This window comes from Perognathus longimembris, chromosome 12 (genome assembly GCF_023159225.1).
Source record: "Perognathus longimembris pacificus isolate PPM17 chromosome 12, ASM2315922v1, whole genome shotgun sequence".
In the NCBI taxonomy this organism is placed as follows: domain Eukaryota; kingdom Metazoa; phylum Chordata; class Mammalia; order Rodentia; family Heteromyidae; genus Perognathus; species Perognathus longimembris.
This window is the reverse complement of record NC_063172.1, coordinates 32,755,192-32,898,265: the sequence shown is the minus strand read 5'-3', so window position 1 is coordinate 32,898,265 and position 143,074 is coordinate 32,755,192. Positions and strand designations below refer to the sequence as shown.

At 40.5% G+C, this 143,074-nt stretch overlaps 4 protein-coding genes and 1 long non-coding RNA gene across 10 annotated transcripts in view; 3 read left to right on the top strand and 2 right to left on the bottom strand.

The window, feature by feature from the left end:
• The window catches only part of Dpy19l4 (dpy-19 like 4), a 59,969-nt gene extending 40,772 nt beyond the window's left edge, over positions 1-19,197 (top strand). Inside the window, exons 14-20 of one of the 2 annotated variants that reach the window (XR_007212748.1) lie at positions 34-154; positions 1,308-1,364; positions 1,990-2,072; positions 6,369-6,501; positions 10,520-10,678; positions 12,307-12,409; positions 15,146-15,264. Coding sequence is in view for 1 of the 2 variants with exons in the window: in XM_048358399.1 (XP_048214356.1) it covers positions 34-154; positions 1,308-1,364; positions 1,990-2,072; positions 6,369-6,501; positions 10,520-10,678; positions 15,146-15,310 (718 nt within the window). In the remaining variant the exon portion in view is untranslated. Of the gene's footprint in view, positions 1-33; positions 155-1,307; positions 1,365-1,989; positions 2,073-6,368; positions 6,502-10,519; positions 10,679-12,306; positions 12,410-15,145 lie in introns of both variants that reach the window. The other variant, XM_048358399.1, reaches the window with a different exon arrangement.
• Positions 19,198-27,702: 8,505 nt separating this feature from the next.
• Positions 27,703-81,467, top strand: Ints8 (integrator complex subunit 8). Of its 2 annotated transcripts, XM_048359156.1 has the most exons (27): positions 27,703-27,974; positions 29,321-29,495; positions 32,979-33,119; positions 33,420-33,491; positions 34,688-34,739; positions 38,981-39,163; positions 43,733-43,840; positions 46,183-46,338; positions 48,435-48,535; positions 48,892-49,033; positions 52,303-52,373; positions 52,466-52,641; positions 53,653-53,786; positions 56,146-56,256; positions 57,537-57,738; positions 60,292-60,410; positions 64,562-64,746; positions 65,096-65,129; positions 67,014-67,070; positions 67,169-67,230; positions 69,835-69,953; positions 72,898-73,001; positions 75,081-75,131; positions 77,456-77,529; positions 77,614-77,678; positions 77,791-77,834; positions 81,270-81,467. In XM_048359156.1, exons 1-27 carry the CDS (start codon positions 27,845-27,847, stop codon positions 81,384-81,386), a joined length of 2,985 nt encoding a protein of 994 aa, XP_048215113.1. In that variant the 5' UTR covers positions 27,703-27,844; the 3' UTR covers positions 81,387-81,467. The 2 variants fall into 2 exon arrangements, 1 of the variants encoding a protein (XP_048215113.1); XR_007212843.1 differs by lacking the exons at positions 69,835-69,953; positions 77,614-77,678; positions 77,791-77,834; positions 81,270-81,467.
• On the bottom strand, positions 81,436-93,921 carry Ccne2 (cyclin E2). 2 transcript variants are annotated; one of them, XM_048359158.1, is made up of 12 exons: positions 93,892-93,921; positions 92,693-92,732; positions 92,510-92,606; positions 92,365-92,421; positions 91,089-91,240; positions 89,614-89,749; positions 87,973-88,119; positions 86,165-86,260; positions 85,453-85,587; positions 83,792-83,903; positions 83,177-83,334; positions 81,436-82,780 (listed from the first exon to the last, which is right to left on the bottom strand). In XM_048359158.1, the coding sequence occupies exons 2-12, from the start codon at positions 92,704-92,706 to the stop codon at positions 82,667-82,669; spliced, it is 1,218 nt and encodes a 405-aa protein (XP_048215115.1). In that variant the 5' UTR covers positions 92,707-92,732; positions 93,892-93,921; the 3' UTR covers positions 81,436-82,666. The 2 variants fall into 2 exon arrangements, with proteins under 2 accessions (XP_048215115.1, XP_048215114.1); XM_048359157.1 differs by lacking the exon at positions 93,892-93,921 and adding an exon at positions 93,601-93,653.
• Positions 92,145-129,953, bottom strand: Tp53inp1 (tumor protein p53 inducible nuclear protein 1). Of its 3 annotated transcripts, XR_007212844.1 has the most exons (6): positions 129,722-129,949; positions 121,435-121,693; positions 120,472-120,832; positions 112,853-115,870; positions 101,760-101,763; positions 92,145-92,155 (listed from the first exon to the last, which is right to left on the bottom strand). XR_007212844.1 is itself a non-coding variant. In XM_048359160.1 (5 exons), exons 2-4 carry the CDS (start codon positions 121,544-121,546, stop codon positions 117,700-117,702), a joined length of 495 nt encoding a protein of 164 aa, XP_048215117.1. In that variant the 5' UTR covers positions 121,547-121,693; positions 129,722-129,953; the 3' UTR covers positions 115,736-115,870; positions 117,684-117,699. The 3 variants fall into 3 exon arrangements, 2 of the variants coding, with proteins under 2 accessions (XP_048215116.1, XP_048215117.1); XM_048359160.1 differs by lacking the exons at positions 92,145-92,155; positions 101,760-101,763 and adding an exon at positions 117,684-117,721 and having other exon boundaries at positions 115,736-115,870; positions 129,722-129,953; XM_048359159.1 differs by lacking the exons at positions 92,145-92,155; positions 101,760-101,763 and having other exon boundaries at positions 111,252-115,870.
• LOC125360966 lies at positions 110,609-111,453 on the top strand. Its single transcript, XR_007212845.1, has 2 exons — positions 110,609-110,785; positions 111,013-111,453. It is a non-coding gene; the product is annotated as an uncharacterized LOC125360966 (long non-coding RNA).
• Positions 129,954-143,074: the final 13,121 nt, after the last annotated feature.

The window sequence follows — 143,074 nt, the reverse complement described above, 5'->3', positions numbered from 1 at the left end:
CAAAAACAAAAACGTGACTATTCTGTTTTCCAGCTTAAAATACATTTGGACTCCTTATGTGTGCATGCTTGCAGCATTTGGTGTGTGTTCCCCTGAACTTTGGATGACAGTTTTTAAGTGGCTTCGGTTAAGAAGTATACATCCAGTACTGTTGGTGAGTGGTTGTTATTCTGTGTTAAATACTGATTTATTCCAATTATATAGTAATAAAATGCTAATAAATAGGAACTACACTGAATACTATTGAAATAGTCTGAATAAATACATAATGACTTACAGATAGAAAAAGAGATCCTTTTATAAACTTAAATAATTTCTGATTTAAAATGAAAGGATTTCAATTGCTACAAATAAAAACATGAACGGTAAGTTACAGTAGTGGTTCATAACTGTCATCCTGATTACTTGGGAGGCTGAAATTGGGAGGACCATGATTCCAGATCAGCTCAATCAGAAAAGTATGCAAGACTCTATACCCATGAAAGAGAAGGTGAACATGGTGGCATGTGCTTGTGCAGGAACCCATCAGTAGGTGGCTCATGCTTAGGCACATTTCCAAGACTCTATTCTAAAAATAATCAGTGAAATCAAGTCTGAGGCCCTGAGTTGAAACCAGTAATACTGCCAAGATAGATAAGTCAGTTTAATTAAACTAGCAAAAATGTAAGGAAGTATAAGAGATCAATAGAAATTAATTTTTTTTCCTTTTTTTTTTTTTGACAGTACTGGGGCTTGACCTCAAGATCTCACACTTGTTCTTTTTGCCTTCTACCATTTGAGCCATGCCTCCAATTCACCTTTGTGTTTTTAAGTCATGGGGCTTGAATTCAGGGCTTGGGCGCTGTCCTGAGCAATTTTGCTTAAGGTTCTACCACTTTGAGCCACAGCAGCACTTCCATTTTTCTGATTGTTAATTGGAGATAGAGTCTCATGGACTTTCCTGCCTGGCTTTCCTGCTTCTTTGAACTGCAATCCTCAGATCTCAGCCTCCTGAGTAGTTAGGACCACAGGCATGAGCCATTGGTGCCCACCTACTATTTACTTTTTTAATGATTAACCTTTTACTTATATAGTTAATGAGTTCATCTCACTTTCCTACAGCTTAATATGTTGAATGTGTGTGTATGTTTGAGTTTGTCCTCCAGAATTATATTTGAAACACATTACTCTCATTTCATTTGGTGAACTAGATTGCCATGTTGACTTGAAATTTTTATAACTATGAGGATATTCAGTTGTTCATAGTATCAGTCCTATAAAATATGCTCCTAAAATACTCATTCTCATTTTTTTCTTTAATGCTTTAGGCTCTTTTTCTGAGCATGGTTGTACCTACTATAATTGGTCTCAATTTATGGAAAGAGGTAAGAAAACCAAGTTTTTATATTACCAAAAACCACTTTAACTATGAGGTAATGATAAATTTATATATGAGGATAGGAAAACCTATTAAAATGTTATTCTAACCAAGTAAGTTTTTCATAGCAATGTTTCATTAAAAAAAAAAAAGGAACATTATAGCAGTGCCTAGAGTTTTAGAGTACTATCTGATGCATCTGTAGTTGAATGTCATTGTTAATTCAACTGATATTGACAAAGGAATGTATCTTACTATTTAAAAATATTTTTGTCACTTCAAAGTTTTAGTAAGTCTTGATGATATAAATTCTTTGCCTTATTATAATGTAACCTGAAACTAATTGCTATAAACCTAAAACTTATCTGGTCTGAAATTTATTTAACACGTATACATGGAAGATACAATGCTTAATTAGTTGCGAGTGATAAAATTATTTACTGAGTCTGGACAGTGAATTTTACTGTAATACAGGTAATTTGAATGGAAAATAATGAGGTCACTAAAGGAGTAAACAGACCCAGGACATTCTAGTCAATGAGAACACTGTTGTAGTTTCATTTGTCTTAAGTTAATTTTAAACTTTATTGTTACTTACCTACCCCCTTTGGGTACTTTGTTTTGCATTTCAGTTTTTCCCCAGACTAATGACAGAATTGACAGAACTACAGGAATTCTATGACCCAGATACAGTGGAACTTATGACCTGGATAAAGTAAGGATTGAACTGCCCAAGACTATTAATGAGCTGTTAACTTTCATTGCATGCTACCTAAGGGATTCTGGGGAAAGAAAAAGCTTAATACTTTACATTGTTTTCATATCCTGTGATTTTTATTTATTTATTTTATTTTTGCCAGTCCTGGAGCTTGGGCTCAGGGCCTCAGTACTGTCTCTGGCTTCTTTTTGCTCAAGACTAGCACTCTATCTCTTGAGCAACTTCCAGCTTTTTCTGTTATGCACGGCTTCATGCATGCTAGGCAAGCACTCTACTGCCAAGCCACATTCCCAGCCCATATCCTGTGATTTCTTTTTTTTAAGGATAGTCTTTGATTAGATTTTGTCATTTTAATATTTCTTTTTTTCCTGCCAGTCTTGGGGCTTGAACTTGGCCTGCGCATTTTCCTTGAGCTTCTTTTGCTCAGGCTACTGCTCTACTACTTGAGCCACAACCCCACTTCTGGCTTTTTCTGAGAAGTTTATTGGAGATAAGAGACTTTCATAGACTTTACTTCCTGGACTGGCTTCAAACTGTGATAAGCCCTTAATTTGCTAATTAAATTTATTTCCATCTTAAAGTACAACATTGATAAGTATGAGATTGGAGATGCCTACCAACAGCAGGAATATGGAATAGGGTACTCTTTTCTTTTTTCTTTCTTGTTGGTTATAGGGCTTGATCTCAGGGCCTAGGTGCTATTCTTGAGTCCTTTTGTTCAAGGCTAGTCCTCTACCTCTTTGAACCACAGCACCACTTCTGGTTTTCTAGTCTCACAGGCTATCCTGTCTAGTCTGGCTTTAAACCTCAATCCTCATACCTCAGCCTCCTGAGTAGGTAGGATTACAGACATGAGCCACCAGTGCCTGGATCTTTTATATAGTCAAAAAGGATGCTGTTTGTTCTTGTGTCAGTTGTGCATGTGCAATAAATTGCTAGTCTTGGTAACCAATGGGTTTAGATTTTAATATCAAAGCAGAACTGGGATCTGGTGTTGGGACCTCTGCAAGCATACAAACATCCTTCACCATACAAACATATAACCCAGAGATTCAAAGGTTATATTGCCAGGAATGAATCCAATAATAAAATATTCAAAGTAGCTGTGTTTTTCTTGGCTTCAGTTCCTAGTTAATTTGTAGCACTGGATCTGAATTCACATTGGTTTGTAGTTTGAAATTATACTTTTTTGAACTAGGAAACCCCAAATCAAGAAATTGACCTAACAAGTGGTTATGGGTTAGCCTGGTAGATCTGTTATGTTTTCAACTCAGGCTATACAGGATTTCTAAATAAATTTTCATGAGGTTGAGCTCTAAAGTTACAAACACAATAAGAAAACACTCCAACATAACAAATATCAGCTATTATTTGTAATAAGCAGCTCAGACCCTTAGTAGTTTTTGTTAATAAATGAGTGCCTTGTTTTATGTAACAGATTGCTATGAAACTTTATTTATTTATTTTTTTGCCATTCCTGAACTCAGGGCCTGCTTGAACTCAGGACCTGAGCACTGTCCCTGGCTTCTTTTTGCTCAAGGCTAGCCCTCTGCCACTTGAGCCACAGCGCCACTTCCCACTTTTTCTATATATGTGGTGCTGTGGAATCGAACCCAGGGCTTCATGTATACGTGGCATGATGCACTTTACCATCAGGTCATATTCCCAGCCCTACTATGAAACTTTAGTGTTTACGAATAATAAACATTTTTCATAGTTTAGAGAGTCAGCAGGTAGGCACAGTGGGACTCCTCTCACCTTGGGCAGCTCAGCTCACTCAGGTGGGCCTAGAAAACCTGGTATGACCACTTACACAGGTCTAGGATCAGCTAGATTTCAGCTGAGGGGATCAAATAGATTTGTCCATGTGTCTAGAGATATGTGGGTTTATTTACAAAATAGTTGTAGAGTTCCCGAGGACCATAAGAAAAGGGCAGGTTTCAAGATCAAGCGTATTTAAAGCTGTCTCTGTATTATGTTGGCTATTTTTATGTTGATCAAAGCAAATTACATAACCATGGTACTAGGAAAAAGTTATTGCAGCCATTGTGTGTGTTTGTGTGTGTGTGTGTGTGTGTGTGTGTGTGTGTGTGTTTGTGTCCTAGGCTAGAACTCAGGGCCTGGCACTAACTCTGAAATGACTGTACTGAAAATTATTTAGTTTTGTTTTGGGTTTTTTTTTTTTTTTTCCAGTATTGGGGCTTGATCTCAGGGCCTGAGCACTGTCCCTGGCTTCTTTTTGCTCAAGGCTAGCACTCTGCCACTAGAGCCACAGCGCCACTTCTGGCTTTTTCTATATATATGTGGTGCTGAGGAATCGAACCCAGGGCTTCATGTATGAGAGGCAAGCACTCGAACACTATATTCCCAGCCCTACACTGAAAATTATTAAAGACATAATGAAACAAATAAGACACGCATATAGAATGAAACACTCAAGAAGACTTTGGAAATGAGTGAAAAAGAAGTAACGTGTTTCTGTGATGAACATTCAGTTTGTGAAAATCAATATAGCTTTTTTTATTGAGGGCTTGTGACTGAAAAGACTTGTATATATAAAAATAACGTTCTACAGCTCATCCATTAAAACTTTTTGTTACGTTTATTTACCATTGAGGAGTACTGACAATATAGTCTTTTGTTGTAACAAAAGAGGAAGTTTCTGATGTGTAGGTGTGGTTCAAGTGGTGGACTGAGTATCTGCCTATCCCTGTTCAAATTCTATTAGTAAAGGGCTGGGATATGGCCTAGTGGCAAGAGTGCTTGCCTCGTATACATGAAGTCCTGGGTTCTATTCCCCGGTACCACGTATATAGAAAATGGCCAGAAGTGGCACTGTGGCTCACATGGCAGAACAAAAAGAAGCCAGGGACGGTGCTCAGGCCCTGAGTCCAAGGCCCAGGACTGGCAAAAAAAAACCCAAAAATTCTATTAATAGGGTGAAAAAGTAAAAGAGAAAGTTCTATCTATATTGCTGATTTACCATATTTTCAAAAGCATAACCAAGGCCTTAATAAATGGATTTTGGACAATTGGACATTTTTTGTTTGTTTGTTTTTTTTTGGCCAGTCCTGGGCCTTGGACTCCGGGCCTGAGCACTGTCCCTGGCTTCTTCCCGCTCAAGGCTAGCACTCCGCCACTTGAGCCACAGCGCCGCTTCTGGCCGTTTTCTGTATATGTGGTGCTGGGGAATCGAACCTAGGGCCTCGTGTATCCGAGGCAGGCACTCTTGCCACTAGGCTATATCCCCAGCCCGACAATTGGACATTTTATCCGGAGTATGATTTATTCTGTCTTATGTCAATTTTCACTGAATGCTCCCTGACGATAGTGGGCTAGGTTATATCTCTTCATTTCCAGAGCATGGTACTAGCCATAGCACATAGTAGATGGATGCTGAGTGTTGAACATATTAAGTGAATAAATGAAGGTAGGACTGAGAAAGTAGCTCAATAGTAGAATATTTGGTTATTATGTCCCATGCCATGGGTTTGGTCTTCCTGTGTTGCATAGATAGATAGTTATATGGACAGTCACGATTGAGTAGTGAGTACAGGGAGGGAGCAGGAGAGTAGATGTAGGAGTTGGGTTGGGTTGGTTAATATTTGCAAAAGATGACTTTGAGAATTTATAGTATCACCACTGAACTAGCCAACTTAGCCAAAATAGTATATTCTTATCCATTATTTCATTCTGTTGTTTTTAATGACATTGTTATCCCTTGATTTACATGTTTAGACTTACTGTCTTCCTGTGTTCCCTCTTTTTTTAAGCATTCCCTTGTACAACTTCTTAAAAGTAACAAATATATATTAAAATAATTTCTGTATCTTCATTCAAAATAATGCTCTGTGTGAGTGTGAGTGTGTGTGTGTGTGTGTGTGTGTGTGTGTGTGTGTGTGTGTGTGTGTGTGTTGGCCCTGGGTCTTAAACTTAGGTCTGGGGTACTGACTCTGAGCCTTTTTTGCTCAAGGCTAGTGCTCCACCATTTGAGCCACAGCTCCACTTCTGGCTTTTTTGGTAGTTAATTGGAGATAAGAGTCTCACAGACTTTCCTGGACTGGCTTCAAACAGCAATGCTCAGATCTTAGCCCCCTGAGCAGCTAGGATTATAGGCATGGACCACTGGTGCTGGGCTAAAATAATGCTTTTTAAGTGGATCCATAAATTAACTGAATAACTGAAACAGTGTATTGTACATTGTAAGCTACCTGCTATTTCAGGATTGTTATAAATCATCTATCTCAATAGTGTACTTGGTTTTCATTGTGTATCTTTTTTGGCTCTTTGCAGAAGGCAAGCTCCAGTGGCAGCTGTGTTTGCAGGAAGTCCACAGTTAATGGGTGCAATTAAGTTGTGCACTGGATGGATGGTGACGAGCTTGCCTCTTTACAACGATGATGATCTTCTCAAGAGAAATGAAAATGTAAGTCATATAGAGTTCTATATTTAGACATTTTATAGCACTCTATGATTTAGCATACTTCTGTGCTAATGCATATGTTCCTAGTTAGGAAAATCCAAACAATTTTAATTTGCTTTTAAAAGTTACATGGTGGAGCTGGGAATATGGCCTAGTGGCAAGAGTGCTTGCCTCGCATCCCAGCACCACATATATAGAAAACGGCCAGAAGTGGCGCTGTGGCTCAAGTGGCAGAGTGCTAGCCTTGAGCAAAAATAAAGAAGCCAGGGACAGTGCTCAGGCCCTGAGTTCAAGGCCCAGAACTGGCAAAAAAAAAAGTTACATGGTAAATTTAACCAAGGGAAATCCAAAATTAAAGAATACTTTCTTTGTTTTAAATTTCAATATTGGTTGTGTACCAATGGCTCACCCCTGTAATCCTAGCTACTCAGGAGACTGGGATCTGAGGATTATGGTTTGAAGCCAGCCCAGTCAGGAAAGTCCATGAGACTCTAATCTCTAATTAACCACCAGAATACTGGAAGTGGTGCTGTGGCTCAAAGTGGTAGAGTGCTAGCCTTGGGCAAAAGAGCTCAGGAACAGCATCCAAGCCCTAAATTCAAGCCCCATGGCTGACATAAAAACAAAAATAAAAAACCAACCATCAATACCGGTCAGGTGCTAGTGGCTCATGTCTATAATTCTAGCTACTCAGTAGGCTGAGATCTGAGGATATCAGTTCAGAGTCAGTCAGGTAAGAAAGTCTGTTGAGACTTACCTCCAATTAAGCATCATGAAAGCTAGAAGTGTACCTGTAGCTTAAGTGATAGTGCACTAGCTAGCCTTGAGTTAAAAAGCTCAGGGACAGGGGCTGGGGATATAGCCTAGTGGCAAGAGTGCCTGCCTCGGATACACGAGGCCCTAGGTTCGATTCCCCAGCACCACATATACAGAAAACGGCCAGAAGCGGCGCTGTGGCTCAAGTGGCAGAGTGCTAGCCTTGAGCAAAAGGAAGCCAGGGACAGTGCTCAGGCCCTGAGTCCAAGGCCCAGGACTGGCCAAAAAAAAAAAAAAAAAAAAAAAAAAAAAAAAAAGCTCAGGGACAGCTCCCAGGCCCTGAGTTCAAGCCTAAGATTTGCAAAACAAAACAACAACAACAAAAAATTTAGGTAGGTAGATAGCTAGATCTAAATATCAATAGTAAGGGGCTGGGGATATGGCCTAGTGGCAAGAGTGCCTGCCTTGTATACATGAGGCCCTGGGTTCGATTCCCCAGCACCACATATACAGAAAATGGCCAGAAGTGGCGCTGCGGCTCAAGTGGCAGAGTGCTAGCCTTGAGCAAAAAGAAGCCGGGGACAGTCTTCAGGCCCTGAGTCCAAGCCCCAGGACTGGCCAAAAAAAAAAACACAAAAAAAACAAAAAAAAATAAATATCAATAGTATTCAGTATTGGTATGTTTCTGGGGAGAGCATCTAATTTTCCATAGTTATCAGAGAAACTGACATGTAGTATTTCAGAACGGTAAACTTTTTTTTTTTTAAACTGTTCATGAGTTTTTATTTTTTATTTTATTTATTTATTTATTTTTTATTTTTTGGCCAGTCCTGGGGCTTGGACTCAGGGCCTGAGCACTGTCCCTGGCTTCTTCTTGCTCAAGGCTAGCACTCTGCCACTTGAGCCACAGCGCCACTCTGGCCATTTTCTGTATATGTGGTGCTGGGGAATAGAATCCAGGGCCTCATGTATACGAGGCAAGCACTCTTGCCACTAGGCCATATCCCCAGCCCCAGAACGGTAAACTTTTAAGAACATTTTTCTCAAATTTTGAAGAAGTATATCTTTTTTTTTTTTTTTTTTGGCCAGTCCTGGGCCTTGGACTCGGCCTGAGCACCATCCCTGGCTTCTTCCCACTCAAGGCTAGCACTCTGCCACCTGAGCCACAGTGTCCCTTCTGGCCGTTTTCCATATATGTGGGAATCGAACCGAGAGCTTCATGTGTAGGAGGCAAGCACTCTTGGCACTAGGCCATATTCCCAGCCCGAAGAAGTATATCTTGGTATGCTTTGTCTTTTCAAGCTACAATTCTGTTACTAGTTAAGCACTATGACTTAGCTCGGCATGTTGGCATGCCCTATAATCCTAGCTAATTGAAGGATGGAGACAAGAGGAATACAGTTTCTTAATGAGTGTGCATATGCGTGTGTGTGAGTGAGCACACGCATGCATGCACACTGGTACTATGGCTTGAACTCAGGGCCTCATGCTTTCACTCAGCTTTTCCGATCAAGGCTGGCACTCTAATACTTGAGCCACAACTCTACTTCTAGCTTTTTCCTGGTTTAACTGGAGATAAGAATCTCATGGAAAAAAAAAAGAATCTCATGGGTTTGTCTGCCGTGGCTTGACTTTGGACTTACATCCTCAGATCTCAGCCTCCTGACTATGTAGGTTATAGGTGCTAGCCACTGGTTAGCATTGTAATTTCAAGGCCAGCCTGAGCAATTTAGCGTTTCAAAGCAAAAAAAAAAAAAATTAAAGATTAGGGTATCTAACTAAGTGGCAGAGTATGTTTAGAAGACTTACTGAGTTTAATCCCAAGCACTACAAAAACAACTCTTTTTAGAGCACTTTCCTAGGCATAAGGCCCTCAGTTCTATACCTAGCACTGAATAAACAAAAGCCAAAACAAAGCTGGGTGCTTGTGGCTCATGCCTCTAATCCTAGCTACTCAAGAGGCTAACATGTGAGGATGGAGATTTGAAGCCAGCCTAGGCAGGAAAAATCTGTGAATTATTTCCAGTTAACCAAAAATATGCAAGTGGAGCTGTGGCTCAAAGTGGTAGAGTACTAACCTTGAGCACAAAAACTCAGAGACAGTGTGCAGGCCTTGTGTTTAAGCTCCATGACACACACACACACACACAGACGCACGCACGCACGCACATGCAGAACCAAAACAACAACATTACAAAACACAAAGCAGACTAGAATTCACGTATTCAAATACTACTTTTAAATATTTTTACATTAGTCCTAAGGCTTGGACTCAGGGCTTGGGTACGGTCCTGATTTTTTTTTGTTCAAAGCTAGTGCTCCACCATTTGAGCCACAACTCCACTTGTGGCTTCTGTAGTTCTTAATTAGAGATAAAAGTCTAACAGACTTTTTTGCCTGGGCTGGCTTTGAACCATGATCTTCAGTCTTCTGAGTAGCTAGGATTACAGATGTGAGCTTTGAACCAGGATCTTCAGTCTTCTGAGTAGCTAGGATTACAGATGTGAGCTTTGAACCAGGATCTTCAGTCTTCTGAGTAGCTAGGACTATAGATGTGAGCAACCAGTATCTGGCCAGAATTGGTACATTTTAGACACATGGTAGATTGGTTGCCTAGGACTAAAGAAAGTAGAGGGGTTGGATACAAGGTTTCTTTGGTGGGGTAATGCAAATGATAGCAAAATAAGTGTGTTGGTGAATGCACAACTCTGTAAATATATTAAAAGTCTATTGAAGAGCTGAGAATGTGGCTTAGTGGTAGAGTGCTTGCCTTGCATGCATGAAGCCCTGGGTTCCATTTCTCAGCATCATATACACAGAAAAAGCCGGAAATGGCTCTGTGGCTCAAGAGGTAGAATGCTAGCCTTGAGCAAAAAGAAGCTAGGGACAGTGCTCAGGCCCTGAGTCCAAGCCCCGGGACATGCAAAAAATTTAAAAATTTAAAAAATAAAAATAAAAATGTAGGCTGGGAATATGGCCTAGTGGTAGAGTGCATGAAGCCCTGGTTTCGATTCCTCAGCACCATATATAGAAAAAGCCAGAAGTGGCGCTGTAACTCAAGTGCTAAAGTGCTAGTCTTGAGCAAAAAGAAGCCAGGGACAGTGCTCAGGCCCTGAGTTCAAGCCCCCAGCACTGGCAAAAAAATAAAAATAAAAATCTATTGAATAATAGGTGAATTAGATGGTATGTAAATTGTATTTTAATTAACTTAGTTTTATTTAGTAAAAGCTTTCACTGTCTTGTAAAATCAATTTTAATATTTCAGATATATCAAATCTATTCCAAGCGACCTGCTGAAGATATTTATAAAATACTGACGTCTTACAAAGCTAACTACCTAATTGTAGAAGACTCTATCTGCAATGAGATGGGAACCATGAGTGGCTGTAGAGTTAAAGATTTATTAGATGTTGCAAATGGCCATGTAAGTAACTATGTGAAAAGTTACTTCAGTCTTTAATTTTGGAATATAACTCAGAATATAATTGAAGTTCGGCTTTGGTGGTTTATTCCTAAAATTTAAGCTACTCCAGAGGCTGAGATTTGAGGATCAAGGTTTGAACTCAGCCCAGGCAGACAAGAGAGTTTTATTTCCACTTTACCTGAAAAAAGCTATTAGTAGAGATGTGGCTCAAGTGGTAGAATGCCCAGAGTGCAAATTACAAGAGAAAGCACCAGGCCCTGAAGTACAAGCCCCTATACTAGCACTACCACTAGCACATGCACACACAATATATGTATATATATATATATATAATATAGATATATGTGTGTGTATAAATGTGTATGTATTTTTAATTAAATTTTTTTTTTGCCAGTCCTGGGGCTTGAACTCAGGGCCGGAGCACTGTCATTGGCTTCTTTTTGATCAAGACTAGCACTCTACCTCTTGAGCCACAGACCCACTTCCAGCTTTTTCTCTTTATGTGGTGCTGAGGAATCGAACCCAGGGCTTCATGCATGCTAGGCAAGCACTCTACCACTAAACCACATTTCCAGCCCCTGTATATGTATTTTTACAAAGAAAATAATACAAATTTTACCAGTATTCAAATTTTTTATTAGTCTACATAGGCTTTTGTTGCTTATGTTTTTCAATGTGCAAACACCTGGTCATTTAAAAAAATAATTCTGGGAATGAATCTAGGGTCTCATGGGCATGCAAATGCTCTACCACTAAGCTATACCCTCAAAAATAGTTATAAATAAAAGATTACCTAATTTAATTGGAATGATTTGATTATAATAACCTAAAGAGCAGCTAATTGCAGTGTTATATTCTTTTATTTTTTAAACTTATTTATTTCGCCAACTGTGGGCCTTGAACTCAGGACATGGGCACTGTTTCTGAGCTCTTTTGCCCAAGGCTAATGCTCTACAGCTTTGAGCCACAGCACTTCTGGTTTTCTGGTGATTAATTGGAGATAAGAATCTCAGGGGCTTGGCAATGTGGCTTAGTGGTAAGAGTGCTTGCCTAACATGCATAAAGCCCTGGGTTCGATTCCTCAGCTTCACATAAACAAAAAAAAGCCAGAAATGGGTGCTGTGGCTCAAGAGGAAGAGTGCTAGCCTTGAACAAAAAGAAACCAGGAACAGTGCTCAGGCCCTGAGTTCAAGCCCCAGGACTGGCAAACAAAATGAAAAAAGAAAAAGTGATTTTTCAATTTAAATTAACACAAGACATGGACAGTGAGTGAGTCCTTATTATCCAGATTCACTTCAGTTGTTAGAATTTAGCTGGGTGTTAATATTTTATTTGAGCGGAAGTGTTGTACCAGATCCGATGCCTATATAGGATTCGTTGTATAACGCAGTCACATTTTGTAAGTGTCCATTTGCAGACACAAAGTATGGGCTCCATCTGTATAATAGGAAGAATGGCACGGGGTGTTGGTCAGGGCTAAGATGAAATGGTCTCAACATAGAATTCAGTGATGGAGAGACATCCACTGTGAGTTCACTCATTTGAAATTCCAAAATGCAAATGAACATGGTGGGGAGGGCTCCCCCAAACCAACTACAGCCGCTTTACCCACCTTTATTATTTCTCAGCCTGCAGTTGATATCCTGTATATCTGGTAACCAAGAAAACTGATGCCTTTACTCCTGAGAAAACTGTGCATAGAAGACTTTAGGAAAAGTTTAGTAGATCATTGTAAATTGCAGTGAAGATTCTGCTTAAGCTACAGATCAATTTTTTTTTTCTGCATCTTCCTAAATCTTAATCCTTTGTTTTATAACCCAATTCTTGGAGGTGAAAAATTAGTTGAGAATTCTCAAGCATTCTTTATGATCCCTTAAATGTCAACTATAAACATCCTGTTTTATGCTGTGTATGTTTTAAATTCTCTCTGATGGTACTTGATGTCAGTGATGTTTGACTTATTGGTGACAGAATAGGATTAGTTAAGCATTTTTATTAAGTTCTGCTGTATTTCTATCTGTTATTTGGAGCCTTTCTGGTCTGCTCTTGGCTTTTACTTTTTTGTTGTTGTTTTTTTGGCCAGTCCTGGGCTTTGGACTCAGGGCCTGAGCACTGTCCCTGGCTTCTTCCTGCTCAAGGCTAGCACTCTGTCACCTGAACCACAGCGCCCCCTCTGGCCGTTTTCCATATATGTGGTGCTGGGGAATCGAACCAAGAGCTTCATGTATAGGAGGCAAGCACTCTTGCCACTAGGCCATATTCCCAGCCCGGCTTTTACTTTTTTTAATGGGCCACTTCTTTCATGTAATTTCGGTCATAGACTTAAATAAAGTAAGCCATCTTTTTAATTTTGTGTGTGTGTGTGCGTGTGCGCATGTGTGTGTGCCAGTGTGCCAGTCCTGGGGCTTGAACTCATTGTCTGGGTGCTGTCCCTGAGCTTTTGTGCTCAAAGCTAGGTCTACCACTTGAGTTACAGCTCTATTTAAGACTGTTTTAGTATTTAATTGGAGGTAAGAATCTCAAAAATGTAGAGCTCCCCTATGACCTAGCAGCCCCACTTTTGGGCATCTACCCAAAAGACCACAAACAAGAACACACTAAAGCCACCAGCACAACAATGTTCATTGCAGCACAATTTGTCATAGCTAAAATATGGAACCAACCCAGATGCTCCTCAGTAGACAAATGGATCAGGAAAATGTAGTACATATGCACAATGGAATTTTATGCCTCTATCAGAAAGAATGACATTACCCCATTTGTAAGGAAATGGAAGGACTTGGAAAAAATTATACTAAGTGAAGTGAGCCAGACCCAAAGAAACTTGGACTCTGTGGTTTCCCTCATAGGGAATAATTGCACAGGTTTAGGCTAGTCACAGCAGAGGATCACAAGAGCCCAATTGCTATGCCCTTATGAACACATAAGATGATGCTAAGTGAAATGAACTCCATGTTATGGAAATGAGTGTTTTATCACTGTTGTAATTACTTTCAATATGCCATGTGAAACTGTAGCTTCTTTTGTTGATGATCCTCTTGTATCCCCTGCCTGTGATTGTACCCACGCTATTACTGTGTCTCATCTGAGTACACTGGATACTGTATATATTGGTATTAGAACTAGGGAAGTGAGAGGGAATATCAAAATTGAGAGGCAAAGGATAAAAAGACAAACAACTCCAAAACCAATACTTGAAAAACCATTTTGTGTAAACCAACTGAAAACTCATGGGGGGAGAGGGGAAGGGGGAGAGGGCAGGGGAGAATGAGGGAAGAGGTAACAAATAGTACAGGAAATGTACCCATGGCCTAATGTATGTAACTGTAACCCCTCTGTACATCACTTCGACAAAAATAAGTAATTATTAATTTTAAAAAAAGAATCTCATGAACTTTGAACTGTGAATCTCAGCCTCCTAAGTAGGTGAGATTACAGGTGTGAGCCACTTGTGCTCAGCCCCTCCTTTTAATCTTAAAGTTGACTTTCTGATATCTTTGATAGAGTGTAGGATTATATTTACTATCTTATCTTAACTCAAATACTCTACCACTGAGTTGTACGTATCCAGCTAGCATTTTATTGTTTAAAAAAAAACCTCAACAGGGCTGGGAATATGGCCTAGTGGCAAGAGTGCTTGCCTTGTATACACAAAGCACTGGGTTTGATTCCTCTGCACCACATATATAGAAAAGGTCAGAAGTGGCTGGGGATATGGCCTAGTGGCAAGAGTGCCTGCCTCATATACATGAGGCCCTGGGTTCATTTCCCCAGCACCACATATACAGAAAATGGCCAGAAGTGGCACTGTGGCTCAAGTGGCAGAGTGCTAGCCTTGAGCAAAAAGAAGCCAGGGACAGTGCTCAGGCCCTGAGTCCAAGCCCCAGGACTGGCCAAAAAAAAAAAAAAAAGAAAAGGTCAGAAGTGGTGCTGTGGCTCAAGTGGCAGAGTGCTAGCCTTGAGCAAAAAGAGGCCAGGGACAGTGCTCAGGCCCTGAGTTCAAGCCCCAGGACTGGCAGAAAGAAAAAAAAATTAAAAAGCTCAAAAATGTGCAGATAATTAGGTCATTATCAGTCTATGTTCAAGAGTCTGAATATAGAGTTGGAATATAATGTGTTCACTTTTCAGCTTTAATCAGTTCTGTGATTTGGTTCTTTAGAGCAATGATAATTGATGATAGAGAACAATATCTGTAAATTTTGGGATTCAATCTTTTAAAAACTAGAAACATTTTATACTCATTTCTCAATCCAATAGAAAGTTCAGGAGTTTAGTAGACATGGTGACTCACTTATGACAAGTCTTATGTTTGTTAAATAGTGTGAGGTATTATATAGTTCATGTTTAGCAGTAATATTTTTTCATGTCAAATGTACAAGGACTTGTACATTAGTTACTTGTACAAAGATTGCGTTTTTCTCATTAAGTTCAATATACTTAAACATTATATTTCTTTTCTTTTGATAGGTGGTTTGTGAAGAAGGTGACAGGTTAACCTATTCAAAATATGGACGGTTTTGTCATGAGGTCAAAATTAACTATTCTCCATATGTGAATTATTTCACTAGAGTATACTGGAACAGGTCCTACTTTGTATATAAAATCAACACTGTGATCTCCTTCCAATCTTGAAAAGTAACAGAGCCTTCATTTCAAAGACTGAAGCTACTTGAAGTAAATGTGATTTTCTTCTACCTATGTGGTGTCTGTTGCAGATCAGAGTGTGGACATTCAAAGTGCTGCTGCTGCTTCCTCTCTTGCTATTAACTATGTCCAAGGTTTTGAGCGAAATAGATCAAGAATTAACTTTTAGTAAAATGTCAAATCTACTCTGCAATATTCCAGACAGTTCCTTCCTTATTATTACATGGTCTTTAAAGATTTCCCTACTGCAGTGTTTCTCCATAAATCTTCATTCTATCATAATATTGATCTTGAATATGTTCAAGCTCAAAATCTATTTCATATACATAATATTTAATGAATATTTATTATTATAATAGAAGGAAAGATCACTTTTCAAACAAGTTTCTCAAGCTATTTAATGGCTTTATAACAATTAAAATTCTATAATAAAATGATAATTTAAACAGTAGTTGAAAACATGACATTTGAATTGAAATTATATAAAGGAAAGTGATTTTGAGGATATACATAAATAAATATCCAGAATTTTCCATAAAACTGCTCTTATCATTTGCTGCTTATGTGAGACTTTCTTAGAAATGGTGCATGTTATTGTATTTTATGACTATTGATTGCCTATTTTTCACTTATGCCCATTAAGTTTATTACAATTTACTCATTATAAAACAATAATTCTTTTTACCTCTATGTGTGTATTTTCAAATAGTCATTTAAAAGAATGTTCAGATTTTAAAGTATAAAGTATAGGGTATATAGTATATTCGTGTTTTCTATGGTAGTATGAAGTGAAATAAAAAAAATCCTTGTCAGAATAAGTACACTACAATGAAGATCTGTTTCTGGAAGTATATACAGCTGCTGTTAAACATATACCTGCATACATGTATGTTTGTTTTCAAAAGAAAATTATATTTGTGAAACTGGGATACAGTGTCATTGTTAGAGCAAAGTAACCATTATATTTTCAAATGCAAATTCACAGTACAAATGCTATGAATTTTTAAGTATTTTCATATTCATTTATTAAAAGAAAAATAATTAATTTGACCTTTTAAAGAGATTCATGATAGATGTAGCCTGTAGATCATTTTAGTGTAAGATACATTTTTAGTTTTATCTTATACACTGTTCAGTGAAAAGGTTTTTACATGTTTCACTTGTTATTGTAAAAATTGCCTTCTTTAGAACTCAAAGTAACATCATCTTTATTTTTTTAATTAAAAAAAAAATTCTGCCAAGTGCTGGTGGCTCATACCTGTACTCAGGAGGCTGACATCCTAGAATCAAGGTTTGTAGCCAGCCAGGACAGGAGTGTATATGAAACTCATCTCAGATTAAAAACCAAAACGTCAGAGGGGAGCTATGGCTCAAGTTGTAGAGTACTGGCCTTGAGCAAAGAACCTCAGGCATAGTGCTCATGCCCTGAGTTCAAGTCCCAGGACTGGCACACAAAAAATGTTTTTAAGTACATGATTTCTTAGAGTAACTCTACCCATAACAGTTTCATTATATAAAATAGTAACTCTTATAACCTCTATGTATCTATTTTTTTATTGTTATAAAGGTAATTTACAGAGGGATTATAGTTGTATAAGTCAGGTAAAGAGTACATTTCTTTTTTGACAATGTCACTACTTTTCTTGCTCTCTTCTAGTTTTTTATGCATATACTTTAAATGGTTATTTGGGCTTAATTGTTTGATAGCAGTGTCATACAACTGATGCATTTGTTTCATTGGTTCTCATTTTGCATTGCTTAACTAAAGGGAACTATGGACAGTGTTTTCCAGATTGACTCTACATCTTAGTAGTAAACCACAATACTTAGTATTGAATTTTATGAAAGATGACCATAGCTACCTGAGTACACAGTGAGTAGTCACATGGTAGTACTTGTGATAACAGCATGCCAAACAATGCAACAATGCATATTCAAAAAGAGAAATAGAACATCCTACTTCTTATGTAGTAGGTAACAACTGAATTTTTATTGCTGTATTTTGATTACATGTGTTGAGTTACTTTTGGTGGTTATGTTTTGTTTTTTTTGTTTGCCATATTACTAAGCTCTTGTACTTTTGTCAGCTTTTTTCTTAAATAGTTTTGGAAATTTTTTAACTGAGTTTTCAAGATAACTATTTTTTTATTAATCAATTGAAAGGGAAAAGTAACATTTATTCTGGAAGTAATGATACTGCATATGAGAAGGCTTATTTGCTTCTGTGTTCACTGTAGTTAAAACAAAAGTACTAGACAATTTTGAGTTAGAAGCATGTGTTTCCTTATTTTTAGAGTAACAAATTATTAAGAATATGCAAGTACCTATTACATGTCGTAACTGAATAGGTGTTAAGTTTAACAACAAAGATCTATTAAAGGAATAAAATTCATGGGTCTTGGGATGAAGGACTTTCTCTAAAAGAAAAAACCCAAAACAACCATAAAACATACTTTGTCCTTGATAGGCAAACCCAGTAAGATAAGTGCCTTAAATTCTTTATTTCTAAGTTTAGTTTCTGTTTTCCTCAAAATAGCCATTTTCTTTCCCCTAACAAAATGTTAAATCTTTCCTTATAAATCAAAGGAGCGGAACTGGCAGTATAGCACAGTCTTAGAGCCCTTCCCTAGTATAACTGAAGCCCTAGGTTTGATTCTCAACAATACAATACTATAAAAATAAAAAATCTTCCCTATGCTATTGTCACTACTAACTTCGATTCAATAACAAATCTTTGCTAAGTATGATATACTCCTAAATGAATTTAGCTTTCCAAATGCCAAATAGTCAACAAATGAAGCATATTTAATAAGTTATGTAATATTGACTTGATATCTATATCTTGGTGCTTTTTGTTAGACTGGTATAGTTTTATAACCTAAGGAATACGTGTTGTACTTCACTCATTTTTTTCTTAACTACTTTTGTATACATAGATTTTTTTTTTCTTTTTAGGACATTTAACCCAAATTGTGAATGGCCTCATGTTCTCACACTTCATTCCATATAGTCCACATTGATTCAAAGAATAGTCAAGATAGGAGCTAAAAGTGTGTTATAATTTGTGGCCAAAATACTTAAAGTAGATTATTAGCCAGGCACCAGTGCCTTGTGCCCATAATCCTAGATATTAAGAGAGCTGAGATCTGGGAATCATGATTTTAAGGCAGGCGAGGCACAAAAGTCCTGGAGACTCTTATCTCCAGTTAACTAGAAAAAACCTGGACTAGAGGTATGGCTCAAGTAGTAGAGCAATAGTGGTGAGCAGAAACAGCAGAGCAAAAGTACAAGGTCTTGAGTTTAAGCCCTGATACCAGCACTAAATAAACAAACAAGATTATTAAAATTTCTTAAATAGCTATCTTAAGTTCCTTTATTGCAGAGAAATCAATTTTTTCAGCCTCTTCTATTTTTGAACTATTAAAACATGTCTTGTGTGGATAAAAGTAGTGCCTCTTCAAATGGTGGGATTTTAAAAAGTTGTAAATAGACTGATCTTTTGGCAAATTTATTTTTCATGCATGAATATTTAAAGGATATGTTGCAAATTATTTTGTGTCTTTAAGAACCTTTTGATAAAACAAATAACTACTTTCCAATTTACATCTCATTGTATTCTCCATCTGTCCAATTTTTAAAATGTACAGTCTCTATTGTTGGTATTTGTAATTATTTTAGATCTCAGTCTGAAAGTTGAAGTAAAATCAAATAATTTCTTATTGAAAATACTGTGTGTAGAGTTAATACTTTAAAAAAAATTAGATGTGAAAATTGCAAAGGAATATATAATATGACTCAACTATTTTCTGTCTGTTAAAACTTCTAAACATTACATTTATTTGTTTCCATAATAAAAAGGATATTCTGGAACCAGATTTGTTTAGTATAAAGGTCTCTTTGAATCATCTCTGTTTAAAGTCTCTTGGAATGTGCAACATCTTTTCCTCATCATACAAAATCCTGTGTGCCGTTTTATGAGAGATTCACTTAACTTGTGACCACTGAGTATATGTAGTAGACTAGTGATATCACATAGAAATATACATATCAAATTTATAATGAAATATCTCAAACTGCTTTTTCACAGTTTAAGCTAATAGCTTTGTCCACCTATTTAACAGATTAATACAATCACCTTTAACCTCTGAATCAATCTAAATATATTTAGATTAAATTTAGATTAAATGTTTCTCTTTTAAATATGTTACATTTTTGCAAAAATATAAAAAATTTAGGTTGGGGGGCTGGGAATGCGGCTTAGTGGTAGAATACTTGCCTAGCATGCATGAAGCCCTGGGTTCAATTCCTCAGCACCACATATACAGAAAAAGCCAGAAGTGGCCCTGTGGCTCAAGTGGTAGAGTGCTAGCCTTGAGCAAAAAGAAGCCAGGGACAGTGCTCAGGCTCTGAGTTCAAGCCCTAGGATTGGCAAAAAAATTAAGTTGGGCCCTGGTAGCTCAAGCTTTTAAATCCTAACTACTCAGGAGACTGAGATCTCAAGGTCTTAGTTTGAAGTCAGCCTTAGCAGAAAAGTCCCAAGTCCATGAGACTCTTTTCTACAAATAAATAGCAAAAAGCCAGATGTGGATGTGTGGCTCAAATAATAGAGCACCAGTCTTGAGTGAAAAGACAGGAAAGCATGTGATGCCCATGTCTATAATCTCAGCTATTGGGATACTGAGGCAGGAGAATCGAGTTCAAGGCCATCCTGGGATACAGAATGAGACCTTGTCCCCAAAAAATTGAAACAAGCCATACTAACCAGTCACCTTTGGAATATAAGTAACTGCCAACTCATTACCTTGAAAATACATAGGAGGGAGAGTTCAAACATTAAAAAAAAAAATTCTATCACCTTTGTTTTTAAATTGTCTTTTGTTCATACATGAACTTTTTTATGTCTATTGAAATACAGTTCCTATGCCACACAATTCATCTGCTTGAAGTGTTTAGTTAAGTGGTTTTTAGTAGTACCACAATGTGATTGTTATAAAAGTGATATACAGAGGGGCTACAGTTACATAAATCAGGTAAAGAGCACATTTATTTTTGGACATTGTCATCCCTTCCCTTGCTCTCTTCTAGTTTTTCCCTACCATCCCCAACCACAATTTGTGTAGTTAATTTTCTTTTTTAATTATTAATATTATAAATGTGATACACAGAGGAGTTACCACTGTGTAAGTCAGGTAGTGAGTACTGTATAGTTTTGTGTTTGTTTTTTTGCCAGTCCTGGGGCTTGAACTTAGGGCCTGAGCACTGTCCCTGACTTCCTTTAGCTCAAGGCTAACATTCTACCACTTGAGCCTCAGGGCCACTTCTGGCTTTTTCTGTATATGTGGTACTGAGGAATTGAAACCAGGGCTTTATGCATGCTAGGCAGCACTCTGCCGCTAAGCCACATTCTTGGCTGAGCACTGGGCATTTTTAAGACAGTCATCCCTTTCCTTGCTCTCTCCCAATTTTTCCCTCCAGTTGGCTCACCACAAGTTGGATAGTTCATTTTCAACGTAGTGTTTAATGAGTACCACTGCTGCATTTGTTCACTCTATTGTGCATTGTCCCTCATTTCTGTGCCCCCCTCTTACTTGCCCAAAGACAGAGAGATGAACAAACAAGGTATCACCACAATTTAAGACATTTCATCATCCCCTAAAGAAGCCCCATGTCCTTTGTCAAACCCAACCACCCAATTTTAGGCCACTACTACTAATCTCCCTACAGTATAGCTGTCTATTTTGGGTATTTTATATGAATAGAATTGTGTAATAGATTTTTTTTTAGCCTAATCTTATCCCTCCCCATCCCTCCTTGGGGCTTGAATTTTGGGCCTCATGCTCTTATTTAGCTTTTGCTTCCTGTTGGTACTCTACCACTTTAGCCACTGCTCCACTTCTGGCTTTTTTTGTTGCCTTATTGGAGATAAGAGTCAGATTTGTCTTGTCAGGGCTGGCTTTGAACCTATACTCAGATCTCAACCCCTGGAGTAAGTAGGATTGATTATAGGCATGAACCATGGGACTAAACATAGTTAACATTTTTATGGTTCACCCGTTTTATAGCACATGTCATTTCTCTTGAGTGCCCCCCCCCCAATAATTCCACTGTGGCTATGTCATATTTTTATTCGCCCATTCAGTTGATGGACATTTTAGAGTGATTTTTGGCAATTGATGCTGCTATGAATATTTTTATGTATAAGTTTTTGTATGGACATACATTTTCATTTCACTTTTAGCATATATAAGTATATATAATAGGAGAATTGCTAGGTCATCTCGACTAGTTAACTTGTTTTTTCCCTGATCCATTGTAGGACATCATAGGGCTTAAACTCAGGGCCTGGGCACTGTCCCTGAGCTTTTTCTCTAAAGGCTAGCACTGTACCAACTTGGAGCTATAGTGCCACTTCTGGTTTTCTGAGGGTTAATTAGAGATAAGGGTGTCATGGCCTTTCCTGCCTGGGCTGGCTTTGAACCACAATCCTTAGATCTCAGCTTCCTGAGTAATTGCACTACAGGCATGTATCACTGGTGCCTGGCTACTAGTTAACTTTTTGAGAAACTACTGGAATATTTCTCAGAGTCTGGTACTATTTTGTAATTCTTCCAGCAATGTTCTCCATATCTTTGCCAGTACAAGTTAGCCTCAATCTCTGGTTCACTGATGAAGGCTTGTGGCCCCAAATCACAGACTGCTAGCCTGCCAATGCCTTGGGTCCAGATGACTTTTCCCAGAGTTCTTGAGAGGACACAACTTTTCTTTTCTTTTTTTTTTTTTTGGTCAGTCCTGGGCTTGGACTCAGGGCCTGAGCACTGTCCCTGGCGGCTTTTTGCTCAAGACTAGAACTCTGCCACTTGAGCCACAGCGCCACTTCTGTCCATTTTCTATATATGTGGTGCTGGGGAATTGAACCCAGGGCTTCATGTATATGAGGGAAGCACTCTTGTCACCAGGCCATATCCTCAGCCCAGGCTGCAACTTCTAAATTGCCACAGTCCTGCAAGGTCTTAGAAATGACCCATTCCTATTCTCAGTGTTGGAAATGAATATATCTATATCTATACATATAGGTATAGATATAGAGCTAGATATAGATCTATAGATAGATATTTTGTCGGTCTGATGGGGCTTGAACTCTGGGCCTGGGAGCTGTCCCTGAGCTCTTCAGCCCAAGGCTAGTGATCTACCACTTGAGCCACAGCACCACTTTCAGTTTTCTGGTGGTTAATTGGAGATGAGCCTCATGGACTTTTCTGCCTGGGCTGGCTTTCAATCCCTATCCTTGGATCTCAGCCTCCTAAGTAGGTAGGATTACAAGCATGAGCACCAGCACCTGGCTATGAATATATTTTTTATTTTTGAAAGTCTTTATTAAACAGAAGGTTTACAGTTACATAAATCAGGTAAAGAGTAAACAGGTCCTTTTAGACAATGTCACTTCTTCTCTTACTCTCTCCCAGTTTTTCCCTCCCATCCCAACCAAGAGTTGTATAGTTCATTTTCAACATGGTGTCCAGTGAATACCATTGTTATATTTGTTCACCCATTGTCCCTCTTTCTGTAAAAAATTTTTTTCATAGTTAGAGCCAACACCTGGGATCCCCACACTTTTATTTACAGAAGGGATATGGCTCTTAGTTTGACTGAATCAAAGATTTACAAAAAGGATATGGCCCTTAGTTTGACTGAATCAAAGTTCTTATCATGCAAGTGTTTTATTTCCCCCAATTGTGGTGACTCCTCATCTCAGGCTTTCCATTTTTCTCCCATAATTCAGGCTGTGTGTGAATATTTAACTGACTTGAAGACCCTTTTTTCTTTGTAGTATTAGGGATGAATCCAGGGCTTCATGTATGTAGGCAAGAACTGCACCATTAAGTTACACCCCCCTGTCCCCGTCCCCCGGGCCCCCAGTAAGAACTAGTACTTCACATGATCATGGGCAGAGGGGCCATTACAGCGAGTGACTGCTCTAAAGTAAGCCACACCTACATTGTTCTATTCACTTTGTAGATTTGTGGAGAACATGTGAGTCCAGGTTTTAAGGTATCCTTTTTCTTTCCTTTTTTTTTTTTTGCCAGTCCTGAGGGCTTGCACTCCGAGCCTGAGCACTGTCCCCGGCTTCTTTTTGCTCAGGGCTAGCACTCTAAGTCATGAGCCACAGTGCCACTTCTGGCTTTTTCTATATATGTGGTGCTGGGGAATCAAACCCAGGGGTTTGTGCACTCCACCGCTAAGCCACATTCCCAGCCCAAGGTATCCTTTTTATTCCCTAGCAGACTTGCTTTCAAGCTTTTGTTGCTCCTAAAGAAATGAAGCAATTGTATCTGCTTCCCATACATATTAAAATGATAAACTAAGTTGCTTTTCTTTCATAGACATCTTTCAGGGATTTTGTTATTCATTGGGAACAAATTTGCATAAATTCTAGGCAAAGCTGTTCTAACAGTAGATGATCCTACTCTTTAGGGCTGGTTCACAGCTCAGGTTTCATATTGACCTCATCTCCCAAGGTCCCAGCATTCAAACTCTGTTATGCCTGCTTAACTAGATGAGCCCACTGATCATTTGCTTGGTTGTCAAGGTAATGTTGGACTGCTGTGAAAAAATTCCTAAACTACTATGAGTACTTAACTTGATGCAAATCAAATAATGAACAATTTGTAGACTGGCTCCAATTGGTGGACCAAAATCTATATTCTTTGATTTGGTGTGTATGTTGTCTGAGAAGTTAATATTTTTGTTGTTATGGGGACAAGGTCTCAAGGTGTATCTCAACTTGGCCTTAAACATTCTATGAAGTCCAAGTGGTCCTCAAACTCATGATCTTCCAAGCCTGGCTTATGCAGTCATATTTTTGCTGGGTGTTGATGGTTCATGTCTGTAATCTTAGCTACTCTGGAGGCTGAGATCTAAAGTTCCCTGTTTGAAGCCAGCTGGGGGTAGACAAATCTGAGAGGCTCTTATCTCCAATTAATTAGCAAAAGGCCAGAAGTAGAAATGTGGCTCAAATGGTAACAGTGTCAGCATTGAGTCAAAGAGACTAGGCAAGAGCATGAGTCTCTGAGTTCAAACCCCACTACTGGAGCATATACACACAAAAGGTATTTTTCTAAAGGCTACTTAAAGAATTCACATTATATACTAGAACATTTTTATCTGCTCTAATTCTGAAATTATATTCAGCTATTACATAACTCAATAAACTTGGTGTACTTGCTTTAAATATTTAGATATTTGTGATTTTTTTTGCTTTTTTTTTGCTAGTCCTGGGCCTTGGACTCAGGGCCTGAGCACTGTCCCTGGCTTCTTTTTGCTCAAGGCTAGCACTCTGCCACTTGAGTCACAGCGCCACTTCTGGCCATTTTCTGTATATGTGGTGCTGGGGAATCGAACCCAGGGCTTCAAGTATACGAGGCAAGCGCTCTTGCCACTAGGCCATATCCCCAGCCCTTGTGATTGTTTTTTAAATAGCATAGGCAAATGGACAAGTAAGTAGAATGTTGTTCAAAATAGAAGTGACAGACTCCCAGAAGTGAAAGGGCTGTATCACCTCCCTGTGAAAGTTCACTGTGGAAGTACAGAAATGGAGGGATCTTTCTGGTTGTTTTTTCTTTTTTCTTTGCCAAGTTTTTCTGCACTAGAGAACAAGCAAAATCCAGAAAAGACAAAAAGACCTCATATTCTCAGCTCTGGCTTCATCATAACTATCAGCATATGCCTATTGTATTTCTTTGGTTAATTAAGGTTTATATTCAGTTATTTGTTCAGATACTCTATATGAGTACAAAGACAGAAATTTAGTAATGGATACTTCCTTACAAGGGTTTTAACTTCATTGCTTGTTATGAAATCTAGTTTATAGCTGTTCTACTTATCATAAATATCTTGGGAACAGATAAAGAAAATTATAAAAACCTTTTATCAGGCTGGGAATGTGCTTAGTGGTAGAGTGCTTGCCTAGCACACATGAAGCCCTGAGTTCGATTCCTCAGCACCACATAAACTGAAAAAGCTAGAAGTGGCACTGAGGCTCAAGTGTTAGAGTTCTACCCTTGAGCAAAAAAGAAACTCAGGCCCTGAGATCAAGTCCCAGGACTAAAAACAAAACAAAACAAAACTTTATATTTAGCTCACAGGTAAGCATTTGTGAGCATGTGAAATGCAGGTTCTACATGTTCAATAAAATTATTTTTTTGTGGCAAATATTGGGTGCTTGCTACATGTACTAGGTAGCCAATGTAACTACTTCCCTGCTTGCTATACATCCCTTCCCTCCCCTAAGCTCCACACTATCAGTGTTATCACCAAAGTAAACAGTTTGCCAGGTTACTACTAAGTGAGAATAGTGCTATAATTATATGCTGTGAAAACGTAATGGGATGCTAACTGGTCAAGGAGGCAGCAAAGGTATTAGAGAAACTTATTACATGCAATGTTAGGTAGCTATAGGAGTCGTCATTTTCAGAAGTGATGTGATTTAATTAGATGTTACAGAATATTTTGAACAAGGAAAAGCTTGGTTCCAACTACCAGCCTCTTGTCATTCTTTCATCCATATTGTAAAGTACCATGAAGGAGTGATGCTACCTACCTAGGTTGCAAAGTGTTAGATATGGGCACTATACTAAATTGCCACAAGATGGCAGTGCAATCAATAAGCATAGATTTCCTCCATCTCCAAAATATTTTATTCAGTGAGGTTGTTGAATTTTTTGTTCATAAAAATTGTATTTCTTTCATCATCATCACCATCATCATTATCATCATCATCATCATCATCATCATCATCATCAGTAGTAGTAGTAGTAGTAGTCCTGGGGCTGGGGACTCAGGGCCTGAGCACTGTCCCTGGCTTCCTTTTGCTCAAAGCTAGCACTCTACCTCTTGAGCCACAGTGCCACTTCTGGCTTTTTCTGTTTATGTGGTGCTGAGGAATCGAACCCAGGGTTTCATGCATGCTAGGCAAGCAAGCACTTTATTGCTAAGCCACATTCCCAGTCCCTGAATTGTATTTCTTTTAAAAAGAAATCTCAAAGCAATGGACTGCATCAATTTGTTTTTGTGTGGCCTTTATGAAAATAATCATCTTTAGTAAAACATTAGAGGGCATTTTTTTCCCACTGTAGCTCTTCTAATTTCCTATACTATAATAGGGGTCATAGGAGTAGGCCCAAATTTTAGAGGGGAAGAATTCATGACCTACTAGAATAATGAGAAAGCGGGGAAGGCATGAGAAAACATTTTAAACTGTCATGAAGGAGGAGAATACAATTAGGTACTGCGGTTTACTATTAGCATAAACAGAAAAAACTTGAATAATTGCACATGAACCTAGCAAATGTACAATTCTTATCATAACAATGTTTGCTAGAAGTGGGCCAGTGAATGGTTTATGCCTGTAATCCTACTTATTCAAGAAGCTGAAATCTGGGGGTTGGGGGCTCAAAGGCAGCCAGGGCAGAAAAGTCCGTGAGACTCTTATCTCCAATTAGCCACCAAAAAATCTAGAAGTGGAGCTGTGACTCAAGTGGTAGAGCATTAGACTTAAACACAAAAGCGTAGGGACAGTGTCCAGGCCCTGAGTTCAAGCCCCAGGTACACACACACACACACACACACACACACACACACACACTTGATCACCATCTCATTTGTGAAAATTTCCTTGATCTAAAATTAAGCACTTGCGGGGCATCATAGTGTTGGCACAGCTGTATTGACAACTTCTTGGAAGACTAAAGCAGAAAGGATCACTTCAGTCCATGAATTAGAGAACAGCCTGGGCAGCATAGTGAGGGCTCGTCTCCAGAACAAAAGAAGAAACAACAACAACCAAAAACAGGTGGCTCACGCTGGTAATCCTAACTAATCAGGAAGCTTAGATCAGTTTTAGATGCTATCCCAGTCAGAGAAATATGAGATGCAATTTCCAAAAAAAGCAAGCAATAAGCAGGAAGCCTGACTCAAGTGGTTAACACAGCCACAGAGAACGAAGGAGAGTGCAAGGCCTTGAGTTCAAGCCCCAGTCAGTACCCGCACACGTGTGCACACACTAACACACAAAGAGGATGAATAGTCCAGAGAAGTAGCTGAAAAGTTGGAAATCACCGTCTGAGTCGAACGTCCAGGTGGCAGACAGTAAGGGAACTCCTGTGGAGAGGAGATAGGTGGAAGGAAATCTCAGAAATAGCCCAGGGACAACCTACCTCTCTTTCAATAAGACGTTGAGGTTGCCAGCTTCAAACCCAGACGTCTCCCGTAGCAACCGGAGGAGGTGCAGCCTGGCGATTAGTCCCGCCCCCTTCTTTCCAATTCCGACGACTATTGGTCCGGAGGCGCAGGGCGGTGACTCCCTCTCGTCTGGTGGGACCGCCATTTTGAGTAGCGTGAGTTGTGTGGACGTTCTGAGCGCTGCCGCCCGCTTTGCGGGTTCCTCCGACCACAGGCCCGGGTCCGCGTCCGAGCGTCAGGTTGGAGTCGGGAAACGCCTCTGGGGGCAGCGGCGGCGGGGGCAGGATGAGCGCGGAGGCGGCGGACCGGGAGGCGGCCACCTCCAGCCGGCCCTGCACCCCGCCGCAGACCTGCTGGTTCGAGTTCCTGCTGGAGGAGTCGCTGCTGGAGAAGCATCTACGCAAACCGTGCCCAGGTGAGGTGGCGCCCGGCCTGCGGGGCGGGGCGGGGCAGGCAGGGACGGAGCGGAGGCCGAGGCGGGGGCCGTGGGCCGGGGCCACCCGCCTACCCGCGCTTTCGGCCCGCCGCGCTCTGGGCTCGCCCGGCCCTTGTCTGGGTCCTGGCAGCCGCCGAAGCTTCGGCCTCTAGGGCGCGGCGGGTGCGGGGCTCTAACCCGCCCCGCGCCGGGCCGGGATGTCTCCGTGGAGGGCCGGAGGAAACCTCCAGACAAAGACTTTTCCATCCTCTGGTGTGTTGTTTATTGCTGGGAATTCATCCCCGGAGGTCGGGGCTTGCAGTGGCTCGGATCTAGGAGTCCTCTCCTTAGAGAACTCAGGGTTGTTTAAATTTAGGGAGATGGTATAGCTGCTATCGCCGTTGCTTCCTGGGCTTATCTAAAGTTGGGCTGTGTGCAAATCTATTTTAGAAACGGTCGTACCACTTAATGGACTCCTAAGATCCGATTTCACTGCATTCTACTGGGAAAGGGAGAATTAAAAAAAAATCATCTCTGCAAAGAGGTAAACTTGGAAAGGTCACTTCTATAGCTTAGCATTTTTGCTGAGTTCGAAGTCAAATATATGCATTGTTCAGCCTCATTGACGGGCACGGTAGGACACTGGGAAGTGGGAAAGTTAGGTCATTAAGGTGGTCAGTTTTATCACCTGATTCTTGTCCTTTTGGTTCATTCCTTTAACACATTTGTTGAGTTGATTACAGAGTGCCAATCACTGCTTAATAGTTCACATCATTTACTTCGCTTAATTAAGTCTACAAAATGTGTGAGGTAGGTGATATTACACTTTTCCATTGGAGGAAACAGGTGCAGAGAGGTAATTTAATGGAGGTCTCCTAATTAAGTGTGAAAACAATTCTACAGACTACATCTCTCTCAACTAATTGGCCTTGGTCCCTTGCTGAACTGGGAATCTATATAACTGTTAGGTTCTTCCCTAGAGGTGCTCTGTTCTGCACTTTTTAACTCAGGGCCTGGGTGCTCTCCCTGAGCTTTTTGGCTCAAGGCTAGTGCTCTCCCACTTTGAGCCATAACTCTACTTTTGGTTTTCTGGGGGTAAATTGGAGAAAAGAGTCTCACCGACCGATTTTTCTGCCTTGGCTTGCTTCAAACTGTGATTTTCAGATCTCAGCCTTCAGAGTAGCTAGGATTATAGATGTGAGTCATAGGTGCCTGGCCTGCACTAATTATTTCTCCATCCTTTCTGCTCTTCCAGATCACCCCCTTTGACTCTGGAGCCAGTTCTTCTGACTCTTTATACATTTTATGATTAAAACTTAAGAATGTCTTTTCTTTCTCAATCCTAGATCCTGCTCCGGTTCAACTTATAGTTCAGTTTTTGGAACAGGCTTCCAAACCTTCAGTCAATGAACAAAACCAAGTTCAACCGCCACCTGATAACAAGAGAAATCGAATTTTAAAGCTTCTTGCTCTTAAGGTTGCTGCACACTTGAAGTGGGATCTAGATATATTAGAGAAAAGGTATAAAGATTTTACGTGAAATGTCATTTGGAATACTATTTAGCTATCTTGGTTTATTTCTGAATGTTTTTGTGATATTGGACTTTAGAATGAGAATTTTTTTGTATGTTCTTAGCAAAATATGCAAGTATTGTCCAAAAGGTCTAAGCATTTAAAACTAGGCATGCCTATAGTAACCAATGCTTGGGAGGCTGAGGCACACGGATCCTTTGTTCTTAGGAAATTAAGAGCACAGACTAGGCAGCATAGAGATTTATTAAAAAGCAAACCAGGGCTGGGAATATGGCCTAGTGGCAAGAGTGCTTGCCTCGTATACATGAGGCCCTGGGTTCAATTCCCCAGCACCACATATACAGAAAATGGCCAGAAGTGGCGCTGTGGCCCAAGTGGTAGAGTGCTAGCCTTGAGCAAAAAGAAGCCAGGGACAGTGACCAGGCCCTGAGTCCAAGGCCCAGGACTGGCCAAAAAAAAAAAAAAAAAAAAAAAAAAAAGCAAACCAGCCATTTGAAAGTTAGATGAACTTAAGTATGCTTTAAGCTATGGACTTCATGTTAGTAGTAATAAACCAGCTTATTGTTACCTTTGATGTAGAAACTAGAGAAAATCCACACCTAAATTATTTTAAAATGTTTCAGTGAATTTATATGTCTGAATAAAATAAATATTAGTGTTGTGTGGTACTATGATTTGTTGTTGAATAAATCAGTTAATTTTACTAGTAATAAAATTTACTGTCTCCCAGTCCACTAAAAATAATGGATTTAAATTAGTGTTTCTTTGCTTTAAAACAAAAACTTCAGGGCTGTGGTTAGCAAATGATTTGCTTTCATTTCCTTTCTCTCACAATTAAAAAAAATACATTATAGGAAATATGTAAAAATCTGGAAAAGGGAAATAATTTGGAAGAGCAGTAGCTTTTTATGTAATTGTTCTTTTTCTTCCTATGCTTTTATTTTTTGCAGGGCTAAGTTGAACCCAAAGCTAGGTAAGCAGTCTAGGCATGCAGTCTACTGCTAAAGCCATAACCCAGTCCTTCTCATATTTTTAAACAAAGTTATACTGCTTCTGATTAGTTTTTGTAATAATATTCTCCTACTGGTATACTGGTGTACAGTTTTTCACTGTTATAAATCACAATGCCTTACATATCTTTACCTATGAACTTTATTTCGAATTATATCTTTTGGTTAGATTAAGTTGTTGGATCATGTGGCCTAATAATTTTTAAGGTACATGACACATTTTATGAAATTTTATTCCAAGACAGTTCATCCAGAGTATTTTCCTCTTTATTCCTCAGGACCTTACGTAGGCTAGGCAAGTGCTCTACCAATGAACTATTTTTTTTTAAGTCTAGGGCTTGAATTCAGGGCCTTGTTCCCTTTGACATTTTTGCTCACAACAGTAGTACTCTGCCGTTGGAGCCACACTTCCTGTCTAGCTATTTTGCTAGTCAATTTGAATACAGTCTGGAACTTTTTCTCCTCAGGCCTATTTTTGTGTGTTTTTTTTTTTTTTTTTTTTTTTTGGCCAGTCCTGGGCCTTGGACTCAGGGCCTGAGCACTGTCCCTGGCTTCTTCCCGCTCAAGGCTAGCACTCTGCCACTTGAGCCACAGCGCCGCTTCTGGCCGTTTTCTGTATATGTGGTGCTGGGGAATCGAACCTAGGGCCTCGTGTATCCGAGGCAGGCACTCTTGCCACTAGGCTATATCCCCAGCCCTCCTCAGGCCTATTTTGAGCCATAATCCTCATTACTCAGCCTCAACCTCTTGAATATCACTAGCTCTGTCTGAGATGCTCTTGGCTTTTTTGAAAGAGAATTTCACTGTGCAACCCAGGCTGGTCTTTGAATCTCCTCTATTCTCCTTCTACTTCACAAATTCTGGGACCATGCCACCATGCTGTGCTTCTGAGAGTTTATACTTTCACTAGTACTATTTTAAAAGCTTAAAAAAGTTTTTTAAACCATAGATTCTCCAGCATTGAAGAATTTTTGTTTTTTTTTTGCCAGTCCTGGGGCTTGAATTCTGGGCCTGACCCCTGTCCCTGGCTTCTTTTTTGCTCAAGGCTAGCATTCTACCACTTGAGCCACAGCGCCACTTTTGGCTTTTTCTATATATGTATGGTGATGAGGAATCAAACCCAGGACTTCATGTATATGAGGCGAGCACTCTACCACTTGGCCATATTCCTAACCCCTAAAGAATTTTTTTTAAAAGTTGCTTTTTAATCTAAGGGAGAAATTGTGTATTAATAAACTGTGAATTAATGATTTCAAATCCCAGTACCATAAAAAAAAAGGAAATAAGGAGTAACAATGTGTACAAAGTAGTATGGCAGATATGAGACAATTGGAATATTGAACATTGATAGGGTTTTTGTTTTCTTTAGCTCTAAGGATTGAACGTGGCCTCACACATGCTGGGCAAGTGTTGTGCCACTGTTCTGCAACCCAAGCCCTCTAATTGAGTATTTGATCATAACCAAATTAGTCTTAAGATGTGACATTAATACTGTGGTTATTTATAGAGTTAATTTTTGCTACGCATGGAGGTACACATCTATAATGTTAGCACTTGGGAAGCTTCATAGGAGCATCAAAAGTTGGAAAATATATGTTTATAATTGTAGCAACTCAGGAGGCTGAGATCTGAAGATTGTAGCTCAAAGTTCAGCCCAGCAAGCAGGAAAGTCTGTGAGATTGTTATCTCCAATTAACCACCAAAAAACTGAAAGTGGAATTGTAGTTCCAGTGGTAGACTAGCTAGTGTTGAGCACAAAAGCTCAGGGACAGCACCCAGGCCCTGAGTTCAAGTCCTAGGACAGACAGACAGACAGACAGACAGACAGATACATACATGTACAAGCTGGAAGCCAGCAGGGTGCTGGTGGTTCATGCCTAATGTCCTAGCTACTCAGTGGACTTTGTATCTGAACAAAATAAGGAACAAAATCTGAGTTTCTAAGCTAGCCCTGGCAAACAAATCTGGGATGAGATTATCTCCAGTTAATCCAGCAAAAATCCAGAACTAGAGGTGTGGCTTCAGTGGTAGAGTGCTGGCCTTGAGGGAGAAAAGCTCTGTAAGAATGAGAGGCCCTGAATTCAAGCTTCAGAGCAGGCACCCTTCTCCCTCCAAAAAAAAAGTTGGATGCCAGTCTGGGATACATAGATAGCAAAAGGTTTATTAGAAAAGAATTTTTTTTTGGGGGGGGTATAATCTGAAATATTTAAAATTCCATAAGAGTAGAAATTAGAAATAAGATTAGTTATCAGTTGCTAATTGTTGAAGGTAGATGATGGAGACTTTATGTAATTTTTTTTTCTTTTTAGGATTGGGTTTTTGTAGCTCAGTCTAGCCTTGTCTTTCTGCTCAGCCTTTTTGGTGCTGGCATTGTAAGCTTGTGCCATCATGCCCAGCTCAGTGTATTACCTGCTTTTGCGCTAACATGCAAACATGTTACCTTTTATTTCTACCTTTTAAGTTTATCTGTTCCAGTACTGAACATGCTACTAAATGAGTTGCTGTGCATCAGTAAAGTTCCTCCTGGTACAAAGCATGTAGACATGGATCTTGCTACTTTACCTCCAACCACTGCCATGGCTATCCTTCTCTACAATCGATGGTAAAGTTTTTCATAAACTCAGAATTGTGTTGGGCAACATCTCCTTAATTGCACTGTTCTTGGCTCTTAAGGGTATACTTGTAAGGGTCCCTTTTTGTCCTATGCATCTTTCAGAGGATTTTGGGAACTGATACTCTTTTGTCAGGGGGGAAATTTTGTGAAAAGCATACAGCTAAGGGTGTGGCTGATATATTTATTTATTACAACATATCAAGCTTAAGGTACTTTATAATACTTGTAAGAGTACTTGAAAAATAATTAAAGTGACATTTATTAATTTTTTCCTTGTCTTTCATTCAGGGCAATTAGGACAATTGTTCAAAGTAGCTTTCCTGTCAAACAAGCAAAACCTGGGCCCCCTCAGTTAAGTGTGTAAGTTGGCTGATAATGAACTTTATTTGGCATTTCTTCAGAATTTTAAATTATGCAAGTTTTTTGTTTTGTCAGTCCTGGGGCTTGAACTCAGGGCCTGGGCACTGTCTCTGAGATTTTTTGCTCAAGGCTGGTAGTGCTCTACCACTTTGAGCCACAGTAGTTCTTAGAGTGGTTAATTGGAGATAAAGAGTTTCAGACTTTCCTGCCTAGTCGGGTTCCCAGCTGTGATCCTCAAATCTCATTCTCCTGAAGCTGGGATTACAGGTATGAACCACTGGCACCCAAGTATATATTATACTAAGGATTTTTTTTTTTAATGCAACACAAATGAGAAACTACCGTAAATTAATGAGCATCACAATATAATACATACAAGAATGGAAACGTCACAGTGAAATCCCCAGCTATAACTAATGAATACTAATAAAAACTATCTGGGCACTAGTTGCTCACACCTGTAATCCTAGCTACTCAGGAGACTGTGATCTGAGGATCACAGTTCAAAGCGAGGCCAAGTAAAGTCCCCTTGAGGCTTTTTTTTTTGCCAGTCCTGTGGCTTGAACTCAGGACCTGAGCACTGTCCCTGGCTTCCTTTTGCTCAAAGCTACCACTCTGCCACTTGAGCCACAGTGCCACTTCCGGCTTTTTTTTTTTTTTTTTTTTTTGGCCAGTCCTGGGCCTTGGACTCAGGGCCTGAGCACTGTCCCTGGCTTCTTTTTGCTCAAGGCTAGCACTCAGCCACTTGACCCACAGCGCCACTTCTGGCCATTTTCTGTATATGTGGTGCTGGGGAATCGAACCCAGGGCTTCATGTATACAAAGCAAGCACTCTTGCCACTAGGCCATAGTCCCAGCCCAACTTCCGGCCTTTTCTATGTATGTGGTGCTGAGGAATCAAACCTAGGGCTTCATGTATACAGGGTGAGCACTTTACCACTAGGCCATATTCCCAGCCCCCCTTCAGACTCTTTCTCTCCAATAAACTACTCAGAAAAGGCCTGAAGTGACTATGGCTGAAATGGTAAGAGCACTAGCCTTGAGCCACGGTAGCTTAGGGACATTGCGTAGACCCTGAGTTCAAGCCCCAGGACGAGCACAAAAACAACAAAAATGATAATTCACTTATGTTCTTAAATTTAGAATTTTTGTTTTGAGAACAGCATTTCAATAATTTTTAATCATTTCTCTTATAGTATGAATCAGATGCAACAAGAAAAAGAACTAACAGAAAACATTTTAAAAGTGGTATGTATTGAAGTTACTGTCACATTTCAGGGACACAGTTTTTTTTTTTCTTCTTAAATTCTATTTGTGAATCCAGCAAAATAATTTCTTTTTTTTTTTTGCCAGTCCTGGGCTTGAACTCAGGGCTTGAGCACTGTCCCTGGCTTCTTCTTGCTCCGGCTACCACTCTGCCACTTGAGTCACAGCGCCACTTCTGTTCATTTTCTATATATGTGGTGCTTAGGAATCGAACCCAGGGCTTCCTGTATATGAGGCAAAAATTCTTGCCACTAGGCCATATTCCCATCCCCAGCAAAATAATTTCTATAAAATAAAACAGCAAGATATTTAAATAGGGTGGGCTGTATCTCTTTTCAGGGGTATTTGGTTTTTTGTGGGTTTTTTTTTTTTTTTTTTTTTTTTTTTTTGGCTAGTCCTGGGGCTTGGACTCAGGGCCTGAGCACTGTCCCTGGCTTCCTTTTGCTCAAGGCTAGCACTCTGCCACTTGAGCCACAGTGCCACTTCTGGCCATTTTCTGTATATGTGGTACTGGGGAATTGAACCCAGGGCCTCATGTATACGAGGCAGGCACTCTTGCCACTAGGCCATATCCCCAGCCCTTTTGTGGTTTTTTTTGACAAATTTCAAAAAAATTATACACACTCAAGAGGGACACATTTTTTTTTATTAAATTTTGTTGACAAGGTGTTATGCAAAAGAGGTACAGTTACAGTAAGTACATTTCTTGTGATATCTTACACCCTCGTTTTTCTTTTCCCTTCCCTAGATCAGGTAGGCATATATATACAATACCCAGTGTACTAAAAACATATACAGTAGCCACGTGGCATATGCCAAAGGAAATTCACCTAGAACTTTAAATATAATGTCAACAATAGAGTTTGCTTATCCTTGTCTTATATGATCATATGTACATAGCTGTTGAGCTGTTGTGATCCACTGAGAGGTCTATTTTAGACCTTTTTATGTTGAGTGGTTGTTTGGTTTTAGTTATATAATGTAAGGTGGCTGACCCAAACCTGTGGAAATACCATTTGACAAGAAGTTTTTTTTTTTTTTTTTTTGGCCAGTCCTGGGCCTTGGACTCAGGGCCTGAGTCCTGTCCTTGGCTTCTTTTTGCTCAAGGCTAGCACTCCGCCACTTGAGCCACAGCGCCGCTTCTGGCCGTTTTCTGTATATGTGGTGCTGGGGAATCGAACCTAGGGCCTCGTGTGTCCGAGGCAGGCCCTCTTTGCCACTAGGCTATATCCCCAGCCCTGACAAGAAGTTTTTTGTTTCACAGACCTGGTCTCTACTGTTCCCCCCCCCGCCCCACCCCACCCCTTAACAGTCATATCAAGGAGACCATGCCCCTTTGTTCTCTGTGTTCTAGGCTTGTCTTGCTCAACATTATTTGTTCAAGTTCTGACCATTTCCCTGAAAATACCAATATTTCACCATTCCTAATCGCTATGTAGTATTCCATTGTGTATAGGTACCACATTTTTTGGATTCATTCATCTGTAGAGGGGCATCTGGGTTGTTTCCATATTTTGGCTATTGCGAATTGTGCAGCGATAAACATGGATGTGCAAATGTCTTTATGATATCCTGAGACCTGTTGTTCAGGATAGATGTCTAGGAATGGTATAGCTGGGTCATAGGATATGTCTATGCTGAGTTTTTTGAGGAACCCTCATATTGTTCTCCAAAGTGGTTGTACTAATTTGCACTCCCACCAACAGTGGAGAAGGGTTCCTGTTTCCCCGCATCCCCTCCAGCATTTGTTGTTGCCTGGTCTTTTTGCCCAGGCGAGCCAGAACCTTGATCTCTCATGTGTATGCTTCCTGAGTAGGTAGGATGACAGCTCCATGCTATCACATCTGGCTTCTCCTTCCCTTCCCTTACCCCTTCCTTACTCCTTCTCCTCCATCCTTCCCTCTCTCTTTTCCTTCCTTCCTCTTTCCCTTCTTCCCTCTCTCTTTTTCAGTTGAGATGGGGCATAATACCTTTTTGCCTGAGTATTGGCCTGCAACCCATTTTTCTTCATTTCAGCATCCTGAGTAGCTAGGATTACAGGTGTGAGCTACCAGTGCTCTGCCTTTGTTTTTAGTTTTAGACTATAGGTAATGTCATATTCTAAATTGTACAAGTTTTCAACTCTAATGATAGATTGTTTTATCACCAGTATTTCAAGATACCTTTAACATATATAAGAAATTGAATTTCAGGTGATTATATTCTTTTGGATTTTCTAAAAATTCTACAATAAACATGTTTTATATATTATATTTTTCTTCTGGACATTGCATCTCAAGTCAATCCTAGTTACTTGGGAGACAGAGATTGAGTGAAATTGGCTTTAGGCTGGCCTGGACAAAATTTGATGAGATTCCAAATCAGCCTATGTCCGGTGGGGAAGCACAATGGTTGGATGCTATGACTTGTGCCCACTATCCCCAGCCTCATGGGGAAGCACAAGTAGAAGGGTCACAGTTCAGACTTACTTGGTCATAAAGCAGGAGCTATCTCAAAAATACCTTATTAATGTGAAAGAGTGAAAGGGGAAGTGAAGTTGGTTAGGATATAGTGTATAGATGTGATTATATACATGTGTGGCAGTGTCTCAAAGAAACTCATATAGGTAAGGGTGGTTTTTTTCCTTTAAAGCCAGTGCCTGGGGGCTGTTCTTTAGTTTTGTTTTTTCCCCCTCTCAAACCTCTACTTCTGTTTTTTTGCTGGTTAAAATAAATCTTAGGGACTTTCCTGCCCTGGCTGGCTTTGAACCACAATCCTTAGATCTCAGCCTTCTGAAGATCACAGATGTGAGCTACTAGTGCTCACCTCATCATCAAATTTTTAACAATTTCATTGTTATTGTAAAGGTGTTGTACAGTGGGGTTATAGTTACACAAGTCAGGTATTGAGTACATTTCTTTTAGAACAGTGTTACCTCTTGTTTTCTCCTAGTTTTCCTTTTTTCTTTTTGTGCTTGTTTTAGGGTGTGAACAGTCTTGGGGCTTAAACTCAGGGCCTGGAGGCTGTCTCTGAGCTTTTTTACTTAAGGCTAGTGCTCCACCCCTTGAGTCACAGCCCCACTCCAGCTTTTTTTTTTTAAGTGACTAATTGGAAATAGGAGTCTCAAAGTCTTGCTGCCTTTGAACCACCATCCTCAGATCTCAGCCTCCTGAATAGCTAGGATTACAGGTGTGAGCCATCAGTGCCTGGCTTCCTTGAGTTTGTTTTTGCTCAAGGATAGCACTCTACCACTTGAGCGACAGCTACATATCTGGCTTTTTTGACAGCTAATTGGAGATAGTTTCTAACTAACCCTCATTATCTCCAATTAACCCTCAAAAAGTGTGATGTTACACACTTGTATTGCTAGCTCTTAGTAGGGTAAAATAGGAATACATCAAGTTTGAGGCCAGCTTGAGCTACATAATGATCTCTTAAATTATTTTTCTTTATTCTTTTTGTTTTTGAAAAAGCAATTTTTCCTGTGTTTAATGCTTTCTAATTTTGCAGTAGGAACTTAGGTGTTTTTTGTTTGTTTTCGTCCTCAATTTCTGGCTTTTTGGTGGTTAGAGATAAGTCTCATAGATTCTGCCTGGGCTGACTTGGAACTGTGATACTGAGATCTCAGCTTCCTGAGTATAGCTAGTGTTAACAGGCATAAGCCACTGGCAGAACTTACTCTTTTTCCTTTTCTTTTTTTTTTTTTTTTTTTGGCCAGTCCTGGGCCTTGGACTCCGGGCCTGAGCACTGTCCCTGGCTTCTTTTTGCTCAAGGCTAGCACTCTGCCACTTGAGCCATAGTGCCACTTCTGGCCGTGTTCTATATATGTGGTGCTGGGGAATCAAACCCAGGGCTTCATGTATACGAGGCAAGCGCTCTTGTCACTAGGCCATATTCCCAGCCCCCTGCACTGTTCTTGTACCTCTTTGTGCTCAAAAGGCTAGCACTTTACCATTTGAGCTATAATGCCACTTTTGGTTTTTGAGTGGTTACTTGGAGATAAGAGTCTAATGGGGACTTCTCTGCTGGGACTGGCTTTGAACTGTGATCCTCAGATCTCAGCCTCCTGAGTTACTAGAACAGCCATGAGCCACTGGTTCCTTTGCTTTGTTGACTTAAAAAAAACACAAAACTAGCTCATTACACTAAGCTACTGACTATACTATATATATGTGTGTATATATGTATTTTTGGTTAGTATAATCAATGACTGTATTTGTATTTTGTTTATTGAATTTTTACAGCTAAAAGAACAAGCTGCTGATTCTATTTTGGTACTAGAGGCAGCCCTAAAATTAAACAAGGATCTTTATGTTCACACGATGAGAACTCTAGATTTATTGTCCATGGAACCAGGCATGGTAAATGGAGAAACTGAGAGCTCTACCGCTGGATTGAAAATCAAAACTGAGGAAATGCAGTGCCAGGTATTTATTTCTGTAGTTAATCAATGCATGGGAACATTTTCTGAAAATGTTTATTATCCTATTAATTTTGAATTAGAATTTTTTTCTGCTTTTGCCTGTGATTCAAACTCAGTACAATTTTTATAAAACTTCTCTTCAGGTTTTTGTAAAGCCAATGAAAGGAACGTTTCATGTGATCTGTTGTCTTTTTGTGTGTTTGTATGCATGCCAGTATTGGGCATTGAACTAAGGGCCTGGGCACTATCCCTTATCTCTGTTGGCACCATACCACTTAAGCCATACGTCCTCTTCTAGTTATTTGCAGGTTACTTGAAAATAAGTGTCTCATGGACTTTTCTGCCTGGTCTGGCGTTGAACCTTGGTCTTAAGGTCTCAGCCGCCTGAGTAGCTAGGAGTAAAAGCATGAGCCACCAGTGCCCACCTAGATTTAATTATCTTTGAAATAGCTTCCCAAATGTATTTAGGAGACAAGAATTTAAGTATTAAATGTAAGTAAATATATAGCTGATTTGCAGTTTATTCATTTAATTATAAACCTAACTAGACCAAAAACAATTCCCCCAAAACTGTTATCTAGGCCCTTAGGTAAAGTATCTAGTTTTTCAAGGATCTCCTCTAACTTTGGGCTCTAGTTCCTTGATGTGTATTGCCAAATACTATTTTATGTTCAGTCCTTCTTTTTCCTTAATAGATTATAGACTAAAGTCTCTTTTATATTCTGCAGCTTGCTTTCTAGCACAGAACCGTGGGTATTTTAGGTTTCTAGTGAGGGCTGGGAATGTGGCTTAGGGGTAGAGTGTTTGCCTAGCATGCACAGAACCCTAGGTTCGATTCCTCAGCACCACATAAACAGAAAAACCCGGAAGTTGTTCTGTGGCTCAAGTGGTAGAATGCTAGCCTTGAGCAAAAGAAGCACTGGGGGACAGTGCACAGGCCCTGAGTTCAGAAGGCCCCAGGTTCAGGCCCCAGGACTGGCCAAAAAAAACGAGGGGGAGAGGCATTAGATTACAATTTTAAATGATACGCTTTTTCCTTAATTTTATAAAGTGTCATAGCTTCTTTCATCATTTCCCATTCTGGAAAGGATGGAAATAGTTAAGACAGTGTTCAAAATAGAATTTTTCAAATTAGTTGTCTCTAAAGCTGAAGGTAATTTATTTTTGCAAGACTAATGAGGTATTGATACTAGGTAACTTGATGAAGCTTGTATATAGGTACTAGAATATAGTCTTTAAGAATCTGTTTAGGGCTGGGAATATGGCCTAGTGGCAAGAGCGCTTGCCTCCTACACATGAAGCTCTCGGTTCGATTCCCCAGCACCACATATATGGGAAACGGCCAGAAGGGGCGCTGTGGCTCAGGTGGCAGAGTGCTAGCCTTGAGCGGGAAGAAGCCAGGGACAGTGCTCAGGCCCTGAGTCCAAGGCCCAGGTCTGGCCAAAAGAAAAAAAAAAAAAAAGAATCTGTTTAAAGGATATTAACTGTAACACTTCTAGTTTTCACAATATGGTAGTTGACAAAACCTAAAGATTTAGATATGGGGGGGGGTGGTGGTGTGTGTGTGCGTGTGCGTGTGCGTGTGCGTGTGCGTGTGCGTGTGTGTGTGTGTGTGTGTGTGTGTGTGTCCGTCCCCGTCCGTCCCTCCCTCCCCTGAGGCTTGAATTCTGAGCCTTCCTGTCTGAAATTTTTAACTCAAGACTAGCACTCTTGCCGCAGGAGCCACAGCTCCACTTTCAGCTTTTTTAGTGGATAATTGGCGATAAGAGTCTTAGAGACTTTAATCCCCAAGCTGGCTTCAAACCATGATCCTTAGCTCTAAGCCTTTTGAGGAGCTAGGATTACAGGTGTGACCCATCAGCACCCAGCAGTAGATATTCTTAATTACACAACTTTTTTTGAGTGGCAAATTATTGGTTATACTTATTTCTTGGCATGATAATGGTTAAGTATATCTTTACTAAAATGTATTTAAGACTATAAAGAAAAATAGTTAAAACTTTTCCCCATAAAAATCAAATGTTTCTGGGCTGGGGATTTGGCCTAGTGGCAAGAATGCCTGCCTCATATACATGAGGCCCTGGGTTTGATTCCCCAGCACCACATATACAGAAAATGGCCAGAAGTGGCACTGTGGCTCAAGTGGCAGAGTGCTAGCCTTGAGCAAAAAGAAGCCAGGGACAGTGCTCAGGCCCTGAGTCCAAGCCCCAGGACTGGCAAAAAATAAAAAAATTAAATAAAAAAATTAAGAGGTGTCAATAGATAACAAAAACATGACAATGCTAAAGATCAGAAATATTTGTTGTTTTTTTTTTTGCCAGTCCTGGGACTCAGGGCCTGAACACTGTCCTGAGTTTCTTTTGCTCAAGGATAGCACTCTACCACTTGAGCCACTGCACTACTTAGGCTTTTTCTGTTTATATGGTACGTAGGAACCTAACCCAGGGATTCATGTATGCTAGGCAAGCAGTTTACCACTAAGCCACAGTCGCATCCACCTTGACTAAGTATAGAATGTTAACTCTATTAGTGACTATCATTTACTATAATAAGAGAATAACTTATTTATTAATTTATTTTTTTGTTCAATCATGGCTTGAACTCTGGGCCTGGGGACTGTCCCTGAGCTCTTCAGCTCAAGGCTAATGCTCTACCACATGAGTCACAGGGCCACTTTCAGTTTTCTAGTGGTTGATTGGAGATAGAGTCTCATGGACTTTCCTGCTCAGTGTGGCTTTTCACTTTGATCCTCAGATCTCAGCCTCCTGAGTAGCTAGGATTACAGACATGAGTCACTGGTACCCAGCTGAGAAGACCTTTTTTTTTTTGGATGTGTATTTCTCTGTCTTTTTGCCTGGAAAGAGGAATTATATTTAACGGTAGAGTATGTGTGTGTTACATATTTATTGCTCCTTTTGTACCCCTTCGGTCCTGATGCCTTCTAGAATGAAAACCTGACAAAGTGGACTAAATAATGCAAAGCACTGTTGTAGGTGCTGATGAGAATTAACCTGATTTGGTGAAGAGGACAGAGCTATATCCAGAAAGTTTAGTAGTAGAGTATACTGACTACTGAGGACTGTCCTAGATTAGCATTTTTTATTATTTATTTATTTATTTTTTGCCAGTCCTGGGCCTTGGACTCAGGGCCTGAGCACTGTCCCTGGCTTCTTTTTGCTCAAGGCTAGTACTCTGCCACTTGAGCCACAGGGCCACTTCTGGCCATTTTCTGTATATGTGGTGCTGGGGAATCAAACCCAGGGCTTCATGTATACCAGGCAAGCTCTCTTGCCACTAGGCCATATTCCCAGCCCCTAGATTAGCAATTTTGAAATGTAAGTATCTGTTGGCTAAGGCTGGTTTGGTATAAGTGGAAGTAAAGTGTGTGGAATGAAGCTCATTTTTAGGATCTTGTGTGACTTGGGAAATGGAGAAGTCTGGTAGTACTAAAAGAGGACAATAGAGAGGTTTGGAGAGAAAATAGGCCAGATTTAGAGATCTCAGGCCAAGGAGTTTCTACTTTGTTCTCTTTTTTTTTTTTGGGGGGGGGAATAATTGGAAGTACTTAGCAAAGTCAGTTCAAGAAGACTGAGAGTGTAGGTACCACAGCGGTAGGCTGTCACCTGCACCAAGACAAACAACCCACAACTGATGTTTCAGCCATGTGGAGACAGAGCATGAGACAAGATTATTGAGAAATCTAGGAATCTAGGTTCAAACCTAGAATCTCCTAATTCATTTTGTGCTTTTCTTGTTGTGTTCTGTACTTTAGTAGTCTCTAAATCACCAACTTGAGTAATTTCAAAATCATCTTTGAGGTTTGTATTTAGTGAATCTAGGCATCTATCTTAAGAAAATGTTCTTGGAAAAATAATCAAATCCTACAACCAGAAAAAGATAACTAGAAAAGTACTATAATTTTGTAGTTTATAATTTAAAAGTCTTCATTTACTATAGTTATGATAGGATTTGTTGCCCTTCCTCTTTGGTGGGGGCTCCCAGTATCTGTATTTCTATGTTAGAAGAATTTCCTCCCTGTAGAAACTTTGGTGGGAAGTTGAACCTGCTTGTCACAAAAGAAACTGAAAGCTCTGTAACTGGTTTTCTCCAGTCTTAGACAGTTTGAGTGCAGGTATGCTACAGATAGACTTTCAGCTAAATCTGTTGTGGAAGATTGCAGTAACAGTGAAAGTTTAAGTACAGTTTATTGGGGCAGCATTTGTAGAATGTAGCTACTCCTTCCAGTGACTAATGCTGGTGGCTGCAGTCAACTAAGCTGTGGTACTTCTCTTAGCCCAGTTTTATTTCTTTCTTGTCATTTCTTCTTTTTGCCTCTTTAGTTTCCCTCACCAAATTCCTTGGCTTTCCCAATAATCCTGTAGTTACATGAAATCTCAGCAATAAGCCAGTATTTTTTCCTTTCTTAAATTATAATTAGTTTCTGTTGCATTGCCTAGTAAAATGTTTTTTTAAACCCTTGCTTATTTCCCTTCTGTTTTCCTGCCATAGAGATAATTTTAAGTTTTTGTCTGTTCATAAAAAGTGATTAAATAGTTATTTGTTATCATTTCAGGTGTGCTATGATTTGGGTGCAGCATACTTTCAACAAGGCTCCACAAATTCAGCTGTCTATGAAAATGCCAGAGAAAAATTTTTCAGAACCAAAGAACTAATTGCAGAGGTAAATAGTAATTTTTTGGCTTTAATTTTAATGAAGATAGAAACCAATATGTTTAGGGTAAGGGAGGAAACTCCTTGATTTTAAAAAAAAGTGCCTTTTGCATGCACAAGGGCCTGGGTTCAGTTCCTAGCACCAAAATCTAAAACAAAATGATGTTCAGTACAATAAATTTAGGAATTTAAAAAGTACTGAAAATGAATTTTTTTCTTTTAAGTCCTGTTGTGAGGCTTGAAGTCAGGGCCTGGGTGCTGTCCCTGAGCTCTTTTGCTCAAGGCCAGTGCTCTACCACTTTGAATCACAGTCCCACTTCTGGTGTTCTGGTAGTTATTTGAAGATAAGAGTCTCACAGATTTTTCTTCCTGGGCTGGCTGTGAACCATGATCCTAACATCTCAGCCTCCTGAGTAGTTAGGATTATAGATGTGAGCCATCCAACTGAAAACTGATTTAAAGAAAAAAAAATATATATAATATTACCACTTGGAAATAACCTTTTGGGGGGCCAGTCCTGGGCCTTAGACTCAGGGCCTGAGCACTGTCCCTGGCTTCTTTTTTGCTCAGGGCTAGCACTTTGCCACTTGAGCCACAGCGCCACTTTCAGCTTTTTCTATATATATGGTGCTGAGGAATTGAACCCAGGGCTTCATGTATACGAGGCAAGCACTTTACCACTAGGCCATATTCCCAGCCCCCCCACCCCCGGTTATTTTTTAATAAGAGTCTTGTGCTTATGCCCAAGCTGGTCTGGACCATGTATGGTCCTCCTGTTTCTGCTTCCTATGAAGCTAGAATGTTAGGTGAACCCCTAGTCTGGACTAAACCCACCTATTATGAGTTGAAGATGGGTTCTCAAGAACTTTTTGCCTTGAACCACAATCTCTTTTCCAGCTTGACTTTTTGTCTTTTATATTTATTTGTCTATGTCTTTATTTATTATTGTGTCAGTCCTGGGGCTTGAACTCAGGGCCTGCATGTGGTTCCTGAGCTGTTGTAAGCAAGGCTAATGCTCTGTCATTTGAGCTACAGCTCCACTTCTTTCTTTTTGATGGTTAATTGGAATCTCATGGACTTTCCTGATCAGCCTGTCTTTGAACTCAGGTCCTCAGATATTAGACTTTTAAGTAGGTAGGATTATAAGTATGAACCACTATACCTTAGTCTTGCCCCTTATTTTTGGAGGTGACATCTCATAGACTTTCTGACCCAACTGGAATGTAATTTTGTGTGTGTGTGTGTCCGTGTGTCCATGTGTCCACGTGTGTCCCTTAGAGCTTAAACTCAGGGACTCAGCCCTGCCCCTAAAGTTTTTTGCTCAAAGCTAGCACTCTGCCACTTGAGCCACAGCTCTGCTTCTGGCTTTTTGGCAGTTAGAGATAAGAATCTCACAGACTTTTTTGACTAGGCTGGCTTCCAGTGCCAGTCCTCAGATCTCTGTTTCCTGAGTAGCTAGGATTACAGATGTTAGCCACTAGCACCTGGCTTGGAGTAGAATCTTTATTCTCCAGATCTTAGCCTACTGAGTAGCTAAGAGTAAAAGCGTGAGCCACTAGCATCTAACCATTTCCAGCTTTCTGCTTGTTAGAGATAAGTCTCATGGATTTGTCCTCTGAATTGGCTTCTAGCCAGCATCTTCAGTAACTCAGCCACCTGAATAAATAGGTTTTATAGGCATAAGCTACCAGTGTCTGGCTAATGCTTATTTTTTTGTGTGTTGGTTCTGCAGTTTGAACTCAGGTCCTGAGCACCATCTCTGAGCTTTTTTGCTCAAGGATAGCATCTACCACCTAAGTCACAGGTCCAGTTTCACCTTTTTTTGATGTTTAATTGGAGACAAGAGTCTCACAGACCTTTCTGCCTGAGCTGACTTCAAACCACGATCTTCAGGTCTTGAGTATCTAGGATTACAGGCATGAGCCACTGGTGCCAGCCAACATTGTTTTTAATAGCGTTCTTGGTTAATGTCTTACTTGTCATACTTAGAATGATAATGTTCATTTTTTATTTTGGTCTTAAAACTCTGGATTAGGGGTTGGTGTAAACTGTTATGGAAGTGATATAGTTTTGGATTGGCAGGCCTTTTTTGGAAATGATCGGACAATAAATGATGGTTTAGATTTTGTGGGTCACATTGATTCTCTGTTAGATATTCTTTTTTGTTTTCAATCTTAAAAATCTTACCTCTGAGCAGTAGTTTTCTCTAAACATTTAACCTTCATTTTTTTGTACTTCCTCCAGTTTTGAAATTTTTATTATCATTTTCTTGTTCTGTTAAAATACACTAAGTGGGTAGACTATTGTTTCTGTTTCATTAATGGATAATGGTATATAACTCTTACTTTGCAGATAGGTTCATTATCTCTTCATTGTACCATAGATGAGAAGCGGTTAGCTGGCTATTGTCAAGCATGTGATGTTCTTGTACCTTCTTCTGATAGCAGCTCTCAACAGTTGACTCCATATAGTCAAGTTCATATTTGTTTGAGATCTGGCAATTATCAGGTAAGATGTGTGATGGGAATCCAAAGGTATAGTTGAAAAGTTTTAGAAGCCAAACTAACTTTAAATTCCCACACGTTTACCTATTGTGTGATTTGAGGCAAGTCATATACCTTCAGATTGCTGAAAAAATGATAGTAATTATGATTCAGAATGATATGAAAAAAATTAGTGAGAAATTCTGCTTAGTTATACTAATGTCCTTTATTATTGGCAAATTTTTTTCTGAGTTTACTTGGATTCATTTTGTGTTTACACCAAGGTGTTAAAAGAAAAAAAAGCACTGAGTACAATTACAAAAGGTGTTAAAAGAAAAGAAAACATTGAGTACAGTTACAAAAGCAATTGGCTATGTAATTATAGGCTTAAAAAATTAGTCAACCTAGAATATCCAAATTCGCAATTCCACCTTAGTGGTTCCAGCTTTGTAGAATGGCAAATGGTAGGGCGTTGTCTAGATAGTTGTTTTTCTTTCCTTTCTTTGTGCTAGATGCTCACTCTTGAGCAGGATTGCTGATAGAAGTTCTAAATGCCTCTTGCCAGTGTGTGCAGCCATCCTATTCTTCTACTTCCACTAGTACTTCCTTCCTCTGTACTATGTCCCCCTAACACACTGTTGAAGGATTGCCAGACTCTGATGGTTGATGATGGTTGATGCCAGCAATCCTAACTACTCAGGAGGCTGAGATCTTAGGATTGTGGTTTGAATCCAGCCAGAGCAGTAAAGCCCAAGAGACTTTGCTCAAGTGGTAGACTGCTAGCCTTGATAATACCATTTTTTTTTGAGTGAACGTAGTTTGTCTTATCTTAAATTATTCTTTAGGAAAGACTTGTTAATTTTTGTTGTTGTTGTTGGTACTGGAGCTTGAACTCAGATTGTCACACTCACTTGGCATTTTTGCTCAAGGCTAGAGTGCTGCCATCAATTTGACTCACACTTTTGGCTTCCTTCTTGCTGGTTAATTGGAGATAAGGTTCTCATAGTTTTGGCTTCCCAAGTTGGCTTCCAGTCTTCATCCTCAGATCTCAACTTCCTTAGTAGCTAGGAATATGGTCATGAGCAACTGCTCCCAACTTACTTTTTCTTTTGTTTGCTAATATTGTGTCAGGGCCTCATGCTCACTTAACTCTGGTGCTGAGCTGGCACTTGGGCTATGCTTTTTGTTCGTTATTTTGGAGATGGAGTGTCACTGACTTTTCTGCCTGGCTGACTTTGAATTATTTTCCTCTGCTTTCTGTGTAGCTAGGATTACAGACACAAGGCATTAATGCTTGGATCTCTCACTTTCACTTAGCTTAGCTTTTTTGCTCACTGCTAGCACTCTGAACCACACTTCCAGTCCTGCTTATTAATTGGGCACTATGTTGAAAATGAACTATACAACTTGTAGGTAGGATAGGAGGGAAAAATTGGTAGAGAGTAGGAAAAGGGGTGACATTGTCCAAAGGGAAATGTACTCTTTGCCTGACTTATGTAATGGTAGCCCTTCTGTTTTCAGTATTTTTTTTTAACCACAGCCCCATTTCTAGCCTTTTCTGTTTACACGGTACTGAAGAATTGAACCCAGGGCTTCATGCATGTTAGGCAAGTGCTGTACCACTAAGCCCCATTCCCAGTCCTGTTTATAGTATTATCTTTCTTGCTTTCTTCCCCCCCTCCCCCCCGCCAGTCCTACGGTTTGAACTCAGGGCTTAGGTGCTGCTGAGCCTCTCTGCTCAAGGCTAGTGCTCTATCACTTGAGTCATAGGGCCACTTTCAGCCTTTTCTGAGTAGTTTATTGGAGATAAGAATCTCATGGACTTTCCTGCCAGTGCTAGCTTTTAGGTGCAGTCTTCAGATCTGAGCCTGATTACAGGTATGAGCCACCAGTGACCAGCTGTTTTTATTATTTTCTAAAAAAAGAAGATAGAATCTCATGGACTATTTTGCCTAGGCTGGCTTTTAACATTGACTCTCATATCTCAGTCTCCTGACTACTAGAATTACAGACATGAGCCACCAGTGCCTGGCTGCTTTGATAGTTTATGGTTTTCTTTAACTTGGATTTTCCAGTCACTTCCAAGGATTCTTTACTGGTTGCAATTTTAATGTGTTCTAGGAGGTAATACAGATCTTCATGGATGATAACTTAACCTTCAGTTTACCTGTCCAGTTCCGGCAGTCAGTACTAAGAGAACTCTTTCAGAGAGCTCAACAAGGGTAAGTAACTTGAAAACTACATTTTGACTTTTGAATAAAAGAATAAGTGCTTTATAAAAAAAACATCCTAATTATCTAAAAATCTTTGACATTACTTTCACTTTGTTCATATAAGGGAAATTTATATAGTTAGTGGAGACATTTTAAGTTGTCTGGTCTCTTTTTAAAATGCTTGGGAAGGAGAAGTTCAGAGAAAAATTCCATTTTGTTGCCTAATTTGTAACTATATCAGCCATTATAAATTTAAAATTTGTTCTCATTTTTTTCCCTGAGTTAGTAAAAACCATAAAATCTTAACCTCTCAAGAATAAAAGACAAAAATAACACTGGTGGATCTGTTTCTGTTTTTTTTATAGAAATGAAGCTCTAGATGAAATCTGTTTTAAAGTCTGTGCGTGCAACACAGTCCGTGATATGTTAGAAGGTAGAACAATTAGTGTTCAGTTTAACCAACTATTTCTCAGACCAAATAAAGAAAAGATTGATTTTCTTCTTGAGGTAAGATGTTTTCCCTCTTTGATCTATAATACTGTTTTATGTTTACCAATGACCAAATCTATTATGACCTTTCTGCCTTCATCGTACTTGGATTTTTCTTGCAGCTGTCACACTAATGATAGGTTGTACTCTTCTGTTTTGTCTTATTTTCTTATTATTACTTTGCTGGAGTAATGGTATAAGCCACCAAACAACACTCTGTCTTTGAGCTCTTTTGCTCAGTGGTAGTGCTTTATCACTTGTGCCACAGCTTTACTTTAAATTTTTGGTGGTTCATTAGAGATAAGAATCTATGGACTTTCCTACCCAGGCTGGCTTTGCACCTGATCTTCAGATCTCAGCCTCCTGAGTAGCTAGGATTACAGGCATGAGCCACCAGTGCCCAGCCACAGTTGACCTTTTAAAGTATACAATTTGTGGCTCAAGTGGTAGAGCACTACCCTTGAGCAAAAGAAGCTCAGGGACAGTGCCCAGGCCCTGCGTTCAAGCCCCAGGACTGGCAAAAAAAAAAAAAAAAAAAAAACAGCAACAAAATAACGTGTACAATTTAGTTGCTTTAGTATCTTTCTAGATTTGTGGACTCATCACTTCTTTTTCACCCAAAGACAAACTACTTAACAATGATCAATCTCTGCTATTTTCCCTAAGTACTCCTAATGTCAGGCAACTACTAGTCTATTTAAGTTTTCCCATACTGGATATTTTATATAAATTTAATATAATTGATGGCTTTTATAACTGGCTTTTTAAAATTAGCATGATGTTCTCAAATTTTATATTGCAGCATGTATGAATACTTCTCTTGATCTTTTTTTTTTTTTTTTTTGTCAGTCATGGGGCTTAAGCTTAGGGCTGGGGCCCTGTTCTTGAGGTTTTTTTTTGCTCAAAGTGCTCTACCACTTGAGTCACAGCTCTACTTCTGGTTTTAGAGATAAGAGCCTCACCAGGACTTTTCTATCCAGGCTGGCTTTGAACAGTGATCCTTAGATCTCAGCCTCTTGAATAGCTAGGATTATAGGAGAGAGTCACCAGCCCCCAGCTTCACTTCTCTTTATGACAATAATATTGCATTAAATGGGTAATACCATGATTATTTTATCCATTGATCCATTTTTGGCTGTTGTGAATATAATGCTATTAAAAACATTTGTATGGGGGCTGGGGATATAGCCTAGTGGCAAGAGTGCCTGTCTCGGATACACGAGGCCCTAGGTTCGATTCCCCAGCACCACATATACAGAAAACGGCCAGAAGCGGCGCTGTGGCTCAAGTGGCAGAGTGCTAGCCTTGAGCGGGAAGAAGCCAGGGACAGTGCTCAGGCCCTGAGTCCAAGGCCCAGGACTGGCCAAAAAAAAACAAAAAACAAAAAAACATTTGTATGGGGGCTGGGGCTATGGCCTAGTGGCAAGAGTGCTTGCCTCCCATACATGAGGCCCTGGGTTCAGTTCCCCAGCACCACATATACAGAAAATGGCCAGAAGTGGCGCTGTGGCTCAAGTGGCAGAGTGCTAGCCTTGAGCAAAAAGAAGCCAGGGACAGTGCTCAGGACCTGAGTCCAAGCCCCAGGACTGGCCAAAAAAAAAAACAAACCCAAAACATTTGTATGGGGGTTGGGAATGTGGCTTAGAGGTAGAGTGCTTGCCTAGCATGCATGAAGGCCTGGGTTTGGTTCCTCAGCACCACATAAACAGAAAAAGCTGGAAGAGGCTCTGTGGCTCAAGAGATAGAGTGCTAGTCTTGAGCATAAAGAAGCCAGGAACAGTGCTTAGGCCCTGAGTCTTGCCCAAGCCCCAGCACTGGCAAAAAATAACCCCCCCAAAATTTGTGCGCATAGAGAAGAATTTACAGCTTTTTGGGGCCTGAGACTTTTACACTAATGTATTTTTATTTTGATATCTTGTCATTAATATATGAGAAATCCTCATTTTTTTTTAAGGTACTGATTTTGGGTTTTGACTTACCAGCGCATGGCTGAGAAATCCTAATTTAATATTTATATAGAGAAAAAATACTTATATATAGAGAGAATAATATAAGCCTAGTATTTGCCTGGAAGCCCGTGCTACTACCTATTTACAATCCTAGCTACTCAAGAGGTTAGATCTGAGGATCAAGGTTTGGAACCAACCTGGGCAAATATGTTTGAAAGACTCTTACCTCCAATAAACCAGGACAAGGCTGGAGCTAGAAATATTGCTTAAGTGGTAGAGGACCAGCCATGAGCAAGAAAAATCTAGAAAGAGGGAGAGGATCTGAATTCCCCAGCCCTAATATTGGTTGTACCCCACTCGTGTGTGTGTGTGTGTGTGTGTGTAACATAGTTAATGTTCCCATGACTAGTTTCTGTTCTTCATCTTTATCATTAACTTTGTAAAACCTTGTTTTCTTCTAATCCAGTTCTATACCTGTTACCTAGTACTGACCCTTTTTTTTTTTTTTTTTTTTTTTTTGGCAGTCCTCGGGCTTGAACTCAGGGCCTTGGGTACTGTCCCTGGCTTCTTTTTGCTGAAGGTTAGCACTCTGCCACTTGAGCCACAGTGCCACTTCTGGCCTTTTCTATATATGTGGTGCTGGGGAATTGAACCCAGGGCTTCATGCATATGAGGCAAGCACTCTTGCCACTAGGCCATATTCCCAGCCCTGACCCATTCTTTTTAACTCTGGACAGGTACTACAGATTGCTAAAAAAATGCTGCTTATTTCATAAAATTTGGCAATACATTTTATGGTGTTTTTTTTGTTGTTGTTGCCAGTCCTGAGGCTTGAATTCAGGGCCTGAGCATGTCCCTGCCTTTTTGCTCAAGGCTAGCACTCTGCCACTTGAGCCACAGTGCCACTTCCAGCTTTTTCTATGTATGTGGTGCTGAGGAATCGAATCCAGGGCTTCATGTGTTCATACGAGACGAACACTTTACCACTAGGCCATATTTCCAGCTCCTTGGCAATACATTTTATAAGTCCTGCATAACACTATGTGTGCCAAACAGTATCTCTGTAATTATTTATATGTTAATGTACTTGCACTCTACTACTTGTAGCATGGCTTCATTTCCGGCTTTTTTTTTTTCATGGTTAGAGATAAGATTCTCGGACTTTTTTCTCTGGGCTGACTTCAAACAGCTATCCTCAGATCTGAAATTTCTAAGTAGCTAGGAATATAGACGTGTGAACCATTGGTGCCTTGCCTCATTGTTTTTAAATTTCAACATTTTAAAACTGTTTTCTGTTAAAAATAGCCATGTTCAAATGAAACTTACTCAAATTTCTAGGTATGCTCAAGATCAATTAATTTAGAAAAAGCTTCAGAGTCTTTGAAAGAAAACATGGCTGCCTTTCTGAAGTAAGTACCTTTCTTTCCTTTTTAAACTTCTGTTTAAAATTAGTGACTTTTTCTCACTTATTCTCTTTATTTTATATTTCTTACTAATTTAGGAATGTGTGTCTGGGATTAGAAGATCTGCAGTATGTGTTCATGATTTCTTCACATGAGCTTTTTATTACATTGTTGAAAGATGAAGAACGAAAGCTACTTGTTGACCAAATGAGGAAGAGAGCCCCTAGAGTAAATCTATGCATTAAACCTGTAACTTCATTTTATGATATCCCAGGTTAGTTCTCCAGTCTCCCAGCTAAACTATTGACTCACTTTGCTCCTTTATTCAAATTAACATGGAGATAGGGTTGGGCATATGGCCTAGTGGCAAGAGTGCTTGCCTCGTATACATGAAGCCCTGGGTTCAATTCCCCAGCAACATATATACGGAAAACAGCCAGAAGTGGCGCTGTGGCTCAGGTGGCAGAGTGCTAGCCTTGAGCAAAAAAAGAAGCCAGGGACAGTGCTCAGGCCCTGAGTCGAAGCCCTATGACTGCCCCCCCCCCCAAAAAAAAAAATCCAAAAACATGGAAATAGAGGATTCTGTCCTATTCGTTTTAATTTATCTGTGAAATTTTCTATTTACTTGACTTTTTTCACGTTTTATATCTTGTTCATCAGTAAGAGAAGAATATTCAGTTTTTTAAATAAAATCTCAAGCCTTAAAACAATGTAGATGAGGCAGAGAATTCAACTGATTTAACAAAAATAAAAACTGAACTACTTTAAGGCATCTCACTATATTTAAACTGGCTGACTTTCCAGTTATTAAGGAAGAGAAAAGCACTGCAAAATACCAGAAATGCATTAAGACTATTTGTTATATGAAGTTACTGATTTTAACAATCATTTATGGGAAGAGAATGCCTTTTTTTCTCTTTCCCCCTTTCATAAATACGCATCTTTGTCATTCAAAATTTGCCTATTGTGTATCCTTTTGTTAACACAGTATATTCAATAGTAGTCTGATTATTTTGTTCCTCTCACAAAGCCCACATATGAAGCTATTTAATTTTGTTTATATTTTTGCCTAGTTTTAAATGTGTTTGTTTACTGAATATAGATATAATACAAACTGTCGTAGAAGCCAATTAATGTATAATTTAACCTTATATTGAATGACTTAGTGTAAGAGCTAAACTTTCAACATAGTACTTCAATCATATGCAGTTCTTTGAATTGTTATTCTTATAATACCGCATATACTTTTGAATTAAGTAATTTCTGATAGAGAACTCTTCCTTAGCTTCAGCTAGTGTTAACATTGGACAACTGGAACATCAGCTTATATTGTCGGTGGATCCCTGGAGGATTCGACAGATTTTAATTGAATTACATGGTATGACTTCAGAGCGCCAATTTTGGACAGTATCTAATAAGGTAAGGAAGCCCCTGTTAAAAGTAAGTACGGGGCTGGGAATATGTCCTAGTGGTAGAGTGCTTGCCTGGCATACATGAAACCCTGGATTTGATTTCTTAGCACTATATATACAGAAAAAAGCTGGAAGTGGCGCTGTGGCTCAAGTGGTAGAGTGCTAGCCTTGAGCAAAAAGAAGCCAGGGACAGTGTTCAGGCCCCGAGTTCAAGCCCTAGGACTGGCAAAAAAAAAACCCCCAAAAACCAGAAAACCCAAACAAACATTTTTGTTTCACCTAAGGGAGTGACCTATTGCTGAAGTTACATATTCATGTTTCCTGTGGACTGGAGCTATTCCTCTAGTGGTAGCACTATCTTTGAGATAGCATTCTGATGAGTGATTGAAATTCCCTGAGTGCAAACTGACACACACACACACACACACACACACGTTTTCTGTGTGGAAAGTGCAAATGAAAATAGCTTTTTTTTTCCCATGTATAGGAGGCAAGCACTCTTGCCACTAGGCCATATTCCCAGCCCCGAAAATAGCTTTTAATAAAATACCATTTCCTTTTACTTTTTGTTTGTGGGCGCGCCTGCTCGCCAGTCCTGGTGATTGAATAAACCCAGGTCCTGGACACTATCTCTGAACCTTTTTGCTAACGGCTAGCACTGTACCACTTGAGCCACAATTCTAATTCAAGCTTTTTGGTGCTTAATTGGAGAGTCTCATGGGCTTTCTTGGTTGTGCCACTAGTGCCTGACAGTAAACAACATTTTAAGTTGGACATGCCTATAATCCCAGCAATTTGGGAAGTTGAGACAGGAGGTTTATGAATTTGATACCAGCATGGCCTTCCTTGCTTATTTACTTATTTATGCGCCTGTTCAGGGCATGAACTCAAGGCCCTGGGCCTTGTCAAAGCTTTCATGCTTAAGGCTAGTATTCTACCATATGAGCCACGGCTCCACTTCTGGCTTTTTTTTTTTTTTTTGGCCAGTCCTGGGCCTTGGACTCAGGGCCTGAGCACTGTCCCTGGCTTCTTCCCGCTCAAGGCTAGCACTCTGCCACTTGAGCCACAGCGCCGCTTCTGGCCGTTTTCTGTATATGTGGTGCTGGGGAATCGAACCTAGGGCCTCGTGTATCCGAGGCAGGCACTCTTGCCACTAGGCTATATCCCCAGCCCCACTTCTGGCTTTTTAAGTAGCTAATTGGAAATAGGAGTCTCATGGATCCAGGCATTGGTAGCTCATGCCTGTAATCCTTAGTAGTAAGAAGGCTGACATCTGAGGATTGTGGTTTGAAGCCAGTCCAGGCAGGAAAATCTATGACGCTCTTTAAGCTAATTAACCACCAGAAAAGCTGCAAAGTGGAGCTGTCGTTCAAGTGCTAGATTGCTAGCCTTTTGCAAAAGCAAAACAAAATGAAACAGTCCTTTGAGACAGTGCCCAGGCTCTGTGTTCAAACTCCAGGACTGGTATAAAAAATAAAAATTAGTCTCAGGGACTTTCTTGCTTGAGCTGACCTCGAACAGTTCTCATATCTTACCCTCCTGAGTAATTAGGATTATAGGCATGAGCCACTAGTGTCTGACTGTTAGTGTTTATTTTTAAAGGGAAAATGGAGTAGAAAAATACTAAGGCATTTGGTGTAATGATTAAAAGAGACTGCATTAGTTTCAATCCCATCTTCATACTTACTAACTGCATAATCTTAGACAAGTTACTTCCATATGCCTCAGTTTTCTCATTTGTAAAATAAGGATAACAATACCCACTTGATTGTATTGTTAGGAGGATGATATGGGTTATATAAAGGTCCTATACTTTAAGTTTATTTTTTCTTAATGGCACCCCTCTTGATTCTGTGAATACAGTGCTTGGCACATGCTAGTTCAAGGATCTGCCACTGAGCTATGTCCCAAGCTCCTTTGTGTAATTTTTTCCAATATATCATCCTCAGAAGGTTCCATTCATTTAATCATCACTGTTCTTTATAGTAAAAAATTTCATTTTGATTAGCATTTTGCCATTTTCTGTTCTCTTTGGAAACTGATTTTGCTTTTTGTTTCTGGTTTGTTGGTCCTGGGGCTTGAATTCAGGGCCTGGGCATTGTCCCAGAGCTTTTTCTCTCAAGGCTTGTAGTCTGCCACTTGGAGCCTCAGCACTACTTGGTTTTCGGAGTGGAAGGTGGGAGGCGTTATTGGAGGTAAGAGCCTCACCGACTGATCCTTAGATCTCAGCCTCCTGAATAAGTAGGATTATATAGGTGTGAGCCACCGGTACCCAGCTTGATTTTCTTATTTGTGATGGTTAATTATTGAAAGATTTATCTAGATTTGCCTTCCTTTGTGGGTTAATGTATTTATATTTCTTCCAGTGGGAAGTACCTTCAGTGTATAGTGGTGTTATTCTGGGAATTAAGGACAACTTAACAAGAGATTTGGTATATATTCTCATGGCCAAAGGTTTACACTGCAGTGTTGTTAAGGTGAGTGAGAGTTGAATACAACATTGGTAAGAACATGCCTTCATAATTTTAGTAGAAAGGCAGGAATCAAATTATTTTTTCTGATCAGAAAATTATAGTCATAGGTCCAAAAGGATAAGCCTATAATACTATTTGAAGAGATGATTTAGTTGGCTCTTTTTCCTTTTCTGTCATAATTATATCAAAATTGGACTTATGCTAGTTGTCTCTGTCTTTGAAAAAGTCTAGACCCTAGATGTAGTAGTGTGCCTCTATAATTAATCCCAGCATTTGTGATGCTTGAGGCAAGAGGATTGTTGAGTACGCAGGTTCAAGGTCAGTTTTCGACATTGTAGACATTGTAGTGACAACCTTTGAAATAAATATGTAGAGAACATAAGAAGGCATTATATATAGTCTTAGGATTATTCATGTAGCATATATTGTGTAGTATATATTGTGGACAATAATTACATAATAAAAGTTACTTAAAATTACTTTTGAAATGTTTTATATAAGAAGTTTGTAGTCTATGAAGTTGAGATATTAAGTGAACTGTTAAGTTATGTAAAATGCTGTAATTCCATAACTAATGCTGTTGGTGCTGCTTCTGGGCTTGAACTCAGGACCTGAGTACTGTTCCTGACCTTTTTTGCTCAAGGCTAACGTTGTACCACTTGAGCTGCAGCTCCACTTCCAACTTTTTTGGTGGTTAATTGGAGAATAAGATTTTCCTGCCCAGGCTGGCTTTGAAGAGTGCTGATCAGATCTCAGTCTCCTAAGTATAGCTAGAATTAGAGGTGTGAGCCACCAGCACCTGGCTAAAGATGGCATTTATCAGGCTGATCTCCTGAGCTAAAATTGGAGCCTAAATGAGTTAGGGAAAAAAATATGAGAAAGGGTTAATGAAGGAGCGAGAGGTTGGGGGTGAGTCCAGAGAGGTTCATACCATAAGTAAAAAAGTTCAAAGAAAAGAAAGATTGTAAAGGAAATAGTTATGCTAGTGGGTTATATGTAGTGCAGCAGGTGAAAAGGTAGATGAGGAATCAAGACACATCTCTGCCTCCTGAAATATCTAGGATTATAGGCCTAAGCTCTGGGGACCTGGCTCCTTTTTTTCCCCCCCTTAAACTACAAAAGAATTAAAGTCTCACTGGACTAAGCAATAAAAAGACAATCTAGCCTTACTTGCTCTGAGATAAGGAGTGCTAAGTATTTAATCGCTTTGCTCTCTTTGGGAAGACACATATTTTGATTCCAGAGAAAAGTTGATCCAGACTGTTCTGTTATATCTTGTGTAGGACTTTTCCCATGCTAAACAGCTGTTTGCTGCTTGTTTGGAGTTGGTAACAGAGTTCTCACCAAAACTACGTCAGGTTATGCTGAATGAGATGTTGCTTTTGGATATTCATACACATGAAGCTGGAACAGCACAATCAGGAGAGAGACCACCTTCTGATCTTGTTAGTAGAGTGCGAGGATATGTGGAGATGAGACTTCCTGGTAAGACTTTCACAAAGCCACATTCAGAAGCTTAGTACTCAGGTGATGATGGGGAGGAACAAACAAAACAACAACAAAAAAGTTACTTTTTTTTAAACCATTGATTAAAAGGGTGCCAGTGGGTTATGCCTGTAGGGATCCTTGCTACCCAGGAAACAGATCTGAAGATCACCATTCAAAGCTAATCGAGGCAGATATATCTATGAGACATACTTACCTCCAGTAACCAACAAAAAGGTAGAAATGGTGCTGTGGCTCAAGTGATAGAGTGGCATCCTTGAGTGAAAAAGCCAAGGGAGTTTAAGGCTCTGGGTTCAAGACGACACCCCCCCCCCCCCCCCCGCATCAGCACACACAAAATGTTACTCCTCTCCTGAAGTTAAAAACCCAGTACTACCAAAAAGAAAGAAAGAAGATATTTGTACCTTACAAACTGTGATTTGAATCATATATATATAGTGCTTTTTTTTTTGACATTTTATACTTTTATAGATTTGGGATGTATAAGAATTAAGGCTCTAGTGGCAAGAGAGCTTGCCTCGTATACATGAAGCCCTGGGTTCGATTCCCCAGCATCACATATATAGAAAACGGCCAGAAGTGGCACTGTGGCTCAAGTGGCAGAGTGCTAGCCTTGAGCAAAAGGAAGCCAGGGACAGTGCTCAGGCCCTGAGTTCAAGGCCCAGGACTGGCAAAAAAAAAAAGTAAGGCTCATATATATGTATCTCTCTCTCTGTGTGTGTGTGTGTGTGTGTGTGTGTGTGTGTGTGTGTGTGTATATATATAATGAATAATAGCAATGAGTTGTAAAGAAAGATGTTACAAATATTCCCAAACAATAACACTGCTGACTCGCTGACTGTTAGAACTTAATTACTATATTCTAGTTTCCAACAAAAACACGTAATCCTAAATTGCTATATTAGCACTATAGGTAGAATACTTCTGTGTTTTAATACATTAGAGTCCTTAGAGTCAAGATGGTTGATAGGAAAGATGGGTGAGACAGAGACAGCTTACTAGAAGCTGGAGGCATGGCTCAGTTGGTAGAGTTTCAGTTAATGAAGTGGTGTAACTGTAAACTCTGAGTTCAAACTCTAGTATTGCCAAGAAAGAAAAAAAGGAAAGGAAAGAGAAAGACTTCCTATTCATTAGTGCATGGCAAAATTTGCACAAGTTAGACATGTACTTTGCTCTGTTTGGAACATAGAAATGTAAGAATTTTTCTGTAGATGTTGAACTAGCTTTGTTACCATGACTGGCATGATCTTAACAGACAACAGATCAGACCCCTTTTTTTTTCTCCTGGGGGTTGGGCTTGAACCTCAGGGCTTGGGCAGTGTCGCTGAACTTTTTCCCTTAAGGCTAGTGCTCTACTGCTTTTAGCCGCAGCTCCACTTTGGGGTTTCTGGTGGTTAATTGGACTTTCTGGTAGGTAAACAGACTTTACTGCCTGGGCTGGCTTTGAACCACAATCCTCAGACCTCAGCTTCCCAAGGATTACAGATGTGATCCTCTGGTGCCTGGCTCAGAATTAAACCTTTTAGTTGTAACAGACCAATTAAATCAGGAGAGACTCCTCTAAGCTTTTATTTTCTTTCTTTGTCTTCCTATACAAGGCCATCAACTCAGGGCTTCATGTACTTGCTCAGCTTTCTTTGCTCATGACTGGTACTTTACCACTTGAGCTATGCCTCCAGCCTGACATTTTGCTGATTAATTAGAAAGGAAGTCTCTAGGAATTTTCTGTCCCAGCTGACTTTGAACAATGATTCTCTAGGTCTCTGCCTTCTGATTAGCTAGGATTACAGCATCAACTATGGCATCTAGCTATCCCACAACACTGAATATCTTTGTAGCTAACTAAGGTAGCTTTCTATTCAGATAAATATCCTTGTTAAGATTTGTCCTTTTTAGGGGCTGGGAATATAGCCTAGTGGTAGAGTGCTTGCCTCGCATACTTGAAGCCCTGGGTTTGATTCCCCAGCACCACCTGCATAGAAAAAGCCAGAAGTGGTGCTGTGGCTCAAGTGGTAGAGTGCTAGCATTCTAACCTTGAGCAAAAAGAAGCCAGGGACAGTTCTCAGACCCTGAGTCCAAGCCCCAGGACTGGCAAAAAAAAAAAAAAGTTATATTATGTAATAGATTTTTAAAATGAGTAAATGACTTACATAAGTGTTATGTTTAAGAACACTATTAGAAGAATAAAATATTAACAGATTTTGTTACAATATTATGTAGTTTACGTTTTTTGTGAATGTGCTGAAAGTTTATACCATACATAATATTTTGTGTGGTTATTGACAGCTCATTTCAACTATGAGGACATTTTTTAACCTTTAGACTTCCATATTAGAGTGTTAAGTAATTTTGATGGAAATAGTACAAGCAATAACTAGCTTTTGTTGGGAAATGTTAAAGTTTTTAGAGAAATATATAAAAGTCATACTCTGTTTTTTAGCTGCAGATTTTACTAAACTGAAACCTGAGTGGATGTTCATTTTATTCTCATTTTAATGTTATACTCATTCCAACTGTTTCCTTGTAATTTAGATATTCCTCTTCGTCAAGTTATAGCTGAGGAGTGTGTTGCTTTTATGTTAAACTGGAGAGAAAATGAGTATCTCACGCTACAAGTTCCTGCATTTCTGCAGAGCAACCCATATGTAAAGGTAATGTGTAGTGATATCATTGTTACTATTATTTTGTTAGTTGTGGGACTTGAACTCTGGGCCTAGGCACTCTCTCTGAGCTCTTTAGTTGAAGGCCAGCACTCTGTCACTTGAACCACAGTGTCACTTCTGGTTTTCTGGTGGTTAATTGCAGATAAGAGTTTCACAGACTTTCCTTCCCAGGCTGGCTTTGAACTGTAATTGTTAGATCTCACCCTCCTGAGTTAGGATTATAGGCGTGAGCTATGAGCATCTGGAAGAAGTTTTTTTTTTTTTTTTTTTTTTTTAACCAGTCCTGTGGCTTGAACTAAGGGTTGTTGATTTTTTTTTCTAATTTTTATTATCAAACTGATGTACAGAGAGGTTACAGTTTCATACGTTAGGCATTGGATACATTTCTTGTACTGTTTGTTACCTTGTCCCTCATACCCCCCCTCCCTTCTATCTCTTTCCCTCCCCCCCCCCCCACGGAGGTGTTCAGTTCTCTTACATCAAACAGTTTTGCAAGCATTGCTTTTGTAGTTGTTTGTCTTTTTTTACCCTGTGTCTCTCAAATTTGGTATTTCCTTTCAATTTTCTACTTCCAATACCAGTATACACGGTTTCCAATATACTCAGATAAGATTACAGAGATAGTGTAGGTACAACCACAGGAAGGTGATACAAGAACATCATCATTAATAGAAGCTACAGATACACATAGGGTGTTGAAAATAGTTACAACTGTGATATAACAATTGTTTCCATAACATGGAGTTCATTTCACTTAGCAACATCTTATGTGTTCATAAGGGTATAGCTATTGGGCCTTGTGATGCTCTGCTATGACTTGCCTAAACCTGTACTAATTATTCCCAATAAGGGAGACCATAGAGTCCATGTTTCTTTGGGTCTGGCTCACTTCACTTAGTATAATTTTTTCCAAGTCCTTCCATTTCCTTACAAATGGGACAATGTCATTCTTTCTGATAGAGGCATAAAATTCCATTGTGTATATGTACCACATTTTCCTGATCCATTCGTCTACTGAGGGGCATCTGGGCTGGTTCCAGATTCTCGCTATGACAAATTGTTCTTGAGAACACTTGTAATTAAGAGTGTTGTTTTTTTTGTTGCATTTTTTTGTTCTTTTTTCTGTATATCTTGTGTGTCCTTTTAAAAACTCAGCCTAGTGGCAAGAGAGCTTGCCTCGTATATATGAGGCCCTGGGTTCGATTCCCCAGCACCACATATACAGAAAACGGCCAGAAGTGGCGCTGTGGCTCAAGTGGCAGAGTGCTAGCCTTGAGCAAAAGGAAGCCAGGGACAGTGCTCAGGCCCTGAGTCCAAGGCCCAGGACTGGCCAAAATAAATAAATAAATAAATAAATAAATAAATAAATAAATAAATAAATAAATAAATAAATAAATAAATAAATAAATAAATAAATAAATAAATAAATAAATAAATAAATAAATAAATAAATAAATAAATAAATAAATAAATAAATACATACTCAGCTCGGGGGTGGGGGGCGTATGAGGGACGAGGTAGCAAACAGTACAAGGCATGTATCCAATGCCTAACGTATGAAACTGTAACCTCTCTGTACATCAGTTTGATAATAAAAATTTGAAAAAAAAATAAAAACTCAGCTCATTTGGTCTGAAGACCCTTTGGAGAATTATTGATTTTACTGTTTTTCTTCTTTACAGTTTATAAAGTTTGTTATACAGTATTCAACTTTTAGATCTCTTTCTCCTCCCTCTCTCTTTTTCTCTTTGTCTTTCTCTTGCAGTAGAGGGGTTTGAACTCAGGGGTTTATGTTTGGTAGTCACTCCTCCAGCCTGTATACACTGCTTATCTTTGAGATAGAATCTTGCTTTTTACCCATGGTACCCTTGACCTCAATTGTCTGTTTACATTTGCTGCTGTACCTGGGATGATCAGCAGTTGCTACTCGGCCCAGCTTTTTATTGGTTAAGTGAGGCCTTGCAGACTTTTTGCTTGGGCTGGCCTGGAATCATGATCCTTCTGTTCCCATACTTGGGATGACAGGCATGCACCATGGCATCCAGTTATTACATGAGTAAATATGGCTATTTTCTCTAGCAAACTTTCTGGAATATAAAGTTCTAACATCTAGGGCATTTATGCCCAACAAATTTCTTCTTAGACAATAATAAACTCTCAAATGAGAGAGAAAACCCTTTTTTGTTCCAAGGTTGTTGTCATTTCCATTCAGAATTGTAGTATACTGTTCTGTATTGAGGCAGTATAGGAGCTCCTTTATTTGTTTCTCTGTCAGGACAGATAGGAACACGTTTGTGTAATGCATATTTGAAGGTCTGTGGTACATAAGAACGCAAATGGAAACTGTGTTCTAGGTTGCCCAACTTTGTTTTTTTTGTTTTTTTTTTTTTTGGCCAGTCCTGGGGCTTGGACTCAGGGCTTGAGCACTGTTCCTGACTTCTTTTTGCTCAAGGCTAGTACTCTGCCACTTGAGCCACAGCGCCACTTCTGGCCTTTTCTATATATGTGGTGCTGAGGAATCAAACCCAGGGCTTCATGCATAGGAGGCAAGCACTCTTGCCACTAGGCCATATCCTCAGCCCCCTGGCTTCTTTTTGCTCAAGGCTAGCACTCTGCCATTTGAGCCACAGCACCACTTTAGGCTTTTTCTATGTATGTGGTGCTGAGGAATCGAACCCAGGGCTTTCATGTATACAAGACGAGCACTTTACCACTAGGCCTTATTCCCAGCCCCTAGGTTGCCCAATTTTGGATCAGGTTATCTTCCTGCTGTCCCTTGATATATCCTTAAAAGGGGAAAGATGTTTGGTGACCGTGTTGAAGAGTAGTCATTGAGATATCTCATCCAGTCACCTAGTGGCTTGAGCTTTCTGTGCCTCCTTCCATAATTGACTCCTTAATCTCTCAATAGAATAAAAAAGACTGTACTTTGGAAGTATTTGCTATAGTGGTAGAGCACATGCTCTGGGGGGCTGGGTACTGTAACAACAACCACAATGATGAAGTAACAGCAGAAGAAAAAAGAAAAGAATGCAGTTTGGAACAAACTTTCAGTTTGATATGGAATGGAACTTACACATTATTTTTTGGAAAAGTCCAGAAGAATAAACATAGTTAGGATTGAGCAGTTGGTGCCTGGCTTTTTACTACACATTCTAGTCCAAATGGTAGACTAAATAGCTTATACGTTATTATTATTTTTTTTAGTGAGATCCATACGGTCTGTATAAAGTACATTTTTTCTTTTTCCCTTGGTCAGAGTAGGGTAGGTAAATGCTGCTTGCTTGCTTATAGTTGGTGTTCTACCACTTGAGCCACACCTCCAACCCTGCTTTTGGCTGGTTATTTTGGAGATAGTTTATGCACTTTTTTCACCAGGCTGGCATATTCCAGTTCCACCAGATCTCAGTTTCCTGAGTAGCCAAGATTATACTGACACTGGCAAATAGCATCATTAGTTTTATTTGTATGTATGTATGTATATGCTTTTATACATTTAATTTGGTGTTTTTAGACAGGGTCTTCTTTTTTTTTTTTTTAAAGTTCTTTTTTTATTTTTTGGCCAGTCCTGGGTCTTGAACTCAGGGCCTGAGCACCGTCCCTGGCTTCTTCCCGCTCAAGGCTAGCACTCCGCCACTTGAGCCACAGCGCCGCTTCTGGCCGTTTTCCATATATGTGGTGCTGGGGAATCGAACCTAGGGCCTCGTGTATCCGAGGCAGGCACTCTTGCCACTAGGCTATATCCCCAGCCCCTTCTTTTTTTTTTATTGTCAAATTGATGTACAGGGTCTTCTTATATAGTCCAGGCTGGTCTCTCAATTTTTCGTGATCCAGCCTCAAACTCCCAAGTGCTGGGATTACAGGCATGCACCACCACACTTAGCTGCATTTTCTTTAAATTATAATTGTTTACAGACAATAATGCTTATTTGACAAAACTGAAGTATGCTTTTCCTCAAGCAGATTCAGATCTGTCAGTAGTCAGTGAACCTTAAATTCTTCAGAGCTTGTATTCAATACATAGCATAAACTGCTTGGTATGTTTGGGAAGTTATCTATCTCCAGTGTGCCCTAAGAATAGGACTGTTATATATATTAACAGATTACCTTTTGTGTGTTTTTTGTTTTTCATATTGTAGCTTGGACAGCTTTTGGCAGCCACATGCAAAGAACTTCCAGGCCCTAAAGAAAGTAGACGGACAGCTAAAGACCTTTGGGAAGTTGTTGTTCAAATCTGTAGTGTATCTAATCAGCACAAAAGAGGAAATGATGGCAGAATTAGCTTAATAAAGCAGAGGGAATCTACATTAGGCATAATGTATCGGTATGTATTGATATATTTCTACCAGTCATAGTTTTTGAGCTTTCATTGTACCGTCATTCTGTATATCATGAAAGATGATTCTAAGAATTTCTGCGGTGATCATCCTTCATGGCCATTTTTGGAAATTTCTTCTGTCAATTTAATCAACATAAAATCAGAATAATGGTACTGAGGAATTCTCATGTGATTAATACAGAGAGTAAATGTTTCCTGGGTTTATTATAATAATATTCATAATAACTACTCATGTTTGCAAACTAGAGTTAGTAAATCTTCACCTATAATTTTTATTATTGATCTCTTTTTAATATCTGATATTAAATGTATATTTACAATTTTATTTTTGTAGGAGTGAACTGCTTTCTTTTATCAAAAAATTACGGGTAAGTTTTATTGTTCTAATTACTATGTTATGTTATGTAGAATGACTTAAAAATATTGTTTCAAGTGCTAATTAGTTTACTAAGTGACCTGTTACTTGAGGCAAGGTGACCTACACCTGTAATTCTAGTTCCTTGAGGCAGAAATTGGAAGGACTAAGACTAGCCTATGTAAAGGTATGAGATCCATCTAAACTAGTAAATGCTAGACATGGTGTTCAGTGCTATCACCCTAGCTATGCAGGAAGTGGAAATAGGAGAATTATGGTCCATTTGTCCCTGGCATAAAGATGTGAACCTATTAATAAAATAAAGTAATAACAACTGGAGACATGACTCACCTGGTAAAGCTCCTGCCCAACAATACAAGTCCCCAAGTTCAAATTTTAGTGCTGCTCACACACACACGACCCCTAAATGTGCTTTTCTTTTTTTTTTTGGCACCAGTCCTGGGCCTTGGACTCAGGGCCTGAGCTCTGTCCCTGGCTTCTTCCTGCTCAAGGCTAGCACTCTGCCACTTGAGCCACAGCGCCGCTTCTGGCCGTTTTCCGTATATGTGGTGCTGGGGAATCGAACCTAGGGCCTCGTGTATCCGAGGCAGGCACTCTTGCCACTAGGCCATATCCCCAGCCCTAAATGTGCTTTTCTGACAAAATGAAAAACAAAATGAATGGAAAATTTTTGTATTTATCTTCATGTTTTAGTAAATAGAGCAGGTATTTTTTTTTGTTGTTGGTCATAGGGCTTGAACTCAGGGTCTGGACACTGTTCCTGAGCTCTTTAGCTCTGCCACTTTGAGACACAGCTCCACTTCAGTTTTCTAGTGGTTAATTGGAGATAGGAGTCTCATGGGCTTGCTTGCCCAGTCTGGCTTTGAAACATGATCCTCAGATTTTAGCTTCCTGAGTATTTAGGATTACAGAGGAGAGGTATTTATAAAATTGTAAAGATGTCGTCATAATACAGCTGAATTTGTAAAATCTATCCCTAATTTCTGCATGATAGGATTAATGTCATATTTGTACAATGGTTATAGCATAGATTTCATCTTTTAAATCTTATTTTAAGGAAGAAAAGATGAACTCTTTGGAGGTAGCTAGAAATACTAGTTGGAAAGAGATTAAAAAAAAATCTTGGGCTGGGGATATGGCCTAGTGGCAAGAGTGCCTGCCTCGTATACATGAGGCCCTGGGTTCAATTCCCTAGCACCACATATACAGAAAATGGCCAGAAGTGGCGCTGTGACTCAAGTGGCAGAGTGCTAGCCTTGAGCGGGAAGAAGCCAGGGACAGTGCTCAGGCCCTGAGTCCAAGGCCCAGGACTGGACAAAAAAACAAACAAACAAACAAAAATTATTTATTTAGAATTATTTATTTTGTGCCAGTTCCTGGTATTTGATCTCAGAGCTTGGGTGCTGCCTTTGATCTTTTAATGCTTTTTGCTCAAGGATAGCACTCTATACTTGAGCTATAGCTCTACTTTTGGCTTTGTGGTGGTGTATTTGCCTGTTCATGCTGGCTTTGAATCTTGATCTTCAGATCTCACCTCTTGAGTAACTAAGATTATAGGTGTAAGCCACTGATGCCTGACTTTTTAAAAATAAAATAATTGATATTTAGTGTGCTCTATGCCAAAAAACGATGTTAAGATTCAAAGGGTTGTTTTTGTTCTTTTGTTTTTTTTTTTTAGAAAATATATGCTATCTCTGACATTGACAGGATAAATATTTAAATAAACAAATGCAATGCATATATAAAAGTGCAGCTATTTGGTGAGGTAGAATGAGGTTGAACTCTGGTCTTTGTGCTTCCTTGGCAAGCAGTCTTATTATTTGAGAGCCGCATACTGTTCACACACACTAAAGACAGTCTGTTTTCTCTCTCATAGGAACCATTGGTTTTGAGTATTATTTTATCCCTCTTTGTGAAACTTCACAATGTCCGGGTTAGTATTTCAATTTCATTTAAGAAATATTTGAAAGAATATTTTTTGTACATCTTACAGTTGCAGTCAATAGTCGTGTTTTTCTTGCTTTTTTGAAGGAAGACATTGTGAATGACATCACAGCTGAACATATTTCTATTTGGCCATCTTCCATTCCCAAGTAAGTAATTGTATGACTTTTACTACTTTTTTTTTTTTTTTTTTTGTAATTTAGACATCCTTATTGATAGTAGGTATCTTTAGGTAAGTTATATAAAGACCACAAATGCATGTGGTGCATGCTTGTAATCCTGGCCTGAGGAGGCTAATGCCAGGGAGATTGTAGCTTCAGGGTCAGGTGGGGTATATAATAGCAAGGCTGGTCTGAGATACACAGTGAAACTGTCTCAAAAACAAAAAAGAGGGGCTGGGGATATGGTCTAGTGGCAAGAGTGCCTGCCTCATATACATGAGGCCCTGGGTTTGATTCCCCAGCACCACATATACAGAAAATGGCCAGAAGTGGCACTGTGGCTCAAGTGGCAGAGTGCTAGCCTTGAGCAAAAAGAAGCCAGGGACAGTGCTCAGGCCCTGAGTTCATGGCCTAGGACTGGCTAAAAAAACAAAAACAAAAAAGAATAGGTAAAGCATACCTATTTTTTTCTTTGAATTTTTTTGTCTGAGATTGGAACTTGGACTGGGTATCTGACACTTTTGTTCACTGGTGTGCTCTACCATCTGAGCCATGCCTCTAGCCTTAGCTCTTTTGTCAGTCTTCGGGCTTGAACTCAGGACTGGGCACTGACTCTGACCTCTTTTGCTCAAGGCTAGCATTCTGCTACTTTGAGCCACTGTTCTACTTCTGGTTTTCTAGTGGTTAATTGGAAGTAAGACTCTTGCAGACTTTTCCTGCCTGTGCTGGCTTTGAACCATGACCCTCACATCTTAGCCTTCTGAATCGCTAGGGTTTACAGGCATGAACCACTAGTGCCCAGCCTAACTTTTTTTTTAATCACTCCTTGGTACCAGAGTTTAAATTTAAGGCCTCATACTTGTTTGAGTAATAGTCTACCACTTTAGCCAATTCTCCAGCCTAACATAGTAAATGTGGATATTTGACCTCCAAATAGAACAGAAAGTGGCTCTGAGTATCCATGTGTAGAATTGGAATATCCACTACCCATTTGCAACTGATTTGTTGTTTTGTAATTCCTCCTACTTCTAATAGTATGATTATCAGTGTCTCTTTTAGTTGCCATAGAAACTTACTTGATTAAGAAATCTTACCTAACTTCCCTCACTTGAGAATCTCAGTAAGATAAGAGGATAATTTAAGGGGGAAATGTTATTTTCTGAAAGAGGGAGCTATTTCTATCTTTCTTTTCTTGTATATAGCATCTTTTCATATAGGGGAATCCCTTTATTTTTTGCTGTAGTGTCATCTTTAAAGAAGAAAAGATTTCAATAGGTTGGTAAGCAGGCAGTACAGAAAGAGGACAGTTTTCTTCCATCTTCATTGTAGAGATTAGAGAGCTTTGGAAGTGAGATGTGGCTTGAGTGTAGAGCATCAGCCTTGAGTGAAGAAGCAGGTCAGAGAGCATGAAGACCTGAATTTAAGCTCTAGTACTGGTACCAAAAAAAGAGAGAGATTGGAGAGTCAGAGTGAATGGGTAATCCTGCCCTCTACTTACTAAGACTTGTTTCCCACAGCAGTACCATTCTTTGATGATTGAAGTGTAGATGTTCCATAATATTCTAACTTAAGATTTCATACTGTTATTTCTAATTTTTATATAAAGTTTGATGTATTACATGACAGTCTAAGGATTAAGCCCCATGGCCTTAAACATGGTAGGTAGTCAGTACCACTGAGCCACATTCACAGCCTCCAATTTTGCTTTTTATTAACTGGTGACATCGATGATTATATTTTTTACTTCTTTGGTTTAAGCTTAGCCTGTAATGATTGATTTCCAGTTTTTTGTAAATGCAACAAAGGAGTAGTTAATTGAATAATATCATACTCTTAATTAGGTGTATGACCGTCGGTAGCTTATTTTTTGTGTCAGTTCCCCATTTCCACAATGAATATGAGTAGCATTTACTTCAGAATTGTGCTAAATAAGTATATATGTTTTCTAAGACAGATGACCCCTCGGGCTAACAGAAGTACCTTAAGTTTACCTTGTATTGATATGGCCATGACTTGAACTTCATGTGTGTCTGAACCTAGGAGTCTGAACATTACTGCTTCCTTGAGGGAAGAAGCAACAGCTGTGTTTCTTGGATACTGGCCTGGTTTTTATCCTTGCAGTTCTGTAGTTTTTATCTTGTATGTTCTTCTGGTTCCCTGCAACCAGAATTCTAGGTTGCTCAGGCTTGGAGTAGCTGCCTCTACTCCCTGCCCTTTTCTTGACTCTGTTGCTTTGATATGCACTAAGTAATTTACTTGTCACATGTAGCCCCTGACAACATTTGGGGAATCCAGGGATTAGTTATCCTTGGAAGAAACCTTAGGTAGATTTTAAGGTCACATGGTAATATTGTTAGTGCTTGAGCCTTTTTGGGGGGTGGGGAGTGGGTTTTAAAATGATAACAGGACTTTAAAAAGCATTTGAGAAAATCATGGGTCTTTTATTGACTGTAAATTATGCTATTTAATCATAGAGGAAAGGCTTTTATTATATTTATGCCCATTGACATACTGACTCTTTTTTTATATATCTATGTATAGATTTGAAGTTAGCATTTAAAGTAAAAATTAAAATTAAGTATCTTCCTCTAGCCTCCAGTCTATAGACTTTGAAGCTGTAGCAATCACGGTGAAGGAGCTAGTTCGGTATGCACTTAGTATAAATCCAAACAACCATTCCTGGTTAATTATTCAAGCAGACATTTATTTTGGTAAGTAAGACATTAATTGTCATATTTTGTTTGTTAAAAGCACAAAGAAAGTCAATATATTACACACTTATTATGAAAGTCTTATTAAACTTACTAGGTTTTGTTTTTGAGACTTACTGATTTTTCTTGGTAAATAAAATGAATAGGGGCTGGGAATATGGCCGAGTGGCAAGAGTGCTTGCCTCGTATACATGAAGCCCTGGGTTTGATTCCTCAGCACCACATATATAGAAAAGGCCAAAAGTGGCGCTGTGGCTCAAGTGGCAGAGTGCTAGCCTTGAGCAAGAAGAGGCCAGGGACAGTGCTCAGACCCTGAGTCCAGGCCCCAGGACTGGCAGAAAAAAAAATGAATAAAACTGAATTTGTGTGTGTGTGTGTAGCAAAAATGAGGTTTAAAATCAGGGCCTTTCACTTGGTGATAGGTGCTCTACCACTGAGCCATTTCTCTATCCCTTTTAAGCACTGATTATTCTCTAATAGGTCTCACTTCCTACTTGGCATAGTATCTGCGCTGTAATCCACCTTTTTTATGCTTTCCAGTGCGGCTGGGATGACAGGAATGAACAACCATTTCTTGCTTTATTCTGTTGAGATAGTTGCAGAGGTTTTTCATCTCCAGATTTTATCTGTAACCTTGATCCTCCCAATCTCAGTTTCCCATTTAGCAAGGGCGACAGGTTTATGCTGCTATGTCCCACTATCATTTGAGAAAGGCGTCTTCTGAACTTGTCTGCCCAGGATCCTCTTGAACCATAATGTTCCCATTCTTCTTCTTGAATAGGTAGTGTTACATGTGTGTGCCACTAGTACCCAGCATAGTTACACATTTTTAAATGTGGATGCTTTGTTTTAGATGCTTTTAATTTTATGCTTATTTTTGTGTTTTAACACTCTACCTCTTGAGCCACAGTGCCACTTCTGGCCTTTTCTGTTTATGTTGTGCTGAGGAATCGAGCCCAGGGCTTCATACATGCTACGCAAGCACTCTATCGCTAAGCTACATTCCCAGCCAATTTTATACTACTTTTTTTTCTTAAGTATTTACTATTTGTTTTTTTTGTTTTTTGTTTTTTGTTTTTTCTATTTTGCCAGTCCTGGGGCTTGAACTCAGGGCGTGGGTACTGTCCCTAAGCCTGTTTGCACTCAAGGCTGTCACTCTACCACTTGAGCCACAGTGCCATTCCAGCCTTTTCTGAGTAGTTTATTGGTGACAAGAGTCTCATGGAGTTTCCTGCCCACATGGCTTTGAACCACGATCTTCAGATCTCAGCCTCATGATCTCAGCCTCCTGCTTAGCTAGGATTACATGTGTGAGCCACTGGTTCCCGGCAAGATTTTATTTTTCTTTTACTAGTCCTGTGGCTTGAACTCAGGGCCTGTGCTCTGCCCCTAAGCCTCTCTGTGCTCAAGGCTAGAGCTCTACTACTTAAGCCCCAGTGCCACTTCTGGCTTTTTCTATTTATGTGGTACCAAGGAATTGAACCCAGGGCTTCATGCATGCTAGGCAAGCACTCTACCACCAAGCCACATTCCCAGCCCAGGATTTTTTTTTTTTTAATCCCAAGTTGCTTACAAATCCTTAAGGAATAACATCCAAGAAGTTGCTTAGTTGAAATAAATTTTATTTGTAAAATAAAACTTTGCAACATTTCTCTAGATGTTTTTGGCTATAATTTGTATCCTTGGAAATGGTATCCCACTCAACCTTCCCCTCCTAAAAGATGTGTCAGGTACATGTGGCACAATTTTCATATTCATATTATAGTTCTACAATATTCTGTTACTATACAGACAAAATTTCTGACTGGTATCATTTCACAATCAGTGTTTTGGGAGTTGACGTATACACTAGCCAGTCCTAGAGCTTGGACTCAGGCCTGGGCACTGTCCCTGAGCTTTTTTGTGCCTAGCATTCTACCATTTGAACCACTACAGCTTCCCTTCTGGTTTTGGGTGCTTAATTGGAGATAAGAGTTTCATGGAGGCTTTTCTGCTTGGGCTAGCTTTAAACCGTGATCCTCAGATTTCCGCCTCTTGAGTAGCTGGGATTACAGTTGTAAGCCACTGGCACCCAGCATGAGTTGATTTTTTTTTTTTTAAGAGTAAGTTCAGGGCTGGGAATATGGCCTAGTGGTAAAGTGCTTGTCTTGTATACATGAAGCCTTGGGCTTGATTCCTCAGCACCACATATATAGAAAATGACCAGAAGTGGCTCTGTGGCTCAAGTGGCAGAGTGCTAGCCTTGAGCAAAAAGAAGGCAGGGACAGTGCTCAGGCCCTGAGTTCAAGCCCCAGGACTGGCAAAAAAAACCAACAAAACCAAACAAAAGAGTAAGTTTAGCATTTAAAGGTGGAAAGAAGAGTGTAGTGAATGTTCATGTATCTATTGTTTAGCTTAAACAGTAATGAATGTCTTTTCTGTACTACTACTTTTATCCTGTTTCTTTCCAAATTATGTTGAAGCAATTTTTAGTTTTTTACCCCATCACCAAAAGAAATTATCATCAAGACCTCAAAATCTGATTAGAGATTTTGAACCTGATATGTAGATTCTGATACAGATTCAAAACAGTTGGATACATTTTAAATGTAGATACTTGGGAAATAAATACTTCCATATAGTAAATTCCATACTACTATTTTTTTTCTCTTTTTTGGTGGTACTAGAGTTTGAGTCTACAGGTTTGTATTATACAACTAAATTTAGTGAAAAATAAGACCTAGAGTTTTGGCTAATAAGTTTTAGGAGACAAAACTTTAGAAAAGGTATGTTTTTTAAAGATGCTTTTTTTCTAAATATAAATATAAAGTTTTATTCTAATCTATGTTTTAAATCAGCCTTTGCCAACTCCTGAAGTTATACCTAATTCTTACAAAAGATGCCATTTCTTCCACCTCCTATTTATAAAAATAGACAAGTAATTCTTTACTTTTTTCTACTTTAGCAACAAACCAGTATTCAGCAGCACTTCACTATTATCTCCAGGCAGGAGCTGTGTGTTCTGACTTTTTTAATAAGGCAGTGCCCCCTGATGTTTATACAGATCAGGTAAGTCTTTGTAGACTTGTTTTCTTCTTTCTTTTTACATGTTTTTCTTTCTCAGCCCCTTTTTGAGTGAAATTAGCCATTACTTGACATGTGATTATTGGTCTAGATCAGGTTGCTGTCCTGATTTTTAATGCCCATATTCTTATTGCCTCTTGCTACTTTGATTTTCTTAAAACACCTCAAACTCAACCTGTGCATAACTGATTTGTGTCTTATTTTACTATGCTCCCTGTAAGGTTTATTAAAGTAGCTAGCCAGTAAAGGAGAACACCACACAGTATTCAGGCAGGAGAGAAAAGTTTATTCCCAAACTGCTGGCCTTTGGCCGAGATGATGCTTGGCCATAGGGAAGGGCTGAACCACCTAAGGGCCATGCCTTATCTAGGGGGGAAGTGTGGCTAGGTGGAATGGATGGTAGAATTACAGGGATGAGCCTCTAGCACCCAGCTTCATTTTCTCTTAATATGTACTGCTATTTTCTCTGAGGCCACTAGTATTAACTTAAGTGAACATTTTCAATACAGTAAATGAGGTTTGAAATAAGATTTAACATTTTTTTTCTGTATATTCTTTTCCCCGTTTGTGCCAGTACTGGGCCTTGAACTCAGTGCCTCATGCTCTCACATGGCCTTGTCACTCAAAACTGGTACTCTACCACTTGAGCCACACATCTGTTTCTGACTTCTTGGCAGTTTATTGCAGATAAGAGTCTAGTGTGCCAGCAGAATTTGAATTCGGGTCTTTCAGCTTGGCTTAAGCTAGCACTTTCTCATTTGAGACATACATCTAGTCCTGCTTTTTTTTTTTTTTTTTTTTTTCTTTTTGCCAGTCCTGGGGCTTGGACTCAGGGCCTGAGCACTGTCCCTGGCTTCTTCTTGCTCAAGGCTAGCACTCTGACACTTGAGCCACAGCGCCACTTCTGGCCATTTTCTGTATATGTGGTGCTGGGTAATCAAACCCAGGGCCTCATGTATACGAGGCAGGCACTCTTGCCACTAGGCCATATCCCCAGCCCCTAGTCCTGCTTTTAAGAGATGGACTGTAGTGAATTTTTTTAACCCCAGTTGATCTCAAACTGTGATTCTCCATATCTCAGTCTCCTGAGTAGCTAGCTGATTTACAGGCAAGAAGTCAGTGGTATTGGCTGAGTTCACTTTGTTTTGATGCATGTTCTAGAGCTGGAACTCAGAACTTGAGTGCTTTTCTTGAGCATTTTTTTTTTCCCTCTCAATGCTAGCACTCAACCTCTTGAGCCACAGCTCCATTTGAAGCTTTTTGGTAGTTAATTGTACATAAAAGTCTGAGTACTTCACTCCTTTGGCTGGCTTTGAACCACAAGATCCTCAGATCTCAGCCTTCTGAGTAGCCAGGATTACAGGGGTGACCTGGATTTCTTTTTTTTTTTTTCTTTTTTTTTTTTTTGTCAGTCATGGGGGCTTGACTTCAGGGCCTGGGCACTGTTCCAGAGCTTTTGTGCCCAAGGCTAGCACTCTACCACTTTGAGCTACAGCTCCACTTCCAGTTTTCTGATTTTTAATGAGATAAGACTCTCACAGACTTCCCAGCTGAGAATGTGGCTTAGTGATAGAGTGTTTGCCTAGCATGCATGAAGCCCTGGGTTCAATTCATCTGTACCACATAAGCAGAAAAAGCTGGAAGTGGTACTGTGGTTCAAGAGGTAGAGTGCTAGCTTTGAGCAAAAAGGAAGCCAGGGACAGTGCTCAGGCCCTGAATCCAACCCCCAGGACTGGCAAAAAAAAATTAAAAAATTAAAAAAAAGTCTCACAAACTTCCCTAACTGGGTTGGCTTTGAACTGGGATCCTCAGATCTCAGCCTCCAGAGTTACTAGGATTACAGGCGTGAACTACCAATGCCTGTGTGTGTGTGTGTATGTGTGTGTGTTTAATAATAGCACTTAGTTTCACAGCATAATCAAATAGAAAATACAGAGTTTCTATATGCAGCTGTTCTCCCTCACCTCAGCAGCTTCTCTTTCGTTAATATCCTATACCAGCGTGGTACATTAATAATGCATGTTAATCTGTTTTTGTAAATAAATCATAATTTTGTTTTTATAGGTAATAAAAAGAATGATAAAGTGTTGTTCTTTGCTGAATTGCCATACACAGGTTAGTTTGTAATATTATAATATTGGCTTATTTTCATGAAATATGTTAGGGCTTATATGAAAAGCATTAGACTGGGAGTTAGCTTTTATTTTTCATATGAAAATTACTTAATGAAGTTTAAAGATTTGGCATATTTTTTAGATTAAAAAAATTTTTAGAGTTTTTAACTAGAAATAAAGTATAAGTTAGAAATATTGACCTGAAACCTCCAGAATGGAAAAGAAGCATTCTCATGTGTATTTTCTTATACTTGTGTTTGTACAATAATTGTGGGGGAAATACAATTCAGAAGACAGAAAGATGCCTCTTAATACCTACTTGGATGGCTATAAGTAAAAGGCATCTTGTAGTAGTTATTGGTGAGGATATGGAGAAACTGGAAACATTATGCTGGTTGGAATATAAAATGGTGCAGTTCTCTAGAGAGTTAGTCAGTAGACATCCAATGATGGAGAACTCCACGTAGTATTGGGCAGAAGAGAAAACTTTATTCAGTGGAACTGCTGGCTGGCTGCTACATCCAAGGCATGTATTGCAGGCTCTAGAGTCACTCTTGGGCAGGGGTTAGAGGTGTGTCCAGGTGGATTAGAGTGTGTTCAGATGGATTAAGGTGTGACCTCAGAGGAGGAGGAAGTTACCTGGGTAACTGGACTGAGATTTAAACCGGCCAGGGCATCTGCCTAGACCTTATACTATTCCTAGGTAAATACCTAAAAGAATTGAAGACATGTCCACATGTATCACAGTAGCTAAATAATAGGAAAAGCTGCTCTGGAGGCTGAGAGATCTGAGGATTTAGGTTCGAAGCTACCCATGCAGGAAAGTCCTTGGATTCTTTACCTCCAATAAACCACCAGAAAACCGCCCGCAAGTGGCACTGTGGCTCAAAGTGGTAGAGCACTATCTTTGAGCAAAAAAACTCAAGAACAGCCTTGAGTTCAAGCCCCATGACCCACCCCCAAAAATAAAAAAATAAAAACTTCTTTGTCTCAATTGGTAAATGGCTAAATAAAATGGTTTATCTAGTGAAATACGATTCAAACATAAAAAGGGATTACACATAAATAGATAAACCTTTAGAGACTGTGCCAAATTTAAGACACATAGAAAAGGCCACATATTTGATTACATTCGTACAAAATTTCAAAATAGGCATATCTATCGAGATAGGAAGTAGATTAATGTTATTAGAGCCTTGAGAAAAGAGGGAGAGTTTGCTACTAATGGGTATGGGATTTCTTTGGGAGGGTTGAGTAATAAAAATATTTTAGAATTAGATATTAATGATGGTTAAGTAATTTTATAAAGTTAAACATTGACTTATGTACTTTTAAGATATAGCATATGAATTTTATCAGAATACTTTCAATTTTTAATGTGTATTTTTAGTTTGAAGTCTTTTTGCTATGTTGGGGATTGAATTTAGATTCCCCCTTGAATGCTAGGGAGCACTATACCAATGAATCATGTTTCCAACTCCCCTCTTGAACTCAGGGCCTGGGCATTGTCCTTGAGCCTTTGTGCTCAAGGCTAGCACTTTACCACTTTGAGCTACAGCTCCACTTCTGGTTTTCTTGTGGTTAATTGGAGATAAAGAGTCTTACAGGGGCTGAGGATATGGCCTAGTGGCAAGAGTGCTTGCCTTGTATACATGAGGCCCTGGGTTTGATTCCCCAGCACCACATATACAGAAAATGGCCAGAAGTGGCGCTGTGGCTCAAATGGCAGAGTGCTAGCCTTGAGCAAGAATAAGCCAGGGACAGTGCTCAGGCCCTGCGTCTAAGCCCCAGACTGGCCAAAAAATAAAAAAAGAGAAGAGTAAGAGTTTGACAGATTTTCCTGCCCTGCCTGGTTTTGAACTACGATCCTCAGATCTCAGCCTCCTGAGTAGTTAGGATTATAGGTGTGACCTACCAGCACCCAGCTCCTCTAATTTTTTTTTTTTTTTAAAAGAGGTGAACACTGCTTTCTAGTTAGCTAGACTGGCAGACTCAGTTTTACCCAAATGTGCTTCTCTACGTCATAGCTATGAAAGGTTTATCTGTGTCTCTTAGAGTATCATGACAGCTGGCAGTTTTGTCTCCTTCAGTTCAATTTTATGGACTTTTTTTTCAAGCTTTCCAATCAGGTGAACAAAACTCGAGTTGTTATTTAGGTCATTACTGAAGAAAGTGCTGCTCACACTTAAAATTGGTTGAACCTGTTACACAGCTGACCCTTTCAGTGTGATTATTAGCAAGGAATAGTAAAGAATATATTCTTCACATGAGAATAAATACTTTCTGAAGTCAAAATAGACAACTTAAATTTTTTTGTTTATGTAGGTGGCAATTCTATGTCAGTTCCTCAGAGAAATTGACTACAAAACAGCCTTTAAATCATTGCAGGAACAAAACAGGTAGGAGTTTTTTAAAGAATAAAAAATAAAATGAGGTTGAGAATTTTCTGCTTTAGAAGGAGCTAACTGCTTTCTGTTTTTTAGTCATGATGCTATGGATTCCTACTATGACTACATTTGGGATGTCACCATCTTGGAATACTTGACTTGTATCCTTCCCTCTGCACATGTATTGTTACAGTGGTGCATTTTTGTCAAAACAGTTGGAATTCTATTATGATATTTAATACTATCAGATTTATTCTTAACTGATTCATTTAGATCTTCATCATAAAAGAGGAGAAACGGACAAAAGACAAATTGCTGTAAGTTACCTTTTCCCTTTCTTCAAAGATGTACTTTCCAGACTATTAAATGATTGCTAAAATTTGTGTCAGTGGAAAAAAGATTTTGTGTGCCTGCTTGCTGCAAGAATACTCTCCCCCCCCCCTTTTTTTTTTGGTGCTAGTACCAGGGCTTGAGCCTCAGAGCCTTTGTTCTTGCCTTGTTTTGCTCAAGGCTGATGCACTATCCCTTTAGCCACATCTCCACTTTCTGGCCTTTTTTTTCCTGGTTAATTGGAGTTGAGTCTTTCAGACCTTTCTGCCTGGCTTGGCTTCAAACTGATGCTCACATCTCTGTCAGAGTAGCTAGGATTTTAGGTATGCACCACTAGCACCTGCTGGTTATCAATATACTTCTAGTTTTTAATTTTTATAATATGAGCCATTCCATATCAGTTTAATTTTAAAATGTTTGTAATATTTCTTCGCTCTGAATTTTCAAATAGATTCTCATCTCATATAAAGTTGAGTGGCCGGGGCTGGGAATATGGCTTAGTGGTAGTGTGCCTTGCATGCATGAAGTCCTGGGTTCGATTCCTCAGCACCACATAAACAGAAAAGGCTGGAAGTGGTGCTGTGGCTCAAGTGGTAGAGTGCTAGTGTTGAGCAAAAAGAACCCAGGGACAGTGCTCAGGCCTTAAAAAGTTGAAGCCCCAGGAATGGCAAAAATAAATAATAAAGTTGAGTGGCCTACAAAGCCCAAAACTACCGAACTTTACACTAATATCCCTGCTGTTCTCAAAACATGTTGAGAACATTCAGTCTCTTAAGTACTGTTAGAATTTTGTCTTTCAGGAACATTCCTGCAGGCCTTTTCTCAGTTGTCCCATTATTGATTAGCCTTCTCTGACCATCCTGTTAGATAATGTGTCTCCCCATTCTTCGTCCAATTCTTCTTCTTCTTTTTTTTTTTTTCTTCAAATTTTTATTATCAAACTGATGTACAGAGAGGTTACAGTTTCATACGTTAGGCATTGGATACATTTCTTGTACTGTTTACCTTGTCCCTCATACCCCCCTCTTCCTCCAATTATTCTTAAGTCTCATTCGCCATTTTAATCTTTTTCTTTGTAACACTTACCAACATTTGACATAGAATATATTTACTTTTATTTCTCCTTGATAATTAACTTGGTTTGCTTGTATAGGTAACTGGAGTGGTGCCTGGTATATCATAGCTGCCCAATAATTGGTTACTGAATAATGTGTTATTCAACCACATGCCAGAACATTTAAGATGTTACTATTTCTTTGCCTAACATTTTAAAGTTAGTATCAGATTATTTTGTTTTCATTCATGTTAATGAAAGTATATTCTATTGTCTTCTAAAGCTGTGTACTTAGACTAGCTTGTATGCCTATTAAGAGGAAACAGATAACACTTTTTTAGAAAGAACAAGGGTTAGCTGGGCACTGGTGGCTTGTGCTGCATGTATGTAATCGTAGTTACTTGGGAAACTTAAGATCTGAGGATTGTAGTTAAACTCATCCAGACAGAAAAATTCATGAGATTCTTACCTCTAACCAGCAAAAAGACGGGAGTGGAAGTGTGGCTCAAAGTGATAGCTGAAGGCCCTGGTTCAAGCTCCAGTATTGACACATACACATATAAGAACATGAAGTTAGCCCCCTTGATTGGAGACCACTTATTCTCCCATTTCTAGTTAACTTAGAAGGCAGTAATGAAACAATTTGAACTCCTCTTTGCTCTTGCGAGGCATTTTAACCTATTGAGTGTTTCAAAACCCCCTTCTCCTTTGAAACTAATACTTACGATCTCATCTAATTTCCTGGCTTATTGCCCTACTTAGCATCAAAATCATAAATTTACCTCTCGTCAGCCACATTGGTTGTCATCTGTACCAGCCACCCATACCCAGATGTGTTAACCAAAATTGTTCTATGAGGTCTTACACTACAACTCATTCTACCAATAACTGTTCTTTGAACTTCCTGGCTCCCGTGCTTCTCATGATCATTGATATATTCAGGTTTGTGACAAGTTTTGTTTTTTGTACTGCGATTTCAAACTTAGACTTCATTCTTGTTAGGCTTATTCTACCACTAAACCAGGCCTCCCGCCCTTTCTCAGTGGCTTTTTTAAGGTTAGGGCCTTTCTTCACATTTGGGTTTTCTCTTCAACTGCAGTCTGCCTAGTGTAGCTTTCTTTCCTATAGTTGCTGTGATAACAAGAAACACGTGCCACTGTGTCTAACTTTCCTTGGTGGAGATGGAGTAGGATGGGCTTTTCTTCCTGGCTAGCATGGAACCAGTGTTCCCAATTGCAAGTTTTTAGTTAGCTGGGGATAACAGATGTGCACCACTATGCCTGGTTGAGTTAAGAAAGGGAGCTTTTGAAATTTTCTCTCTGGGCTAGCCTGAAACTTTCATCCTCTTGTTCTCAGCCTCCCAAATATCTAGGATTATAGGTGTGAGTAACCAGCATTTGTGACCAGTTTTCTTCCATTTGTCAGCTCTTCCATGTTCCCTTTCCTACTCTCCTAGAGAACAGCAAATACCATGTGCACTTGGCATCATTACTGGTTCAAGGAGCTCTGTATTTCAGTTTCTAAGCATTTGAAGTAGGCTGTTGATAAACCATGTTTAGAGCTTCAGCTAACTGTGCTTGAGCTGTTTTTTGATTATTTTCAGTATCTCTTACATACCACTACCAGAAGTCTCTAATTTTAGCCGTCTCCTCAGTGCCTTTGTTTTTCTGGCTAGTACTTAGTGATATAAACTATGTTCTCATTAAATACTCTCGTAGTAGAAAACTTAAAGTATTTCTCAATCATGAAGAGTTAAGCCATGATAGCTCAAGCAACTCTCATATGTTCATGTGCTGAGCAGCTCATTCCTTTTTTTTTTTTTTGGCCAGTCCTGGGCCTTGGACTCCGGGCCTGAGCACTGTCCCTGGCTTCTTCCTGCTCAAGGCTAGCACTCCGCCACTTGAGCCACAGCGCCGCTTCTGGCCGTTTTCTGTATATGTGGTGCTGGGGAATCGAACCTAGGGCCCCGTGTATCTGAGGCAGGCACTCTTGCCACTAGGCTATATCCCCAGCCCAGCTCATTCCTTTTGCACATTAAAAATATGAGGTCCTATGATATGAATTGTGATTTTCAGTTTTGTAGCTTTAATGATAAAACTTGACAGATTAACAGAGAGCTCTCTATATTTTTAGGAAGAAAATGTAGATGAACTTAATGTAATAAAATCCAATTGATTATATGGTAAATTGTGGTTCAAATCTTTTCCTTAAAAGTGGTTGAAGTTAATTGTTAAAAGTTTTTCATAGTTCTTGAGTTTTACATTTACATTCAGTTAATCATTTAACTTGAAATAGCTTTATATTACGTATACTAGTAAGATTTATATTTTGACCAGACCTCTAATAAAATCACTTTTCTTTTGAGAAGATCAAAGCCATCGGCCAGACAGAATTGAATGCAAGCAACCCAGAAGAAGTGTTACAGCTGGCAGCACAGAGAAGGAAAAAGAAGTTTCTCCAAGCAATGGCAAAACTTTACTTTTAAGCATTTCCTTAGAATTTTTTAACTTTTATTTTTTAAACAATGGGCTAAAAAGCAGTATTAAAAGATTACATTTATATAATACATATGTACACAGTGGTTTTTTTTCAGACAAAATACTGAAACATTAGTTTAAAAACAAACTATACAGAAGACTTCATACCATAACAATAGCTTACATTTACAATTTCTTCAAAGGGAGAACAGATTCACATGTCTATCAACAAGCTAGCACTCTAGTGTAATTACACTACCTTTTTCTAATTAAATCTAGTTCACATGGCTAAAATTTCTTTAAAAATGATTAAGCTAGAACATGAAGTAGCTAATGTATATACAGCAAGTTTAAATAAATAAATTTTAGGTTAAGTGTTAAACTTTTATCACGATACTATTTTTGTGTCATAATGTAGGAATTTAAAATGGATCTTAACAGTTTTGCAAACATAAATAAAACTTTAGCCAAATGAAAATTCTTAGGGATGTCTTAGAATGATAAAGTGACGTTCTCATATAAATAGTTTGAAGTTTTTAACCCAAATTACGATATTCAAAAGTGTATTATTCTAGAGCAACCTATCTGCCAAAGCCCCAGTAGGAACAAAGCACTTATTTTTATTTTCTTTGGTTCTCCCCCTAGAAAGAGAAGTTTAAACATCAGGTTCATCCAAAGCCATATTGATTTAAAAAGTGTTATTGCAAGGCAAATATACTAGCTTACAGATTAAAATTTCACCATTTGTGAAAATTCAAGTTTTATCATAGCTTGTTACAGCACTTGTGATAAATTAGTCACCTTATTACAAAATAAATCTTTGTAAACAACTTTAAGTTTTATTTTCACTAAGCAGATTGCACTAGTCAAGATAGGAATTCTGAGAATTTTAAAAGCTAGGTTCAAAGTACTGTATCACTTACCTACCTTGTAAGGGAGCAGATGTCCAAAACTCCAATGATAAAATTCCTAGTTTATCAAGATAACTGTAGTAACACTGGATTCCTAAACAAAAACCCATAATTGCCATGGCATAAATCGTGGCAGGCTTCTATTCAGTAACCTTGTAATAAAGTCATCTCTGTAAACAAGTCCTGCTGTTTAACAGCTAATCCAGAAACTAAGTTAATTTCTTTCATGCCAATTTTAAGTGGTTTTAAAATCAAAGCAACAGCGGTGTAACTTTTAAATTGGCAATCACAACACTATATTCCTATAATTCTTTAGTTGAGATGTATGAAATTATGCTCAAAATTTGGTCAGTTCCAACTTGTTGGCTTTGTTAACTTTAGTGTTTTCCGACTGGTTTTTCCGTGCTCTTCGGTGGTGTCATGATGCCTCCATTGCATACTGGTGACAACTGTCCTCCTTTTCTGAAGGTGTTTGCATAATTTGCTTCCTCCTATATATACATACATATATATATATGTAAAAACCATGCCGCAATTAGTAGCTAAGATAAGGACAAAGTAAAATAGTCAAGCCAGACTTTTGGTAGCTATTTGGGACTAGTCAGGCCCATTGTAATGGTCTCTATTTTTGCATCTGTGGATAAGTCATATTCTAAAGGTTCAATAGTTTATATAACATTGTGTGTTGTATATTTTAACCTCTTAGGGCATTGGATCTCATAAGTCTTGATTTAGTACAGAGTAATTTGGTTCTTTACATTTTGAGGCAAGCACTCTACCACTAGGCCATATTCCTGGCCCATTCTTTACATCTTACAGTACCACCACTGTCCGTTTCAAGACTTGATAGCAAGGTCAAAACCAAGAAAACCCTACAAAAAACATACCAGCAGAGCCAAATAGTTTGTGTGTGTTTGGATATTATGTCGGTCCTCCATAGGTATTTTCTTAAAAGTCTTCAGTTTCACTGGACTTGAACTTTTTACCACACTGACAAAAGGCACCATCCAATCTACACATTCTGAGATGTTGTCCCATTCCAAACCTAGATTTTAAAAGTTAGGGAAATACAAAGGTTGTATATCAGAAACTACCTTACATAATACCTAATGTACTTGGCTTCTGTCTCCAATGTTAAGATACATTAAAAAAAATCAATACACTTAGTAGATCACAACAGATTTACTCTCAAATTATAACATGACTGTCTTAAAGGGCAAAAGAACTTTAAAATATATTACCCACTGTTCAACAAATGAGATGGAAAGGATTAAATCTTATAAAGCAGAACTGTAATTGTGTGGATTCATTCCAGTTGGATTTACATACCATTTGGCCTCATTTGTTTGTGGTGATACTTTGAGGATTATAAAGTACATCTAACAGAAAGGAAGGTAGTCACTAATCTGCAAAATTCTTATGTGTGGCAAGCTTTACTTCACAGATTCTAATCACACTAGAAGTTGTGAATAGATGAGAAAACAAGATACATAGAGCCTTACCTGAGGCTTTCTTAACCACTTCAATGGAGGTAAAATGGCATAAGGCGGCAGCAGCCAATATACTGTACTGGAACTCTAATGAGTCAATGGATAGAATACACAGATCTAAAAGCTAACAAAAGGAAAAGCAAAATGTGTAAGTAATTCAGAAGGATGGAGCACTACAAGCCCTACCTTTCCTTTATCCAAGAAGAGGCAGCTAGAGAGGTCTAGGTGAAGTCATAAAGTGTCTTTAGGATGAACACTAACTACTCTAGGCTGATTATTCGAATAACTAAAATTTTTAAATCTAAGAAATTAACATTTCAAGAAATATACTTTAGACTACAGTGGACGACAAACCAGAATGGAACAGTCTCACATCAGTGAAATTGGTTAAGTGGTACGTAGACAACTGAACAAGCAGCAGTAAAAATGTGCAAAAGAGATTGGGTTGATACCTGCCCAGTGATACAAAACTTAATATTTAAATGCCATAGATTATAGCCCAATTAGAAGTTAGGACTAGACCAGTGGGGATTGGTGCAGAGTGGGGAAGAAACAGTAAGTTGCAAGTGAAATCTTGTCAACATAGGTTGAGTATTCGGTATCAACAATGCACATCAGGGCTGGGAATGTGGCTTAGTGGTAGAGTGCTTGCCTAGCAAGCAAAGCCCTGGGCTCGAATCACACAAGCAGAAAACGCTGGAAGTGGCTCTGTGGCTCAAGTGGTAGAGTGCTAGTGTTGAGCAAAAAAAGCTCAGAGACAATGCCCAGGCCCTGAGTTCAGGCCCCAGGACTAGGGGTAAGAAAAAAAAGAATGCATGCCAGGTGCTGGTGGCTCACTGAGAATTGGGTTCAGAGCCAGCCTGGGTGGGAAAGCCTGTGAAACTCACCTCTAATTAGCCACCAAAAAGCCAGGAGTGGAGCTGTGGCTCAAGTGCTAAGAGTACTAGCCTTGAACAAAAATACTCCGGGATAGTGCCCAGGCCCTGAGTTCATCTCAGGATTGGCATTTAAAAATAAAAAGGCTTGATATCGGAAGTGTTTTGCCACCTCTCCCCAATTTTTTTTAAAAAATATCTGCATTTATATAATGAAACAAGATAAAACACTAAATTATGGCTTGATGCCAGTGGCTCACACATGTGGTCCTAGCTTCTTGGGAAGTATAAATTAGGAAGATTTCCTGGGCCACCCCCCCATCTCAACTAATAACTGTTGCACACCTGTAATACCAGCTAAACGAGAGAGTTTGGGAGGATTATGTTTCCAGGCCAGCATAGGCAATAGATTTGTGCTCCATGCTGACCTGGGCAAAAAGCCAGACCATACAGTAGTAACAACCAAAGCAATGCTGGCTGCCCATGGCTTACACCTGTAATTCTTGGTACTCGGGAGAGACAGATTTGAGGATCACAGAAGCTAACACAGACAGGGAAAGTTTGACTCATCTCCAATAAACTACGAAAAAGCCTGAAGTGGGGCTGTGGCTCAAGAAGTAGAGCTCTAGCCTGGAGCAAAAATGCTCAGGAGCATTGCCCAGGCCCTGAATTAAGACCCCAGGACTGGTCCCAAAAAAAAGTTTTTATGTAGTCAAAAGCATTTTGTTGTGTAGTGTAGTTTCAGACTATAGGCATCATTAATTAACATCAGCATATACTCAAAAATAGTATCAATACCTGAGCTATTTGAATGAATGTTTCCTGAGAATACTGAGGTAGAAGAACTTTAGGAGCATCTTTAACAGCATCAATTTGTAGAAAAAGATTTAACCAGGAGATGACTGTTACAGGACAAAGTTCCCACTTCAAAGCCTGTTAATAAAATGTAAAAATGGCTGTTAATAAACATACACATACACCACATTTATAGAGTTGAGAGGTCAAGTAAATTTCTCTCCCAGCCATAATGAACATAATTTTTTTTTTGGTAGTACTGGATTTGAATTTAGGGCCTCCATTTGCTAAGAAGGCAGTCTGCCATTTGAGCCTACTGCTAGTTCTATTTGCTTTATTTTCAGAGCCTTGGGTTTTTCCCCAGGTCAGCCTCAGACCACCATCTTTCTACATACACCCTCCCTTATATCTGGGATTATAGGTACATATTTCCACAGTGACTTGGTTGAGATAGGAGTCTTGCTAATTTTATCAGGGATGTCTTTTAAACCACAATCCTCGCAATCTCCACCTCCCCAATAGCTGGGATTACAGGCAGGAGCCACTTTCCTAGCAATGTCACTGTTTTGATGAATTAACTTTTTAGAACTAGGTGCTAATATATTAAAACCTTAGATTTGACTATACTGTGGTATTTGAGGTTCAATCCTAACTACAGTAACCAAGTACATAACTACTAAGTTAAAAATAGAAATAAGGACACAATTACTACTACCTTTAAAATAGTGAGTTCCATCCTTAAGATATCCTCTTCACTGCAAGCACCATCAGTGACATAAGCAAACTCTTGGAGTTTTGGAGCATAGATTTCCTTTAAATTGGAATATTTAATTAAGCACAGTTGAGACACAAACCAGACAAGCTTCACAGTCTTAAAGATAACTTCACAAGATAATAAAGGCTAGTAAAATGCTTCTATAACAGAAAATTTATATTTTAAGATTTTTTTTTTTTTTGCCAGTCCTGGGCCTTGGACTCAGGGCCTGAGGGCCTGAGCACTGTCCCTGTCTTCTTTTTGCTCAAGGCTAGCACTCTACCACTTGAGCCACAGCGCCACTTCTGGCTGTTTTCTGTATATGTGGTGCTGGGGAATTGAACCCAGGGCTTCATGTATATGAGGCAAGCACTCTTGCCACTAGGCCATATCCCCTGCCCTATTTAAGATATTGTTCATGCCTTGTATCTAAACTGGCAACTGTACTATCTATTACTAAGCTTCATTTTCCTATGATTGACTTTGAATATTAGTTAACAAACATACAGTATCTTAACCATTCAGTTAGAAAACAAACTTGGCTTAAGATTGCTTACTATGCAGCTTAGTAGTAGAGTGTAAAACCATAGCTTTAATGGGCAAGACCATAGCTTTAATTCCCAGTACCTCCACAACAAAAATTATTTGTATATTTTGGCTGATGAGACATGTTTAGGCAGTTCATAAAATAAGTAGAATGATCAAAGACTCAGAAGAGAGAATGCCATATATGAAAACAGACTAATAATAAATCTCAAAAACATTTGGAGGAAAAACACTTCAGAATATTAGTAGTCACAATCCTTCTACTCTCAAAATGATGCCAGCTGCAAAAAGTACTATTGGTATTCATAATGTATTATTTAAGCAAAGTAGAATATGGTTATGAGGAAGGAAAGTCTTAGGCCTGAGAAGAGTTACGTTAGACAAGATGGATGGCACCATTAGACAGACATTAAGTTGGACAGACCATTATTCTAACCCAACAGAGCACTTATTACATTTGATTGGTTGTTCCTTTACAAAGTGTTCTTTTGAACCCAAGAGCAATAATTATGTATACAGACAGCATTGCATTGATAGCTTTTTTGTGTGTGGTTGTTGGTCATGGAGTTTGAACTCGACCTAGATGCTACCCTACTGAGCTCTTCTTGCTCAAGGCTAGTGCTCTACCCATTCTGAGCCACAGCACCACTTTGTTTTCTGGCGGTTAACTGGAGATAAGAGTATCATGGACTTTCCTGCCTGGGCTGGCTTTGAACACCACTTCTTAGATCTCAGCCTCCCAAATAGTTAGGATTACAAGCAGGAGCCACCACTGCCCAGCCATTGATAGCTTTTGTTTGGCAGAATGGACCATGGAACAAACATTTTACCTAGATACTAATCCTAGAACTTAACTGAAGACTTTTTTGAGTGTGCCAGTCTTAGGGCTTGAACTCAGGGCAGAAGTGCTATCCCCTGGGCTTTTTTTGCTCAAGCTAACATTACCCCACTAGAGCCACTAGAGCTCTGGCTTTCTGATGGTTAATTGGAGATAAGTCTTAGGGACTTTCCTGTCCAGGCCTGCTTCAAACTATGAATCTCCTGAGTAGCCAGGATTGCAGGCATGACCCACCAGCACCAGGCTTTAAACTGTGATATCCTGAAAATGTACTGAGGGACACAAGCATTTATCTTTTCTGAGGAGTTACAAAATGATATTATCCACTAGGATTACTATGTTGATTTCAAACAAATACATCTATAGATGAAATTTAAGAACTTACCTCAAGTTTGGAAGCAATGAATAATGAGGTAATTCCAATGAGTTGAAGTGTATTCTTATTAATATCCTTTTGTGTCAACATAAATCTATCAAAAAAATCTTGTGCAAGATAAAATGTTTCCCTATGAAGCGTATATACTTCACATACCTAAAGAAGAATCCAAGTATTCAAATGTTATACTCAGAATTTCTCCAAATTTGAAAATCCTTTCACATGCCAGACTTTAGAAAACATTTAAGCCAAACTGCTTTTTAGTATGCCAGAGTATGTGATAAAGAAAAAACAACACGTATTGATAAATCTATTGCCATTCTTGTTGTTTTACAATTTTTTTCACATTTTTATTGGTTATTTTTTTATCTTCTATTACATTGGCTAAGAATATAGGATATTCACATTGACAACAAAATCTTGTCTTTTGCTTCTGACTTTACAAGAAATTTCCCTAATGTTTCACTATTATTAATAATAGTGTATGTTATTTCTACACTGAAAGATCTCCAGAGCCATAAAGGAAAATGACTCTTTTCAGAATAACTTCACAAAATGGGTGCTACTATCCACTTTTTTGAAGATGAGGAAACAGGACAGAAATCTGAGTTTCTAATAAACTATATTAAATCTATTCCCAGCTCTCTACATCTTTTAAAATGAAGAATATTAAGCTATTAAGGCAATAAGCCAGTATTTTCAAATGTCCATTCATCTTTGCATTCCAAGGCAGAAAAATATATTAAGAATAATTATGATTTTAACATTAGATTTATTATATTTTGTATGGTTTTGCATAGACAGTCATATTTAGAGGAAAAATAGAAACACCGAATAGGACAATCACTAGGCGTGTAGGTCAGCATTTTTGCCTTGTTCCTGTGTTTAATCTCTAGGGCCAAGAATGAAAAACGGCAAAACTAAATGACCTTTATGACTACCAAAATGTAATTTATATACAATTTCTTGGACATTATGTAGTCTTGACTTTTCTCGTAGAAAGGAAATGGGGCCTGAGGGAAAATACTAACACAGATCTACAGGATTTCAGGATTACTATCATTCCCTTAAGTTGGTGTAATGTATTTCCAAAAGGAAAAGGAATGGATACATTATACAGAGAACCTACACAGAACCTAGAGTTTGGGACTTGTGGGTATCCAAATCCCTATGGTTTAGAGTATAGAAATTAGATTCATAATTTGATTTTGGTAATACAGAAGAGGAAATGTGAAGTGTCTATATTAGAGTATCCTTGTATAGCAAGCAGTATTCAAAACCTATTCAACTATACATTTTCTTCCTTTTTGAATACCTTCAACATCTAAAACAAAGCCTAGTACACAGCAATATCCACACATAAAAGAATTGAGTTTGGATTATATGTAGAGACTATGTCCTAAGGATTTTACTGTTTTATTTTGGTGATGGGAATTGAATCCAGGGACTCTTTCTTGCTAGGTACACATAGACTATCACTGAGATACATACACCTCCAACTTCTGATTTTACTATTAGGAAGATCATCATCATATTCCACTTTTTGGACTACTTGTTGGAAACATATCGTGAGGGTACATGGAAAGCACAAGAGTTGAAAACATCTGTTTATCCATCATATAAAAGAAGTTTTTTATTGGTGGAACATACCTCTAAAAGCCAGTCTAGAAGTATTGACCTCATCTGTGGTTCCAAGTCAGAATGTAAAACTTCAAAATGTTTGTCATGTACATATCTGTTTTCCTTTTGTAACATGTTTAGCCAAACCTCTTTTGAACATCCCCAGCTATAGAAAAAGGAGAAAATGTGTCATTTCACTTGGGTGATCTACTCAGTATACAAGCTGTTTACACAGCATAACTAACATTCAGATATATATATAGTTGTGGGGCTTAAACTCAGGTCCTGAGTACTGTCCCTGAGCTCTTTTGTTCAAAGCTAGCACTCTACCATTTTGAGCCACAGCTCCACTTTTACTTTTCTGGTGGCTAATTAGAGATAAGAGTCTCATGGAGGGGCTGGGGATATGACCTAGTGGCAAGAGTGCTTGCCTCGTATACATGAGGCCCTGGGTTCAATTCCCCAGCACCACATATACAGAAAACGGGCCAGAAGTGGCGCTGTGGCTCAAGTGGCAGAGTGCTAGCCTTGAGCAAAAAGAAGCCAGGGACAGTGCTCAGGCCCTGAGTCCAAGCCTCAGGACTGGCCAAAAAAAAAAAAAAAAAAAGTCTCATGGACTTTCCCGGGGCTGGCTCTGAACTACAGCCTTCAGATGTTAGCCTCTTGAGTAGATAGGATTACAGATATGAGCCACCAGCATGGCTTACCTCTCAGATATTAAAATCCAACTTTCTACTAGAACTTGAAAGCAGATCTTACCACCAGAAAAAGATTTCTTAATTTTCTTTTCTTTTGGATTGTCCTGAGGCTTGAACTCAGGTCTTGGGTGCTGTCCTTGAGCTATATTGCTCAGTTAGCATTCTGCCACTTGAGCCACAGCTCCAGTTCTGGCTTTTTTGATCCTTAATGGAGATTAAGAGTCTCACAAACTTTCTTGCCAAACTATTCAGAAAAAGCCAGAAGTGGTGTGGTGGTTCAAGGTAGAGCACTAGCGTTGAGCACACAGAGGCTCAGGGAGAGTTCCCAGACCCTGAGTTCAAGTCCTAGGACGGACCAAAAAGAAAAGAATTTAGGGAATACAGCATAAGCACTTAAGTAGATGATTCCATTGATTTTCATATAAAACACACTACATCACTACATGTCTTAGACTAGAAAAAAATAGGTCTTAGTAAACTTGGTAAGGAATAGAGCTGATGGATCAATTGAAAATATTGTTGTGTTATGTCATATTAGAAAAATTATTTAAATGCCATTATAGAAGTGAGTTCTGCTAAGTCTGTAGTATTCCATAAGCAAATGAAAATATTATAGAATCAGGTTTTAAATAACCACAGTACTTGCAAATAGCTCTATTCTCAGATAAAATGATTTATGCCAAGTTATTGATAAAAGAAGCAAGTTTTTGCAAGTTTCTCTATTACTAAGGTAAAAGATAACATGTTTCACTGTTTTGAGTTGTCCAACATTTTCATCATTGAACCAACTGCTGAAATTTTTCTTACCTTAATTCTGGCAAAGGTGAAGGATTAATGAAAAGATTCTTAAATCTGTAATTTGTGAATCTGGAGAAGTCACTTGTTTCTATTTCTTTATGAGGTGTTTCAATGATAATACAAGGACTGATTCCCCCAGATAATACAGGTGGCCAACAATTCTGTCATTGAAAAAAAAAAAAAAGACATTTATTTATACAATAAGAAACTTTACCTTGTCTGGATTTTTCATAAGTGAAAGCTAATATTTCCAGCCTCTTAGAAGGTGGCAATCTAGCTAATTTTACATTAACATTTCATTTTAAGAGCCATACAGCTTTTTTGTTTGTGTGTGCTGGTACCTGGGCTTGAACTCTTGGAACCTGAATGTTGTCTGAATGTCTCTTAGCTTTTTTTTTTTTATCAAGTCTGGTGCTCTATTACTTTAACTACAGCTCCATTTCTAACTTTTTGGTGGTTAGCTAGAGATAGTCTTCATAGACTTCCCTGCCTGGGCTGGCTTTGAATAGCAATCCTCAGATCTCCACCTCCCGAGTAGCTAGGATTACAGGCATGAGACACTGGCACTGGGCTTATATAGTTCACTAGTGATCTTTCTACATGTTTTAGACAACACAATTTTGGTAATACAAGATATCGGGTATTAAAGGAGAATAACAAAAAGCATTTGTAATATAAAATGCCGATCACTTTAAAGAAAAAAAGAAATTGCAATTCTCTGTACTAAGAAATATCAACAGGGGCACTTTGGAAAGATCTTCTTAAAGTTAGGTCTTTTCCAGTATTTGAGAGCAAAACTTTAAAAATAGAATCAAGGCTTATGAGGCCCCTTTTTTAATGTTGGTTTCTGAACAACACATAGGAAGAAGAGGTAGCAAAGGGCTTGATGCCAAGCTGTCAAGTGATCTCACATCCTATTTATGCCAAAGCAGCTATTAAGACCCTCTACTATAGTCTGAGAGGGAACAAAGAGCAGTATATTGGACAGATTAGGCGGGCCCTGGTACACCAGGCAGCTCTAAGAGGCAGAGATTTATCAAAAGGAACTAGCTGCTGCAGGCAAACTTACAGTGCAGCTGTAGTAGGATTCATGCGCTTTAAAAAACAAAAGAAATCCTCCTTCCTTATGACCTCTGGGGCAATGAAAGTATGAATCAGGGTAACCTTTGTACTGCAGGTCATTGGACACAATTCTAACTCTTATTCACCTTCTCTTTCATTTTCCTCCCCAAACCCACCCAGCCCTTTTTTCTCCCCAAACCCACCCAGCCCTGATCTGCATTACCCTAATCTCATACTGATGTTTCTTGGTGACCTGCTCTTCTTTTCTCTTTTTGACATCCTGGAAAATAGAAAAGACCATTTTGTAAACTAATGTCCCAACAAGGAACTCCCTCCTCTCCTTCCCTCCCTATTTCTCCTTAGGTCACCTGTGCTGTTTTTCTCTTCTTGACCTGGAAGATTTGGGCTTCTTGGGGGGAGTCAGACTGTGAGGGCTGGGCTTGTTGCTTAGCTTGTAAACGGCTACTGTGGTGAATTTGTGAGAAGGAAGTTTAGTCAAAGGTTTCAAAAGCAGCAATTTTGAAACATGTTTTCAAGACAAATAATGTTACCTGCGTCTTGACATTCTCTTCTTTTAGGAGTATGACGCCTCTAGAATGGGGGAGAAGAAAAAGCAAGGTCAAGGAAATTGTCATCCATATTCTCCAAGTGGAGATGAGAGGTGACAGCCAAAGTCTCCCTCAGCACTGCTAACGCATGGTCATTCCTTTTGCTCTCAGGCCTGCATTTCCTCAAATACGTGTACACCTGGGAGTCGAGACTCCAAAAATCCACCAAGCACCCCGAGCGTGGCACCGAGAAGCCGGTTTCCCCTGAACGAGTTTTTCTGGTCTTCCACCTTCTCGCCGGTCGAGTTCCCACCCCGGGTCCCGAGCTAGCGGCGGGGAGGGGGTGGCGGCGGCGAGCGGCCGAGGAGAAGCCGGTTCCGCGCCAATTTGGAGAGCGGCGGCGGCGGCGGGGCGGCAGGGGGCGGAGGAACAGCCTGGTGTCACGTCCTCCCGGCTCCTTTCCCTCCTTCCCGGCCACCCCGGGCGCCGCCCGCTGCAGGGCGCGGGACCCCAACTGCACCCGGGGCTGGGGGCGAGGGCAACGAGAGCTCATGAAAGGACACTGGGCTGCTGGGGACTTTTCTCCCGGTAAAGGCGACCCAGACTCCATCCATTCTCCCACGGGGTGAACCCCCCAAATGGGAGTAGGAGAAGCCCCCGGATGAGGAGCTTTTCCGTGGCTTCTCACTTAGGGAGACACCCCCCTCCCCCTATGTCGCTTCCCGGCTCCCTGCTTGGTTCCCTGCCCTGGACGGAACTCGGGGACCCATTATTCTCAATCACCTAGTTCTCCACGCTGACCCCCATTCTCCCCCATCTCTCTCCCAAGACCCCCGCCCATGGATGGATGGAGTGGGTCTCCCTTTCCTTTCGCATCGGCCCCCTCGCCCCCAAGCCCAGCTCTCACTCACCACTAGACCCGCTACCGCACAGCTCAGCTCAGCTGGCGCCGGCGCCAACCCAATATATAGGCCGGGCCAGGACCGCCCCGCACGCATGCGCCGCAGACTGACACCTCCGACAGCGCGCTTCCCTCCCCCGCCCTCGCGCCCGTCCAACCCGCCCGCGCGCCGCGCCCTGCCCTCAGTGTGCGCCGGCGCGCCTCGAGGCTCCGTAGAGTCCGCGCGCCCAGGCCAGAGCCCCACCGCCTCCGCGCTCCCCCCGCCCGCCTGCGCGCTCGCGCGGTGGCCCAGAGGCTCCACCTCAGGGGCCGACTCCCCGCCGCTCAGCTCCCGCATCTCCCGCCAGTTCGCTCCCGTCTCCGCCCATTGTAACCCGCCACTCTCGGGGTGGGGGGAGGTCAAGGCTGCGGTTCAGCCCGGCGCCAGGCTCTAGGGAGACGACTCCGACGGGTCAAGGGTGGTCGGAAAGTGGCCACCCCGGGGTGCACCCTGCGGTCCCGCTAAGTCCTGGGGGAACCCAAGTCTTTCCCCAGAGACGCGGAGAGCCGGAGGCCCCGCCCTCCGGGGGCGGAGCGAGGTTTCGGCTGACGAGCCGGCCAATGGCAGCCGAGGACGGCTGTACAACGTGGAGAGGCAGCGGAATGTAAACACAGCCCTAGCGCTTCGGGGACCACGTGCGCTCCCGGCGCTCGGCCGCTCCACACCGCGGGCACTGGGGACAGGTCGGAGCCGGTTCCGTCGTCCCGGGGGGGCCTCGCTCGGGAAGCCTTCCTCAACCTGTCATCTGAGGTAACGTCCCATCCTAGTCGTTCTGCCCTCTGCTTCTTCTCCGGCCGCGTCACCCTCTCTCTGGACGGGTCACTCCTCCGGCCCGCCTCCCTCCTCCTGCTCCGTAGCCTCCACCCCGCAGGCCCCGCGCGGGAAACCCTCGCGCCTCGCCGCACCGTCCCCTTAGTCCTCCCCAGCTGCCAACACGCTCGGGCTCTGAGACTAAATCACTTTTCCTTAGGAGAATCCACAGCACTCCCCATCCCCACGGGTGCGTGGGGCCCGTGGAGGGCCTGGATGGGCGGGGAGAGTAGTCGCCGCCGCGTGCGGTTCCCGGGCTCGCGGGGCCCCGCCCCACCGCCAGCGCGCCTAGTGGAGCCCGCCCGCCCCGCCTGCGCGGGAGGGAGCCACCCGCCTCCGAGCGCTACTGGCAGGCGGCCAGCGTGTAGTTTTTTTTTTTTTTTTTTCTCCCTTTATCAGGTGTTTAAGTTTAGGGATCTCCTAGATGACTCCCCAGCCGTCATTGCCCTAGGGCGCCAGTGCGGCATGCGGGAGATACTCCGCACACTGGTTTTGTGGCGGGAGTCAGCTCCCGGAACAAAGCCCCCACCCCACCCCCGCGGGGCGGAGGAGCCCGGACCCGGCTTCCTGGGACGGCCTGGGCTGGAGGCGGGCGGTAGGGCGATTCTTTGCCCAGCCAGCCCAGGATGAGCCAGTAGGTGGGCCTAGGACGCAGAGCAGCTTGCACAGGCCTATTCGCCAGACCCACCCTGGCTTCACGCCCGTTCTATTTGCGCTGTGTTGCTCCTGAAGGGCCCAGAACCTAGAAAGAACCAATGCTTTTCTGATTTGCGAGGGAAGTCCATTTTTCACACTCGCTGTTTTCATCCTTAGGACTGTCTAATGACGCCAGCCAAAGATTTTGTTTCCTAAATTTAGTCATGAGCTTTGCCTAGGATGACCTGTAATCCGAAGAAGACCTTGTGTCTTGTCAGCCCCAGAATCTTCATACATTTATTATGCTCATGATGGTTCTGTGCAAGGCAGGAGTCGCCTCCCTTTTGCAGCCACTCAGACCGCTGTCACCTTGTAAAGCTTAGAGACCTACCTTTGATGGGAAGAAAGTGGGTGCGAGAAGGGGTAGGTGGGGTGTGTTTTCTTTCAGCAAGGGTATGTTGGAGGAGCCTGACAGCCTTATGTCTCATCTTCAAAATATATTGAAAACTACACTGAAGGCTACTGGTTGTTCAGGCCTGTAACCCTTAGCTACTCAGAAAGCTGAGATCTGAGGGTTGTTGTTCAAAGCCAGCTGGGGCAGGAAAGTCTGAGACTCTTATCAACAAATAATTCAGGATTGGAGCTTTGGCCCCAGTAATAGTTTTAGCCTTAAGGGGAGGGGGGGGGAAGAAAGCTCTGGGACAGTGCTCAGACTCTAAGATCAAGCCCCAGGTCATATAGATACACACTAAAAACTAGAGCCTCATTTACATTTGTGGGATTAATCTGAGTATTGTGTGGTAAACGACCATAAGTTAATTGTAAAAAGGCACCTGTTACTTGAAATGTATCTAACTATAACCTTGATTATTAATGTGAACAGAGCCAACTGTATTTTTTTTTTTTTGCCAGTCCTGGGGCTTGAACTCAAGGCCTGAGCACTGTCCCTGGCTTATTTTTGCTCAAGGCTAGCACTCTAGCACTTGAGCCTTCCTGTTTATGTGGAGCTGGGGAATCGAACCCAGGGCTTAATACCCGGGAGGCAAGCACTCCACATTCCTAGCCCTGTCCAACTGTATTAAAAGAGAGATTAGAGCAATCTCAAAACAGCTTTGTGTGGAAAAGAAGCAGGTGAATGACGTATCAGAAGTACCTGATCAATGGACAAATGGGAGGTCTGCTAAACACCTGGGCTTCCATTGGACTAGATTCTAGTCCTGGGCTACTCCTCAAATTCTGAGTCTTAATAAAGCAATAAGTTAATAAATAAATAAAATTCACAATAGGCTTTGACTTTACCTGTAAAGTTATATTTTCCTCAAAAGCATCTGAGGCAATTATGGTATAATGTTAGTATTCCATAAAGCTGAGTGGTGAGTACATATTCCATGATGGCTATTAATCTCTGTGCCTTTTTGTGTTTTCTGTTTGCTGTCTTGTTAGCTCCCAAGCACCTCTTCTTGAGGTATTAATTTACCCCCTTCACCCTTGCCCTCTGCTTCTTTAGGTGACTGTGGCTGGGCTGAATCGGAGATACTGTGGCTGTCCTGTATCTATCATGGCAGCCCATTTCAGAAGCCTCTCCTTTGGGGTTAGCCGGGGCGGGTTCTGAGACCTCTGACCTGCTCCTGCTCCTGTAGCCCTTGGTATCTCATCACTGAGTCTTCCTTCCCTGTAACTTCCTGAATCTAGGGCTGTCATCTGGACTCAGTGCCCCCTCCAGCCCTGCTTCCGAACCTTACTTGAAATTGAGCCATGAATTTTTTTTCGGTTCCATTGTTTTGTTCTTTTTTTTTTTCCTCACAGACTAACATTGTACTGGTGTAACTTCATTTGGCCCTTTTGGCTATCACTTCCTTGCCAATCATTTTTTTAAAAATAATTTCTGTATTTTTTTCACTTTTCTTAATTTTTGACCCTTCATAGCAGCCTCTACAATGGTGTCTCTTCTCCCATGAGTCTTTTGTAATTTGATTTCATTCCTGAAATGTTTTTGTATTAAAAAAAAGTTCTTTTCTAAATCTCGTCTACTGATTGTGTCTTCTTGCTGTCATCTTCTATTGTGTGACCATCCCTTCCTGCCAGTTCTTTATTTTTGCCTAATGTTACCTTCCTGTGAAGCTGCTGTTGTCTTGTTAGATTTTTTTTCCCCCTAAGATTTATGGATAATTACTGGCTTAACATTGTCATTGTGCTGATATTTTCTTTCTGGGAGATGGTTTTCTTTTCTCTTCAGTCCTTTATTTTTTTCCTTTCTGGCCATACCTTTTTTGGAAATTTTTCTTAGGCCACCTTTGACTGGATATTGAGTTACAATATTTTATCCTTTACTTTTGGATGAATTGGATTTTTCTAAACTGGCGGTAAGAATCCTGTGATGAGAGAGGGGAGATAACTGTCCTCTATCCTCAGCTCCAGGGCCCTCTGTTGGGAAGGAACCTTTCCATGGCATCTTTCTGTAGGCAGATCTCAGACTTTAGGATTTGTACCTGATTCTGGTGGGCTCCATATTTGGCCTAGGTCTTTGTGCTTCCTTCACTAGCCACTGATCTCCAGGCATTCTGTTTCATCCTGCCATGGGCTCCTCTTTGTTGGAAGTGGTACTTCCCTCAGGGCTCTATGAACCTCTAAGCACTCAGCTAATTGATTCTTCCCTCTGCTGCTGTATGAGCCTCTAGGCACTCATCTGATTGTTTTTTTCCTTTCTCAGTGTTCTTGCTGCTTATTCATGCTCTCAGCAATGCCCATCTAGACTTATCTCTTGGGGTGGGAATTCCACTGGGGACTCCTGGAATCTGCCACCATCTAGATTTCTGTATATTTATTTCTACTGTTCCCCATGGTTTACTGAGGTTTGGGGATGATGCGACACATAATATGAAATCTCAGGATAGGAGACTCTTCACTTCCTTGTTTCAATCAACATGCAGAATTATTAGCCAGGGTGTGTTTGCACATGTGTGTGTCTGTGTGTATCGTGAAGGAGGAAGTATCAGTCAGGATTCCCTTCTTTCTCCCCTGTAAGAGTGGGTCTTAATAAAGCAGTAAGTTAATAAAATAATAAATAGTCTTCCATTTATCCTTCCTCTTTTAGTTTGGTCCTGCTCTTGAACTGTTTGAAATCCACCAGTTTTGTTTTTCTTTCTTTCTTTCTTTGATGCTTCCTGTTGTAGACCCCATAATACTAGCTGCATTGCATGGAATTTCATCCAAATCTTGCCTTCTGTATCACAGGAATGGCTTTACCAGGTTTGTGGGGAAGAGAGATACTGTTATTGTTGCATGGCTGCTCACATCACTATTAGATTGAAAACCTGTGAATTAGGAGGAGCATAAACTTAAAGATTAGCAATGTAATATGATATCATTCTAATCTACCAACAAGAGATGGTTATTGTGGGCCAGGAGGAAAGAGGGTGAGAAAAATGAGTTCTCGTATATTGCTGTTATGACTGAATTCTGTACCTCTGGAAATGTAGCCTTCTGCCTATGGGGGAAAAAGATTCCATTCAGCGTCGTTGGTTTACCTGTTATATGAAAATCAAGATTCCAGGTTAAAAAGGATGTGTGTCCAAGAGTTTACGATTGTTTTATTTGTACTACCAAAAAACATAAAGACAGGCAGGTGTTGGTGGTTCATGCCTGTAATCCTAGCTACTGAGGAGGCTGAGATCTAAGGATCATGGTTCAAAGCCAGCACAGGCAGGGAAGTCCATGAGACTCTTTTTTTTTTTTTTTCAAATTTTTATTATCAAACTGATGTACAGAGAGGTTACAGTTTCATACGTTAGGCATTGGATACATATCTTTTACTGTTTGTTACCTTGTCCCTCATACCCCCCTCCCTCCTCCCCCTTTCCCTTTCCCCCCCGAGGTGTTCAGTTCACTTACACCAAACAGTTTTGCAAGTATTGCTTTTGTAGTTGTTTGTCTTTTTTTACCCTGTGTCTCTCAATTTTGGTATTCCCTTTCAATTTCCTACTTCTAATACCAGTATACACGGTTTCCAATATACTCAGATAAGATTACAGAGATAGTGTAGGTACAACCACAGGAAGGTGATACAAGAACATCATCAATAATAGAAGCTACAGATACAGATGGGACATTGAAAGCAGTTACAACTGTGATATAACAATCGTTTCCATAACATGGAGTTCATTTCACTTAGCATCATCTTATGTGTTCATAAGGGTATAGCTATTGGGCTCTTGTGATGCTCAGCTATGACTTGCCTAAAGCTGTACTAATTATTCCCAATAAGGGAGACCATAGAGTCCATGTTTCTTTGGGTCTGGCTCACTTCACTTAGTATAATTTTTTCCAAGTCTTTCCATTTCCTTACAAATGGGGCAATGTCATTCTTTCTGATAGAGGCATAAAATTCCATTGTGTACCACATTTTCCTGATCCATTCGTCTACTGAGGGGTATCTGGGTTGGTTCCAGATTCTAGCTATGACAAATTGTGCTGCGATGAACATTGTTGTGCTGGTGGCATTACTGTGATTTTGTTTGTGGTCTTTTGGATAGATACCCAAAAGTGGGGCTGCTGGGTCATAGGGGAGTTCTATATTTAGCCTTCTGAGGAATCTCCATACTGCTTGCCAGAGTGGCTGAACCAGTTTACATTCCCACCAACAATGAAGTAGGGTTCTCTTTTGGCCACATCCCCTCCAACAATTGTTATTGTTAATTTTCTTGATATATGACATTCTTACTGGGGTGAGATGGAATCTCAATGTTGTTTTGATTTGCGTTTTTTTTTTTTTATGGCCAGTGATGTAGAGCACTTTTTCATATGTCTCTTGGCCATTCTCATTTCCTCATCAGAGAAGTCTCTTTGTAAGTCTTTAGCCCACTTGATGAGGGGGCTATTGGTTCTTTGCGGTTTTGTTTTGGAAGAAGGTAATTTTTTTCGTTCTGCATGTATTTTAGAGATGAGGCCTTTGTCCGTTGAATGGCCGGTAAAGATCTTCTCCCAGTCTGTGGGCTTTCTGTTTATCTTGCGAGCTATGTCCTTTGCCGTGCAGAAGCTCTGCAGTTTGATGCAGTCCCATTTGTCCAACCTTTCTTTGATTTGTAGCCTTTCTGGGTCATTGTTAAGGAAGCTCCGTCCTGCGCCAAGGAGCCCAAGTGTTTCTCCTACTCCTTCCTTTAGTGTTTTCAGGGTGTCTGTTTTGATTTCGAGGTCTTTAATCCATTTAGAATTGATTTTGGTGCAGGGTGATATATAAGGATCTAGTTTTAGTTTGTTGCATGTGTTGAGCCAGTTTTGCCAGCAACATTTGTTAAAGAGGCTATCTTTCTTCCAAACTATTGTTTTAGCTCCTTTATCAAAGATTAAGTAGGCGTAGTTCTGTGGGTTCATTTTTGGATCTTCAATTCTGTTCCATTGGTCTTCAGGCCTGTTCCGGTGCCAATACCAAGCTGTTTTTATTACTATAGCTTTATAATATAGCTTGAAGTTGGGTATTGTAATTCCTCCAGCTCCATGAGACTCTTATCTTCAATAAACTACTCAGAAAAAGCCAGAAGTGGCTCTGTGGCACAGAGAGGCACAAAGACAGATCCCAGGCCCTAAGTTCAAGCCCCAGGACTGGCCAAAAAAAAAAAAAGACAATTTGAATTTTAACAAAATGATGAATAAATTATGGATCATCAGCAACCTAGAATATAACATTCAGTTACAAAATGAGTTAGGATTACCTGATAGATATGAAAAGCTGCCTGCAATTCAGTCATAGATGATAAACTGCAAAGTAATGTTAATGTGATGACTTGGAAGAAAAGAGGAAGGCTTTATGAGTACATAATTACTTGAGAAAGAAGTGGCAGGATACCATCCCTGTTATAAGGAGTTACAGAATAAAGTTGGGATGGGGAGAAAGCACTAGCACATCTGTTGTTACACAAGCATATATTATATTGAGATTTTTAAAAATAAAAAAAAATCTTGAGAGACCGACATAGACAAGTGGTTTATAGTCTGCTTTCTATTTTAAAATGCTTGTAGGAAGGTTGGCAAATGTTCAGTCCTCATCTGTAAAAGGAATATCTACCTACAGTTCTGACTAAAGGAAGGAAATCACGTAGCACATGCTTTTTTTTTTGTTGTTGTTGTTCACACAGTTTGTAGCAGAATATTAACACATGCAAAATGTGTTAATGCTAGTGTGTGTTCTGAAGTTCTCATCTTGCCTTTGACCTATCTAAGAGGTAGATTACTGTTTTTCTGGGAAAACAACAACAAACCCCCCAACAACAGCTATATATCAGGTGGTAATTCCTGTTTTCCCTTAAATCCTTTCAGAGGTAAAAATGAGAATACTAATCAATGGTACCTTGGCCCTAAGAGGTTATTTTTGTGGTATTCCAGTTACTAGTAACCCAGCTGAGAAGAAGAGGGAGGGGGAAAGAGAGGAAAGGATGGAAGGAAGTGTTTGAACAGCCAAAACAGACGTCTAAAGTTCAGGCTCTCCACAAATCATTTGTTCTTGTTTTAGGCAGCCCAAAGTAGCATTTTCAGCCTTGGTGTGCTTAGTGAGGGTGGTGTGGTTTAATGAGGATGGTGTGGCAGGCACCAGAGGGCAGCCAGAAGTGACAGGTTGAACTGGGCCCAGGGCTGCAGACACTCACAGGAACACCCAGGAAGCCAATGGCTCACAATGAAGAAGTGCTGACAACACTGACTTTCTAGGGAGAAATGAACTCATTTCTTGTTTAGGTCACTGATTACAGTATGGCACTGTCAGGAAGAATCATTACCAGATAGAAGTCTTTTAGTTTTGCTACTTAAAAAGGTCAGATTTGTTTTTAAATTAGTACCATAACATTACAGTGATCGTCATGAGGTAAAGATCCAGTAGCTACCTATCTGTACTTAGAAATCTGCTTAGCAGGCAATGACTGGCATTAGAAATTGTTCAAAAAGAATATTAATGTGGGGGCTGGGGATATGGCCTAGTGGCAAGAGTGCCTGCCTCATATACATGAGGCCCTGGGTTCGATTCCCCAGCACCACATATACAGAAAATGGCCAGAAGTGGCGCTGTGGCTCAAGTGGCAGAGTGCTAGCCTTGAGCAAAAAGAAGCCAGGGACAGTGCTCAGGCCCTGAGTCCAAGCCCCAGGACTGGCAAAAAAAAAAAAAAAAAGAAAGAAAGAATATTAATGTGGAACATTGGGATGATTACCTACCAGTGCATCATTTCTCTTTCTGTCAAGATCCACAATCTTTGACACACAATCAAGATCAAAATCTTTGAAGGCAGATGTTTTTGGAGTTTAGAGCTTTTCGGATCTTTTGAAGGTAACATGTCTGTATACAAACCACACATTACATAACAGCCCAGACAACATCATATGGCAACACTCCACAGTCACATACAGTGTATAACTATGTGAAACCCCCAATTAAGACAAATAGGGCATAGTTTAAACAAACAGTAAACTGGTAAATGAAATCACCCCCCCCCCCCCCAATCTTGGGGCATGAAACCAGGGCCTGGGCTGTATCCCTGAGCTTCTCTGTTCTCAATGCTAGCACTCTACCACTTGAGCCACAGCATCACTTTTGGCGTTTTCTGTTTATGTGGTGCTGAGGAGTCAAACCCAGGGCTTCATGCATGCTAGGCAATCACTCTACCACAAAGCCACATTCCCAGTCTTAGTGGTCTTATTATGGAAGACATAAACCTTTAAATTTACATAGTGAAAGCCAGATATGTTGGTATATCCACAAACCACAAGCAGGGATTTACCCCTAGTTCCTGTGCATCCTACAGCAGAAGAACATGAGCTCTTGTCCCCAGCAGGGACCCAAGGGAACGCTTGATGCCAGCAGGAGCTGGATTAGAGTCAGTGCTGTAACGGAGCCCTTTTAACATACTTTCCCCATGTCCTATGGTTCATTAACTTGTGTTTCCATCTAAGTAGTCCCTCTAAACACCTGTTCACTGGTAAATATGCATAGTTTAAGGCAAGCTATCAACTGCGTATTGATTTTCTTCCCATCTGTATTTGCAATTTCCTCTTCACTGTTACTGTTAACATGATGATTGCTATATTTAAAACCATTTTGAAGTTTATCCAGTTAAAGAAACACACAATGGGAGTTTTAAGAGTTTTTTTTTTTTCTATGCTACTGGGTTTGAATTAGAGCTTTGTGCTTAGTAGGCAGACGCTATACCACTTGAGCATGTCCCCAGGCCCAGTTTTGTTGTTTTATTTTTTTTTTTTGCGGGTCGTAAGGCTTGAACACTGGGCCTGGGCGCTGTCCCTGAGTTTCTTTTGCTCAAAGTGAGTGTTCTACCACTTGAGCCACAGTGCCACTTCCAGCTTTTTTGAGTAGTTTGTTGGAGATAAGAGTCTCACAGAGTTTCCTGCCTGGGCTGGCCTTGAACCACGATCCTCAGATCTCAGTCTCCTGAATAGCTAGGATTACAGGCGTGAGCCACTGGCTCCTGGCACCCAGTTTTATTTTATTTTTATTTTTGGTGGCCAGTCCTGGGCCTTGAACTCAGGGCCTGAGCACTGTCCCTGGCTTCCTTTTGCTCAAGGTTAGCATTCTGCCACTTGAGCCACAGCGCCACTTCTGGCCGTTTTCTATATATGTGGTGCTGGGGAATCGAACCCAGGGCTTCATGTATATGAGGCAAGCACTCTTGCCACTAGGCCATATTCCTAGCCCCTCAGTTTTAGTTTTAATTGACATGTATTAAACATTTCTTCACTGTCAGCCCTATCTATACTCTTAGTTAGTACCACCTGAGTAGCTAGGATTACAGGTGTGAGCCCTCGGTGCCCATTTGCTTTTTAATTTTTCTGCTTCTTTAAGTGTGCATGGTGATGGTTCTACTTAGTGATCTTTAATGAGATGCCTCAGCCACAAGGCGATCTTTTTTGTTGTTGTTTTTTCCAGGTGTGGGGCTTGAACTCTGGGCCAGGGTGCTGTCCCTGAGCTCTTCAGTTCAAGGCTAGCACTCTACCACTTTGAGCCACAGTGCCACTTCCAGTTTTCTGGTGGTTAATTGGAGAAAAGAATCTCGTGCGTGGACTTTCTCTCCCGGGCTGGCTTTGAACCACGATCCTCAGATCTCCACCTTCTGATTAGCTAGGATTATAGGCCTGCCAGAGCCACTGTCAGTGCACTGACAGGATATCTTTTTGCTTCACACTGAATAAGGGGCACTGCCTTTTTTTTTTCTCCCTAACCTTTTGTTACCAGTCAGAGTATCTTTGAAGATGGTATTTTCATGGTTACAAAAGAACAACCACAAAAAAGCAACAAAGTATCAATCCGTGGGAGATACTTAGGGCAGAATGCTGTGCTATAGTTGTCTTAGGTTAGTGTAAGCCAGGGTTTGCAGCAAAATATTGAGAACCCTTCACATTTCAGAACTGCAAGTAAGGAATTATAGACTGACATTTTTGGTAGAAATTTTTCATGTGATGAAAGATCATCAGATACATGAGTTCCTTAAATGTTTCCTAAATGAGTGGGTCAGTGACTCCCAAGTGTTTTCAACCAGAGACCCTGTTAACCATGGTATGTACAGCTGTCAAGGGAAGGTTCTCATTGGGGTGGATAATCAACATAGTCATGGTGAAATAATGCAATTTTTTATGCCTAGTGTACTAATTGAAGTCATACAGAACATTTGTTAGTGTAGTATCATAGTTTTAATGTGTATACATGGTATAGATGCCATGTACCTGTTATATGTATACAACAGCCAGGTATACATATACAAGTAGTTTCAACTGAAGTCCAAGGGCATTTGGTTGCAAACCACAATATATAGCCCATGGTTTACCCACAAGAGCGAATTTTTTTCTTCAGTACTGAGATTTAAACTCCGGTCCTCTGCCTTGCTAACAAGCAGTCTTGCCACTGAGCCACACCTCCAGTACTGGGGTTTTAACTCAAGTGCACCACCACCTGGGCCATGTCTCTAGCCCTTTATGTTTTTGGTATTTTAAAAATAGGGTCTTGTGGGCTGGGAATATGGCCTAGTGTCAAGAGTGCTTGCCTCATATACAGGAAGCCCTGGGTTTGATTCCTCAGCACCACATATATAAAAAAGGCCAGAAGGGGCGCTGTGGCTCAAGTGGTAGAGTGCTAGCCTTGAGCAAAAAGGAGCCAGGGACAGTGCTCAAGCCCTGAGTCCAAGCCCCAGGACTAGCAAAAAAAAGGCTCTGCCCGGCTGACTATGATCATTCTATTTATATAGGTGCCCACCACCATGCCCAGCTTTTGGTTTGAGATAGGGGTCTCACAGATTTTTCTCCCCAGACTAGCCTTGAGAACAATTCTCCTGATCTCTGTTTCCCGAGAAGCTAGGATGTCAGGAGTGAATAATCCCTCCTGGCAAAAATGAATGTATAGTTCTTAAAAGTACAAAATCAGGGGCCAATATGGTGGACTATGCCTGTAATCCCAGCTATTTGAAGGCATGGGGATCACTATTCCAAGCTGACCAGACAAAGTTTCAGACCCTCTGTATAAAAAACAAAAACAAACAACAACAACAACAAAAACAAATGACAAGCAAAAGGACTGCAGGATATGGCTTAAGTAGAATGCTTGCCTAACAGGTGTGAGTTCTTGAGTTTAATCCAATCCCCAGAACTCTCAAAAGAAGAGAGAAAATACACAAGAAAGCAACAGGTAGCATCATGCACAGAGAGAAGAGTCACAGGTGTGCACAGTTCAGAGTTTATTGTTTAGATGTTACCAGATCATGTATTCACAAGGCAAAAAGCAAGTTGAGATGAAGAACACTCCTAGAGATATATCCCCAGTTTTCCCAGACTGAGACTTCTCCATCCTTTACTTTCTTCTTTCTGACCTCCTCATCTCCACCCTAATCACACACATTTGGTCTTCAAAATATCTCCAGCTCCCTTCTCTTTGCAGCCCAAACCTTATAGGAAGTGTTTAGTAAGTGTTGAATGGGGTAACCTGATTTCTTACCACACTATAACAAGTTTCTGAAACAGTTTAAAGCAGGAAAGATTTATTTGGGCTTATAGTTACAGAAGTTTCAGTTCATGGTTGGCTCTCTTTGCTTTTTTTTTTTTTATATACAGGTAGTGAGCTTACCTCATGTAAGCACAGAGGCAGGAGGGTCCTGGGATAAGACACAGCCTCTAAAAATATGTCATCAGTGAACTGCTTCCTTCAACTAGGCCCATCTCTGAAAGTTTCCATTACTTCCCAATAATGTCATCAAATTATGAATCTAGTGCAAGATGCGCTTGTAATCCTAGCTACTCAGGAGACTGAGATCTGAAGATTATGGTTCAAAGCTAACCTGGGAAGGAGAGTCTGTGAGGCTCACCTCCAGTTAACTACCAAAAGCCAGATGTATAGCTGTGGCTCAAGTAGTAGAGTGCTAGCCCTGAGCACAAAAGCTCAGGAATACCATCAAGGCATTCTGTTGTTGTTTATTCTCAAGAAGTCATACACTTTGGAATGTCACTGGTTTTGTGCCATTTCCATGATTTGTTTCATTATTTTCAGAGAAACAAAAATCCATACCTTGGGTATTACGCACCTGCTTTTGACAGTACTAGGTCCATTCTGGTATTTGCTCTTGTCAAGTCTCATTGGAGCCCCCTGGTGGCACAGAGCAGTAATGTCCTGTCTCCTTCAGGCCAGCATTCTGCTTCAGCATTGTCCTGTAACATTCAGGTGAGCCCTGTTAGTCTCAGTATCCATCTAGAGGACACTGAGGGGAATTCCAGGTATTTTGTATTATCTGAATGATTACATTATATATAAGTCAGAATTGTAAGCCAACTAAGATGGCAACATAGTCTAAAACATTGCAGTGAAAAATTGAGAAGTCTACATAAGAACCAAAATAGTTGCAAAAAATTTCTAAATTAAAATGGAACTGATTCAGGAAGGATCTGCATGTCTTTTTTTTAACACACAATTTCTTGTACTCTTCTGGCAATGTGTGTCATAGAGGCTGTTATCTCTAACTGATAGCTTTACAATGGGCTGCTGTGGATTGGTTATGTAGGGATAACACTATGTAGGGATAACACTTTCTCTGTGTGTGTGTGTGTGTGTGTGTGTGTGTGTGTGTGTGTGTGTGTGTGTGTGTTGTAGTAATAACACTATATAAGAAAAACAGCCTGGATAAATCCAAGGTAATTAGTCTTGGATCACAAATTATAAGATCCTAACCAGGTATCTTTTTCTTTCTATTGCTATATAAAAACACTTAGCCTGGGTACTTTTTAAGTGATAGCAGTTCTCACAGCTGTGGAGGATGCAAAATTCAAGATCAAGGTAGTCATAGATTTGGCATCTGTGAAGTCTTGCTGTGTGCTTTCAAGATGATGCCTCTTGCTAAGTCTTTACATGGTACCATGCTAGAGGTAAAAAGAGCCAAACCGTTCTCTAAAGCCTTTTTACTTTTTAATTTTTTTGAGGGTATGGCTCAAGTGGCAAAGCACTTGTCTAGCAAGCTTGAGTCATTGAGTTCAAGCCTTAATACTGCTAAATTTATTATTACAGCAATTACTGGAGTGTGTGTTCCTTCCCCAGAATGATATGAAAATTTCAGTGTGTATGTAAGAAAACATGAGAGAGACTGGTGTTTTAGTCCATGGTGGCTGTCATCACTGTTACTATAACCTAGTGCTGCTGCTAAACATCTGTTCTCAAGTTTTAAGATGCTCCCAGATGCCTCTCCAGAGCCCAGTGTGCTTGCTCCTCTCCCCTCCCAGCTTGGCTTATCCCTAGAGGGATGTCTACTACTTACTCATAAAGCTATGTTGCATACTTCTCATTAACTCCTCAGGGAATTCCTCAGTAGCCCCCACTGGGATTCTATTCAGTTGAAGTGAGCTGCAGTGGAAATGAAAGCTGCCATTACTGAGTCTCTGTCATCTATTAGTCTAGTGGTCACACATACACCACTCATTTGCATTCTCACTTTTGAAACCACCTAGCTTGATCCTTGTTAGCCAGGCTAGAAGAAAAGCTCTTTCATTACTCTATGGAAAGTCAAGGAGCCATGTGAACAAGCTCATCTCAAGTCATAGAAACTCCAACCCAAATTAGTTTAGGCAAAAAAAGAAAGAAAGAAAGAAAGAAAGAAAGAAAGATAGCTCACATTATAGTTCCAGGTAAAGCTTGGTCAAGGTATTAAGTTTTGTTACTAGAGCAAGTCTTATCTTTTCTCTCTCTTGTGCATTGGCTCTATTTCTGATAACCTTCCTGTTTGTAGAGTAGATAGATGTTGTAGTTCTGGGTTTGTGTGTTCTTTACTGACGTCAAGTGGAAATGAGTCTTAGCCTTTCTTCCAGCAGCTCTAGAAAACCTCGGTGCATGTCATTAGTTTTGATTAGAACACAATCCTATCCTTGACTAACCTGTGGCTACAGGGAACGCATAATCTGATTGGCCTGCTCTGAATCACATGCTCACAATGAAGCTAGGAATAGTGTGACCACCTGAAACTAATATTAAGCATGAAGATAAATCCCTAAAAGAAAACTGGGATGCTATTATGAGAAGGCAAATGGTATACACAATGGCCAAAAAACAGTATGTCTCTTCTTCACTTGGTATTTTTCTTAATTTCAAATATAAATTATGCCCTTTGATAATTTGATGATTGCTGCAATAAGGAAAGAGCCAGTGCCACTGATACCCACAATGTAGGCCTCTGACCTGTGAGTCTCAATTGTCTTTGTGAAACACTAGGCAGAAATGAGGCCCATATGTTCCCTTGACTAGTAGTAGCAGCATAACTTGAAAACTACTTAGAAGTACATATTCTCAATGTCAACCTGGACATACTGAACTAGGAACTTCCAAGTGGTGGAACAAGCCCTTTGTGTAGCTGTGATACACAGTGAAGTTTGAGAACAACCATACTAGGGGTTTGCTACTTAAAATTGTGGTCTGTGGCAGCATGGGAGCTTAATAGTACGCAGATCTCCAGACCCACTGAATTAGAGCTGGTATTTAAAATAAGACCCTCCCATATGATTTAGATGAATAAAGATAAGAATTTCTACATATAAATATAATTGTGTGCTTCAAATGGTTGTATTATATATATATATATTTATATCTGTTGCTATAGAAAGGTATACATATGGGCTGGGAATATGGCCTAGTGGTAGAGTGCTTGCCTCTTACACACGAAGCCCTGGGTTCAATTCCTCAGCACCACATATATAGAAAAAGCCAGAAGTGGCGCTGTGGCTCAAGTGGTAGAGTGCTAGCCTTGAGCAAAACGAAGCCAGGGACAGTGCTCAGGCCCTGAGTTCAAGCCCCAGGACTGGTTAAAAAAAAAGAAAAGTATATATGTATGCATCAAATGATTGTATGAGAAAGTTACAACTTAATTATGTTCATTTATATCTCCAGTGATTCTTTTTTTTGGTGGGGGGGCAGTCCTGGGGCTTGGACTCAGGGCCTGAGCACTGTCCCTGGCTTCTTTTTTGCTCAAGGCTAGCACTCTGCCACTTGAGCCACAGTGCCACTTCTGGCCGTTTTCTGTATATGTGGTGCTGGGGAATTGAACCCAGGGCCTCATGTACACGAGGCAAGCACTCTTGCCACTAGGCCATATCCCCAGCCCCTCTCCAGTGATTCTTGATCAGACACCCTTTCCATCATTCTCTCCCATTTCTTCTGTCTCTTGCCCCTCTGAATGAACAAAGTTTGGTAATATTGAGTGAAGGGCCTTAAGAGAGTAGACAAGGGGAACTATTTAGAGTTGCTCTCAAGGACTGCCAAACAATGGCACTTGGCGTTGTATATCCTCCATACCTACTGTGCTGATCCCATCAGGTGTGTTATCCAACAGTTCTTAGGCAGTTCAAATGTGGAAACAGTCCTGTCTCGGGATCACTTGAAGTTGAAAGTGAGCACTACAAGCAGATTAAAAAGACTCCTTTGCATCGTGTTTTTCATCTCTGATTACAGACTCAAAAGATAATAAAAATCTGCCCTGTACTGGGCACTGGTGACTCACATCTGTATTTCAAGTTACTCAGAAGGCTGAGAATCTGAGGACTTAGTTCCAAGCCTGCCCAGGCAGGAGAGTTGTGAGACTCTTACCTCCAATTAAGCACCAAAAAGCTATAAGTGGAGCTGTGGATCATATGTTAGATTGCTAGCCTTGAGCACAAAAACTCATGGTCAGTGCTCAGGCTCTGAGTTCAAACCCCAGGACTTGTCAAAAAAAGTCAGTTCTATGATGGGCCACAGATTTATTCTTTGGGTTTCCTGTTCAAATATTCTACATTGGCTAGTTCAAGTCAGATACCCACAATAGCATGCATTAATGTCATTGAGGAAGGCCATATTGTCCTAAAATATTACTGTAAGATTGTGTCTTTATCTGGCAGGGAATTCATTGAGAAGTCATTAAGCTAGCTTTATAAAGGCTAAGAAATAGCATGTGGAGAATTCTATATTCATTTAAAATAGTTTAAAGTAATAGAGCACCTGGCCTAGCAAGTGTGAGGCCCTAAATTAAAGCTCTAGTAACTCCCCCTCCCCTCCAAAAAATAGATTGGATAGACGTAATGATAACTGTCAAGGGAATCCCCTTAAGTTCCTGTTTACCCAAGTGGTTACTCATTTTATATGAGAAAGAAAAGCAAACCCCAGACCCTCACTATTACTAATTTCACATGAACCTTTTACTTGCTTGCTTATTTGTTTTTGCCAGTCCTGGCGCTTGGACTCAGGGCCTGAGCACTATCCCTGGCTTCTTTTTGCTCAAGGCTAGCTAGCATTCTGCCGTTTGAGCTGCAGCACCTCTTCTGGCTTAAACGAGATTGGGTGCGTTCAGGGTGGTATGGCCTCTTCTGGCTTAGATATGTGGTGCTGAGGAATCAAACCCAGGGCTTCATGTATATGAGGCAAGTACTCTTGCCACTAGGCCATATTCCCAGCCTACTTATCTTTAGCCCAGACTGACCTTGAACAGGAGATCTTCCTTACTCAGGTTCCAAATACTGGGGATAACAGGTGAACTGCCATGCTTTGCTTTACAGGCTTTTTAAAATTAAGTATTCAAAGTGCACTATTAAGTGTGTTTTTCATATGAACAAAACTAAACAGCAATTATTTTAAAATCAATTTTACCCATTTTTCAAGAATAATGATTACAGACAAAAGAATATGACACGTGTGAAGTTAAAGGACATTTTATTTACTGACAGGATTAAAAACTGTAACTCCAGGCAGTGCAGATGCACTGACCCCATAACAAGGAACTGGTGTTGATACACAATGCTTAAGCAATGCTACACTTATTTTTGGCAAAGTGCTGTATTGTTCACTCTGTATAAAACTATCTAAACCAATCAGTATAAAATTTTTTTCTAAAAACAGAAAAAATTAGACAGTGGCTCAAGAAAACAAGCTGCCATTTATGCATAGATTGATGTACAGTAGAGACCCTAACCAAATGTCCCTTTTGAGTTTTCAAGTTGATGAAAAAAAATTGTGTCCAGAAACACACTAAGAAGGCACATAGTACATCTACAATACTCTTCCGTCTCCATAACACATACCTTGCCCTTGAAAAGCAAATGTGTTCACAATTTTACTTAAGGAGAAAATAAAGCCACTTCTTACAAAATAACACACACAATTATTGATTGAAGTTCAAACCTCTGGAAGAAAACACATCCAAAAAGGAAACAAAACCACTTACACACTGAGGCCTGAAAATACACACATGTAACCACCCCAAATACTGGTTTGGTTTTTACACAAGTCCACCTACAAAACAAATACTATAACTTCAGGCAAAACTGGGCAACAATTACAAACATTTTTAAATGTCACAAGAAAAATTCTCAAATGATACACAGAACATTATCCACTTAAGCTGCCTTCTTCAGAATAGTAACTTCTCCCACATAAAGCATGTTGTTGCAAAAAGAAAAGATCCTCTTATTTGCATGCTTTCTGATGCCTTCCTCCACCTCAACCAGTAAACTGGTGTCAAATTTCAAGTGAAATATGTACATAACAAGGCCAATACCATTTTATTATATAGACTTCTTTAAGTAAAGCATTTACATAAACACTTAAGCATTATAATAAGTAGATAAGAATGCTACTTATAATACATTGCATGGCTGATGTCAGCGAAACCATCCATAAGCCCAGCTTTTAAGAGTTAGACATACTTATAGGTCTTACAAGAGAAAAGCTCACTTCAGGGGAATATTATGAACATATACTAGTATCTCCCAGTACAAGGAGCAGTCTTTTAACTAATTCAGAAGCAAAACTAATGCTTGGAACCTTTTCTTACTAATGTATTAAATGTAAATATTGGTCTTCTAGTTGGAATCCTTCATTTTTTTTTTGTTTTGTTTCCAGCTCAAACAAAATTTTTTCTTAGGAGTATAGGCAATATATTTACTTAAAGAGGAAGAAAAATAGTAAAGAAATTCAGATTTCAACACAAAGATTACAAACCAGTGTACTGTACAAATTTCAGAAGCAAAAACAATAGGTGTTGCTGAATGGCCCTCTCAAGTTTTAAGTAAACTATCTTCTGGCTAGCATCGAAGAACTGAAACAGAAAGGGTATGTAAACAGGAATAGTTTGTATGGGAACTGGAAAAGTACACAGGAAACTTATGTTTCAAAAAATGTTCCCTGCATGGGAAGTCAAAAATCAAATTACTTTGGGTCTTTTTGTAACCCCCTCCCCCAACCAAACAAATGCATTGCCACAACTGATAAATAATGGATGGCTAAACTTCAGATTACAGTACAGTTAGCTGAGGAAGAAAAAGTAATAAACATGGGACATACATTATATAATGTTTGTTAACAAAAATCCAAAACTTTGAGCAATGTGGTGCATTGCAAAAGCTCAAAAACTCATAACATTCTATGTCAGTTTAGGAAAAAACAAGAGCTACTAAATTTCAGAGGGGGCTTATTTCTTACTGGTTGAATTTTTATGTAATATGCACTATAAAATAGCACATTGTAAACCACTGATACTTATAACAATAAAAAATAGTTAACTAACAAAATGCATTTTGGTCATATTCTAAGGAAATAGTTAACAGGTCAGCATTGTTTTTTGTTGTTATTGAACTGTGTCTTACACACAGTAGATACCTAACAAACACCTAATGACCCAAAACTTAAACTGAATTATGTAACTATTTTCTTCAATTCTTATATGTGCCAATTTTAAACAGAAACTTTAGTACTGACACAGAAATCACAGTGTGTTGTCACAGGTGGTGTGGTAATCTTAATCCTGAAAAAAAATCCCTATGATTGAAATTTTTTGTTTTCTAGAAACAGCATAAAAAAGCTAGGCTTAGGTATTGCAAACAAATCACTAACTGATCGAGATGTAAATGTGTTTAAGCTATCAAGAAACCTGAAACATAGTAGTAAAAAACCATAAAAACATTTCGACTTTATATACAAATCTGTTCACTGCCAAACAAATTCTCATGGCTGAACCTCTAACTTGTGAGGTTCCAACAACTTGCAAGTGATGTAAGAAAGAGGCCCCATGTAATCAGAGGCTTAATCTAAACCACTTTTCACTGGTCTATTGTCAAGTTACCAACATATGGCCTTAGAACAGGCATGGTGTAAAACATACACACCTTCACGAAAACTACCTTATCTCCCAACTCTGGTAAACACAAATAATAACAAATAACTTCTTTGACAAAACTTTACAGAGTTGGCCCCTAATAAGAAAACAAATAAATAAAAAGGAAAGACTGTCTGGGGATAAGGAAAAAAAAGGGATCTAGATACTTGTTCTAAAGGGACATCCTGGCACTTCATTACAGCCAGGGGGAGAACAATTTAAACCACCATCTAAGTATATACTTGACCTCTTCCAACTCTAAATGCCCTGGTCTAGTCAGAAAAAAAGCACAACTCTTTCCTGAAAATCTGCCAGGGCTCCCTGTATCAATCTGCTGCAGATACTGAAAATATAATACTTTACACAACTACCTGCTACTTTTTTTCATGAATACATTTTTCATAGATATGTGCTCATTGAGTTAGGGCTACAGAGAACAAGAGAACATAAACTGTATGATTATGCAGGCAATGCTACTGTTCTGTCAGTAGAATGTACTTTGAACTGTAAATGTGGTTACTTTTCAAGGATGTTGAGTGTGGATGGCTCAGCCAACCCATCACAACTGCTAAAAATGAAGGGACTGGCTAAAGAGGTAAGAGCATAGATTTCCCTCTGTGTCTACTTAACTGGCCTACATGAGAGTTGAACCTTGCACCCTGGCCTCATTAGCACCAACACTGAAGAACAATTGAGGCAAAAAAGCCGCCACAGACCCCTCCCCCCAATTCAGTAGAAAGGCCTTTGGAAGATGGTGCAAGGTTCAGTTCTGGTTAGCCACTTCCATTCAGTATACAATCCTCACAACTGGGAGGGAGCTGAATGTAATTACACCTCTGTTCTGGAGCAAACAGAGGCCAAAGTGGTTAAAGAGTTTGCCTGAAGTTAAAACAACACGAAAACTCAAGGAAACCAATCTGTTACTTCACTTAGGTGCAATGAATAGATATAACCAGAAATCCTCCCCTCACCCTTGCTTGTCCCCCTGGCAAGACTATTTTTCACTGTATTTATCTCTTTTCTCATAGGCAGACAAATATTAAGACACTCAAAAGCGCCTGGACAAATTCTTCTCAATTTACAGGTGATGGTGATATGAGATGGAGTAGGTAGAGCTGACAGGAAAGAATTCAAACAACTATTGGACTAATGAGTTACTTACAGACATAGATTTTTCCCAATGTAATTTCACAGGTCTAGTTTCTTCCCTTGGCATGAGACAAGTGCTTTTGCCCATATACCTGTAGTACCACATCATGGAGTCACATCAAAATTACTGAATGCACTATTCACCAAGTGTAATGTACCTGAATTACACAATGAACTGTATAACTAATCCAAAAAAAATCATACATACAAAAATATATCAAGTTTTCTTTCAAAGGCAAGTCCAGCCATAATTCCATTATATCCAATGGGAACTATCACCTGTTAATGCTCATGTTAGTGTGTAAAAATGTACTCCTTATATACAGAAAAGATTATCAAGTACTGGTCAATAAAGTGTATGGCTGACCCTGAGAATAAAGTTTTGCTTACTCAAAAGATTGATTAAGTAATACAAAATAAAGTGAAATTGAAAGATGCCTAGTCTTGTACTTGGGGGAAGATATGTCTTTAAGATTCTAACTCATGTACATATTAATAAAGACATCCCCAAACACTGCAACTGTACTGATATGTTTCCAAAAATATTCTGCAAAAAATCTACAGAAAAAGTAAGTATTAGGAACAAGGCATTATGTGATACACAGCATAGAAACTGGTTTTTAAGATAGTGTCTAACACACTGACAAACTATGTGATTGGTCATCAATTGTCTGTAAAAAGACAGCATTTTCATTGTACATACATGCACATCCACATATATATGCACAAACCAAGTGAAACCAACTAGCAAAACTTGAAATTCTTAGTAATTGTACTGACGTGGGCAGGGCTGATGAACCACCCAGCCATTGTGCTTGACTTGCCGAGAGTAGCAATCCCTGGTAAGATTTTGGCGGCGAAGGCTATTTCTGTTCAGAGACTGTCTTTCACTATGTTCTTTTATCCACTGGGAAGGGCGAAAACTCTTGGGTTGTTCTAGAAAAGTTGCATGAGCAGCAAGAGCTGCAACGTAGCAGTGAAGGTGCTGCCCCATTTCACTTTGGGTTTCCACTCTGAAACAGAAAAGAACAAAGTGTTAAAAGAACAAGGAATATTATGAAACTCAAAAAGATACTTAGCAATTCCATTTGCAATGCTCATTTGTTCATGCTGGATGGGAGCTTAGTGTCTCATGACAGACAAATCTATATTTTGTGACCACACTGACTGATACTATTGCAGAAGAGAAACCATTATCATTTTTCGTGTGTGTGTGGGGGGGGGAGTTATGTTATATAGCTCATATTGGCCTCCAACTGGTGATCCTCTTTCTGTAGCCTGAGTGCTGGCATTACAGATATGTACTACCACCCAACTGAGAAGCCAACTTTTAGTAGAAACATGCCATATAGTCCACAGATGGCTAAGTAGACTGTGTACTAATAATATGCTTTAAACTTAAGAATAAATTTAAGAAAGCTTTTCTGGGAGGGCAACTAACATCAACTGTATATCAGTATTTTGCCAACTGTTTTGCAAATACCTATTTTTGTTCTCAACCATCTTACCATCTTCATTTACAAATAAATTGATGCCAGGTGCTGGTGGCTTATACCTGTAATCTAGCTACTCAGGAGGATAAAATCTGAGGATCACGGTTCAAAGCCAGCCTAAGCAGGAAAGTCTGTGAGACTCTTCTCTCCAATTAACCACCAGAAGACTGGAAGTGACCTTGTGGCTCAAGTGGTAGAGCACTAGCCTTGAGCTGACGAGCTCAGGGACAGTGCCCAGGCCCATAGGTCAAGCCCCACCACGGACCAAAAAAATTGTTTTTTATTGACAACAAAGCATTATGCCAATAGCATCTTCACAGATGAGTTCTGTCTACAAGTAAAATGTCCTAGGTAACATGTTTTAAATCTGTATGTCATAGAAATAATATAAGGAATATTCTCTGCTTATTTTAGGAAACTCTTAAGTTTTTATTTATATCACAACATGGCACATGTTGGAATGGCATTTGTATAATGTTTAAAGACCCTTGAGGAACATGTAATCTTAAAGCATGGCTACAGATGCATGATTACTGCATGTTCTCTATATTAAATGATAACTTGTAGAATTGATGTAAATTATATTAACACATAAAGAGCTTTTTTTTTCAGTGCTGGAGATTGAACCTAGGCCTTGTACATGCTGGACAGGTGCTCTACCATTGAGCTACATTCACAGTCCAAGTTTTAAGACTTAGGTGTTACTTTAACAAGAATGGCAGTCACATACGTGTGTGTGCGTGCACGCATACATGCTGGTCCTGGGGCTAGAACTCAGGGCCTGGGGAATGGCTCTGAACTTTGTAGCTCAAGGCTAGTGTTTTACCACTTGAACCACAGCTCCATTTCTGTTTTGTTGTGTTTTTTTTTTTAATGATTAATTGAAGATACGAGTGTCACAGACTTTCCTGCCTGAGTTGGCTTTGAACCTCAATCCTCAGGTCTCAGCCTCCTGAGTATCTAGGATTACAGGTGTGAGCCACCAGCACCAGTTTTCATATTCTCCCTGAGATCACTTGAAAATACGATTATATCATTCTCTATCTACTATCTATCCACCCATCTTTCTGAAATTAAGCATTAGATTCCATTGAGAAATTAATGAAGAGCTGGAAATGCAGTTCAGTGGTAGAGCACTTGCCTAGTAAGTCCAAATCCCTTGGTTCAATCCCCACATCTACAAAAATAACAACAATAAAAACAGCAAAGAAGGAAAGAACTAGAAGGAGTTAGTATAAAGAAAGTTGTTTGAAAAAGGCTGCCATCTGAGTCCCTAACCTCCCTTCACAGACTGATAACATAGATCACACAGTCTCAAAGTGAATATACTTACTCTGTGCCCGTGAGTCTTATAAGCAGGTTTTTCTGGCCCTACAAATGTTAAACGATGAACTATTAAATTACTAGTAAGATTTAAAAATGCTATTTTAATTTTACTGTTAGGATGTGGGTCAACTTTATTAAAACTGATTCGCTCTGGGTCATTAATGACACATGTTACTTAAGATTATGATAGCTCATAAACTCACAAATATTTATATTTATAAATGCAATAAATGCCCTATGAAGCCCATTCCAGTTATGAAGCATCTTACTTTTGTATGGCTTGTAATCATGTCCCTGAGGCTAGATAGAATGGAAGCAATATAACTTTTGAAAGACGTGTTTTATTGCTTGCTCAGAAAACAGATGTTTACTACATAGCTAGCCTCCTAATTTGATTACACCTGATTTGTGTGTGTGTGTGTGTGTGTGTGTGTGTATTTAGAGATTAAACCCAGAATCTCATCATGTATGTTAGGCAAATGATTTATTATTGAGCCATACTCTTGGTATTTTCTTGTTTTTACTGAGACAGGGTATAGCCAAGTTGCCGTTTACTTTGAGATAAGGTCTCTTTGTACTGGCCTCAAAACTTTCAACCTTTCTGCTTCAGCTTTACCAGTACTAGGATTATAGATGTATGCCATCACACTCAACCCTAGTGGGTTTTTCTTATAAGAGCTTCAAATCCAAAAACAAAGATGTTAAAAGAAACACATTTTATTACTATTATAAACTATTATAAACCTATAATTAGGAAGACTATCCTGTGTACTGAATTTATGCAAAGTCACATGTATTATTTGGATAGTTTGTATATGGAAAATACCTACTGTTTAACTCTTATAGGTTATATGTACAATTAATGAATGCAAAAACAAACTGGATACAAGACATGTCTCCTCCATCCCCATACTGGAGTTTGAATTCAGGGCTTTGCCCTTGCTACTTTAAGTTAGTGCTTTATCACTTGAGCCACATCTACAGCCCTTTTTTGTTTGTTTTTGCCAGTCCTGAGGCTTGAACTCAGGGCCTGAGCACTGTCCTTGGCTTCCTTTTGCTCAAGGCTAGCACTCTACTACCTGAGCCATAGTGCTACTTCTGGCCTTTTCTGTTTATATGGTGCTGAGGAATTGAACCTAGGGCTTCAGGCATGCTAGGCAAGCACTCTACCACTAAGCCACATTCCCAGCCTCATCTCCAGCCCTTTTTGCTTTTATTTTTCTAAGAAGGTATTATTTTTAGCCCAGGCCAGCCTAGACTATAATCATATTTACAACTCCCACATATCTAGGATGACAGGTGCACACCACCATGTCCAGCTATTTATTGGAAATGGAGTCTTGCCAACTTTTTGCTTGGGCAAAACTTCAGTCCTTCTGATCACAGTCTTGATTCTCAACCAGCAAAGACAAGCTTTTTACTGCATAAAATTACAAATAAATACAACTAAATTCCTTGCACAGTTCTGGATTGGATGCTGGCTTGATGAAATATTCTAGACTCTTAAGAAAATATGAGTATTATTTGGGTGGTAAGGTAAATATTTGCTGAAGCAAAATGCTGGGAGATCATTAAGCAAGCAGGTTGTAAAATAGTACCTACGGTATGATTCCATTTGCATGGAAAGTGTGTTGGATTATATGTGTGTATGGTGTATGTGTGAGTGGAGACAGAGAGAAAACAAAAACAATCTGGATGAATATTCTCTGGAGTGTGAATAGGATTCATCTCTAGGTCATCCCAAAGTTTTAAAGTTTACATATTTGCATTTTCTGCAATGTTCATGAAGTGTACATGAGTGGATTCCTCAAATGAAAGATTCAGCAGGCAGGGTTTAAGAACTAAAGAAATTTATTTAAAGTAAATATAAAACAAATCAATGTCATCTCCAAACTATAATGTTCTACTTTAAATTTTTATTGGGATGCCTGAAACCCTGAGCAAAACCCTTGGCAAAATTATGGAGTTGAATAAAGTGCCGTTTTCTACCACATAACCTTATCCAGTGTATGTGTGGCATCATGTAACTATACGAGCACATTATTTTTGTTCAGTAAAAGCAATGTAAAATATGCTTAGCCTTGTAAAAGGTCACTTACAATATTGAGACTTGAGAGTATGGCAAACTCTGGTTAAGTGAAAGAGCTGCCTGGCCTTAGTGCCTTAGTGCCTTAGTTTTTATTTGGCAAATAGGAAATAGAATCTATATACAATGGTCTACTTAGTGGAGTCAGATCCTGCACAATCTAAAAAGAGCCCTTTGAATGACAGTGTTACCACAGTAATATTTGAACTGCTCCAGTGGACCCAATCCATTCAGGTTCTTGATCTAAGAGAGAGAATAAGTTGGTACCAATACTCCTTAAGGGTTTTAGCATCACTGAGAGCATTCCTCTCAAGTGCATGGTGGACCAGCTGGTTTCTAAACTAATTAAAATGATGATGAGACTTAATTTTAGTAGACAGATGTTTTTCCTGGATACATTCTCTTGTTAAAGGCCACAGAATATAAGTTTGACTTGGAACATATCAGTCACTATCTTGTAACTTCTTGAATTTACCAGGTCCTCTATCATTTGCCATTTAAACTATTCAGCTTTGTAGCTGCTGGGATTACACACATAAGCCACTACTCCCAGTCATGGACATTGATCACCTATGTACAAGCTTTTGTGAATCTCTAACAAAATTACTTTTCCATCTTCTAAAACTTTAGTTGTGAACTATAGTAGATATTAAAATAACAACATGCTTAGCACATTGTCTGTGGAGAAAGTAAAATACTGTTTACATACCTGGGGCTACTTGTGTTCTGAAATTCATCAGTCCCACAGCTGGCCTCACTGAGACCAGGGCAGGAGTTATGCACAGCATAGACAGACATGCTGGGATGTTCAATGAGAAGGTTTTCCATAGGACTTGTTTCCACCTTGATAGTGGTTAATCCACCTGCAGTGAAACATGGGGGAGGGGTGATAAACCAGCTCTCCTCCATTGGACAAGACTCAAACTGGAGGAAGCAGGAATCACTTGTATCAGCTAAGCACTCCAGAGATGCAGGTAAACAGGAGAAGACTGAAGGGTGTTCTTCTGTAGGGGATGTTTCAGTTATGTCTTCTTCCTCCTCTTCCTCTGCTGAGAAATCAGTGCAAGTGTCTGTAGATTGTCATCCATATCACATCCATATATGTTTTTGAATGTTTCATGGGAAGTTGATAGAATCACATTGAGAGTCATGGTAGAGTCACCCATCAAATTCGTGGCACAAAAAAGGGAGAAACAACACTATTAGCCATTGATCACATTCCTTTCAAGCTAAAAAATAAAACCATTTATATTCACTCAGTGATTATTATAATTTGGTAACACTGTGTGTGTGTACATGCATATGCACATGCACGTGAGTGTCTAGTAGATCATATTGGCTTTGCAAGAATAGCTTTAGGATTTCTACCCTCCTGAATAACCATGCAGTGAACCATGTTTACAGCATGGCTCATGTACTGCTTGCCTAGTGTAAGTGTTTCCTACCAAAGTGCCTCTGATTGGATTGGGTTGTACAAGTTGGAAAACTGGAAAGTCTGACATCAATCTGTTTCACTGACTGATGACAAAATGTTTCCTGAATATGCTTTTTGTGATAAATTCTTGTCCCTTTTAAGACTTCAAAACCTTCAGTTACTTGTTTACTTAGGGAAAAAAAGATAAGCAAGAGTATCTATTTTTATCATGAAGATCACCTGCTTAGTATATCTTACCTATGAAGTCAACAAGAATCCACTCATCATCTTCTTTCTCACTGAATTCTGGCTCTTGGTTGGAAGAAGTATTGACATCACCTGCAAACATTTTATTCAGTCTCTGGAACATTGTTAAGGCAAGACTGAGACTTTGGCTGGATATCTTTATAGCTGAGATTTCAAAACCCTGTCAGTTGGCCTGATGGCATAAGACAGGAGAATAAAGTGCACAGGGTAGTTATTCACCATAGGTGAGAAGCAAGAGCAGTCATTATCCCTAAAATAAAACAGAAAAGAAGCATTTCAACTTGGCATGTATTTACACATATGTGTCACACACTCACATGCGAAGAAAGCACGTGCCCTAGCCTACATGTTCCACTCTTCTCTAACAACAGGAGTCAAACAAGATACACAACATCTTTTTTTTTTACAAACCATCATGAACTAAGTACTCAAAAATATAACCTGTAATTCTATTAAAGCTTGCCTGGTGTGGTAGTGCATACCTGTAATCTCAGGATGCTAAAGCAGCAGGATTGTGGGTTTGAGACCCACCTTAGCTACATATAAAACAAATACAGTGGAGTTAGTAAAGAAGAGTTAGCTTTTTGTTTGTTTACATCTGTGCTTTTATAAGGTTAATTTGAATGATGTATTTCAAATACAGTACCCTTTTTCTCTGAGTGCCAAAGCTATATAGTCTTGCTATATGATATTCATCTGCCCAGAAGTCTTTAAATAAACCTGGCAGCAGTGCCCATCTTCCCTGGCTTATTTTTCCTTCTGTTTGTTTGTTTTTTGTGGGGAGAGGCAGCACTGGGATTTCAACTCAGGGTCCTGTACTTGCAAGGCTCTATCACGTAAGCCATGCCTCTGGCTTTTTATTATTTTTTGAACAGGGTCTCAATTTTTCCCCAGTTGGCCTTAATCAAGATTGTCCAGTTTATACTTATAATGTAGCTGGATCCTATTTATGTTTTCTGAATAGCTGGGAAGGCAGGTACTATATCTGCTTTTGAGATGAGGTCTCACTTTTTGTGTGGGATAGCACTGAACCACAATTCTCTCCAGATCTCTACTTCCCAAGTGTCTAGGATTACAGGTATAAGCCACTGATCCTAGCTTGTTTTGTCTGTTTTATATATATATATATATATATATATATATATATATATATATGACTTTAAGCATACCTAATGTCATTTAAAACATATATATATATATGACTTTAAGCATACCTAATGTCATTTAAAATCTTAAGTCCAGGATACTTTAGCCTTTAAAACAAAAAATTCCTAGCACTGATGGGGGGAAATTTACCCTATAGAAAACTGAGCCAGGGTAGCAACTAGAAGAGACACTGTTCCTTGCATAGTGATTCAGCAGTGGGTACTGGAGTCAGTATGTCTTCTGGGGTTCAAATCCTGAGTCTTTGTGGACTTAAGATTTATGAAGTTGCATGGCTTATATTGGTTAGGGTTCCTACTTTAGGGAATTCTGGTGAGTTCTAATGGAGGAACTCCTGGTTGTTTGATCTTACCACAGTGTCAGATTCATCCATTTCTGCCTGGCTATCTGACAGCAAATCAGATTGAATGCCTGCCAAGAACTTTGAATTTTTACCTATGAAGGCATTAATATACAATGCCCTCTATATAGCCTCTTCTGGGTAAGCAGCAGAAGCCCAAAGTTAAGGGTGAACACCTAGCAGTTACCCTTGACTGCTTTGCCAGTCGTCCAGTCTTCGCTTAGCCTCTCATTTTGACTGTCACCAAGTGCTGTAGACTAAGCCAACCTATTGTGTGTGTCCCTGCAACTTTCTTAAACCATCTTTTATGAATGTACCTGATTCTAGTCTTGCTAAATGAGATAACAGGCATTACATGCTTCACAAGATAATCAGCACAAAGTCATTCTGCAAATACTGAGCATTGATTATGCATCAGTCAGAGTGCTAAGCACAGTGGACAAAGCAGTGAACAAAGCCCTCTGAAGTGAAACTATTGCAGGGAGTGAACACAGGGAGTGAACACAGGGTAGAAAGAGTATTAACAGTGTTCAGAACTTCCTGGGTACACCCTTGAAATGAACTGATTTAACCTTGAGTAGCTGAAAAGATCAGGAATGGAGGAAGGAGAGATGAAATACTATGAAAGCTTTCAGAAGATTGAGGATGTGGCTCAAGATCCAGACAGTGGTCACAAGAACAGACTAGAGCTAAGCCAGGAATCAGATCCTGTAGGACCTTGTAAGGCAGAACTTAAAGTGAGAAAGCCAGGCATGATGGCACATAGATTCCAACACTTGGGAGGCTAAGGTAAAATAATTATGATTTCAGACCAACCTGGGACACATAGCAAGACTAGTTTTTAAAAAATGTTGAAGGGAGATCTAGGTTAGGCTTCTGGCTTGGTCTGGTGATGATAGGACCATTTAGAGGACTAGGAATTCTGTACAAGTATAGGTTGAATATTGCTGGCATGCCGAATTTGGGGAATCTGCGGGTACCAATGTCTAATGGGTAATCGAGTATTTGGAGTTCAAGAGTGTACAATCAGGGCACAGACTTGGGAGTTACCACATGGGGATGATATAAAGCCGAAGCATCGGCTTTGAATCCCTAACTTCAGGCTCTTGACAATTCACTTTTTTATTTTTTAACTTATTATAAAGGTGATGTACAGAGGGGTTACAGTTACCTAAGTCAGGTAATGAGTACATTTCTTTTGGCCAGTGTCACCCCTTCCTTCACTCTCTCCCTCTCATCACTACCCACAAGTTGTATAGTTCATTTTCAAAATAGTGTCCAGTGAGTACCACTGTTGAATTTGTTCACCCTTTGTCTCTCCATTTCTGTGCTTCCTTTGACAGTTCACTTTCAAAACTATAATCTTTTTTTGTAGTACCAGTTATGGGGCTTGAACTCAGGGCCTGCTCACGGTCCCTGAGCTTCTTTTGCTCAAGGCTAGCACTCTACCTCTTGAGCCACAGTGCTACTTGCAGCTTTTTCTGATTATGTGGTACTGAGGAATCAAACCCAGGGCTTCATGCATGGTAGGCAAGCACTCTACCACTAAGCCACATTTTCAGCCCCAAAATAAGAATCTTTAACTGCAAAAATTGTTTAAGATGTGCAAGTAATAAGAACCATCAATTCCTTGTGTGTAAATTGGACTGTCACAACTTTTGGCACATTACTAGAAAAGTTAAACATTTCAAATGACATTATGACACCATGGTCATAATCCATCATCTTCAGCCATTAGTTATTAAAAGTGGGTAAATGGGAAGTATCATGTGCATAATAAGTCTTCCTGAACCTTCTTGAAAGCAACATGGTCAAATCATGAAGGTTGGAGCCCTAATACAGACTTGTGCCTCAGTCTGTCAGTACAAGAACTCAAATTCAGCTCTGTTCCATACTAAAAAAAATGTTAGAAGTGCTGTGTGGCTTGCCTAACATACTGTGCCATCACCTCACGAGGATCTTTCACAAGGTCTGGTGTAAATGAAAGCTTTTGAGATATAAGCCAGGATGGGAAAAAGATACTTTCAAAAATAGTTTTCCCATTTCTCTTAAATTGCAGGGTAGATGGCAGCCCTGAATATGATTGTGTTCACTGGACTGAGAGAAGCCTCACTCTAGAAAACAAGACTGGAATCCAGCCCGGCAAGACCTAAGCAGTTAGAGTGAGGTTAAGGATGGGAGAGAGGATATAACACCCCATGGGGGAGACCCCTTGCTCATTCTGCATATGTGCCTTCTCACTCACCTGTGATGCTGTGTGAGGGCAACTGACCCAGGGCAAGTCAGTGACAGCCACTGAGCTCTCAGATGCAGACTGTACCCTGGGGCTGCAGCTCTGCAACCAGACAGGCTTCTCCAAAGGAAGTAAGAAATGGCACAAGCATATTGTTTCAATCTCTGGAAGTCAGAGGCCTGCCTCCAAACCTCCCCTGTATCAGGTAGGCATTGTGTAGAAGCTGCACCAGTGGAGGGGGGAGAAGAAAGATCCCATCCTTCATCTCACCTAAGTTACTGCTGGTTTTCATACATGACACCTTCTGGGCCCTAGAGAAGGACACAGAATGGAGTTCTGGAGGAAGGGTGCCAGCAGGACAAAGGACTTGGTTTTCACACAATTACACCATTTAGTCCTGTTCCTCCTCTGTCAGAAAAATCAGCAGACCATGTAGAACTGCCTCAGGGAGATCCCCACTCTAGCACAATGAACTTTTTTAGGGAGAGGAAGGCAGTACTAGGGGGGTTTGAATTTGGGGTCCTGCACTTAATAGGCAGGAACTCTTACTCCTTGAGCCACAATTCTAGCTCTTCTAGAACAATGAAGAAGTGAGGTTGGTTTCTAGCCTGCTTTTTGGAGGTGTCACTAAGGACAAGGAGTTGCTGAACAACCCCCCCCACCCACCCCCCGTCTCCTGCGTACTCCAACTGTTCAGTGGACTGGCCACCAGCCACATTAGGTGAAAGAACATACAAGATATGACTACTGTGATCAATACACTGAAATTTTTTGTGTGTGTGTGCCAATCCTGGGGCTTGGACTCAGGGCCTGAGCACTGTCCCTGGCTTATATTTGCTCAAGGCTAGCACTCTACCACTTGAGCCACAGTGACCCTTCTGGCTTTTCCTGTTTATGTAGTGCTGAAGAATCAAACCCAGGGCTTCATGCATGCAAGGCAAGCACTTTACCACATTCCAAGCCCCAAACACTGAAAATTTAATTTTCATCCATTTAAAAGTTGATTATGGAGGCAAACTTTGGAAATCTTTCAAGCATGTCTGGAACAATTACTGTATGTGACTATTTTTTCAGCTGCAAGCTTCACAGCATCTAAACAGAAATTGAGAATTTCTGATGAGATTTTTGGATCCAAATTGTTATATGTGGAAAATACATACAAGTGTATATGAAAGACAGTGTGAAAAAAAAAAGTAAAATCTCTCAAAAAAATCTTTTGGCCAGTTCTGAGGCCTTGGATTCAGGGTCTGAGCACTGTCCCTGGCTTCTTTTTTCTCAAGTCTAGAACTCTACCATTTGAGCCAGAGCACCAATTCTGGCTTTTTCTGTATATGTGGTGCTGAGGAATCGAACCCAGGGCTTCACGTATGCTAGGCAGGCACGCTACCACTAGGCCACATTTTCAGCCCAAATCTCCATTTTTATAGCAGTTACATGTTTTGGGTATACCAGGTTACACAATACATAAAATTAACTTCATCTTTAAAAAAAAGTTTAAACATACCCATAGTTCCCTATATAAGCTAGTTGTACACTGCTCTCCTAGAAAAATCCCTAAAATTTTAATGTCCTATTCGACTAATGGCCCATAGGCTGTCCTGCAGTCAGTGCACCTCTTGACCCTGGGGTGGAGTCTTTGGACTGGGGCTGCTGCTTTGTGGGGCTGAAAGGCAAAGCATAACTCCTGAATTCTTTCCTCCCCACACAGACACTGACTTTCAATTCACAATGCTACAGCAATGATAAAACTCAAATGAAGGTTCCAGAGAAAGCATGAGTCCTACAGGACAAATTTACAGATGCAGCCCTGAAATATAGCAGAGGTAGACAAGCAAAGGTGGCTAGGGAGGCAGCATTGCTGTTCTTCCAGTAACCTGTAAGCTGTGGAACCAGCCTTGGCCCAGCAGGCTTCAGGTAGAGAAGAAACAAAAGTATCTGGGTACAGACAAGTGTTAGGACAAGTGTTAAAGGCATCTTTATTTCAGTCCCTGCTTGGCTCAAAATACCTCAACCCTCTTTTTGGGGGGTGGGTGGGGTGGGTGTGCCTGTACTGGGGCTTAAATTCAGGGCCTCAAGCTCCTTCTTTAGCTTTCTCCCTCAGGGTGGGACTCAAATTGTATCTTAATTCCATTGCCTTGTAGTCATTGTTAGTATACTGGTACTGTTTTCTTCTAGTTTTTCCTACACAAAATGTTTCTTTTGATCACAATCATTGTGTAGTAGATGGATAATTTTGTATCTCGCTTTAACATTTTGTCATGATCGTTTTTCATATTACTATGTGAATACACATCTTTTGTGGGCAGAGAAGGTAGCCCAGTTTCATACTTGTTATTAAGAGTATTCAAGTTGAGAACTTTGGAGTTTCTTGTTAGTGGGTCTTATTTTCTCATTTTTGAGATAGCTAGCCTGATGTGATGCCTAAAGGCTGGCTCTGGAGGTAGCCTGCTCTGTTGGAAATGTTGGCCCAGCTGCTGCAACCTGGGAGGATCCAGGGTATTTAGTAACTTCACAGTGCTCCAGTTTTCTCATTCTTAACAAGGAAATGTCAGTCATAGTACCTTCTTCTCAGTGCCAATTTGAGGAAATGTGTACCACTTGGAATAATGCCTGGTACATAGCAGCAGGTTTTCAGGAAAATATTAACTCCAAATTCATTCCAAACTAGTTATGAAACCGAGCATGTCATCCAGCTGCTTTTACCTATAAAATGTCTATTTCTATATAATATGTAGAGCTATTATTTGCATTCAGCAAATCATAGGCAATAGGGATTTGAGGTACTTATTTATCCTGGGAGAGGAAACTGAGGCTCAGAAATTAACTTGCTTAAAAGTGCCAGAGCAGGTCACAACTGGAACAAGCCTTAGAGCAAGAATCCTGACTCTAACCCCTTGCTTTCTTAACAAGTGATCTCTCAGGCCAGCCTCAATTTTGGTTCTGTGAACTTCAGAGAATAGGCCTTTCAGTTAGTTTTGGCTGCCAGTAGGCGGCTCCAAAAAGCAACATTTTAAAATTACAACAAAACCCACAACTTTATGAGTGCAGCTGTGGCTCCTTGACAGTTTTAGAATATCAGGTGGCTCAACAAAACAGCTTCACTGAAAAGGAACTCCAAATTATTTTTGTAGTCATCCTCTCCCACTGCTTTAGAAAAGATGATTCAAGTAATTTAAAATAAATTTGGAGTAGCTGGAAAACCAAGCCAAAAAGCTTGTCTCTGCTTGTTCCACCTCTACCAGGTCTATTCAACTGGTTTTCAGGCTAGGGTATGGACCCACACTGCCTGCCCTGAAAGCTGAGGATAGCAGACAAAGAAAGCAGTATATACTAACTCCTATTTGTTAACCTTGAAATTTGAAAGCAGGGCCATTTCCAAGAGAAATACATGAGGAGGCAGAGCATTAAAGAACAAAAGATAGGATGAGAAAACAAAAGAGGCAGAAATTGGTAGCACTTGGTTCCAGGCAGGAGCCTTTGAAAATTATGCTGCCAGAATTATAGAGGCTATGAGTGGTTTTCCATATATCTAACTTTAAATCCTATTTATTTCAATGATCACGCACACGGTTTCAGGCTCTTTGGGTACTTGTCTGTTCAGTGACCCAAAGGTCACACCTCCCTTTTCTCAAAGCTACCTTAAGGGGGGTATTTAAGGGAGGGAGGAGGCTCAAGTCCTTAGGAGTTTATACCAGTAGAATGTGGCTCCTCAATCTACACTGAATTGGAATTAGGGGACAGAGCAGATGTACTCTGAAAAGATAAAAACCAAGAATTGCAAGCAAAATTCAAATGTAATTTTGAAATAGTAAACACCATTTTTCTTTCAATTGGCTGTGTGGCCTTAAATGACTGTGCCTCTGGTTTCGATAAATAAGATAGGCCCGCTTCATTGGGTTATTGTGAAGACCAACAGGTCTCAAGGCTCGCAGGGTAGGTACTATTTTGGCACGGACGAAGCGCTCTGTATACGCCTGTGATTAGACGAAGCGAAGCGCAAGCCCTGTAAGGTCAAATGGGGCCACGGCCCGGACCACAGGCAGGCGGCCCAGAGGCAGGGGTCGGTCTGCAGGTAACGGCGCCCGTTTCCAGTGCTCACGGGTCTACTAGGGCCAGGGTGTCCAAGAAAGGCAGGCGACTGGGTCGGGGAACCTCGGGCCACGGGTCCCAGTGAGGTGCCCAGAGCGTCGCGTCCCGATCGGTGGCGGGGGATGGGGGCGCAACTACCGAAACGGACGCCTCGACGCCGGGTCTCGGCCGGGCAGCCCTATCCAACCGCCAAGTGCGGGATGGGATGGAGTGAGGAAAGGGAAGAGGAGGGGAGGCTCCGCCGTGGCCAAGAAAACAGGCCTTGCTTGGGGAAGGTGGAAACCGAACGCCCAACCGCCGCCTTGCACGGGGGTTCGGCCCGGTCCGCGCCCCAGCCTCGGGGCGCCGGCACCGGCCCGCGGGGGCGGGAGGTGCGGGGTCGCGCGGTCCGATTCCCGGACTCGAGACGGACTGCAGCTAGGCGGCCGCTGTCCCCGCCCGCCCGCACTTACGTGGGCCGAGCCTCGGCGGGGATGCGCGTCCAGGAAGCGGCCGCCGGTGCGGCGGGAACAGGCGCGGCGCGGGGCCCCTGAGGTAGGTGCGGCAGGTCGGGCTGCGCCTCGCTCCGGGTATCGGGACAGCGGGCGTGGGGCCGGCTCTGTTCTGTCCCTGGCCGCCGCCGGCCCGTCCTGGTCCTTTTGTTGTTGTGTAGCGCTGAGAACAGCTGACGGGCCGCTCCACCCGCCGTCGGGCCCGCCCGGCCAGCCACCCCGCCCCGCCCCGGGGCCGCGCCAGGCCAGTCCCACCAATCGGTGGCGCGGATGCCCCGGGGCCGCCCTGCGAGAGGATGTCACTAACGCACGTGACCTGGCGCAGGGCCCGGCGACGCTCTCGAGTCAGAGACAAGCCCGGGCAACAAAGCCGGGGGCCCCGAGCGAGCGAGCGCGGACGGGACGCGCGGGAGGCAGGGCGAAGGAGGCCGGGGAGTCTGCTAGGGTCTGGGTGTTCTAGAGACTCGGGAGGGAAATAGGGCCCGAGGAAACCCAAAAAAGTGGGAGTGGCAGGAAGGAGAGGAAAACTCGACCCTAGAGGTGGTGTGGTGAATGTGGAGCTAAGGGTTTGAGGTACAAAGAACACATTTTGTTTTACTTATGATGAAAAAGAGACACGCAGAGTGATGGAAGCAAATTCTCCAGTTGCCCCATTTTTGGCCCCTGTAAACAGTTGACATGGTGTTGAAGCCAAGGTCATGTCAGGCTGGTTGTGGGAAGGAAAGTCAAGTCTTCAGATAAAGGGGAGCCTGTACCCCATTCAACTTTGTAACACAAGGAACCAGGCCCCACTTGCTGTGTTAACTGACACTGAGAGCTGACTGAACTTGCCCCTCACATCCTGGCTATGAGCAGGGCAGCAGCCAGGCAGAAGAGGCCATCCATCCTAGCCTGAAGGTAGAGGTCAGGAGCTTTGAAGGCCCCTTGCTCCAGCCGGAAGTAAGTGAAGAGTTAAGCACTGCGTCTTCCCCTTGCTCTGTATCTAAGCTCTCATATGACCCAATGAGGTTATGAACTCTTTTATGTACCTGCAAAATGTGGACATTCATATGGGCCTACCTACATTCACACACCTATTTATAGTGAGAAGAAAATGAAACTGGTTTGGAATCCATTTCCAAGCCAAATCTCTAAACACATATAGGTGGGTTAACAGGCAACGATGGAAGCTTTCATGTTGATCATCAATTCTTCTATGGATCCTGTGTGGATCCACAGGCCTGAGTGAAACCATATAGCAACCCCTAAAGAGGCTAGTGGTACATTAGATAGTAACTGAAAACTCTCACAAGGACCCTCACAAAAATCCTGTGGTCAGTTCATTTTCAACAATACTGGTTTTAAAGAGTATGAATTAAGTTTGAGGATATTTGACTCATAGGAATAATAATATATAGTGGTCATCTGACATTACAAGTTACAAGGGTATAATTTGTGGGTTAATTAGTATCACAGAATTGAACATGGTCTGGATTTTAAGTTTTAGTAGAATAGGTCTATCCTAATATTTTCTCTCAGGTAGTAGCCATCTCCCCATTCAGATACTAAGTTTACTAACCATTATAAAGGTCTGAAAATCAAGAAGATCTACCTTATTCCAGCTTGATAAGGTTTATTACAGTAAAAAAGCAACATATGAAAGCATACACTACCTTGTTATGACAGAAAACAATGAGATAGATGAGATTACCAAAGATGCTCCCTACAATATCTCCATCATGAAGTAGAATCTATTTTTTTCTCCCCTTGAATGTTCTACGACTTTCAAGTCTATACATTCAAAACAAAACAAAAGCGACAACTTGATAGCTTCTGCTTTGGTGAAAGCTGGCCACTATGTCAAGAGGGACCACATAGAAGGGAAGTCCAAGTTTGCCATATGCACAGAAAAAGATGCCTAGCCAGCATATCTCAGCTGAGACACTAGGCAAAGAAAGCCCTCAAAAGGAAGTTCCAGTCTGGTATGACTGTAATCCTAGCTACTCAGGAGGCCGAGGTCTGGGGCAGCAAAGTCTATGAGACTTCTATCTCCAATTTATCACCAAAAAGCTGGATGTGGAGATGTGGCTCAAGTGGTAGGGTATTGCTGTATCACCCTGAGCATGAAAGCTCAGGGACAGCACCCAGGCCCTGAATTTAAGCCCAAAGACACACACACTCTCTCTCTCTCACTCTCTCTCTCTCTCTCTCTCTCTCTCTCTCTCTCTCTCTCTCACACACACACACACACACACACACACGAAGTTCCAGCCTTGTGAAGTAATCAGGGATAAGCCATCCCCACTGAGCCTTGCCAGAATGGCAGAATCATGAACAAACATGATTATTGTTTTAAGGTCTATGTGTTGGAGGATTTTCTTGTTTTGTGATGCTGGAGATTGACTCCGGGGCATTATTTCTGCCAGGCAAGTGCTTATCCCCAGCCCTTGGAGTAATTTTTAGAACAGTAGTATTTAGCCATAACACAAAGCTAAAAAACAGAAAGACCCATTAGATAACCATCTCTAAATTCCACAAAGAGTTTTTGTAATTTAAAAACCACATAGCTTAGCCAGGCACTGGTGGCTCACTCCTGTAATCCTAGCTACTCAGGAAGCTGAGATCTGAAGATTGCAGTTCAAAGCCAGCCTGGGCAGGAAAGTCCATGAGATTTATCTCCAATACACCACTCAGAAAGAGCCAGAAGTGGTGCTGTAGCTCAAGTGGTAGAGCACTAGCCTTGAGCCAAAGAAGCTCAGGGACAGTGCCCAGGCTCCAGTACTGGCAAAAAGTAAAATTCAAGTTAAAAAAAGTATATAGCTTGAGGGTGGGGATAGTGGCTTGTACCTGTAATCTTAGATACTAAGGAGGCTGAAATCCAAGAAGAATCTCTGTTCAAAACCAGCCCAGGCAGGAAAGTCCCTGAGATTCGTATCTCCAGTTAAGCACCAAAAAGCTAGAAGCAGAGCTTTGGCTCAAATGGTAGAGTGCTAGCCTTGGATAAAAGCCAGGACCTGAATTCAAGCCCCAGAATGGCACCCCCCCCCCAAAAAAAAAGTATTTATTAGGCTGGAGGTATAGCTCAGAGGTAGAACATTTGTCTGGTATGTTTAGGGCCCTGGGTTCTATCCCCAACACAACAAAATACATCTTATCTCAGGAGTCCTATTCTTTCTGTTTATTCTTGCTGATTTATAATCTTAGCCACCTGGTACTTGTTTATCTTCATCATGTACCAAGAGATTGGCGGGGGAGGGAGGGAGTGTGTGTGGAAAGTTTAGAAGTCCACTACTATGAGGAAGGAGTATTTTATCACTGATATTGTTTGGAACTGTTGGGACATGGTAATAATAGAAAAAGAAAACTGACTTTTAGTCAGTTTTACTATTGATTTAAAATTCTCTACCGACAAAAACAAAATAAAAGTTCCCTGCCTAATGCCCATACCTGGGTGGATTCCTTCCACGGTTTGGCTCCTCCATAGGTTGCTGGTTAACATCCACACATGCAGTGAGACTCAGTAGTTATATCATGTCCACAGCATTGAGCTGTCTGAGAACAACCAAACTTTCAAACTATACAAGTGTAAACCAGCCTCTTGTCTCTTATCTGACAAAGACCCTGCCAGTTCCCTGCCTGGGCAGACCCATGAATCTAACCATCCTTTAATCCATTGGATAATTCTCAAAGTGTTGCTATAGTACCCAGTTCCAGGCTGACCCCCTGCTGTGGGGCTGACCCCTTTCCCCATCTGTCAGAGTACCCTTGTCTGATTTCCATGAAGCTCAATACATTCCCTTATCTATCCGAACAAAGGGGATTCAACTTCAAGTTTTGTTTGAAGGATTACAGGGTAGGGCCATGCTTAGTCAAAGCCAGATACAAGTTATATTCCTGCCTCCTGCTCACCAAAGGCGACTGTGGCCATCCCCCTGCCAATCTCATCAAGGCTAGTGAATCCCATAACTACAACCTTCCAAGATAATGTAACAAGTTGACACACCTGTGAAAAACCTTAGTAAAGTCCACTTGAGGCAGGGTATATGAGGCACCAGAGAAATTAAAAATAAATTTTAATAATATCAAAAGGGCCAGAGTCAGTAATTAAAACAGAACCAAGAAGTAAAAGTTGAAAAATGTGAGTAGCTAGTGCTCTCCCTTCTCCATTTAGTTTATTCATCCAATAGGTGGGTTTGGCTTTGACCATGTACCTAGGATGTTATTAGGGTCTGAGACAGAAATATGGTTTAGATTGCCTTTAAGAACAATCATGTGGAATTCTGGTGAAATCTACTCTAGAGTCAGGACCAGAAGGAAAGCCTGGAACAGAAGGAGGCATGAAATTCAAGAAGTTCCACTTTCTGGAATAAAAGTTGAAAACCAAATTCTGTTGGGCTCCAGTTACCACCTCAAGGAGAAGTCAGAAATTACTCTAGGACCAAAAGCCTAATAGATTATTAAGGCCATATAACCTTTATGACTTTATAGTTTTCAGGGTTTTGTTGTTTGTTTGTATCAAAAATTGCCTCAAACATGCCGAAATACATCTTGGTCCTCATTTGTTTTTTGTTTGATTTTTAACCCTGTTTCACAAGATGAGTAAAATAAAACCTGTACATTCAGGACACTGAGACAGGAAGATAGTGAGTTTGAGTCCAGCTTGGTCTATATACTGAGACCCGTCAAGGAAGGAAAGGAGGGAAGTAATGAAGGAAGGGAGAGAAGAAAGAGGGAGGAGAAGAAAGGCAGGTCTTTAAAATAAAAAGGATCTGTGTTCTGGCTGAATCACCAGAAAGGAGCTAGATGGTGTCCCCACCTCAATCAGCAGCTGGTGTTGGGGAGAAAAGTTCTCAAGAACTATGAGGCCTATAATGTGTTGTGATTGGTTAATGATAGCCCCGTAGGCCTATGGTGTTTTCCTACAGTCTACAGAAAGGGGTTTTAGTTTCTAGGCAAATGCACAGATAAACATTTAGAATCATATTAAAATTTATCCTTACAGAAGCCCTGAAATTTAAGTCATCCCTAAATGATCTAAATGGGCATGTTTAAATCTATGCTGTAGCATGTTCCTCCACATGTGCCTTCTACCCCAATGAGCCAGGAAGATGGAAGGGGATGACCATGGGGTTCAGCCCCACCCTGGTCTATGGTGGTTGTCAGGAGTTTGTGGAAGTATGGAATGAAGATCTTTTACAACTCCTGCCACCAAAGCTACCTCTTCACTCTCACTGCTGCTTCTAAGTTACTACCCAACCATCTGTACAGGCCAGAAGCATCAAAGGTGGGGTCTATAACCACAAATTCTTCTGCTGTGAGCAGAGGATTAGCTTGAACAGAACGTGACTTTCTGCCCTTCTCCAAAGGATGATGCAGACAGTATGACTATTACTCATTTAAACTACAAATAGCCTCAATAATCTGCCTGCTTAAGGAAAACTCTTTATTGGGTTGTTTTTCTTGAAGTAACTCTTAAAGACATTACATTTTGCAAGATTAATTTATGCTCTTGAATGTTCAGGTTTTTCATGGCTTTGACATTGCCAGTCCTAAACATTTGCAAAATCGGAGGCAAGGTGTTTGATTTCTATTCTTTTGGAGTTGCTTCTGCTTTACTCCTTTTTAGTAGGAGCAGTTCCTAAGTAGCTCAGATCAGTGTTACAGTTTCATAAAGTCTGAATGTCATCTAGTTTGTTCAAGACACAAAATGCCTGTGTACATGTGTGTATTCATCTGACAGTTATTTAATGAACTAGACACCAGAGCTATGGCAATGAACAAAAATGGCTAATTCATCACCCTCAAGAACCTTCCATCTAACAGCGGTGATACATTAATCAAGTAAATACATAATATGATGGGTGCTGTGATGTGGTAGGCAGGGTAGGATGGGCAGCTAGGTCTCTGAACAAGTACTGAAGGATAAGAAGCAGAATGATTCAGACATCAGGAAGGGCAAGGACAGTGGTAAGAGGCATAGGTCAGAAGGGTCCTTAGTGCTCTTAAGGAAATGCAAGGTGCTCTGCTGAACAGAGTAACTGAGAATTTGGCAGTATATAGTATCTGATCCATTACCTGACCAGACCCATTGGTTTGCACAAGAACACTGACAGCAGAACTTTAAATTCCTTTGCAGTTCTTCTGGGCTTTTGCAACACTACCCCAAAAAATGTACAGATCCCAGAGAAGTAACTCTTTGTGTTTATCATTGTAACACAGAGCTCATTTCAGAGCCCTGGGAACAAGTCTCACAAAATAGGTCTCAAATATTTAATTCTGTTGCATGCTCAGAAGACAGACACTTTGCTACCAGAAAGGAAGGCAGCAGCAGTAGTCTGGAGTTCCTGCTCTGAAACAGGGGCAGTTACTTCCCTTCCACGTGCCTCAGTGATCTTACCAAAGAAAGGAGGAAAATAAAATCAGTTCAGAGGGATGATAAAAGCAAGAGAAGTGCCTGGAACTCATGAATGTTCAATAAGTTGTTTCCTACGAGCATACAGATCCATTCTGCTTTTAAGTATTTTCTAACCACTGGGTGGAAATAGGATTTTTTAAATCAGGGAAGAAAAAACTAAGGCTTAATGGTTAAAGCTTAATAGTTTATGAGAACATGTGATCCAAATACCAAGAGTGACCAATAAAATAGCCTCTTCTTTCATAAGTCTGTAAGCAGGACCCACAAAGGAGGTCCAGATCCCTGTGTAGATTTGTTCCTAAGGTGCATTTTTTTTGTTATTTGAATATTTAAAACCATAGTTTGGAAAATGAACCTCTCCGTAGCACTGATAGACACTTGTGTTACTTTACCTGCCTGTTGGGGACAGCTGTGCCTTTAAGAGGGGACGACCCACTTAGCCCGTCCCCCCACCTTCCAGCTTCAACTGGAAGAGAAGCAAAGCAGCCCCCACCTCTCGGTTTGGCGGGGACCCCAGAAACCCGGTCCTTGGGGGGCTGTGGTCTCTGCCCATAGAGGAAGTTGCGTGACATCGCCCGATGGACAGTCCATCAAGCCAATTGTTAAAATCCAGTAGCCCCTCTCCTGCGCACGCCTCTGGGGGTATAAATTGTTAGCCCCTCCCTTTATTAAACCAGAATGCCCCTGAGGCCTTCTCCGGGACTCCCACGCTTCCGTATCTTCCTTGAAGGACATGGGGGGTCCTGCGACCACACGCTGACCGAGGCTACCTGGGGTCTCCGCTCCCGCGATTAATCCTTGCTGGCCAGGGGACGCAAGAGAGCGAGAGACGACCACATGGGAGAGGCGGACAAGCCTATACCCTCCACGCGGATGGAGTGGTAGAGCTAAGCCCGGCACCTGCCCAAACACAGGTGCAACAGAAACCAATCACTCCTGGAATGTCAATTCTTGGAAGCCTTATTACCCAAAGTTAGAACAGAAGTTAAACTGCAAAGCAGCTGAATGTTAAGAGCCTTCTGGGTTTGATCTCTCCTAGCCTGTTTTCTCATTGATAAAATAGGGATTAAAAATGTATTTTAAGTAGTTCGATTAGGCATTTGCTGTAGGGTTTGGTACTACAGTAGGAGCTTATTACATTGTTCTAAGTGTAACTTGTGTGGAGTTCTCTGACCTTTGGGCAAGTGCCAAGTGAGAAGGGGTCACAAAAGAGCTCTTTTGCTGTAAATAGAAAGTGAGCTCTGAGAAGCTCTAAGCAGTAACTATCAGCAGTGACAGAAGGATCTATGAGGATAGACTTCTGAAGGGAGAGAAAGAGAGAATGTGTATGTACGCCAGAGAGAGAGAGAGAGAGAGAGAGAGAGAGAGAGAGAGAGAGAGAGAGAGAGAGAGGAGGAGGAGGAAGGGGTAGGAGGAGGAGAACCAAAGAGGATGGTTAGGATTCTGACCTTACTGGTGAATGGTGATGTTATTAAAGAGAGTGGGGAGAAACAGGAAGAGGATGGGAATAGGACATGTGAAACTTGAAATTTTCTTTATATATCCAAGTGGAAATGTCCAGGCCAACTGAATATTTGGATCTGGAGCTCAAAGGTGAGATGGAAAGGCTGAGGTTAATGTGTGATTTATGAGCTTTTTTTTTTTTACTGGTATTCAAAGCAATAGAGCTGAATGGTAGGAGTTTATGGACAAGGAAGAGTGCCCAGAGGCAGGGTTGTGCTGATGTGTAGAAGAAATCACAGAAAGGAACATCCACTAAAGAAGCCTGAGAAGCCACAGCCTAGGGTGACTGAAAGATGGAAAGTGGCAAGGCTTAATAAGCCATGAAAATGTCTTCAGAAGGAAGTGGGACCAACTGCCGAGAAGCCCGATACACTTGACAGCCAAGTAGGCTCTAGATCTCATGAAGTGGTGTGGTGGTCAGTGGTGACAAGTGGCTCTGAGAAGGACAAACCACCAGAGGTAGAGAATGGGACATGAGGAAATAGAATAGGAATTAGAAAAATATAATTGCATTTGTTTGCTGAGGTAGCCACAACAAAGTGCCACAGACTGGGTGGCTTCAAGAACAGAAATTATTTTCTCACAGGTTTGGAGGCTGGAAGTTTGAGATCAATGTTAGGTTTTTTAAAGTAGGTAGCTGGTAAAGGAGAACACCACGCAGTATTCAGGCAGGAGAGAAACTTTATTACCGAACTGCTGGCCTATGGTAGAGATGATCTATGGCCAGAGAGAAGGGAGAGAGAGGGGGAAGAAGAAGAGAGGGGAGAGCAGGGAGAGAAGGGAGAGTAGGGAGAAAAGGGAGAGAAGGGGCAACCCCCACCCAGCCCTGCTTTATTTAGGGCAGGGGCAAGGGGTGTGGCCAGGTGGATTAAGATGTGACCTCAGGGAAAGGGAGGGTAACTGCCTCCAGGTCTGCTGGTTACCCAGGTAACTGGGTGGAGACTTAATGAGGTGGGGGCATCTGCATGTATCCCTCAGGGAGAGGACCTTACATTCCAGCCTTTTAACAGTTATGAAAAAGGGTGAAGACTCTCTCTGGCTGCTTCCTGCTGGCAAGGGGCATCGGCATTAGGGGTAAAAGGCAGAAATGTGGCCCCTCCTGGAGAAGATGAGCAGCAGGGTCCCTTGGTGGTAGATGCCAATCCTTGAATGAAGCCTGGAAGAAGTCTCATGAGGCAGGGGCTGGACAAAAAAAAAATATTAAGGCAAAATAAAGGGTTTAGGGCACACAGTTAAAAATTGGATGACTTGGATAGTTCTTATACTCAGGTATGGACATTAGATGGACAAGCTACTATCTCTTGATCCCTCGGCTCTGATTAATTTTGAAAGGGTGAGACAAAGTGACTCCATTTAGGATGTGACATAATTCTCCTCTTACTCCTCTCCATGATCCTTGTTCCCTGAACTGGCTGAGTCCCAGGGGTCTAGGTGCTTGTTGCTGGGATGGCTTGCCCCCATTGGCATTCACGGGGTTTGAACTCAGGGCCTGGGCACTGTCCCTGAGCACTTCTGCTCGAGGCTAGTACTCTACCACTTGAGCCACAGCTCCACTTCCAGCATTTGGCTGGTAAGAGATAAGTCTCTTCAGCCATGCTTCCAGCTGGCTCTTCGCTGGTTAGTTGGGAGATGGAGTTTGAGAGATTTTCAGCCCGGGCTGGCTTCGAACTGCAATCCAAGGCCTCTTTACCACAAAAGCCCCTTTTTATTTCCAATTAAAACAACAAGGAGACCAAGGGGATTAGAGCTTACCTGTACCTTGTCAAGAATTGACCAAATACTTGCCAGAATTCTGCAATGACAAAACTCAGTAGATATGATGAGTTTTAGCACAGATCTATAGCTAGATGGACATACTAACAAATGACATTTACACAGACATACACACTGTGCACATAGGTTTTACAGCATGCAAAAATGAATTTCAGCAGTAGACTCTTTTGGAATTTCAATAGTAAATGACTTTTTTTTTGCCCAATATTTTTAAACCACGTGGTCAGTTAGAAAAACAATTTTACTAGCAAACAACAATCTTCAGATTATAAAATGGAGAAACCATATTTTGATAAACTCCAGTGGGATGCCATGTTGAGGGAGGTGGCAGGAGGACACAAACACACTAACAGAGAACAGGTAGCAAGGCATAATGGCGCCTGAGCTGGTGCCTGTTAAACCCAATATCCACCACGTGGTCAATGCTAGAGAAAAGGACTTTTAGATATCTTTGCTGACAAAGCACATTGGTGGTCAAGCCTAAGTTTTGGAGGTCTGTGAAAAGAGGCAGCTTTGTGAGCAAGGCACACAACGATGGTACGACTTGGAGTTTTTATAAAGTAAGCAAATAAGTAGGCAGATGAGAGAGGGAGAAAAAGGAAGAGAAAGAGAAAAAGAGCCTGAATATAAGTGACTTCTGACCATTTACCATTGCAGTGGCAAAAACTGTATCTGAGTGAGTATTTCGAGCAGGCCTCATTGCACTGTCAAGAGGCGTGCTAGCAGTGTCAAGATTGGTTTTCTCTGGTGTCTCGTTGGCACTCTACTACTTGAGCCACAGCCCCCCTTCCGGCCTTTTCTGTTTATGTGGTTCTGAGGAATCAAACCCAGGGCTTCATGCATGCAAGACGAGCACTCTACTGCTAAGCCATATTCCCAGCCTCTCAGCTCCTTTTCTTATGTGAACATAAGTCACATCAGCCTAATGGCTGGATTTTAATTTAATTGCCTGCTGAAGGCTCTATTTCTAGATACAGTAACATTTGGAAGTGCTAGGGGATGGGCCAACATGTGAATTAGAAGGGAAGTGTACTGTTTAGCTCCTTATTAAAAGAAATTTTCCTGTAAAGGACAGCACAGGATTGAGATGAACTAGAGGAAAGTAGGGAGTCAGGGACATTTTGATCTCATCTTGGGTTTCTATGATGGGAGAAATAACACCCTGCTGCTATTGTTGCTGAGAATGGTGTAGAGAAGCTGAAACTGGCTGCAGGAGAGCTTGGAGTAATTGCAGTAGCAAAGCCTACCTGAGAAGGTATGGGCTCCAGAGGTGTTAAATGACTTACTCGTGTCACATAGCCTTTGAGTGATGGGGCCTGAGCTTGACCCCAGAAAATTGTATTCCAAGACTACTGAGTTCCAACTAAACTACATTTTAATCCAATCTTTGGGAGTAGTAATAATCAGGACAATCCCTTGAGGCACAGGGGAGGAAACCCATTCACATATCAAATAACTGCCACCCTGACTATCTATACACTAGATATTCAAGGCTTGGGGGCGGTGGCGGGGTGGGGGGGCAAAGTAGGTCAGTGGGTTCGTGGAAGGGCTAGAAGAGGAAAGTCCAGGACCGGGTTGAATATTCTGAATCCATGACCTGGTGTTGGCCTTTTTATTTGAACTGAACTTGACCAGTTTGGCAGGGAACACGGCAGGTTTCAGAGGGTTACATCATCAGATTTCCTTATGAAGATTGAGGCTCTGTCACCAGGGCCATGTGGCTATGTGATTTTTGCTTCCACAAATTCCCTTATCTCAGCACTTGTGTATTGCAGCTCAGATGTTAAACAAGTAAATCAATAAATAAACCTTGGCTTCACATTTTGTACAGGCAAATTTAACTGGCACATAGACAAAGTCTCTTAACTCCTGTACAGCCTCAGTGTTACCAGGTGACAGCTCTGTCAACAATTCCTCCTGGACACCATGGTTCACCTGAGTAGACAGGTCAAACTCCCAACCTCTGCTTTGCTATTTTCGTCATGGCAATTTCCAGACCTGTACATATTATCTGAAGGAAAATGTAAATACAACTGAGTGCCTATCTGGCCACTGATGACTTATGTAAGTTCACCTAGTGAAAAACTTTCTATGTCTGTTAATGGGAAGCTATTGTGGCATGAATAAACAAGGAACTATGGTTTTAACACTAAGGGATGCTGACTTACTTCATGCTCAGACAGTGGTATCTTAGTATTTTTAATCCAAATGGCAGAACACTAAATCCCTTGCATTTGTTTCATATCTTTTTAGCAATCTTTCTGCTAAAGGCTCCATTTCATTGTCCTCTGAAGTGTTTGTTTGAAACTACCTATGTCTGTCTGTCTTCTTTTCCTGGAAACCACCTGTAGCAAACACCCTGAAGCTGCTGCAAACATTTGTTTTGGGTAGTAATGTATTTTGAATGTCTATGGTTTCGGTTTCTATTTTTATCTTTGGCTGTCATAACTTTTGTGTCTCTTTCATACCTTTTACGGGTAGCATTGCTTTTCTCAGGGATTTGTACTCTGCCCAGCACTTCCGCTACATAGCTAGTGACAAGACTATTGTGAAATTCCTCCATAATTATTGCCCCCAGAAAATTTCTTGTGAAAGACTCTTAAGATGCCAGCACATGGATGTTTGGCTTTATATTGACTACTTGAAGTCACCCCCTCAAACACTAGAAACTGAGCCAAAAGAATAAATAGCCCTTTCCTAAAATGTTGACCTATAATACGAAGAAGAAAAACAATGATATGAACCACTCATTTCCCAATTTAAAACTTCCTGTTTGTATTAGGGTTCTTCACTGACAAATAAAATTCATTACCATACTCTTTCAAGTTTTGTTTTGTCTCTATCTCACTCAAAGCCTTTCTCTTCTTTTTTTTTTAAATTAAAATTTATTTTATTGTAAAGGTGATATACAGTGGGGTTACAGTTATATAAGTAAGGTAATAAGTACATTTCTTTTTGAACAGTGTTACCCCCCCTCGTTTTGTTTTGTTTGTTTTTTTCCTATACATGAGCTAATTTTTTTTCTTATTTACTGTCAAAGTGATATACAGAGAGGTTACAGTTTCATACATTAGGCCTTGGGTACATTTCTTGTACTGTTTGTTACCTCTCCCTCATTCCCCCTTCTTCCCTCCCCCTTTCCCTCTCCCCCCATGAGTTGTTCAGTTGGTTTACACCAAATGGTTTTGCAAGTATTGCTTTTAGAGTCGTTTGTCTTTTTATCCTTTGTCTCTTGATTTTGATATGCCCTTTCACTTCCCTAGTTCTAATGCTAGTATATACAGTCCTTTCTCTTCTTAGTACCACCCAACTTTTAATTCATTCAAGGGGCCCTCTTTTTTTTTTTGGCCAGTTCTGGGGCTTGAATCCAGGGCCTGAGCACTGTCCCTGGCTTCTTTTTGCTCAAGGCTAGCACTCTACCACTTGAGCCACAGCACCACTTCTGGCTTCTGTTTATGTGGTGCTGAGGCATTGAACCCAGGGCTTCATGCATGCTAGGCAAGCACTTTACTGCTAAGCCACATTCCTAGTCCCTCAATGAGCACTTCTATAATCTCAAAATCAGGAAATTTATCTACTGATTTACAATTTTCAATATGTTTTTATCCACATTATTTAAATTGGTTTTCATACTATTTAGAGAA

Coding starts and splice junctions, on each gene's coding strand:
- Ints8 (XM_048359156.1), top strand. CDS start 27,845: ATGAGCGCGGAGGCGGCGGACCGGGAGGCGGCCACCTCCAGCCGGCCC. Junction 29,496..32,978: donor CTAGATATATTAGAGAAAAG/GTATAAAGATTT, acceptor CTACCTTTTAAG/TTTATCTGTTCCAGTACTGA. Junction 33,492..34,687: donor GGGCCCCCTCAGTTAAGTGT/GTAAGTTGGCTG, acceptor TTTCTCTTATAG/TATGAATCAGATGCAACAAG.
- Ccne2 (XM_048359158.1), bottom strand. Junction 83,904..85,452: donor CATTCATTCAAATAGCTCAG/GTATTGATACTA, acceptor TCCTTTTGTTAG/CTTTTAGATCTGTGTATTCT. Junction 82,781..83,176: donor CAAACTATTTGGCTCTGCTG/GTATGTTTTTTG, acceptor ATGTATATATAG/GAGGAAGCAAATTATGCAAA.
- Tp53inp1 (XM_048359159.1), bottom strand. CDS start 121,546: ATGTTCCAGAGACTGAATAAAATGTTTGCAGGTGATGTCAATACTTCT. Junction 120,833..121,434: donor GATTCTTGTTGACTTCATAG/GTAAGATATACT, acceptor GACAATCTACAG/ACACTTGCACTGATTTCTCA. Junction 115,871..120,471: donor CAGAACACAAGTAGCCCCAG/GTATGTAAACAG, acceptor TTTCTGTTTCAG/AGTGGAAACCCAAAGTGAAA.